The sequence below is a fragment of the Musa acuminata genome, chromosome BXJ2-3 (genome assembly GCF_036884655.1).
Source record: "Musa acuminata AAA Group cultivar baxijiao chromosome BXJ2-3, Cavendish_Baxijiao_AAA, whole genome shotgun sequence".
Taxonomy (NCBI): Eukaryota; Viridiplantae; Streptophyta; class Magnoliopsida; order Zingiberales; family Musaceae; genus Musa; species Musa acuminata.
Window position 1 is genome coordinate 43,218,254 of NC_088340.1, and position 136,551 is coordinate 43,354,804.

The 136,551-nt window shown below is 41.1% G+C and overlaps 20 protein-coding genes, 2 long non-coding RNA genes and 1 other non-coding gene across 35 annotated transcripts in view; 13 read left to right on the forward strand and 10 right to left on the reverse strand.

The window, feature by feature from the left end:
- Nucleotides 1-4,722: 4,722 nt before the first annotated feature.
- On the forward strand, nt 4,723-6,312 carry LOC103979866 (scarecrow-like protein 15). Its single transcript, XM_009396092.3, has one exon. It carries the CDS (start codon nt 4,723-4,725, stop codon nt 6,310-6,312), a length of 1,590 nt encoding a protein of 529 aa, XP_009394367.2.
- Nucleotides 6,313-7,566: 1,254 nt separating this feature from the next.
- LOC103979865 (protein BZR1 homolog 1) lies at nt 7,567-9,518 on the reverse strand. Its single transcript, XM_009396091.3, has 2 exons — nt 8,950-9,518; nt 7,567-8,475 (listed from the first exon to the last, which is right to left on the reverse strand). Exons 1-2 carry the CDS (start codon nt 9,166-9,168, stop codon nt 7,780-7,782), a joined length of 915 nt encoding a protein of 304 aa, XP_009394366.2. The 5' UTR covers nt 9,169-9,518; the 3' UTR covers nt 7,567-7,779.
- A 2,616-nt stretch (nt 9,519-12,134) lies between these two features.
- LOC108951139 (UPF0496 protein 1) lies at nt 12,135-15,028 on the reverse strand. Its single transcript, XM_009396089.3, has 3 exons — nt 14,640-15,028; nt 13,254-14,475; nt 12,135-12,428 (listed from the first exon to the last, which is right to left on the reverse strand). The coding sequence occupies exon 2, from the start codon at nt 14,468-14,470 to the stop codon at nt 13,274-13,276; it is 1,197 nt and encodes a 398-aa protein (XP_009394364.2). The 5' UTR covers nt 14,471-14,475; nt 14,640-15,028; the 3' UTR covers nt 12,135-12,428; nt 13,254-13,273.
- Nucleotides 15,029-21,705: 6,677 nt separating this feature from the next.
- LOC103979864 (long chain base biosynthesis protein 2d-like) lies at nt 21,706-25,277 on the reverse strand. 2 transcript variants are annotated; one of them, XM_018822721.2, is made up of 12 exons: nt 24,879-25,270; nt 24,741-24,806; nt 24,053-24,141; nt 23,832-23,977; nt 23,639-23,763; nt 23,455-23,548; nt 23,207-23,373; nt 22,975-23,136; nt 22,779-22,905; nt 22,544-22,710; nt 22,347-22,454; nt 21,706-22,265 (listed from the first exon to the last, which is right to left on the reverse strand). In XM_018822721.2, exons 1-12 carry the CDS (start codon nt 25,074-25,076, stop codon nt 22,188-22,190), a joined length of 1,527 nt encoding a protein of 508 aa, XP_018678266.1. In that variant the 5' UTR covers nt 25,077-25,270; the 3' UTR covers nt 21,706-22,187. The 2 variants fall into 2 exon arrangements, with proteins under 2 accessions (XP_018678266.1, XP_064957461.1); XM_065101389.1 differs by having other exon boundaries at nt 24,741-25,277.
- A 1,829-nt stretch (nt 25,278-27,106) lies between these two features.
- On the reverse strand, nt 27,107-29,421 carry LOC135606610 (protein SOB FIVE-LIKE 5-like). Of its 2 annotated transcripts, none has more exons than XM_065097657.1 (3): nt 28,690-29,421; nt 28,548-28,622; nt 27,107-28,462 (listed from the first exon to the last, which is right to left on the reverse strand). In XM_065097657.1, exons 1-3 carry the CDS (start codon nt 29,209-29,211, stop codon nt 28,427-28,429), a joined length of 633 nt encoding a protein of 210 aa, XP_064953729.1. In that variant the 5' UTR covers nt 29,212-29,421; the 3' UTR covers nt 27,107-28,426. The 2 variants fall into 2 exon arrangements, with proteins under 2 accessions (XP_064953729.1, XP_064953730.1); XM_065097658.1 differs by having other exon boundaries at nt 28,786-29,420.
- Nucleotides 29,422-31,403: 1,982 nt separating this feature from the next.
- On the reverse strand, nt 31,404-33,501 carry LOC103979863 (probable glycosyltransferase 7). Its single transcript, XM_009396086.3, has one exon. It carries the CDS (start codon nt 32,865-32,867, stop codon nt 31,512-31,514), a length of 1,356 nt encoding a protein of 451 aa, XP_009394361.2. The 5' UTR covers nt 32,868-33,501; the 3' UTR covers nt 31,404-31,511.
- A 457-nt stretch (nt 33,502-33,958) lies between these two features.
- On the reverse strand, nt 33,959-35,287 carry LOC103980068 (probable glycosyltransferase 7). The gene has a single exon (XM_009396351.2). It carries the CDS (start codon nt 35,246-35,248, stop codon nt 33,959-33,961), a length of 1,290 nt encoding a protein of 429 aa, XP_009394626.2. The 5' UTR covers nt 35,249-35,287.
- A 2,080-nt stretch (nt 35,288-37,367) lies between these two features.
- On the forward strand, nt 37,368-38,514 carry LOC103979862 (cysteine-rich and transmembrane domain-containing protein WIH2). Its single transcript, XM_009396085.3, has 3 exons — nt 37,368-37,523; nt 37,646-37,805; nt 38,222-38,514. The coding sequence occupies exons 1-3, from the start codon at nt 37,472-37,474 to the stop codon at nt 38,265-38,267; spliced, it is 258 nt and encodes an 85-aa protein (XP_009394360.1). The 5' UTR covers nt 37,368-37,471; the 3' UTR covers nt 38,268-38,514.
- A 1,209-nt stretch (nt 38,515-39,723) lies between these two features.
- On the forward strand, nt 39,724-60,375 carry LOC103979861 (uncharacterized). Of its 9 annotated transcripts, none has more exons than XM_065101392.1 (19): nt 39,724-39,849; nt 42,847-42,975; nt 43,681-43,743; nt 45,813-45,906; nt 46,000-46,108; nt 46,193-46,231; nt 47,937-48,020; nt 48,118-48,179; nt 49,503-49,605; nt 50,858-51,007; nt 51,921-51,989; nt 52,078-52,134; nt 52,229-52,489; nt 54,001-54,081; nt 54,264-54,374; nt 56,202-56,272; nt 57,302-57,520; nt 59,212-59,305; nt 59,895-60,375. In XM_065101392.1, the coding sequence occupies exons 2-19, from the start codon at nt 42,897-42,899 to the stop codon at nt 60,213-60,215; spliced, it is 2,067 nt and encodes a 688-aa protein (XP_064957464.1). In that variant the 5' UTR covers nt 39,724-39,849; nt 42,847-42,896; the 3' UTR covers nt 60,216-60,375. The 9 variants fall into 9 exon arrangements, with proteins under 9 accessions (XP_064957464.1, XP_009394357.2, XP_064957463.1 ...); XM_065101391.1 differs by having other exon boundaries at nt 39,745-40,012; XM_065101394.1 differs by lacking the exon at nt 42,847-42,975 and adding an exon at nt 43,183-43,244 and having other exon boundaries at nt 39,746-40,012.
- Nucleotides 60,376-60,929: 554 nt separating this feature from the next.
- Nucleotides 60,930-63,049, forward strand: LOC135608469 (F-box protein At3g12350-like). Its single transcript, XM_065101397.1, has 2 exons — nt 60,930-62,062; nt 62,212-63,049. The coding sequence occupies exons 1-2, from the start codon at nt 61,154-61,156 to the stop codon at nt 62,677-62,679; spliced, it is 1,377 nt and encodes a 458-aa protein (XP_064957469.1). The 5' UTR covers nt 60,930-61,153; the 3' UTR covers nt 62,680-63,049.
- A 2,993-nt stretch (nt 63,050-66,042) lies between these two features.
- On the forward strand, nt 66,043-69,775 carry LOC103979859 (small ribosomal subunit protein eS1). The gene is made up of 7 exons (XM_009396080.3): nt 66,043-66,154; nt 66,242-66,289; nt 66,394-66,499; nt 68,589-68,726; nt 68,806-68,991; nt 69,081-69,281; nt 69,446-69,775. The coding sequence occupies exons 1-7, from the start codon at nt 66,144-66,146 to the stop codon at nt 69,539-69,541; spliced, it is 786 nt and encodes a 261-aa protein (XP_009394355.2). The 5' UTR covers nt 66,043-66,143; the 3' UTR covers nt 69,542-69,775.
- A 999-nt stretch (nt 69,776-70,774) lies between these two features.
- Nucleotides 70,775-76,280, forward strand: LOC135608471 (calcium-transporting ATPase 10, plasma membrane-type-like). The gene is made up of 7 exons (XM_065101398.1): nt 70,775-71,517; nt 71,836-71,890; nt 72,014-73,965; nt 74,054-74,212; nt 74,627-74,798; nt 74,890-75,188; nt 75,706-76,280. Exons 1-7 carry the CDS (start codon nt 71,341-71,343, stop codon nt 75,952-75,954), a joined length of 3,063 nt encoding a protein of 1,020 aa, XP_064957470.1. The 5' UTR covers nt 70,775-71,340; the 3' UTR covers nt 75,955-76,280.
- Nucleotides 76,281-77,975: 1,695 nt separating this feature from the next.
- On the forward strand, nt 77,976-82,243 carry LOC135608472 (formin-like protein 8). The gene is made up of 4 exons (XM_065101399.1): nt 77,976-79,614; nt 79,707-79,906; nt 80,284-80,525; nt 81,047-82,243. The coding sequence occupies exons 1-4, from the start codon at nt 78,386-78,388 to the stop codon at nt 81,818-81,820; spliced, it is 2,445 nt and encodes an 814-aa protein (XP_064957471.1). The 5' UTR covers nt 77,976-78,385; the 3' UTR covers nt 81,821-82,243.
- A 1,686-nt stretch (nt 82,244-83,929) lies between these two features.
- On the reverse strand, nt 83,930-90,984 carry LOC135608473 (uncharacterized). The gene is made up of 9 exons (XM_065101401.1): nt 90,525-90,984; nt 90,231-90,390; nt 89,959-90,020; nt 89,784-89,878; nt 88,842-88,955; nt 86,811-86,876; nt 86,619-86,716; nt 86,100-86,527; nt 83,930-85,285 (listed from the first exon to the last, which is right to left on the reverse strand). The coding sequence occupies exons 1-9, from the start codon at nt 90,910-90,912 to the stop codon at nt 84,198-84,200; spliced, it is 2,499 nt and encodes an 832-aa protein (XP_064957473.1). The 5' UTR covers nt 90,913-90,984; the 3' UTR covers nt 83,930-84,197.
- Nucleotides 88,200-88,768, forward strand: LOC135608474 (uncharacterized). Its single transcript, XR_010485527.1, has 2 exons — nt 88,200-88,337; nt 88,430-88,768. It is a non-coding gene; the product is annotated as an uncharacterized LOC135608474 (long non-coding RNA).
- A 2,364-nt stretch (nt 90,985-93,348) lies between the features above and the next one.
- On the forward strand, nt 93,349-96,395 carry LOC135608475 (pentatricopeptide repeat-containing protein At1g25360-like). Its single transcript, XM_065101402.1, has 2 exons — nt 93,349-95,932; nt 96,043-96,395. The coding sequence occupies exon 1, from the start codon at nt 93,413-93,415 to the stop codon at nt 95,810-95,812; it is 2,400 nt and encodes a 799-aa protein (XP_064957474.1). The 5' UTR covers nt 93,349-93,412; the 3' UTR covers nt 95,813-95,932; nt 96,043-96,395.
- A 1,052-nt stretch (nt 96,396-97,447) lies between these two features.
- Nucleotides 97,448-107,748, forward strand: LOC103979854 (uncharacterized). 2 transcript variants are annotated; one of them, XM_009396070.3, is made up of 9 exons: nt 97,448-97,649; nt 98,143-98,223; nt 101,697-101,814; nt 101,913-102,007; nt 104,123-104,194; nt 104,430-104,756; nt 104,907-105,012; nt 106,655-106,835; nt 107,435-107,748. In XM_009396070.3, exons 1-9 carry the CDS (start codon nt 97,626-97,628, stop codon nt 107,520-107,522), a joined length of 1,092 nt encoding a protein of 363 aa, XP_009394345.2. In that variant the 5' UTR covers nt 97,448-97,625; the 3' UTR covers nt 107,523-107,748. The 2 variants fall into 2 exon arrangements, with proteins under 2 accessions (XP_009394345.2, XP_064957475.1); XM_065101403.1 differs by lacking the exon at nt 97,448-97,649 and having other exon boundaries at nt 98,148-98,226; nt 101,699-101,814.
- Nucleotides 107,749-116,173: 8,425 nt separating this feature from the next.
- On the forward strand, nt 116,174-117,283 carry LOC103979853 (LOB domain-containing protein 37). Its single transcript, XM_009396069.3, has 2 exons — nt 116,174-116,568; nt 116,662-117,283. Exons 1-2 carry the CDS (start codon nt 116,385-116,387, stop codon nt 117,102-117,104), a joined length of 627 nt encoding a protein of 208 aa, XP_009394344.2. The 5' UTR covers nt 116,174-116,384; the 3' UTR covers nt 117,105-117,283.
- A 3,709-nt stretch (nt 117,284-120,992) lies between these two features.
- On the forward strand, nt 120,993-123,531 carry LOC103980066 (uncharacterized). The gene is made up of 4 exons (XM_009396350.3): nt 120,993-121,116; nt 121,196-121,326; nt 122,916-123,041; nt 123,127-123,531. The coding sequence occupies exons 1-4, from the start codon at nt 121,084-121,086 to the stop codon at nt 123,296-123,298; spliced, it is 462 nt and encodes a 153-aa protein (XP_009394625.2). The 5' UTR covers nt 120,993-121,083; the 3' UTR covers nt 123,299-123,531.
- A 649-nt stretch (nt 123,532-124,180) lies between these two features.
- Nucleotides 124,181-124,736, reverse strand: LOC135606611 (uncharacterized). The gene is made up of 2 exons (XR_010484863.1): nt 124,605-124,736; nt 124,181-124,511 (listed from the first exon to the last, which is right to left on the reverse strand). It is a non-coding gene; the product is annotated as an uncharacterized LOC135606611 (long non-coding RNA).
- A 5,593-nt stretch (nt 124,737-130,329) lies between these two features.
- On the reverse strand, nt 130,330-133,436 carry LOC135608477 (ubiquitin-NEDD8-like protein RUB1). The gene is made up of 3 exons (XM_065101404.1): nt 133,185-133,436; nt 132,754-133,013; nt 130,330-130,708 (listed from the first exon to the last, which is right to left on the reverse strand). Exons 1-3 carry the CDS (start codon nt 133,275-133,277, stop codon nt 130,588-130,590), a joined length of 474 nt encoding a protein of 157 aa, XP_064957476.1. The 5' UTR covers nt 133,278-133,436; the 3' UTR covers nt 130,330-130,587.
- Nucleotides 133,437-134,374: 938 nt separating this feature from the next.
- On the forward strand, nt 134,375-134,495 carry LOC135608660 (U5 spliceosomal RNA). Its single transcript, XR_010485626.1, has one exon. It is a non-coding gene; the product is annotated as a U5 spliceosomal RNA (small nuclear RNA).
- A 1,670-nt stretch (nt 134,496-136,165) lies between these two features.
- LOC135608479 (uncharacterized) overlaps nt 136,166-136,551 on the reverse strand; it is a 6,553-nt gene continuing 6,167 nt past the window's right edge. For both annotated transcript variants that reach the window (XM_065101405.1, XM_065101406.1), the window contains one exon: nt 136,166-136,551. This exon is cut by the window's right edge. In XM_065101405.1, the coding sequence (XP_064957477.1) occupies nt 136,442-136,551 (110 nt within the window). In that variant the 3' untranslated portion in view covers nt 136,166-136,441.

Consider the following 136,551-nt stretch of genomic DNA (forward strand, 5'->3'; position numbering starts at 1 on the left):
CTTATAGATCGTTCTAATATGAAGGATTAGTTTTTACTTATCAATCCTATAAAAAAATATTTTATCGATACGATAAAAATTGACACTAATTGAGAAAAACAAATATCGACCGAAAACCCTAATGATGAGAGGCTTTTCTCATTAAAAAAAACAAAACAAAACTTGATTTCTATTTATCATAATCAATATTGCATTAATTATCATAAAACAAAGCTTAATGTCGAGGTGTTTCGAAGCCACCAAAAACATCATAGTTTATTCTCTGTCCTCATATCATCTTCGATCTCCACTGTCACCCTAATAATTAACTCACACAAAAGTGATTCTCTCACCATTCAAACATCCGTAGACATATAAAGAACTCACTTGGCTTACTTTCTTCGTGGTAAAGCAATGCCAGTGAGCCACAACCGCTTGTCGCGGACGAACTGAAAGGCTTTAAAGCGATCGAAAGAGAACTTTTATGAAAAGAGAAAGTTACGAAGTCGACGAAGCATTAGTGTGGCGTCGAGCTTATGTTTATTTTTTTGTAGGTCGATGCAATGTGTTCGGCGTGCCCGATCGGGTTGGATTATGGCGAATGAAAGGTCAAGATTGGGCGTGTTCTTATTATTCGTCCGGTAGCAAAACTTTAGCTTCGTTTAGAAGCTCTCAAAAGATCGGTAGGTCTTTGTTCTTTAGAAGTTAATACTTGCTTTTGCTTTGTGATTAGGTTTGCATTGAGTTGAGAGGAAGGCAAAGTTAGGAAAAGTTCTAATATAATATATGTTGGTGAACAGATGTGTCAGCATGGCTTGGTCCATGGGTCGATGTCGGGAGTTTTCTGCCGGCTGAGTTGGATGCCGAGGTAAGTTGGAGCCTCACGACAGGGTGTTGATCAGCGTTTCTCGGTCCGGGAGTCGTCAGCATTGAGCAGCGTCTCTCTGTCTCTAGGCTGGTTGGTAGCTCGCCTTCGTTCATCGGATGACATTTCCCAGGTTGATACGCTCGCGGCTCGAGGGTGGTCGCTTTCTTGTAAAAATGACCTTCGTCGGGTGATTCCTGACTTTGGCCCCTCTGACGAGCAAGTCAGTAGTTATTTTTCTCTTCTTTTATGTCCTCTCCCTCTTGGCCGGATGTCGGCTAGGGGCTTTTATATTATTATACGAGGGTCGGTTGCATGTGGGTTCGGCATGACGACTGATCCTCAGGAGATGAGACAGTACTTCTGTGCGGCCGTCGTCCCAGGACGCACGGGACGATGCCATCTCGAGCTTCCAGGACGGGACATGCCAAACAGTGCCTCGATACACATTCTGACTTAGCGTGTGGGGGTGCTCCCATTGTTGACTCGATTGTAGCACGATGTGGCGTCGGTTGTGACGTGTCTTGGATCCAAAATTTACCTTATCAATATATTTTGAATTTGATTTGATCTGATATTATATATATATATATATATATATATATATATATATATATATATATATATATATATATATATATATATATATATATATATATATATATAACCATAAAAATAGGATAAAATTTAATATTTTTACTTAGATTAGAACATAATTATCGAAAAAATATTATATGCTATATGTAATAGAAAAAACTTTTATGTTAGAATTAAAATCAATCTACGAGGAGAATTAGACTCTCATTTTTTTTTTCTTCGTAGGATCATTGTTTAGGGAGATTGAGAGAAACTATAATATTTTAACTGTGTCATTTATGAAAATTAACTTATGCATCTATTTATAGACGAAAACAGAAGATTAAAATAAGTTGTTAGGAGAGTTCCTTATATTAAGAACATCCCCTAAGATAGGGTTAATAATTATATTTTGATTATATGGATAAAATTTAATATTTTTTACTTAGATTAGATCATGATTATTGAAAAATTATATCATAATTATCGAAAGGACAAAACGTTAGAAAATGATCATTCACTATAGAAAAAAAAATATATACTTATATTAGAAATTACGCACGTCGGAAGCGCTTAGAAAGTTTAAGTTCGATTTAGGCAAAGGTCACAGCGCCGGGCAGCGGAGCGAGACAGGAGGGGCAGGAGAGCCACCCCCGGCGAGGCCCACCGGTGGCGCCCCGCCCCGCCCCCCACCCCGTCCCGCTGCCCTGTCGGCCATGCGTCGCCGCTGATGCCATGCATCGTGACGATAGCGGTGGATGGTGGCGGTGCCGTGGAGTCTGCCAATGCGGGCCCCACCGACCAGGAGAAAGAAATGCCAAGGCTGCCGGAATAAGTTCCGCCGTGGGGCCCGACATCTGCCGTCGATGCGAGGCGACGGCCACGCATGCATGCAGCTCGTGCACGTAACCCGTCGCATGCAGACCTCCTCTCGCATGTGGCGTTGGATTCCGGCTGCCGTTCGGCCTGATGTAACTCCTCGTTTTGTCTCCATCCAATATTATACGTGGAAATGAAGTCCTCGTTCCGGCCATCGGATTTCCTATCCCAAGCAAGCACAAGACTGCACGCTAATGTCGACTTCGGAGCCACCACCGAAACCGAGATCAGTGGGTGTACCAGATGACATCACGTACAAATCATTCGAGGTTTCAAGTACTTCTCCTTCATTGTTTAAAGCTAATGCTTGTACATTATTCTCCGCGGTAGGGTTCAGTACTCGACCTTTTCCTCTTCGTGTGTAGTACGACGCATCTGATTGGCCTGTTAATGTCTTAGAAATCTCTGGTTTGGATCGATCTGCCTCGGGAAGTGTCGGTGTATAGACAGATAGTGTTTGTTAATGGAGGAAAAATACATGGGAGTGGATCGAACAGGCCAAGAACAAAGCTTATCTTTGGGAAAGGCATGGGAATCATGGAGGATGAGGGCCACCTGAGTGCTCCCTCTCCCTCACAAAAGCTTCAGCTTAACAAAAATAAAGCCACTTTCCATGACGCTGATCTCCACTACCCCTAAATTCGATGGCTTAAAGCGCAGCAACCTTACGAAACATCAGCATATGTCTGTGATGCATCAATATTCTCATGCATCATGGCTGCTTTACCTCTCCATCAGTGATCGTATTCAAAGTATATCTTGGTAGGGTTTCCATCTCCTTTCGGGGCTCGGCTCAGAACACGTTTCCTACACGGCGTGGGGAAGGAGGCTTGTGATGCACAAAAGGAAGGTCGTTAGATTCTTTGCTCTCCATAGTCCCATGGAAAGGTGGCCATCATCGCCCACTCAAGAGAGAAAAAGGAGGCAGCAGCAGGGAGAGGCCGAATGGCCTGAATTCCCTGGGGAGGGTAGAAGAGCATGCGGCCTTGTGATTAGATTAGATTCCATGGAGATAGGTTGGATTTGATTTGAACTCTCTTAATTGATTCACCTCATCTACTTCTTAAAGCTCATATATTCGCTTCATTATGCCAATTTGCTACTGCTCAAGTGGGACTGCCGGATGCACTTTAATTAGGTCCAATAATACACACCAACTCTTTCTGATGGTCCTCCGCTTTTGGAAGGGAAGACCTTCGAAGGTCTTTGATCCCCAAGAACATCCTCTTCTGCTAAGAAAGCAAATGAGCCATTACCATTACTCTCTTTCCCCGAAGCCATGGAGATGCTTCCCTTCTCCCGCCACACACACACTGATTCACCGATAACATTTTTGGGTGCCTCCTCGTAGATCCTAATATCGTACGATATTGATGATCACCTTCGTGTTTGAATAATCAGTCCGATGTGATCTTGACCCGATCTACATTTAGAGAGCTATTGTTGAGAGCTAACATCCCATTAGTCCCATATTAAAAATGGACAATATGTATGATTAGCTTATAAGAGCTTGATGAGTGTACTACACTTGAGTTACTTCCTTTTTACACGAAGATTAATGTCGAAAAGTGTTTTCGAGATATATATATATATATATATATATATATATATATATATATATATATATATATATATATATATATATATATATATATATATGATTCATTCGACACTCAAATTAATCTTTTCGAAATGCATCATAAAGAAGTGAAGAGAGAAAATTTGACATCGACGTATATCGAACTTTTATTATTATTCATGATCAAGTAAATAATTTTATGATAAAAAATATTTAGATTAACTGATATGATATTTATTGACTTATTATTAATTGATATGATATATTAGACCCAAAATATTTTTATTGTAAAGGGTGATATAGTAAAGCTTGTGTATGTTTCAATGTAATTATATATTATTATTTTAAACACGATTCATCACAAATATATATATATATATATATATATATATATATATATATATATATATATATATATATATATATATATATATATATATATATATATTATGAACGTTAATTTTAAGGAAGGGACATGAGATGCAGATGAAGTAACGAGAGCCACACGGTCCCATCACAAAGGCAGCCTCCACAAAGCAATGGCTTCTCCCCGAAGCCAAACTCCTGGCGAAGGAAGGCGAGGAGATGAGTCTTCTTTGGGACTCGACTGCTCTCGGCATGGCCATCCATCCCGTTCCTGCATCCCCATGCCATCATCCCACTCCCTCTCTCTTCTCACTATAACTCCCTATCGTTTACAGCCGAAGGCCCCTCACTAGCCCCCTTCTTTCACGGACTCCAAGAAGAGCGAGCGAGCGATCGAGGCAGGGAGGGACAGCAGAGAGAACCTTTCTTTCTCCTCCTCCTGCCCTTTCTCTTTTTCTCCTCCCTACTAATAGTTGTGATGAAGCATCCCAAGGCGCTCACTGACTCGCCTCAGCAGCAGGCCCCCACGCACCACCACTTCTCTCTGACTTCCAAACCCCTGCTCGACTCCTCCCCCACCGTCGATTCCAACAACGTCTCCGTCGCCACCCTCTACGACGAGCCCACCTCCGTCCTCGACCACCACCTCACCTCCAGCCCCGCCACCGCTCCCACGGCCGCCCCCACCGCCGCTGCCTCCGCCGCCGCCGCCGACCTCCCTTTCCTCTCCTGGGCCGGCGGAGGTGACGCTCACCACCATCACCCCCTCCTCTCCTCTGACGACTGGGACACCGCCTCCTTGCTCTTCGCCGAAAGGTGCGATCTTCCCCCCTTCACCGATGACTCCGATCCCCAGTTCCTCGACGCGCCCTTCGACCTCCCCTTCGACCCCTTCGCTGCGGCCGCCGACCACGCCATCCCCTCGCCGGCCTCCAGCTTCGACCGCGCCCAGCTCGACTTGCTCATCAGCGCCGCCCGTTGCCTGGAGGCCGACGACTTCGCCACGGCGCACGTGATATTGTCGCGGCTCAATCACCATCTTCCCTCCGCCGGTGCGTCCCCTCTCCTACGTGCCGTCTTTCTCTTCAAGGAGGCCCTTTTAGCGCTGCTTCGCCCGTCCACCGCTGAACCCCTGCCCTCCGCTGCCGAGCTCGTCCGCCACATCGCCGCCCACAAGGCCTTCGCCGACCTCTCCCCCGTCCCCCACTTCGCCACCTTCACCGCCACCCAGACCGTGATCGAGGCGCTCGATTGCGGCGCCCGGTCCATCCACCTCATCGATTTCGACCTCGGCCTCGGCGGCCAGTGGTCGTCCTTCGCGCAGGAGCTCGCCGGGCGAAGCCGCGTCTCGCGCTCCTCGCCGCCGGCCGTGCGTATCACCGCCGTGGTCGCGGAGGAGTCTGGAGAGACGGTCCTGGCGGCGGACAACCTCCGCGACTTTGCCCGCGGCCTCAACATCAGCCTCGCCGTCAACTTCGTCCGCGTCGGAGGACTCGGAACGCTCACCCTCAGCAGGTTCCGCCTCGCCGGCTCCGGAGAGCCCACGGCCGTCGTCCTGACACCCGCCATCTTCCGCCTCCTCGGCTGCGGCGCCGCCTCTCCGGATACCGCCGCCGCTCTGCTCCAGTTCGTCCGCTGCGTGTGTCCGCGGGTGGTGGTGTTCGTCGACACGGAGGGGGGATCGGGCGGCCATCCCCCGCCGTCGCTGCGGCGTACGGTGGCTGCAGGGGTGGAGCACTACGCGACCGTGCTGGAGTCGGTCGAGGCGGCAGCGGCGGAGACGGGGGCGAGGGAGGACGCGGTGCGGTGGGTGGAGCGGGCGGTGATGCGGCCGCGCGTGGCGGCCGCGGTGGGTGAGTGGGCGGCTGGGCTGGGCCCGTGGCGGGAGCTATTCGCGGGCGCCGGTTGGTCGCCCCTCCCCTTCAGCGAGTTCGCGGAGTCGCAGGCCGAGTGGCTCGTCCGGCGCACTCCCGTTGGCGGCTACCACGTGGCGAGGCGGGAAGGCGGCGCCCTCGTGCTAAGCTGGAGGGGGAGGGAGATGGCGTCGACGTCTGCGTGGCGGTGCTGACTCCTTCCCGTCTCTTCTTTCATCGATGTCGATACTATCGATTAGGCTGTGTGGGGTGTTTGGCTTTTGTTGTCACCGTATGTTTACTTCCATTTCATTTCTTTTTCCTTTGGCCTTAATTTAACAGCTGATTTGGCTCAGCAAAATAGACCGTAGGGAGACCAAATAGGCGTTCCCTGTACTTTCTACTATGATCTCTCTCCTCCTTTCTTCGCCAAAAGATTTAGCTTTCATGTTGTGGTAACGCTGCAGCAGCATCCAACGCAAGTGATCGATGTCTTCTTTATCGTTCCTATGCGCCTCACAAAACGGACGGTTTGGAAGACGATTCGGCCGCCTCTCTGCTTCCGCTCGCCTCCTCCGTCTGTTCTCCCGATGCTGTTGAATTCTTCCCGTTCTCGGCTTCTCCCGTGGATTGCAATCATCGCGATGGGTTTACCGACGAAAAGTCGACATCTTTAACGAAAATTCGATGGAAAGACGATATCTTTACCCGAAATGGCGGATGTTTATTATCCCCAGCGGATGAAATTGTTAATGATTTTTCCCAAATTTGACGTCAAGATTGACAAGGAGAGTCGATTTCGTGGGCTGTCCGAAGCAGAACAATCGTTTCAAGTAGACCGAGTTCTAGATTTGATCTCTTTCCCTCCCCAACCCCAAATTCTTCGAGATCTCTCCCGTCTTCCCCACGATTGGTGTCGCCGACGCCGCTCAAAACGGCACCTTTCAGTGTCGGCTGTCTATTCTTCTCTGTTTCTTCCTCCTTTTTTTGCGGCCTTTTCTTGAGATTTCTTCTTTTGCGAATTAATCGCTTTTCGTAAAATGACTGCACATAATAATCCTCGAACGAACAACTGTAGAATGAATGCAAAAAGAAATCATCGAAATGATAATGATACAAACAGATCCAACTCGAGCTATTTCTGAAACATAAAAGGATGCCTCTGTTGTTTCTTGATTCTTCATGAAGCTGTTCATGCTTTTACAGAAGCATGAAGCTGTTCATGCTTTAACTAGAGAGATTACTTGCAGGAACAAATCATTTCACAGATCAGATGTGCCCAGCAAGAAGAATAAGAATCATTCTTAGAGATGATTTCACATGAACTTTTTCCACTTCTGCCATCAATTCCATGCATACAACTTGCAGCATTTAGATGCACCGATGAACTGTAAGTAGCCGCTTTCTTGCAAGTTGTTGAATCTACATAGCAAGCAACAATAGATTCGATTGCGGCACCTCAAATATCCTGATGAGAATTTGCCACCGAGATAGCAGTCATAGAACAATTTAGCTTACCCCAAAGGTAATTAAAGAATCTGTATACATGCACAGACAGGTTACTGAAATCCAAACCAAAAATACAAGGGCGACAGAACCACAGAACGAAGAGAATCGGATACCGAATAACCAGGCGGCATTGGATCAAATCGAAAGCATAATGCACGAAGCAGAGCAAGGTTTCACTTAGATGCCGTGTTCCGAACCCCCAAAGTGAGCTCAAGATCATCCACTGCGACGTCGTGAATCCTCTCTCCCTCCCATGGCTTCACCCTCCCACTCTCGAAGTCAAATTCCGTGCCTCCTCGCCCCTTCTCTCCTCCTGCAGTGCCTGCTGCAGCATCTGGCATCGTGACAGCAGGGTTGACAAGGTTGAAAGTCGGGGAACCCGGGGCGGTCATCTGCATGCTGACCCACCGGCAGGACTCAACAGTGGAAGCATCAGACTCGTCGCATTCAGGTATGGTTGCAGGGTGCCCATGGCGGCGGCCTCTGGTGGGGCTAGCAGGAGCAGATGCAGCGAATAAAGGGCGGCCGAAGGCATTCTGTTCCCAGTCTGGAGCCCTGATCTTAGGTGGGTGGGAGGCGGTAGGGGATGAGAGGGGTGGGGTCACAGGGGCACTGTTCGAGATGCGAAGTGGGGGGAGGGCGGTGAGATTTCGGAGAAAGGGGAGGAGGCAAGATGGGTTTACGCTGGCATTATCGAGCCGGCTGGGGCTCGGGAAGGATGATGACAATGGGCTGGCATGGTGGGAAGGGACAGGACTAGGGAACGATGAGGAGAGCGGGCTCAGTAGGTGGGACGAGGTGCAAGGGCTGATGCCTGTAGATGGACCGCCGATGGCAGATTCCGGCGGTGGTGGGGGAGGCTTGCAACCCTGTCAGTCGTTGAATAAACGAAAGCAGCATTAATGCATCATAACCTCAAAGAAGAGAGATGCACAAAGAAAGAGATGATGATTTATATCTGATGCAGATTTATGCAAGTATGGGGAAATCTAAGTTGGGGGTGAACCACTTATTTCATCATCCCATCAAGCAGAAAGTAGAGAAGGGAAATCTAAGGAAACATGAGTAACTAAAACATGCAAATCTAACACCTTAATCATCGACAGCGGAGCCAAAAGATTAAAGCAAGATTCTCTTTTTTTTGTTCTTGAAAGCGCTAACGATGATCTAATGTTCAGAAAGGGCAAAGATCTATTAAAGTTAGCAAGAGATCTATCATCAAAATCACACCTTGGTGGAATCGCCCCCAATCTCTCCAAAACAAGACATGGTATGAGCAAGGTAGTAAAGAACTCTGGCGAAGGGGGAGAGAGAGAGAGAGAGAGAGAGGAAAAAGGGGAGACCTTTCGGTAGGTGGTGCCGTCCTCCTCGACGATCCACCCGGCCTCGTGGCAAAGGGCCTTGAGGACCTCATTGTTGTCGCAGTGCTTCGGGAGCTTGTAGTTCCCCATCGCTCGCAGCCCGGAGAAGATCTGCGAGGCGATCGCCCGCCGCCGCCGCTCCCTTCGCTTGTTGTTCTCCCTCTCCTTCCACGTCGGCTGCCGCCCTCCTCCCGCCGTCATCCTTTCCGCCGATCCCCCCCTCAAAACTCTATCTTTTATCCCTCAAGATCCCTCCTTTTGCCTCACAGAACAAAGAGATTGGGATCGATCGGACGATCTCGCGGAACGAAGGGAGAAAAAGAGGCAAATTTTGTTCTTCCTTCTCGATTTTGTTCTCTCTCACTCTCCCTCTCCTCCCACACCCCCTGTCCTTGTTGTTTTTGGCCAGAGGAGTCCGAGATTGCTCACGAGGATGGTAGGGTTTTCTTATTGTATGTAGATGGCTTAGATTCCCGTTGTGCCAGAGAGCGCTCTCTCCCCGTGCTCGTCACCCATCGCTCTTCTTTTGAGGTGAGGACCGGTGAGTATGCTGCAGAAGGAGCAGAAATTGACGACTCTGTCCTCCCTGTTTCCCTCATGCCAATACGAACTCCCCAAACCGCAGTCGTTTTCATGTCATTAACAAAAGGCTTCCTTTCATTATCTTCTGGTCTTCGGTCCTTGGTTTGACCCAGCGAAGAAGCGAACAAAAGAGAACAGAGGGACGAGGTACAGACAAGTAGCAGGAGAGAGATCACATCATCTGCGTGCTTCTTCGGTGCGTTCTAAGCGTTGCTCATTGCTTCCTACTGAGCCACTGCAAGCTACAGATGAACGATTCCTGTTACTGAAAGGGTGGAAGAAGAAGAAGCTCAAGAACTAAACAATCTGTCGAGCAACTGTAGTGCCGCTGATGATTGCAGAGGAGCAATACATGATGATGTTGATGAATTGGGTCCGCATGTTATCAATCATTGAAATCAGCAGCGAGCAACAATAATCATTAATTGGCTACAGTGGCGGCTTCAACTGGGAAGCTATTCTGGTGCGGGCGGGTTCGCACGTTGGAAGTAGACCTCCACCGCCACCGCCACCGCCACCGCCAACTCCGTTGGCGCACACAGACAGGCCTGTGGTGGTGCCCACACGGCCGCAGCGAGTTCGCACGTGCCGCGGGACGCGCTTATCGCTCGGTCCCCTCTTTGAGGTTCTTTGATCCTCCCACCGTCGAAGGCCGACGTCCATTAAAAATGAGCTCCGCACTAATCTCAATGTGCCTTTCTCTTGGAATCCTCGGCCATGATCAAGATCCCACGGCTGAGATGCCACGACGTACACCCATGGACACAGGAACGAGGGAGCGGTTCGCACGTGGGAGACCAACGCGGACGGAGGGCGACGTGACGAGGAGGAAGACCGCGTTTGCTTCGGGTCCCACTCTGCACGGTAGGAAGGAAGCGCGGGAAACCGATTGGGAGCGGGCGTGTCTTTTGACATACCCGCTTACCGAGTCCGACCCATTTCGGATCGATGATCGAAATCGATCCGATATATTTAAATAATATTTTAAATTGATAATCAAAATTAAATATATCAATAAATTAGATTCAAATAATATTACAAATTAATAATTAAAATTAATTATATCAATAAATTAGATTGATGATCAAAATTAAAACACCATCGAGAGATAATGATTTAATGTAATAATACATGACAAAAATTCTACGATCGATTGAATTCAGGATGGATACATCAGCAGCAGACAGTCAAATATATATTAGAGTTGAGCTGCTATCAACATTTGAAGTCAGATGCATCTCTACCACTATGCTCAGCTGCTGCTCAGAGGGGATGAAACTGCAGGCAGCTGTTGCAGAGAAGGAAATCATGTCTGAAAAGAGAAAACAATGTATGAGATGAAGCTTACTGCTCAAAATGATCAAAGTGGCACCAGTATCTTCACAATGCTGTTGTGACTAGGAATATTACAGATCTGAAATAGATCAGGAATGCTGGTCTCTACAAAGGAATATATACATACCTCAAGCATAAATGACAACATGGTAAAAGATACAAACACATTTAAGTGACTCATTAGAACATCAACTTCCAACACCTACACATTAGTCACAGGTGCAAAGAATGAACCAAGTGTGCCTTAGGAACCCAAAACCGAATCATGTAAAAAGTTTTGCCCTTGCTGCAGAGATTCTGGGAATCGGAACGGCAAAACCGGCTCAAGGACTTTATAGATCCTTTGTGGTGTGGCTTTTGTGATTGTGCCTCATTAAATGGTGAAACAAGTGCTTACAGCAGTAGTGTCGATAGATGAACTAAGGAATGCATGCTATGTGAATGTCTTGCGAATCAAAACAAGCATGCAGCAACAAGTTGTAGAAAATTAAGTCCTCCAAGTCGACAATCTACAATGAATGCATATTCTTCACTAAGAATATATTACGTGTTTCTTACTAAATTCAACAAAGGGCTCATGCTTCAGATATAGTGCAAATAAAATAAAAGTCAACCCTCTTGATAGTACAGATAAGCGAGAAAGACAGAGTACATACAGTTGACAAATAATATTACTCAATACTCGAAGCGAGAGAGTTCAAGAGCTCATAATTGTTATTTACACAATTAGGTCATAAGAAAATATGAACCAGCGCAGGATCCTCCTATCAGTACAATAATTTTCTTTTTTCATTTAACAATCAATGAGAGGATCTCAGAAGAAGAAAGAAAAAAGAGATCAAATTAGGCCAATACTAAGATACTACCAATGACATGGTCTTTCGATGCTGGACCAGCTCCTTTAACACAAACTTCTAAACCAAGTTTGAGAACAATCATGCAAACATAAGTTCATGCAGAACACAGGAAAACCGACAGCCAAAAAGGACAAAAAGAGCATGTTTATACTTAACATGGCTCAACGATTTCACTCTCCTACTATTCAACAATGGCAACTGCTGGCTCAACGATTTCACTCCAATCACAGTGATATGCATCGAATGCATGGCAAAACAAAAAATTCCTTGTTTCTTCTGTGTCTTATACTTTTTAGGTTTTGAGGACAGTTAAAAGCAGGGTTTATATGAACTAGATATCATCTCTTGGTTTTAGCTGAATACTTCATTGTTAGTCATGATAAGATACTATGATAGCACAATGTTGTCATTGAATTAAAATTACATAATGATAACACCCAGGAAAAAAAGGCACGAGAACAGTAATATCCAAAACAAGACACCCAGATCAAAAACAATAAATAACACATCCTAGAACAAGTAACAGGGTTCCAGATCATCGAAGAGCAGTAATGCACACAATGCCTTGTGGTGTCAGGTCTCGGAGTTTCATGCTCCTGTGGTTTTTTCTTCTTCAAGGAGCCACAATATTGTTCCCACACATGGGGCGCAGGATGTTTCAACAGGATCATCAAGGCCAATCAGGCACTGCATGTTAAACAAAAGAAATGAGATCAAATTTACTACTTCTATGGAACAAGAAAGAATCTGATTTTATGTAACATTGGTCTGATGGAGCTTTTTTTTTTTCAGTGTCACAGAATAGCTGATTTTTTTAATTCATTTGTAGACGTACTCCATATGCAATTGAAGAGTGTTAAACTAAAGGTGGCACTATGCCTTCTGTCAAAAAGTGATTTTTGAAGTTGAAGGAATGGTGATCAATTCTATGACAAACTGGCAGAGAAAAGCATTATGGCAAATGCAGGTTCATTTACTTTCTGAGAATAGGAAATTTTGAAATTCAAGTATTAGTTTCCACAACTTGAACTGTAGTCAAAACAAATTAGCCAGGTAACTTCTGCACTTGCGATGTGATAGATTATGCATATGATCGATATTAAAATAAAAAATAAAAAAAAATAGTAGAACAAATTCTGTTAGAAAAAAAAAATTAAACAGCTAAACTATTATAAGTAGTTTGTAATAGCCATAAAAGTCAGTGAAGATGGATAAGCAATGCAGGAGTTGCAAAAGGATAACCAATTCCAGAGTTCCCCAATGATGAAACTGCATAGGACAAGTCCATCCTCTCAGTATATGGTATCTCTCTGTACCTAATTGTTGAGAGACATCTTTGTATCCTTTCCATCGTTAACCAAACCTACTTAATTTTTCAATCAGGTCGAGAGCAGACAACATCCAGCAGGTAACAATCAATTACACAGAGTATGCAGGTTCTAAAATTTCTAATAATCAATCAAATTAATCAGCATATTAGTATAAAATATTCACATCAATGATTGGACATACCATGCTGCGGCTGCATCTGCTCAATTTGGGTGCCTAATAATTTTCTGATGCACAACTGTCCTTGCCCTTGCCCTTCTAATATCCCTGTTGCATCGATCCGCTTGCTCGTCCAAAGAGTCAACACTCTTCATGAACTCCGCCAACTTCTTCCTAATCTCTTCGATCCCAAATCTCACAGCATCCTCATCTCTGAGGGAAAAATCAGAAGCATCCAACAGTGAGTGAATCTGAATTTCCAACTTATCCACCAGAATCTGGATGATATCCAAGTCCTTCAACTTAAGGTAGGTTCCCACATGCAACGAATTGAGAATCCCCTTTTGCCTTTCCAGAGCATCCTGGTAGCCCTTCAGCAGGGAGTCGATCCATTTCCCTGCCGGGATAGGGATGGATGCCGCAGCGGCCAAAGCTGCTGCGACCGGCGGCGCAGCTACCACAGCAGCCACCACCGAGCAGATAATTACAGCCGTGAAAGCTGCCGCGAACATGATGCTCGATACCTTCCGCCAAGTTTTAAGGCGCTTGAGCTTCTTGTCAAGCTTCCCCTTTCTCAGTTGAAGGTTCTCCAACATCGACAGCTGCTGTCTGTAAACTGTTTGGAATAGCTGAAAGAATTCTTGGGTAAATGGATCGCCGGCCACCTTAAAATGCCTCAATTCGTCTAGAGTCCTTACGTACTTCTTTCTGCCATCGACATCGACTTCCTGTTCATCATCTGCAAAACGCTGGAGGGCAGTGTGGATGATCAATTGGCTGTCGCGGGCTTTCTTGAGGCAGTTCTCGAGTGCGGTGCAGAAGTCGATGGTCTGCAGGCTGTTATCGAAGTAGTCCTCGACGAGTTCGAAGAGCTCGGGGTTCTTCAACACGTCCTTCTTGGAATCCAGTATGACCTTCACCACCTCCTGGTTAATCTCGAGGAGGCATCCGATGACCTCTCTGAGGGAGTCGAAGGAAAGGGCGTGGACCTCGACGCCGAGGGCGAGGGTGGAAATAGCGCGGCTCGTGCGCTGCTGCAGGGTGGCGTCGAATGTCTGGAGTTCCGGGTCAAGGCGGCACGCGGCCTCGTAGGAGCTCAGCTCGGCCGTGTACTGGATGCTGCCCGAGCCGACACCGGCGGCGGAAGTGGCGGCCGCAAGACCGGTTGCGTTGCCGACGGCGCCGTCCACGGCGAGTTCCGGTGGCGTGCCGCTGGACATCCTGCTAAAGCCGCAGCCCATGAAATCTGATAGCAAATCCAAAGCGAAAGGAGAGATTTTTATCGATCACTACAATGGAAAGATCAGAACTTTGGGCGGAAGCAAGGATGGATTCAGTAAAAGTAGAAGAAAAATACGGGTCACCTAAGGGATTAACGAGAAAAAGACGGAAACTTGGACAAAGACATACCTGAAAGGAACAGCAGGGAATTCTGAAACTTCAATTGCTTTTTATAGCACCACACAGAAAAAGAAGAAAGAGCCTTGCCAACTGCGATGGAGAAGAAAACAAGGTTGCGTTTCTTGCTATCAGAATACACCAAACTCGCTGTAGACAAAAAGCAAAGAGAGAGCAATGGGGGTAAACAAAAGGGGAATTAGAAGGAATGCTTCACGCTCTGTAGTTCTTGGAGTTGGAAGCCATCTTCCTCACTCTCCGTAGAACGCGCTGCAGTCTCTAAAGCAGAAAGAGAGAGAGAGAGAGAAAGAGGGGCTGATGGTGAAGAGTGGGAAAGAAATGTGAGGCAAGACAGGCTTCGCTTTGCTTCGCACTGAGGGTTTGTTTCTTGTCTGGCGTCCATTACTGCTGTATGATGAAATGCCATTTGTAGCCTGGAAGAAGACTCCAAGAAACTGCAGTCTCTAATGGACTAACCATTCCAAATTTTAGAGGGTTTTTTTTTTTCTTGAGGGATTTGTTCTGAGTTCATTTCTACATTTTATACTCTTTGCTATTTATTTATTATAATAAAAAATTTGATATATTTGATAATTAAGATTAAAAATATATGTGATAAAAATTTAATAAATGAAGTGATGTCTCTCATGACACGACGACGAAGATATATCGTTCGACTAATTAATATATGAAAAAAATCATCGTATCAATATATATTATATTTTAAAAAGTTATATTATTAAGATAATAAGAAACATCATAATCAAATAATTTAATTGACAAGTCTGCATCCTTTGTGACACTATCATCTTCTTATCAAATAAATGATAACAAAGACCCACTATTATTTGTGGATACAAAATTTGTGGATCAACTTGAAAGACCCACTATTATTGACTTCATCAAGTGTGAAGCAATTTTGGAATTGACTTCATCAAGTTGTTTGAATGAATTGGTGCTGAAGCCATCATACATACAATCCAGATAAAAGCAAGCTTTCATCAATGTCATGTCTCATCAATACCAATTGGAGGAGAAACAGCAAGCTTTAGAATACACAACAGTATGTGGAAATAGTAAAACATGCAAAAGAAAGTTTTGATAGTTGTTGGTGAACTTAGCGTGTCGTGGCCGAGAAGTCAACACGGTTTGATCCACGGGTTGATATTTGGAGTCGTCGACATTCAGAAGTGTGTCTCTCGATTGATCGAAGACAGTACCGAGGTCGAGCTGGATAAGAGGTCGAGGTGGTCACGTATCCAACGCGGGATTGAGCTGGATTGAGAGTGGTCGCGTCCCTACATTAAGACCTGGGTTAGGGGATTCCCGACTTGGGCCCATCATAGATCAAGTCAGTAGTTTGTCCCATGTTTTTCTCATCCTAGTCATATGTCGGTCAAGAGCTTTTATACTAGTGCCCGAGTGTCACGAACAAACTTCGAAACAAGGTGTTTGATGTAATGCTTATGTATGTCCGTGTCTTTTGGCATGTTCATGCCTTGTACAGAATGTAAAGGGGCGGTCGAAGGCTTAATAGTCCCACTTTAGTTGGGTTGGTGGCCTCTTTAGGCTTGTAAATAAAGGTTGTGTCATGTGGACACGTGCGAGAGCTTTTCGATCTGTAATGGACCATTTTACCCTTTGTTGTGCCACTGTTCAAAGCTTGTAAAGTCTGTTTGTAATTTGCATTGTCTATGAAGTGTTTTTCGGAGATGTTTGCTTGTGGATCCCGATTGAGGCGTTCTCTCTAACCCGTTCTCTCTTTTGTTGTTCCTAAGGGACAATGGGAGGCTTCGGGGAGGCTGACATTTGCGGACGGACACGCAAGGGTGCCACACGACTTAGGCAAATCCAGCTAAGTCCGTGTCATATGGTATCAGAGCGGGACAAGCACTCATAAAAACATTTAGCATGCAAATGTGAGGGACCTAGCGGGGCTGCGTTTAGGGCAGTTAGCACACGCGCGACCGTTTGGGAGAAACGGGCATGGAGATGTAAGGAAAAGGAGACGCTCGGAGGAGCGGGCATCTGAGTTTGGCATTCAGAGGAATGGCCAACCCTTCGCGCAAGAGGCACCACGAGAACAGACAAGCTTGGAAGAATCTGAAGCGCACAAAGGTTGGGATGGCTGAGTTTGAGCTACGGCTCAACGTTGACAACTATACTTGATGGTGCTAAAGGCAAGCGAGGCGCTTGGTAAAGGACGAGACCATGCAAGGTGGAATGAGTTGCTCAACAACCAAAAGAGTTATGCAAAGCTCACAGAGGTGAGGGGAATTGCTAACTCAAAGAATTTGGTACTCATGCATGGGCTTGTATGCGGACGATGGAATGTTTGTGGCCATCCCAAGGCGACCGAAACTCGGCGCCATGGAGCATTGAAACATTCTCTTCGGCATGTGAAGGATACGTCCGTAGGAGGCTGAAGGGTGCAACTAGTTCAGCATGTTGCTAGGCCTTGGGGGGTGCAGTGGGGGCTGTATTGACGGGGAGTCACAATCTAGCAAGTGTGTTTGCAGGAGGCAGAACTATGTGCAGTTTGTTTAGTAGATCGGAGTAGTCCAAGGGGATGGTGGTCTCCGAAACGAAGAGAGATGTTGCTCCAACGGGACAGTTATCCAGGAGGGATAAGTCCCGGCTCTCCAGAGGGAGAATCATGTGAGACGGACCTCACATGTTGAGGAGGAGTACCTCAACAAACAACAACTCCACGAAGCTCGATAGACTGAGCAAGCGACGAGGAGTTGTCGCATGATCTCGCTCGAGAGAATGCATTGGTGGATGCATTGCGAGATCAAGTGGGGGAGCGACCTAAAGCAACTTAAATGAAGGCACATTTGGAGTCGATGTGGAGATCAAACTCAAGGGAGGGCTGACCCGTGGAATGGTGGGCGCGAGGGCCACCATCGACTCAATGCAAAAACGAAGAGCGGAGCAACTTGGGTATAACTTGACGAAGTACCCAAGCCACATGAAGGGAGCCAGCATAGAAGTTGGAACATGGAGCAGAGGCACAGTGCTTTCCTTAGACAGAGGTCAAGGACATGAACTCTTGCAGAGGCAAGAGTATGATCATGTTGTTCCATGGGTCCTTCTTTTTGACGGAGTGGACTCATCTTGCATGATGCCAAAGACGAAGGGAGCTTCGGGGCACATGCACCTTACCTCGGAGAAGCATTTGATGGAGGAACTAAGGCGACTCAATTTGCGGAGGTGAAGTTGGGTACAGAAGGCCTTAGCACGGGGCAAGAGGACGCAGAGGCGGGTACTCTTGAAGAATATGCCATAGTGTTGCCATTCGAGTTGCCATGAAGGAAGCAATGCGCAGCGGAGATTATGCTGGTAGGGGCAGAGGCCCAGGATCCAGAAAATGGTGCACAAATTATAGTGAAGTCGGTGGACTTCGGGAGCTACTAGGCGACGGACTGTCCTAGAGTAGTGCTCCATCTAGGTGTGACCCAAGAGTGGGTGGATGAAGGTCGATTGCCAAAGGAGCGAACAAAATCGAAGGTGAAGGAGACCCTACGATGTATTGGCGGAGGCCACACATGGAGGGTTCACAATTCGAGTTTATCCCACAAGGATCAGAATGCATTGGAGATGTCACCAGGAGGCGACATGGTGCAGCGGATCATGGTGGAACAGTTCGTGGCAATGCGATACACACGACTGAGCCCCGTGAGGGATGGGATCATACGGAGGTATGATCGAGAGCTACTGGACGCTCCACTTCGGTGAACAACACGACGACAAGAAGTGCTATGGATTCAAGGAGTGAAGGTCATGGTACCGCAGAGGCGGGTCTTCCGCGCGTGCATCAAATTTTGCATCGGATGAAAGCCTTGGTCATCAACATATGGGGGGCTGTGTTCCACCAAGGGAAAAGTTTGAATGCAAGTGCCAATGAGTCCCGGGAGGGACTAGATCATATGGAGGTATGATCGGGAGCTACTGGAAGCTCCACTTCGATGAACAACATGACGGCAAGAAGGGCTATGGATTCAAGGAGTGAAGGCCATGGTACCGCAGAGGCGGGTCTTCCGTGCGTGCATTGAATTTTGCATCGGATGAAAACCTTGGTCATCAGCATATGAGGGCTGGGTTCCACCAAGGGAAAAGTTCGAATGCAAGTACCAGTGAGTTCTATGGGAGGAACTTGATCATGCAGAGGTATGATCGAAGCAGCTGGAGAGTTGGACTGCTCCAGAACTCATATTCGCTTAAGGGAGCCCGGCAAGTTAGAGGACAAGGCCGAGTAAGTGAACGTTGCTACCAAGGAAGTTAAGGAGAACAGAATTGGTGCAAACCCTACAACGTGATGGCAGAGGCCATGCATGGGAGTTGCAGTTTGTCTCTCCATCGACCAAACAGACTGCTTGGAGAACACAGAGGTGTTGAAGCAGGGGGTCGAAAGGGGCGAAGAAGCGACGACGAGTCCAAAGGGACTTAGCTACCCAAAATTAAGCATCAGTTAGAATGGAGGTGGACTCGGAGGAGTGCCATAGAGGCATATCTACTGATTGTGAAGAAAAGGGATGCAGATGCGAGGCGACGGATAGTAGGGCCATGGTATCGCAGAGGCGGGACTTCCGTGAAAGTCATTGATCCCTTGCTCTCACGGAGGGAGAGCGCTTGGTCGTGAAAGGGGCCGAGGAGGTGGAGCATGCAGAGGCAATCTCCAAGTACCGAGACAAGGCTGAAGGGCAGAGGCCAAGAAACTTCGTAAGACCGGTGTCAACAAGTTTCTCATCAAGATAGCCGTAAGTGAAGGACTTCGGGTCATGCAAGAGTGCACGACCAAGGAACGAAGCAGGCAGTACGCGGTGCTGTACCTTTGCTACTCAGTGGAGTAGGCGACAGGGTTGATGGAGAAGACGGTACAATCCCAGAGGCGACCGCATCTATCAGAGAATTACTCCAAGTTGGGGTGAAAACTTCCCGCATTCCAGAAGTTCGATGGCATTGAGAAGGGGAATCATAGTAACTAACTCAACGCAAGGAGTGCAAACACTTCAAGTGCTTCAGAAGTGTGAGCAAAGAGCAGGCGAAGGCCAGTAACCAGCTCGATGCATGAAGTACAACCTCGAGAAGGCGGGCGAAGTCAAGTAACTTTTGCCTTCTCAACTCTTAAGAGAATGGGCGAAACCGAGTACCCCAATTCTCTTATCTATCCAGTAGAGGAGCTCTGCACAAGTTCAAAGACCCTTCGAAGATAATAAAAGACAACAGTTGTCAAATCCTCACCAACGGTGATCAGTGCTATTGAGAGTAGATTGTCCGCCTCATTTCCCAACGAAATGCCAATCGAAAGTGGAAGTGATGTGAACCTACTTGGATGTGACAACTAACAGAAAGAAGAGTCAATGAGCAGATTTTGTGGAGGAAGGACCCGAAACTTCAAAAGTTTGCGAGATGATGCTCGTTAAAGCTCCAACAAGCATCCACCCAGTTCAAGCAGCATGAGAAATTTCTGAGAGACTGGCGCAGTAAGGATGGTCTTTTCCTTCATCTGGCGGATCCGCAGGAATCAACAAGGATCAACACAACTCAGCCAACCCCACAACAGAGTCAAAGTCATTGGTGAGTTGTAGCAGCATGGCGGATCAAAGGTTCGACTACTCAAAAACAGCAGCGGAGAGCAACTGGGAGCCAGGAGGCACATTGCAGCTGGAGCAGAAGATTGAAGACTCAGCAAAGGTGAGGAGTTGCAGTGTCGACAAAGGCTTCAACGAGGACGTCGAAGGGATAAGTAGGGGAGAATGTCACGGACAAACTTCGAAACAAGGTGTTTGATGTAATGCTTATGTATGTCCGTGTCTTTTGGCATGTTCATGCCTTGTACAGAATGTAAAGGGGCGGCCGAAGGCTTAATAGTCCCACTTTAGTTGGGTTGGTGGCCTCTTTAGGCTTGTAAATAAAGGTTGTGTCATGTGGACACGTACGAGAGATTTTCGGTCTGTAATGGACCATTTTACCTTTTGTTGTGCCACTGTTCAAAGCTTGTAAAGTCTGTTTGTAATTTGCATTGTCTATGAAGTGTTTTTCGGAGATGTTTGCTTGTGGATCCCGATTGAGGCGTTCTCTCTAACCCGTTCTCTCTTTTGTTGTTCCTAAGGGACAATGGGAGGCTTCGGGGAGGTTGACCTTTGCGGATGGACACGCAAGGGTGCCGCACGACTTAGGCAAATCCAGCTAAGTCCATGTCACGAGGGTCGGTCGTACGTGGATTTGCTGCGGCGACCGACCTCCCGAGTTGCAAGTTTGTACCTTCATGTGGTTGTTGCCCGGTATGCGTGGGCACCATGCAGTGTCGTCTCGAGCTTTTCGGAATGGGACTTGCCGAGAGGACGCCTCTCTGTACAGGCTTCGGCTCGACGCGAGAGGAAGGCGACCCTTGTGTTGAATCTGCATGGGTGTATCCGACGTGGCGCATTGTCACGGCCTTAGCTGGAATTGCCTAAGGCGTGAGGCACCCTTGCGGCTAAGATGCGAACTTAGCTTGCGTTGCCTAAGTCGCGCTTCGCCCTTGCAATACTGCTTCGCAAAGATCAGCCCACTTGCAACCTCTCGTACGTCCCGAAAGACCTGTAAAAGAGAAAGTTGATTAGTTCGAAAGAATGAGCGACGGACAAGTCCCGACGTCTCGCGAAAAGAGGGGAAGCTTTACAAGCAATTCAACGAGCACCTTGCGTGCACAAGAGAAAAGAGGGAGAGGGAGAAAACAAGGACTTTAGAAGGTTGAACGAATAACTGCAAGCCCACAAACAGCTGCTCATCGAGTCCCGAGCGCAACAACAAGTTCCCGTCAAGGCAACGTGCGAACTTGTGAAGGAGTGTTCAACGCCCGGTTTGTGAAGGTGTATCCGACGTGATGCCTGGTCCATATCCCGAGGGCCCATGTTTGTGCTGACGCTAGAGGTGGATCGTGACGTGGTCGAGATCCGAAATATGCCTTATCAATAGCCTATTGAAAGCTTTTTCTAATCATCTCCATTGAGTCATTGCCATGATAAGTAATAATTTTTATGTATGAAGGAAATCATAGTAATAGTAAAAGCTCCCAAGCAAGCCAGCCCTCTAAAACATTTCAACCACATCATCACAAGGTATCATATTTCTTGAATTAAAACCTTGAGGAAGCAATCAGACACCATCTCACCAACTTTCAGGACATTCTTGGATCCAAATCGAAGGTATGTAGTTCCAATCATATGAATCTCAAATCTCACAATGTGTGACAAGAAAGACTAATGATTGGAAGTGAAGGAATGTTGAAATGGAGAAATCTTTTAGTGTTGTCTCAGCTATTTGCAGGTGAACATCATGTCTTTGGGGACATCACTGTATTCTCACAGCTCATCCCAACATTCTCACAGCTTCCCATTTGGTTTGTGCTTCAAGGAATCTGTAAGCTGATTCATTCACACAAATTGTACACTTAACATTGTAAAGAATTCTATAGAATCCAATTCAGTGAGGAACAGAATGCACTTCTGATGATGTATGAACATAAATCTTCTTCCTGCAAAATGGTACTGTCACCAAAAATGCAGGCTTTCCTCAGTCCATCTTCTTCGCCTTCTCTGGTTCTGCGGGGAGGCATTTCGCACCCACCAGACCACCAACTTCGCTGATGACCTGAGTAATTCATTCTCAGAGGAATAATGTCGATGATGATGGTGATCTATATAGCAATGATCGTAAGAATGAGACTCGAACCTTCAAGCCTTTGTTGAGGTCTTCCCTGGTGTGGGAAGCAGAGATGCAGATCCTTGCCCTGGCAAGGAGAACTGGCGTCGCCGGATACCCTACCGTCACCACCGCAACCTGCAAACAAGTCGATGAACTCACTGCAACGAGCATCGACATCTAAAACAAGAATCACAGCTTGCGGTTGCTGACCACCACCTACTCACATTCTGTCTCAAGCACGCTCGCGAGAAGGCGGGGAGCTTCGCCAGATTGTAGAGCATTATAGCCATCACCGGCGAGTCGTTGTCGCCGAGAACCACAAAGCCCATCTTCTTCAGCTCTGATCGGAAGTAGTTGCTGCCCTCCCGAATCTGCGCCAGCTTCTTGGCCCCTGGCGGTGATCAAGTCCTAGTTAGGCGGACGGCATTCTTGAGGAAGCCATGGAGAGTGCGGTCTCACCTCTGTTTGACCCGTCTTCTCCGAGAACAACCTTGATCGCGGATATAACCTGTTGAACGGCGGCCGGTGACATGGAGGTCGCGTAGAGATGCGCCGGACAAGCGTGCTTCAGATATCGAATGATCTCCTGAGAAAGGCATGCGAGCTTAGCATCGATGGAAGCATTCTGTTCATTCGAGTTCACGAAGGAATCAACCTCTGATGCTGCAATGTAGCCTCCGCAGGATCCAAATGACTTGGTGAAAGTTCCCATCATGATGTCGATGTCAGCTGGATCCACCCCGAGCAGCTCACAAACACCTCTCCCGGACTTACCCACCGCACCGATGCTATGAGCTTCATCCAGATATATGTATGCCTGATCCAGAGAGAGGAGTATTGTCATCGGTTCTCAGGATTCGAACCCTCGATGTTGATCGATGTCGAACCTTGTATTTCTTGCAGATGGCTACTATCTCAGGCAGCTTGCAGAACTCCCCTTCCATGCTATATATGCCCTCGACGATGACAAGTATCTTTCTCCATGGTCTGTGTGTGCCAGGTTGACGACCCTTGACGATCTGCTCCCGCAGCACCTCTTCCAAGTGCGAAGGGCCTGTCAACGCAGACAAGGTGAGGTGAAGCGAAGCATGGCGAGCAATCGAGCAGCATCTCATGCTCAAGGCGTCGGACGTACTGTTGTGCCGGAAAACATGCACCGTTGCGCCGGATGCGCGAGCGCCACTGACGATGGAGTTGTGATTGAATGAGTCGCTGATGATTAGCCCTCCCTGTTAAGGAACACGAGAAGAGAACGAACTCATATGATTGGCTGAATTCACCATCGTCAGGTACAATTGACGGTAGCAGAACTTGCAGACCTCTCCGACTAGAACTGGGATTATGGAGGAGTTGGTCACGTATCCCATGCCGAAGGTGATGGCCGCTGGCTTTCCGACGAATCGTGCTATCAACTCCTCGAGCTCGACGTGCAACCTGGTGGTTCCTGATAGCCATGGCAAGCTTAGGGGATTCAACATCTGTTCTGTGACGAAGAAAGCAGAGGTTTCCTACCTGCATCAGCCCGAGCACTGCAAGCGGTAGGAGCGTATTTCTTGAGAGACTCGATCACGCGAGGCGTGCAGTACTCATCTCCGGCAGCAAAGCCGAGGTAGTTGTATGATCCAAGGTTGAGGCATCTGGATGCGGTCGAAGACCGGCTGCATCGAGTGAGAGGAACAGAGTCAGAAACGTCTTCCACTGTCGAATCGGGGAGGGAATTACGTCGAACATACTGGAGGGTCTTGTTGTTGTCATTGGAATACCGCTCCACCACATCGATCCAGGCATCCGGTGCGCTCGCGATCGGTCGGGCAAAGCAGTCCTGCCATGCCCATCGTCAAACATACACGAATCACTTTAGGGTTCTTCATGTTAGACACAGAGACAGTAGAAGAGAAAGACGATGCACGCATTATGTCCTTGACGGCCACCTAAACAGTACTTTATCCTGCACATAAATCGTATTGCCCTCTTTAAGTTTACGCATCCTTCCTATGCTGTTGTTTCACAAATCTTCCATTAAATCGAGGAAAAGGTGGCTATCAGAGATGGATATACTTCGAGAACTCGATCTCTCGGTGTTGAACGATCCGATCCATCTGTGATCGGATCTTCTATCGAAATCTAAAAGGAATGAAGACAAACGAAGCCCCCTCTTCTCCTTTCTCCATTGCTTAGTGCAATGCTTAATCGCTGCAAGGTAAGAACGACTAACAACAACACTACTTTCTTCTTCCTCTGCTGCTGCTGCTATCTTGACAGGGTCGTGAGGATTTAGATACGGATCGTTTGAGGGGACTCCGATCTTTTATGCAGAAGAGAACAAACACTCGTCGTACCAAGAAAATGACCAGCAAGGCAGCGACTTCTTGAACAGGAAAGAATCCGACAGGAAGAAGCTGAAATGGAAGCAGAACAGACCTGGATGCGGTGATAGATTCGGCGGGTGTAGAAATCCTCAAATGGCGGGCATATCGGCGCGTAACCCTGTCGCCAGATGAAACCGGGATCCATCAGTCGTCGTACGGATGAAACGAGAGCATACAGGGAGGTAGATACCCTGAGGTCGTCGGACTTGGACCAGTCGAAGAGCTCGCGGAAGAGATCCCGGAGGAAGCCGAAGACGAAGAAGACGACGTAGCCGAGGAGCGTGGTGAGGGCGGTCAGGTACGTCAGCCTCACCATCCGCCGGACCTCCCCCGGCACCGCGATCGGCGGGATGGGGACCAGCGGCGGGATGGGGAGGAGCACCGTCATGGCTCGACCGGCGCCGGCCTCTAGTGGTGGAAACGGAGGAGTCGGTGGGGAGAGCGCGCGTCGGGTCGTGCCTTTAATGGCCGCTTCCTCATGGCAACGGCGGCTTAATGTGCGTCGTTGTTGTCTGGTTGGCGTTGAGAGGGCTGCACGCGCCACTGAATTGGAGAGAGGGACCAGCCGGCCTTTTGACCCTGTTCTCAATCTACTCCGAGGAGGCGCGGTTTACGTGCCTCCTCCTTCCCTCTTAATTAGCTTTGATGGTCACACCACTCTCTCGTACTTTGTCGCCGCTGCCGACTAATGAGCAACGTGAAACCAGCGGTGATGCTCGTCAATTACGTTGACCAGAGATGCATTGGAAACCAAGAAGTTACCTTCATCTTCAATAAATGAGCAGTGGCTACTGAAACTGATACTCGAATCCCGGATGACAGTATTGCAGTCGGCGGCAGATTGAATTAAAGTGCCACAGAACCATCCTCGATCTACCGGCATTTGCAAGCCATTCAAAGACCCTCATGATAAGCATGACTTGTTCGATCCTTTACTTCAATGCTTCTGAAAAGGAGTGAGCTGCTTTGATCCTTTTTCTGGAGTGGAGATATCATTATCTTACTGCGATCTCAGCCGCCTGCCTGCAACTCTCTGACGAGCATTGAGGGGTGTTCGTGGAGGCACTTACCAGCTTCTTCTTCTTCTTGCGGGATACAATGAATTGTGGATCTGATCTGGTCTCAGCTTTTCCGGAAACGCTAGCTCTGGTGCCATGAACATTATAAGGCATGCAGCCATTGTTGCTGGCTGCAGGATCAGTACGGTACGAAGACATTAAGATGATGGCCATCGTAGGCGTCTTTACCAAACCAAAGCTGTGATGTTTCGCTGCCATGACTCGACTTGGGCTACCAATTTCTAGCCAACAACTACATGAATGTTTAGCCTCGCCATGTCCTCTCAGATTCCTCGATTGCTTTCCTCCGATTGATAATGCAGAAGACTCGGTGGTGAGGACTTCACGACGATGTCGTCTTCTCCGTGAGTTTGAGATTGCTAATGCATCGAGATGAATCGATGCTTAATTAAATGAAGAGGAAAGGGAATGTGTTTGCACTATACAAAGGGGCCTTGTGATGTTCTGATAGCTTCTTCTGCTCCATCTGCATTAAGGGTTATGTTTCAGGCAAGTATTGCTCCTTCAATGTTGTCAGAGTCCACACTCCTGACAGAAGTGTTATCAAGAAGCTGTGCCACTGCAAATTGTGCAAATGGCTCTGAGGTTGAGCATCATGGAAATTTAATTGGATAGCTGAGGGCTGAGGGCTCTAATCAATGAGGAAGAACCTCATAAAAGATACCAGATACAGCACGGTTAGGGATTGCTACTCGGATCATTTTTCTACCTAAAATGCATTAATTCTTGCATGTATCACAGACTTAATTAATTTTACCTATATCGTATGATATTCTTATATGTCCGTTCGTAAAAAGTCAGTCTTTTCATAATATCATAAGATCCCGAAGAATTTGTTAGAAAGAGAAGATAGGTTAGTTAAAACATTAAATCACATAAACAAATATTTTAATAAATATTTTATCATAAATATAAAATATAAATATTTCAATTAACTTAAATATACTATTCCAAAGGCTTATCCAATCATATATTTCTAAGAGGTTGAGATGATTAATATTTTTTGTCGCTCTTTGCTCAACACCTAAAATGATTGACTAGAGGTATTATTTTTAGATAATTTTAATTTTATATCATGATAATACATATATTATGTTTATAAAACTTAAACTATCTTAAAGTAGCACTTGTTATTGTGACAAGTAATGATCAGCAGCAACTACTTCAGGCAAATAATAGAAACACAATAAGATCAAGTCACAAACCTATGAGTTTACAGTTGATTTACCACACACTCCAAGGAAGAGCTATGGAAGATTATTGAGCTGCTCAGGTGCTATGCAGAAGGGTCGTAGGATGGTGGAGATGAAAGATGCAAGCCATTCAAACCACATGTTCCTTGAAGTGCATATTGAATGGGCAGGCATCAGAGCCTGTGCATGTCCAGAATTGCCATTTAAGGCTGATAAAGATGAGGATGAGGATAAAGATGAGGCCATGCTGCCTGCCTTAAAAGTCTGGCTTTGACTGCTACGGTTCATGTCCTTGTGTTCTGCAGGCTCAGGTAAAGCCTCTCAAAAGCAGCTTCTCAGTAGAAACTAGTTAACGTGGAGCTTGCTCGAGGAAGAAGACAGGTTGGTTAACATGGCTGCTGTGAAACCTGGGTGTTCGATTTCGGTTACCCTCTGTTTCTTCTTTCTTATGGAAGGATGAGGACTTCGAGGTTTGCTTTGTGGCGTTTCTTCTGTGAATCTTCATCAAACATCTGATACAAAAGACTCGGAAGAATCAACATCGACTTCTTACCATCCGTAATCCATCGACTGGTGCGCATGAGGCCCGAGGGCTGTGTTCGAGACGAGTACAGCATCGTCGGAACGCGCATCTAGCTGCGTGCAGGTCGTCTTCCTCCCTTTCCGTGCCCTCAGGTCGAACACACTCAGAGGACATGGCCGTACCTGTCGGGATGCTTCTCTCTCTTACTTATTATGCTTATCTGTTTCACGGTCACATACACACTAGGTTGACTGGAGAAGTATTTTGATCATACGGTAGCACGAAGGAGACATGACACTATAAAGCATGCAGCTTGGTGTTTGTTTACAGGAGAGCGACCTTGAGTCGCTCGCTGCCATGAATGGGGTGATGCAGGGCAAGCCGGTGGTGAGAGTGACCGTGCCTCCAGCTTCTCAGTGCAAGCGTCCTCCATTTCCTGTGGTGGTGATGCAAATGTTGGACCAGTCGGACAAGATGGTAACTGGGTAAGGGTCCTTGATCACGACATGGCGCGTCGAGTGAGCATTACACTTGGCTTGGAACTGAATCTATCGAGTGAGTTTTCATTATTGTGATCTCATGACGATCGACAGGCCGGTGATCGATGCGGATCCTCCTCCTCCATGGGACCTCATCCATTTGAATGCATGTCCTTGTGAGAAGGTGGGAGATGAGGGTGGGAACAGAGAGTCTATGGTGGCTCATTTTGTTACCTCCATTCATGACAAAAGAATGAAAAGAAGAAGAATGCTGAAGAGTAAGTAATTATTTCTTCTCTTCTCTGTTGCAGAGGTTGATCGCTTCCTTCCCACTGCATTGACTTGCCACAAGGAGAATAACAGAGGAGAGAGAGAGAGAGAGAGAGGTACAGTAGAAGATTAAAGTTGATCTCTTTTGAGAACTTCAAAGATCCATCCACATGTTTCTGCTTCAGATGAGTCGATCACCAAATCTTCTTCCCACCTACTTTTCTTGATATCTACTGACACCAAACGGACAAAAAGGAAGAATGAGTCGAGGAACAGAATCGCATCAAGGAATGTAGGTTATGGAGATCACTCAACTGGTCTCCAAGGGGTTGGCTTCACAGGAACAGAGGATTGAAGGTGGCCCATTTGCTTCTCCAGTTGGAGATTTCTCTGTTCGAGATCATACTTGTTAGTCAACGTAAGAGAAAAACCAGCGGAAGGAGAACCAGCAATGCACCTTAAAGCCACAAGAGACCTCCAAAATGGCTTTGTTGAAGCTGAGCAGCGGATTGAAATCAGATAATGGAGAGTAAGGATCGGGAATATAGCATGCCTTGGAGAAGCTGAACAGAGGCGAACTGGCGGTGTCATCCAACAGAGAAGAACGTTGTCTCTGCTGCTCCGGTTCGACTCTCCTCTTCTTGGCACCGCCCGCGGCCAATCCAGCAGCTGGAGTCAAGGCAGAGCAGAGGCAGCCGCCGGCCTGAAAGCAAGTGCTGGAGCGAAGATAGCCGCAGGAATGCTCGTCCTCCTCGGGAAAATGTGGAGGCCCGGAGGACGCATCGGAGACCATGGACAGGTCCTCCTCCTCTTCCTCAAAGGAACCACCTTTGCCGCAGACGAGAGGCTGACGGCACTCACCGCAGGACTTGTCCAAGTAGTCGGTCCAACCAGATTGGCATCCACTGCTGCAATCCGAGCTAACATCGTCCTCCTCTCTCTGCATCAGTGGGTCGACACAGGAGAAGGCTCTTCTCATTCTCCTTTATGGCTATGGACTCGAGAGGCACAAAGAGATGAATCGCCTTGGTTTAAAGAGAGAGAGATGAGGCGGGTCGCCTCCCTCGCACGCACTATCTCACACTCCGTCGGAGGAATGGAGCCAAAACGGGGTCACATGCAATACAGCGAGGCAAAGCGTACCACTCGACACCGGTTTCCATGATTTGCTACAACATCCCGTGAACAGGGGAAATCATGGGGAAGAGCATCATGTATAAATATATATATAATTCATGGTTAATCCAGGGATAATTCAACGCCTAATTCCTTAGAATATACAAGTATCGCTCATCGAAAAGCTCGGCATAAAGAAGCATAAGACAGAGATGATCTTAGTTTATATTCCCACTTCACCAACATCAGCAATATATATACATATATAGTGTCTATTGCAAGAGATTGGGGACTGAATGTTTTCCTTTGCAGAATCTTGCACGTAAAGCAATTATAAATGTAAATTATTGTCAGTCAACAGAGTGGCAGAGGAAGCTTTTGGGTCTTCCTGAGGTTCCAAAACAACAATGGCCTCTTCCTCTGCATCGGTACTGCAGGCGTGAGAGGAGATGAAGCGTCTGTTCTTGCTTGGTTTGTTCCCTCCGGGAAACAGGGGAAGCTAATAAGATGATGAGGAGAAGCTATGAACATCACATCATGGGAGAGCTGCAGGCGTCAAGTCATTGTCCCAACCAAGAAAGAGAGAGAGAGAGAGAGAGAGAGAGAGAGAAAGAGAGAGATACGTTTCGTCATGATCAAAGTGATGCACCGAAGGCCCATCATGAGACCACGAGAAAGAGGAGGAAGCCATTTGGCCTAAACAAAGACCGTCGACATCGTCATCACCGTCCTTTCGGATGCGCACTTGAATGATCAAAGCTAACGAAACCAATCCATCAACCACCAACGATCGAAACATGTCAATCGAGGGCTAAATACAGCAACCCAAGCTGAGGTTTCATCAACTCACGTACATAATTCCAATAACACAATAGTCTGACATGCCTTGACTACTTGCGAAGATTATCCGACTCTTTCTGTCTTAATCCGTAATGATCATCATGAAAGCATTAAGCATCTCCTCATCTATGATAGCTTTGACATTTGATACTTTTTGACAATACTCCAAGCTGTTACGATAATAGTTTTAGATTGTTTGATTTATCGATAGGGATTCGATTAAACCAAAATTACAATTAAGGTTAAATCAAAACTTAGTAGTAAGATGATTATCGTTTTGTAACCATCATGATATATTGTTATTATTATTAATCTTTAGTCAAATAATTGAGTATGTATATTGACATGGTGGGGGACTATAGTTAAATGAAGCTACAGAGAAGTAGTTGCGACTGTAGCATCGTCGTCAATGATGCCATTAGGGTTTGTCTCCCCCCTTGAGCTTGACAATTCAGAGGTGTTACACCTCTGAAAGAGGTGATGGGTGACCTAATCCAATTAATGCTCACCTTTAAATTGATCCTTGCATCTGTGTCCTGTTATTTATAGTTTGTTTATGATGTGTTAGGATAGAGAAATGGACATTTGAGGTGTCCATTTATGATGAAATAATTCTTGAAGGAACACAAATAGATTTAGAAATTGGACTCATATATGTGTACATGATGAAATAATTTGGGCCATTGTGACATAAGATTTGATTCGATTCGACTTTTAATAAAAATAATTATCGTAATAAAAAGGATTTAAACTTATTTAAAATATTTATTATATCCAACCCAATTGATCGAATTCTATATCTCATGTTGACCTAATTTCAACATTTCAATCAAAAGGTTCGACCCAAATCAACAAATCTCGACATAATTCAAATCAGCCCAACAGACTGTGGATTAGAGTTTGGGCCTCCAACCCAATCGGATGCCGATACACGTCAGACTTTAAGATTCGATTACGTCGATTAAGGTGCGTGATGGATTTTGCTCCGTCGACATTGACGTAACCGTTTCCGTAACCGTCGCCTCGCGTTTCGCTCGTCAAGGAGATCCGACCGGTAACCCGCCGCGTTTCTCGTGATGGCTCGCCATCGGAAACCGTCTCCCTCCCAACGAGGAAAAGAAGGAACATAAAGAGGAACATATTCGAATTTATTCGTTCCTAAAGAGAAAAAGAAAAAGAAAAAGAAAGCGGAAAGAAAAGCACTTTTTACTCTAAAATATCTGTTTATTTATATTTATATTTCTACTATTCTTCTTTTTCTGAAAATAATATATTTGTTGTACTGTGGAAGCGTTCGCCAGACATCACTGTCGCGACGAACCTTCACGCCGCGGACGGGTAATCGAAAGGCAGCGGCTCGACGTCGCCGCTGAGGGGATCGGCGTGGCGGAATCCGTAGTCGCGCAGCACCTGGTCGTCGGCGAAGTGCAGCGCCCGCTGCATCCCCTCCCAGCAGCTCTCCCCGCTGTACATCTTGTTGTGGTCGCCGCTGCAGGGCTGACACCCCGTGAAGTGCGTCATGAAGGGCCGGCGCCAGCCGTTCGGCCCGCTCACCGCTCCATCCTCCCCTGACAGGTGCCGGTCCCGCAGCCTGCCGTACGCCCCGTTCGCCACCTCCGCGTGCCGCCGGCGCAGCTCCTGCACCTGCCGCTCCACCGCCGCGTACTTGGCCGTCATGTTCTCCAGCCGCCCCACGATCTCCACCCAGTAACCCTCGAAGTAGTAGTCGCTCTCCAGGAAGATCTTGTCGCCCCACCGGTCCTTGTGCTTGAGGAGGAGGTAGACGAGCGCGGACTGGTCGTCCGACTCGTTGAACAGCTTGTCCTTGAACTCCGCCTTCTGGAGTTGGCCCCACCGGTCGTAGTCCGGGGACATGGGGCCCGTAGCCGCCCACACCGCCATGAAGTCGAGCGACCACTGGCAGTTGCGGATGAGGAAGACGCCGGCGTTGAGGCTGACCCAGCTGCGGGCTTCGTACACCAGGCGGGGCCAACCGTGAACCACCAGGTTGTGATCCCGGTAGCGATCCAGGGGAAGCTCGAAGTCCATGTCGGTGAAGGCGGCGTCGGAGTCTACCCACCACACCCAGTCCGCCTCCGGGTGGGCGAGCATGGCGGCGCGGACCATGGGGAGCTTCGCCCAGAACGTGTTCATGGCCGGGTGGAGGAGGGCGGTGTTGTAGAAAAGTTCCATGCCGTGGCGGCGGCAGTAATCGACCTTGTTCTTAAAAAAGCGCAGGAGGAGGTGGTCGCCCACCGGGTTGCGGCAGGGGCCCGGCTGGGACCCGGTCACCATGAGCACCCGCTCGCGACCGTACCCGCCAAAGGCCGGGTGCAGGCGGAGCCAGTCTCGGCGCTTCGCGTCCCAGCCGGTGAGCGGGCGGTCGATGGTGTACGAGACGGAAGGGTCGTCGTAGAAGGTGGCGCCGGGAGGGTCGCGATCGTGGAGGTCAGGGAAGGCCGCAGAAGAGGAGACGGAGAAGGGGAAAGCGGAAGGGTCTACAACGGTGACAGCGGAGAAGAAGGTCGAGACGACCCAGAAGACGAGGAGGGCGACGCCGGCTCCACCCGCGAAGACGAGGCCGTCGGAGAAGAGCGAGGGCTTGGAGGAGCGGCGAGTCATAAGGCCCTTGGAAGTCCTAGCAGAAGAGGGAGATGAAGGCTCCGTACCGCTCATCATCACCACCACCACCGCCAACACTACCTCACAGAAAGGCGAGAGAGAGCGAGAGAGAGAGCGGGAAGGTGGGAGGAAAAGTAAGGGAGGAGGAGTTTTGGATGCTATCGAAGGGATTATGCCACCTGGTGCTGCTTTCGTTGCCAGTTTTGGACTTTAGCGAGGAAGACGAGGAACCGAGGCGTGGTTGCTGACGGAGGAGAGTTAAGCTTTTCGACAACTACTCCTTAAACAGCGGACTCTGCATCGTCGGTGCAGTGCGAGAGACATCCGAACAAGCATTGGATTTGCTCAGGAACGAACGCAGACGGTCTTTATGAATCTTTTAGCTGTTCATGGCTTTGCTTTTCAAGCAAAAGAGGAAGGGTTGCGTTGGTGGCTTCACTGCGCCGGCCGCACATTTCAGGGGGACGGTGGCGTTCGCGTGATTACATGCGCAAATTGCGATGGATCGAGGTCGTGATCGGCGGCTGTGATCCTGCCACGTTGGACGGTCGTTCTCAATTAAGCCCGTCGTAACGGGACCAGGGTGGCGGGGATCGGCGGAGCCCGCTCATCGAGGCCGCGTCTTTTCGGGGCACTGTTTTTGAAGCGCATCAGGTCGCGGTCAGACCGACACGTGGCGATCGATGAGTTGCCCTCATGCATGCTTCCGTGTCTCGCAGGACGTAGCGATGTCGTCCGAGGACAAGTTTTCCACGTCACAGAAGTCCTCATGTCACAACTGACTTCGGCATGACATGCTTCGATTAGTGTAAAAGGTCATGCTGTGCATGCATGACGCCTGTTATCATGTGATCTGCTTCAACGGCATGCCATTTGCATGTCTTAGAAACAGTGAAGTCTTATCAGCTCTGTGTTCGAATCTCGGGTGGGGCATACGATCCATTTATCTCCATTTCTTTGGTTGGTGTATATAAGAATGACATATATGATACCAACAGTACATATATTGTATCGTTGTAAGTCAATTCATCTAAGATAGTATTATAACATCGATTAATTTTTTTTATTGAACAATGACTAATAATGAAAATGAGTTATATTTATTGTGCTGCGACAACGTCGCCGGCTATCACCCTCACGACGAACCATCAGGCCGTGGACGGTCGCGCGAACGGCAGCGGGTGGACGTCGCCGCTGAGGAGATCGGCATGGCGGAAGCCGTAGTCGCGGAGCACCTGGTCATCGGCGAAGTGCAGCGCACGCTGCATCCCCTCCCAACAGCTCTTCCAGGTGTACATCTTGTTGTGGGCGCCGTTGCAGGGCTGGCACCCGGTGAAGTGCGTCATGAAGGGACGGTGCCACCCGTTGGGCCCGCTCACCGCTCCCTCCTCCGTCGCCAGCTGCTCCTCCCTCAGCCGCCCGTACCCCCCGCTCACCACCTCAGCGTGGCGCCGGCGCAGACCGTCAACGCGCCGCTCCACCTCCGCGTATTTCGCCGTCATGTTCTCCAGCCGGTCCACGATCGCCACCCAGTAGGCCTCGAGATCGTAGTCGCTCTCCAGGAAGACCTTGTCGCCCCACTGGTCCCTGTGCTTGAGGAGGAGGTGGACGAGCGCCGACTGGTCGTCCGACACATTGAACAGCTTGTCCTTCAACTCCGCCGCCAGGACCTGGCCCCACCGGTCGTAGTCCGGTGATAAAGGGCTCATGACGGCCCACACCTTCATGAAGTCGAGCGACCACTGGCAGTTGCGGATGAGGAAGACGCCGGAGTTCAGGCTGACCCAGCTGCGGGTGTCGTACACCAGGTGGGGCCAGCCGTGGACCACCAGGTTGTGGTCCCGGTAGCGATGCAGGGGGAGCTCGAAGTCCATGTCCGTGAAGACGGCGTCAGAGTCGACCCACCACACCCACTCGGCCTCCGGGTGGGCGAGCATGGCGGCACGGATCGCGGGGAGCTTCGCCCACTGCGAGCGCATGGCCGGGTGGAGGAGGGCGGTGTTGTAGAAGAGGTCGATGCCGTGGCGGCGGCAGTAGTCGACCTTGTTCTTGAAGAAGCGGAGGAGGAGGTGGTCGCCCTCCCGGTTGCGGCAGGGACCGGGCTGGGACCCGGTTACCATGACCACCCTCTCGCGGCCATTCCCGTCGAAGTTGGGGTGCAGGCGGAGCCACTCCCGACGCTTGGCGTCCCAGTCGGTGAGCGGGCGGTCGAAGGCGTAGGAGACGGAAGCGTCATCGTAGAAGGTGGCGTCGGGAGCGTCGCGATCGTCGTGGTCATGGAAGGGCGAAGAGGAGGAGATAAAGACGGGGTGAGAAGATGGGACGTCGAGGACGGGGGGTGGGGAGAATATGGTGGAGACGGTACAGTAGAGGACGACGGCGGTTGAGGCGAAGCCCGCAAAGGAGAGGAGGCAGGGGTTGGTGGAGCGGCGAGGCATTAGTACCGAGTGCAAGCAGAAGAAGGAGAGGAAGGCTCTGAACCGATCGCTACTGTCACCATGACCACCATCACCTCCTCACACTTTAATCTAATGCAAGACCGACCGGAGAATGTGAATGGAAGAAGAGAGGGGGAGGAGAGGGAAGGAACCGAGACGTGGTCGATGAGGGAGGCCCCAATTCATTTTGAGGAAGAAGACCCAACTCCATGCCATTTTCTGCTCCGGCAACTTTGGAATACTTTTATTGACGACAGCCCTTCTATTCAGAACTCAGAGAGAGAGAGAGAGAGAAAGAGAGAAAGAGAGAGAGTCTAAGGAGGAGGAAGAGGCGGCAGGGTGACATGAATAGAAGGATAAAATTATAATTTTTTGAAAAAAATAAGGGTTATGGGTAAATTCTCAATAGAGGACATTTTTTAGAATATTAACATAAATTAAATTATTTTTATGAAAACTTTATTTATAGGATAAATTTTAATTATGGAAAGAATTATCTCAAAATTAGGATGATATTTTTTAATTCCATATTATCATCAAGCTTATGGATAAGGCATGGTGAGTTAATTTAAATGAAATAATAGTTTATTTGATAATAGAGAGATAACAACACACATAGGGCTACTGATACCTTATCAAATATGATAGACCTCTGATCAACTCTAAATCGATACATTGAGGTCACTTGATTAACACACCGATCTTACTTAACTCGAATACAGTGTTTCTATCTATTCGACAATCAATCAATATGTGTCTAGTATATCATAGTGTCGATTGAGATTAACTTAAGAAAATTATTATTCTTTGACCTTCATATTTGGTGCACAATCCCATCTATGACCAGATGAAAGTGAATAATTATTTACAACAATTAAACATAACCCTAAACCCATTTATGACACTAAAAAAGCTCACAAGTTCATTGAACTCATTTATTTTGAATTTATGATAATTTAGATGAAATTTATAGTGAATTGAATACTTCGATTACTTTACCGACTCAAGTATCGAAAATAAATTATTATGTATATTCTTATTGTAGTTTTTGTAAGGTCTTAGTATGAAGTTTGAAATTGAATCCCTCCGAACAAACCATAGTTATATTAGAATTTATATGTGCCTATTTAGAGTTCTAAACATATTAAATTGTATGTAGTATATCAATAAAGTTCTAAACATATCGTATTACATGATAATATCGAAAAATGCAATTATATTATATTCAAAATAAATTGTTTAGTGACGTAAAATAAATGATTTTATCTAGGTAAAAAGATAACAATAGTGAGAGAAAGATGATGAAAAGGAGAGAGAGGTGGTTAAACAGGAAGAGAATATGATCAAACGAAAGAAACAATTGCACGAGAAACAAAAAATTTCTTTTTCAAGTGAAACATAATTCCAAAAATAACATAAAAAATTACATTAAATATTTTCATCTATAGCTATAAATCAGGACAGTTTGATTTAACGTGATCTATTTGTGGGGGTTATCTAAAAATCAATCAGACCGATCGATTCATTCCCTTTTTTAATATATTTGATTGAATAAATAGAATGATTTGATTCTCGATTTTTTTTTTCCATTCAGTTCATCATTAGATTTGATATATTTGTCACGGATGATTTCATTTTCGATATTTCACAATCAATCCTTCTTAAAAAATATTTATTTTTTAAGATAATATTTTTAATTTTTAAAAACCTAAATTATCTCTAAAAAAATTTCTTATTTGTTAAAATGTTTTTGATATATTATAATGTCTATTTTTTTGTTAAATTAAAAAAAATATTAAAAAAATAAAAAAGAGGGATACTGTTAGGAAATATAGAAATCTCCCAAAACAATTTTGTTCTTGGATTTAAAAAGTGATTCCTCAATTTAAAAATTGATTCCTCATTTTTTGTCAGTACGATCAATTGGTTCGGTAAAGCATAGAAAGGTGCGCAACCAATCGGCCAGATTACTGTTTTCCACTGCGTCGAGATTGGTAAACGTTCTGATCAAGCGGCAGGGAAGCTTCCACGAAGGTCACGCTGCTACATTATTGTTACGTCTCACGACGCGGACGCGACGCGCTTATCCGATTGGTTTGGTTTCGTGTCAAAGCAATCGTCCCCTCGCTCTCCTGAACTATAAATTCCCACCCACACTCCGCCTCTTCCATTTCTTGTCCCGCACCCGCACGCCTCGCCGCGTTAGATCGAAGACTCGACAATATGAGCTACTACAACCAGCAGCAGCCTCCCGTCGGAGTTCCACCTCCCCAAGGTACCCGTTCATCCATCCATGGATTTCTTGCTAGGGTTTGGGGTTCCAACATGGCTGTGTTTCTTTTAGCGTTGGGGTTTCAGATCTCTGATCTTTGTACTCGATTTCGTTGTTATGGTTAGGTTATCCGCCCGAGGGGTACCCCAAGGACGCCTACCCACCGCCGGGGTATCCGGCGCAAGGATACCCACCTGCTGGCTACCCCCAGCAGGGGTATCCGCCGCCGTACGCTCAGCCGCCACCCCAGAAGCAGAGCAGCGGGCCTTCCTTCATGGAGGGATGGTAATGGATCCATTTATTTTGCCGCTTTTTCCCTTCTCTTCTCTGGAGCCGTCGCTGAAGGATCGAACAAGCTTTGATCTACGACCGCCCAGCCTTCTGACCGGCGCAAGACTAGCAGATCTGAGCTAGATGCCGGCAAAGGTAGCACCCGGCGCCAGATAGCTATCGTGCGCTGAGGTTGAGGCGGTTGTGTGCGTCTCCCTTTACTGACGTGTCGATCACTTTCTTCCGTTCGTTTTCTTTAACGCTTTTTTGTTCTTTAAACTGATTGTTTATTCCTCGTCCCGTTTCCCGAATTATTCGGCTCCTGTCCGGCACAACCGGATCCCGTTTCCTTTCACATCTTTCTTCTCTCTTCTCTCCGGATAATTTCTCCTGACACTGAAACGATTTCTAATTTATATTGGTTGGTGCAGCTTGGCCGCTCTTTGCTGTTGTTGTCTCTTGGATGCTTGCTTCTGAGTTCGAGTTGGGATCGATCGGGAGTGGCTTCGTGCGTCCTGCTTGAAAGATTGAGTTTGCCGGATTCTACTTTAATCCCCTTCTTTCTGGTTCTTTCTAGTGGTCAGATCGATGAAACTGGAAATGAATGTGGGGTTTTAGAATATTTCTTCTCTTAGTTGATGTGTTGTTTCTATCAGTATATTGTACATTGTCGCAAAAAAGGAAAATAAAGAACAATCCCAGTGCCGTGATTTAGAATTATAAACTCGTTGGTTGCTCGCATCAATGAAACGAACTACTTTATCAGACTCACGAATACTATATTCATCACCACTTGTTTGTTGGTTAGAGCAAACTGAGATAATGTTATATATCAGCCGCAGGGAGTATCTTTGGTTCTTTACAGGTGTGATCGATCAGATAAGAAATAAAAAATATCAGCATATGTCAGCCGTGGGAAATATTTTTATTGGAAGTATTTAATAAATAAAATAATAAAAATAAAAAATATTTTATTAAAAATATAAAATTTATATTTGGATATGTTGATGAACGGATGCGCCGTGGCTGATGAGTCAGCATGGCCTGATTCACGAGTCGATGTCGGGAGTCATTGGTCGGTTGAGCTGGTTACCGAGGTCGGTCACGCCCTTAGGAAGGGGTGTTGGCGTCAGAATGTTGATTGACGTATCTTGGTTGGGATATTGGTTGGCGGCTCTCCGTCGGGATGCTGGTCGACGACTCTCGGTTGGGATGTTGGTTGGTGATTCTCCATCGGGTTGCTGGTTGGTGGTTCTCCGTCGGGATGGTCATGGCTCGCGGGATGGCTGTTCTCCTGCACAGAAGGCTCTTGTCAGGTGATTTGGTTTTGTTTTGCCTCTCCTTGGGCCAGATGCCGGCCAGGGGTTTTTATACTACTGTATGAGGGTCGGTCGTACGTGGGTTTGGCGTGACGCCCGATCCTCGAGGGGCGATATGGTACATTTGTGTGGTCGTCATCTCGGGACACGTGAAACGACGCTATACGATGTTGTCTCAAGTTTTCCGGGACGGGATGTACCAAGGAACGCCTTGGTACGGATTCTTTGGCTTGACATGTGGGAGTGCTCCTCTTGCTCACCTGGTGGCGTGGCGTGACGTTAATTATGACGTGGCCCGGACCCAAAATACACCTTTATCATGATATATTGATTGTGTTTATATTTATTATTATTATATATAAATTTTATATTTTTTAAAAGAAAATAATTATATTTTCTTTAGGAAAGATTTTTTTTTTATAATTTTGATATTATTATTTAGTTTTAATAATTTTTTAAAAAAAAATGGAATTCTGGTGTGGGCTTCACGTGGCAACGAGGGTTGGTAACACTAAATGGACTCCTATCCAATACTGGTTTAGGCTTGTGTAAATTGTGTCGGACGATAAACCCTGGCGGACCCATTAAGCCTGGTGGGACCGAGGGCCACACGACCCGTTAAGCCTGTATCAGTAATCCCACCCTCTGACCCGTTAAGTTCGACGCTCTCGAGACCCCTCTTCGGTCTTCCGTGAGATCCTTCCCCGTTGCAGACCCCGGCTTCCTCCCCTTCGTCGCCGGTAAACACTCTCTCTCTCTCTCTCTCTCCATTTTTTGGGGTCTGCAGGTCGTCGCCTGGACGGCCGCGCAAACCACGGAGGTGGCTGTTGGGGCATCAATTCCCCCTTCCGCCCTTCGTTTCCGCCTCGCCTTCCTTCCCAGCGTCTCTCCTCGTCGAATTGGGTATGTGAGCAATTGTTTTCTTGAAAAGAAAAGAAATCTTGATACGTGTTCTTGGCAATTGTTTTCCGAGAATACACCCGGGGGAGGCCCGGATTTCTTGTTCATATGGGGCATTTGGGCGGCATATCGAGGTTATTGAGTTGTATTCTTGAGACGTGTTCTTGGCAATTGTCACCGGAGAACACGTCCGAATAAGATCCCGATTTCTTGTCATTATGGACCATTTGAGCGGCATATCGAGGATATTGAGATGTGTTATTGAGACATGTTCTTGTCAGAATAAGATCCCGATTTTTTGTTTTTATGGGCCATTTGGGCGGCATATTAAGGTCATGGAGACATATTCTTGAGATTTGTAACGGGCAATTGTTTCCCGAGGACACATCCGAGTAAGACCTCGATTTCTTGTTCTTATGGGCCATTTTGGCCGCCTGTCGAGGTTATTTTCTTTTTTATTTGAACTAATTTGTATTGGTGAATGCTAATGAACAATGTGTCTGAGCATTTTTGGCGAATAATTTCTTGATATTATCTTTGCCTGCAAAAATTCTGAATAGTTAATTTTGGGGAGAACAATTACCTGGATGGTAATATAATTCTCTCTACTTTTGGGCAGTCTCACTAGTTTCTTTGACTTTTTTTTCTTATGTTTCAAACTCTGGAAATACTTTGATCATTGGCATCTTAATGCACTGTACAACAGTATATAACAGCTTTTGTTCTAAACTTAAATTTTTATCTGAGATAAATAAATATTTTTTGACGTGTTTGATGGCACAATCATATTTGATAGAAAGAATTAAATAAAGTAAGAAGGAAGATGTATATTTTGAGATAATAGCAAAGGAGATAGCTCAAGGATCTAGACTCGAATTTTTCTAAGTCGAAGATGGTTTTATTATATTCCATAATTGACTTTGTGTTCCTGAAAGTCATTTAGTAAATATTCAATTGTTGGAGGAGGCCCATAGATCAAAATTTAATATCCATCCTAGTACTAACATTATGTATCGAGATTTCGCTAAAATTACTAGTGACATGGTATGAAGAGAGATATAACAGAGTTTGTCTCTGAATATCTGATCTGCCTACATGTGAAAGCATAAAGTACTTACGGGAAAATTACAAAGAATTTTAATTTTTGAATCGAAGTGGGAGCAGATCACTATGGATTTTGTGACAGGACTATCCAAGACTGCGAAAGGATATGATGGATTTTGGGTAGTAGTTGATAGACTTACTAAATATGCTTACTTTCTCGTTGTTAACAAAAAGTATTCATTGGATAAACGAGCAAGCTTATATATTAAGAGATTATTTGATATCATGGAATGCCAATTAGCATTATTTCAGATAGAGATCCAAGATTCACATCTAAATTTTGGAAAAGTCTACAAGAATCTTTAGGCACATAGTTAAAATTTAGTGTAGCTTTTCACCATAAACTGATGATCGGTTTGAGAGAACAATACAAGCTCTTGAAGACCTCTTAAGAGCTTGTGTTTTGGACTTTGGTGGAAGTTGAGATATACACTTGCACCTAACTAAGTTTGCTTACAATAATAGTTATCACTCTAGTATACAGATCGCCCCATTTGAAGCTCTTTATGGGAGAAAGTGCAGGTCACTTGTGTGGGATGAGGTAGGAGAACATAAGTTTTTGGGACCGCAATTAATTCAAAGAGATGCTGATAATATTCTAATTATACGTCAAAGATTATTAATGACTCAAAGTCACTAAAAAAGTTATGCAGATCAAAAGCGAAGAGATCTAGAGTTCAAACTTAGTGATCACGTCTTCTTGAAGATATTGCCAACCAGAGGAGTCATAAGGTTTGGTCAAAGGGGAAAGTTGGCCCATAGATTCATTGACCTATTTGAGATCTTACAGAAGGTCGGGCTTGTGGCATACATATTGACATTGTTCCCGGTTTTGGCTGACATCCATTACATATACCACGTCTCTATGCTCTGGAGATCCATCTCATATTATACCTTACCAACTTCTGCAACTAAGAGATGATGTCACTTTTATATAACAACTAACTCAGATCTTGGAAAGAAAAGAACATGTTCTAAGTAATAAAGTCATACATTTGATAAAGATCCATTGGCAACACCATTCAGAGTAAGAAACAACTTGGGAAAGAGAAGAAGATGTGCGAGAGCAGTATCCTTACTTATTTTTTTGAGGTAAGCTACATTTGGGAACCAAATTCACTTTAGGAGGGGAGAAATGTAATCAAATCTTCGAACTAGGAATTAGTTTTTGTTCTCTTGCTTGCCATTGTGATTTTTAAAATATTAATTTTTATTTTCTTGATTATCATTGTAAATTAGGAAATAACCATTAAGCATTCCAAATAAAACGATGTCATATTTGTTAGTATATATTAAATAAAAATTAATATTAAATAAATACGAAAATTAAAAAGAAAATTTTCTTAAATGGAGGGCTCACCTTCTCCTATTTAAGGGGAGGAATTTCTCTCCTTCGTTCCTCACCAAGTCGAGCCCAATAACGAGAGGAACGAGGAGTTATATGCTATTGAGGAGAGGTATGTTTAGTTTAACCTAAATTGAACATAATCTAGTTCAAATTATACTGGTTTAGGGTGGCTCCAGACCAGTTAAATGAGGATTAGAGATCGGTTCAGCTAGGTTCTAGGTAAATCAAGTTCAATTGGACCGATTGAACTAGGGTTCAAGTCAATTGAGGGCTAGTTGGTAGTATTTGACATGAATAATGTTTGAAAAAAATGTTTTAATATGTTATTTCATCCTAATATAGATATGACCGGTATGAGTTGATGTTATTTCTCTATCAAGGGCAGGTAGGGCGATTTCCTTTGGGGATTAGCGGGCTGTCAGATGTGGTGGATGGATGCTTCCTTCATCCGTTGTTGAGACCAACATGTTCCTACTTTGGCGAGTGAGGGACACCACTCTATCTGCTATTGGGGGTACGATATGAGTTTGCCTCCATATGCTGTTGGGAGAACACTAATCTCGTAGGATAAAGTCTCCCGATTCGTTGTTGAGGGAGTACTCCTTCGGGTATTTGATATACGCCAATGGGATGATTGATTTTTGATCATGTATTTATTTTCAATTGATTTATAGGGGTTCCTACTCAACGTTGTTGAAATTTTTTTGTTTTTGATTTTCAGAATAGTCTCCTACTAGCAATAGACCGGATTCCAATGGAGAGCATACTTTCCTCTACCAATAGGTAGAGCCACTTGGATGTTTTTTTGAGTTAATATCACTATATTCTTCAATAAATACTTTTGATTTGTGATTTGACGAATAAAAGAATTGTAATAAATGTTTACAAGTTATGAATAAAGTGATGTTTATTTATTTAGCTCTGAATGTACTTGTGGAAAAATGTGATCTTGTAAAAAAAAAAAACAAGAGGTGACACAAATATTCACTGTGAATCCTTTTGTTTCTTTTTCGTTTCACTTAAATTTCTTACAAGAAGAATAAAGTTTCTATTTCATTTCTTGACTTTATAACAACTATCACCTCTACCAGTTGCATTCTCATTTTATGCAATTGTTAAGATAGGTAGGGCCTTGGCATTTGGCATTTTATTTCTTATTTTAAAAATTATGCCTTACTGAATAGAAATAATTGTATTTATCTTCTTGTTCTGTTGGTAGTTATGGATGAAAGAGGAGGTGCTGAAGAAGACATTCACTACCAGATCGAGCAAATTAAACGTGGTATAATCTCATGTTCTATGCATTGATGTAATATACTCTTTTAGATACTAGACCTTATTATTCTTTTACAAAAAGTGTATGTTGTTGAGATGAAAATATTGAGGTGGACTAAGAAATATAGGAAAGTTTTATTCATGGATAACTAGGTTTAGCTTCAATAGAGGATAAAATGAGAGAGAATAATTTAAAATGGTTTGTATATATGATTTGTAGACTTACAAATGTTAGTTAGGAGTAAAACGATTATCATTGGTGGTACAACAAGAGTTAGGGGAGACTTAAGAATATTTTACTAGAAACTACAAATAAGGATTTAAATGCTTTTAACTTAACTAGGGAGATGTCTCTTTACATAGGTCAGTGGTTATAAAAAATCCATGTAGCTGATCTCAGATAGTTGGCATTTTGCGATTTTATTATATCTTATTGTGCTTATCTTTAACCCTGTTTTTTGTGTTACTAAATACTAATTCTATTCTGTTATTTGCAATGGTCATATGAAAATACTTAGGGAATACCCTTTTGAGTTGGCCATATGGATTGGAAGCTCATGATATGAAGCTCGCATGACCTGAACATAGAGAACTTAGAAGGTATCCTATGGAAATATATAGAACTTGTAAAATAATTTACCTAGTTCTTAGGTCATATAACTTGGAGTTAAAGAAATGGACTTTTTAATACAACTAAGCATAAGTCAAACATGTGATTCATGCAGTCTGGACTTTTGGGAGGCTTAACAAGATGATAAGATATCAGTATCAATGGATTGGGCTGGATCAGTTGATTTGTGCCAGAAAATACCAATTAATTATTTGAGCAGCACTTAATTGAGAGAATTTGTCTTAAGGAGAGAAGTAATGGCATCAAAAGTAAATTTCAGATGAAATAGAAGCAAAATAGTTGTTGGTACCTTGCTACACTGTGAATTCCTATGCCACTATCATGTTTGGGTTGTTTGGCATGGTAAAAATCCCTCCTGAAACTCCTGGAAACTTAAACTATATGAGTGCCTGTGGCTGCTGATAAGCCTATGCAAATCTGTGACCGCCAACATGTAATTAGTTAAGTCTCATGCCATGGAACTGAAAATGTATATTTCCTATAATAGAGGCACATGTTGGTCCATTATCGAGGGCCATGCTGCATAGTGCTTAAAGCCTTAAACTAATAGCTGTTATAACTTCTATAATGGTCATATATTGATTCCAGATGAGTCTTATTTTTTTATATGTAGTTAATGGAAAAAAGTGTCGTAACCCATTACTGTTTATTCATACTTTATTGTAACTATTTGGATGTTGGTAAATTTCATCACTACTTATCAAATAATTTCTTTGACAATGACATGTGGCATCACTCACAATTATTTCTTCTTCTTGTAACAGTAACTTTCTAGTAATGCTCAGTCTTTGTTATATCCCATAAGGTGGCATTTTGGCACCTTGGTGCCTTTTAGCGCTTAGCGCCTTTGACTACACCGATCCCATTATATCAGGCGCATTAGAGTGGCATAAATGAGTTCTAGTGCAATCAGCCTTTGGTCCTCAAGATCATGGTACTATAGCAATATCAAGATCAACTTACCTTCTGAAGAACAAGGCTTATGAAATGTTAACTAGCTATGCTACCATTAGTGATTCATCGGACTCTGATTATGACATTAGTAATTCAGTTTTTTGGACAGTGCTACACTAGTCTTTTCAAATTTCTCTAATGTCTTATTTAAATGTGTCATGGTAATTGGTCAACACAATGACACATAGTTTTGTATCCAAGTAGGCCAATGGAGCACTCAATTGCTCCATTAAGGTGCAATATAAATTTATGGTGTAGATATAAGCATAGTTTAGATTCTAGAGTTTCTTGTCATGTGAGGCATGTGTTCACATAGTTGGGCTTAGTGTAACATAAGCACAACCTTGAGTTAATAGAAGATAGTATAGACTATAGAGTATAGACTATGTACTTATAAATATTAGTTACATTGTTGCCGAGTACCATGTTGTTTTCTTCCCATAAGCCATAAATTTATTAACTGCATGTGCCCATGTCTTCTTGTTTTGGAGAACGCGATGAACTGAGGAAGGATATTGAGCAGTTGTGCATGCAACAAGCTGGCCCTAGTTATCTTGCAGTGGCAACCCGAATGCATTTTCAGAGGTGTGCTGAATGATTATATTTTTAGTCTGCAATTTGATTTGTGGCTGGAATTCTCATCATATATCAGTTACAGCTAACTGATAACCTCACCAGGACAGCTGGTTTGGAACAGGAAATTGAGACCCTGAAAAAAAGGTTAGCTGGATGCATCAGAGAGAAGCAGAATCTTCAAGAGGAGCTTTCTGAAGCTTATCACGTTAAGGTTTGGATGTTTTGTGTCAGTTTTTTGTGTTTGAATTCTGTATTTGATAATTTCTTCTTTTTAGTCTGTATATTTTGCTTTCAGAGCCAGCTCGCAGATTTACATGCTGCAGAGGTTTTGAAGGTACCATGCCAAAATATATATGCTCTGTTAAACCATTGAATTACTTTGCAATATGGTTCTTTTTTTATTCTTAAACTTAAACTGTACAATTACAATGAGTTCTTGAATGTTCTTTTGTTGACTTTACACACTTTCTTGTATTATAAATAGCACAAATACTGATGAGCCAGGCAGAAAAGTTCAGTTGTAAAGATGTTCAAATGCGTATCGTAGAGAATATTTTGATTGTTTTCTTCCTTTCGTTCGATTTTTTTTGCAACTTAATTCTTCACACCAGTGATTCAAAACTTTCTGGCTGGTTGTTGGAAATCACTTGGAATGATACAACATATCGAGTTTCACTGAGTTTCTGCACTACCTTGTTCCTGCAGTACTGTTTAAAAATGAAGTACCTATGGGAAAGAATGAAATAAACAGGAAATTAGAATGTAAAGGGAAAAAAAGCCCTTATTGTTGATTTCCAGAAATTTGGTTTATAGAATAGCAAAAAATATGCAAAAAAAAGGTTTATTTGAGGTGATGACCACAATAAACACTGATGACTGCTTGTGTGGGACCCTTTTCTTGACATAATGGTGAGGATGGCTGCAACTTCTGTGGTCACCTTCATGGGTACAAATTGGAGTTTAAGATAAGTTGTTGTTTCTGTCTTGACCAGGACGGGCCTTTAGCACTCGACCTGTGATTCATATCAAGCACATAAGATTTTGATAGATCAATAATTAAAATTGTGTTTTGGTTTATTATGTGCTGGTTTAGTGGGATATCAATACATAAATGAAAATGAACATTGTTTTGTTCGCATAATACAGAGCAATGACATGTATCGTGCAATAGAGGGTGGCATGAATTGAAGCTTAAATCACTGGCACTAATTTCACTCGACTAATAGGAATTTTTTTGCCCAGTACTGTACTTCCTAGAATGCTGATTAACAATGTTTTTCTTCACAAGCAGGGATGTCCACATCAAGAAAATGATGGCTTGAAGCTTAAACAATTATATTTCCTAGATTTCATGCATACTATGCTAGAGTTACCTGTCGGTTGAAACTTGCAAAAGTACAGCTTGTTACATGTTGTAGGTTTCTAGAGTTACTTTTCTAGTTGTGCAAGCTGCTGCAACTCTTATGCTAGGCTAACAATTTGTGTACATGATGGCTATGTTTACGTGGGTTCATGGTAACATATCATGGGTCTAGCGGAACATTCATTGCTAGTCTTATGTTAAGAAAATTGTTAAGAAAATCCCATTTGACCCTAAAAATTTACATAAACAAGGCTGTATGATAACTGAAGGAAGTTATAGCATAGCAGTCTTATGTTCTCACAGCTTCTTGGTTATCTTGTTTATTTATAGATGATAGTTCTAAGGAAATGCATGCCTCTTGTGAAGATATGTTGAATTTAAAATATTCTGAAAAACCAGTGCTACTGCTGGTTTTTTGAGGTTATATAGCTTCAAAGAGTTATTGGGATTATAGTTCTAAATGATTGCTAAATAATATTATCTCATTTTGTTGCCATTTTTATTAATTCTACTTCCGAAAAAATCTATTCATTGTTGTTTTCTCATGCTTTAGAGGTCTGGTATGCCAGAATAATTTTCCTTTGGAGTTACGATATGATATAATAAATTTATGGATTGGTTATCATATTGTCTCAAGCTCTTTTGTAACTGGTTTATGAGTTCTTTATGGATGCAGAATAAGGAAGCAGAGAAACAGGTGAAGTTCTTTCAGGGTTGTGTCGCAGCTGCATTTGCTGAACGAGATAATTCCCTAATGGAGGTTTTAGTTTTACTGTCCTGATCGCTTGATTTGCAGTCTTATGAATGTTAATAGAACAGTTTTGCTGACAGTGTCTTTTCGTATTTTTTTGCAACAGTCTGAGAAGGCTAAAGAACACGAAGAAGCTATGTCACAGAAATTAATCCCTTTAGAGAAGAAGTACACTTCTGTCACTTATTAACTTAACATTCCTAAATGCTTTTTTTTAATAACTTGGGAAAAAAATTACATAGGATTTCACCTTTAAATGCGTTCTTTCAATAATTTGGAAGAAAAGTTGCATTGAAATTGATGCATGTCTTGCAAGGATAATATCCAGAAAATTTGCTTGTCTTCTGATTAGGTTTGTCGATATTAGGGGGATGCAATATTATTGAATTTTTAACTGCAACATAATGTAGATTTTGTAAAGGGCTTAAACTATGATTTGCACATGTGAACCATTTATGTATACAATGAATTATTTATTCGGAGCTAAAATAGTAAAAGTTAGATCTCCAAGTATGGATAATGCACTACTCAAGACTACGTGGAAAATGAATAGGATCTTTGTCTTTGTGGATATAAGCTGGGTCCTATTGGCAGGAAAAGTCATCTTTCCTACCCATTTTTCGTACATCTATATGGCACTGATATTTTGAGCAGAAGAATTTTTTTCTATAATTAGAATAGATCAGTCCTGTAAGTCGAACAGTTCCATGAATGGGTTGAGCAGGAGATGCATGAAAGTTATTGGTTCTAGTGACTCTTAGGTTTTGGTAATTGAGAAGGTTCCTTGCCTGAATTTATGGCTTATTGTTCATGTTGTATAGGAGTAATGAGCAAATTGATGAATTTCAGTGTAGCCTGGGTTATTCTTTGTTCTTGTTATAAGCTGAAAAAATATCTTCTTGCTATACCTTTTCAGAAGTGGTCATTAATATAATCCTAAATGTCCATGTGCTATGCCTGCAGTCACAACCTGGCATGGTAAGTATGATGCAGTAACATGTCAAGTTGGCATACCAATATGTCCATGCTAGTAATTTATTGGCATGGTGTGCACTAGTTACTTCGGTCCTGGATTAAGACACTTCTGTCATGAGACTAAAAGATGAACCATCCATTCCAAGTAACAACATATACTGCTAGTTACTACTTGCAGTACAAACAGAATCTTTTAGGGCAAAAGTTGAACTAGATTTTTTTGGTCAATAAGTCCTTGTGGTACTTCATCAAGACTGAATTCTGTTGTTCCTGGTTTACCATATGAAATAATTCTTACACATGATCCTTTTTTTTTTTTGCTATGCTCTCTTGTTTGTAACTATTAACATATACATATTGTCTGGCTATCGGTAACCTGTCACTGTTTGTACTTTGACTATAGGAGTTAAAGGTTAGGATAAAGCTACATGTGCTTTGATATACTGGTTTTCCTGTTGGTGCCTGATTATGTGGTACAATTAATTATATATACTTGGCTATTTGTATCTCTTGCAGGGTAGAGGAACTTGAATCTGCATATTTTAATGAAAAGAAAGTTAGTACATCCTTACAAATGGAATTGGATGAACTGAAAAAGCAAAGTGAATATTGTGAGAAGGTAGATATGTGATCACATCTAGTTCCATTTCATTCATTTGTCTTCTTTTTTGCATTACTTTTGCAATCACTAATTGCAATGTACTTTGATTCTTTCTTCTCTTTAGTCTTTGCTCTAGATATTATTATTTTGAATATAATAAAAAAAAGCATCAGATCCATTAATATCACTGTTGCTTATATCCTGATTCTTCCATTTCTGTCTAGAGGCTATATGTTTCTGATGGTCATGAACTAATAACAATTTGATTGTCTATAAAAGGTTGAACAGATGAGTGAGCATCTTTATATCCCAAATTTTTTTGTAGATGATCGACATTAGAAGAAATTTAACAAACCAGCTTCTGGAGGTTAGCCTCCAGTTGTTCTAATGGATATGAAGAGATTTACATGATATCTTGAAAAAATTAATCATTTACCAATTTTGGGGATTTCCTTTTCATATTTTCTTAGTTTCCATTAGCACATCTGAAACATTCAATATTTATCCAAGTCTTTTCAAATATTTGTCATAACCCTTGAACCGGCTTCCCCTTCTTTTTTTTTTTTCCCTCTTTCTGCTACATGCTTCCACTTGCTTCTGTTAGATTAATATGTTTTGTCTTTGTACTTGTTGAGCTGCTTGATGGTTATTATGTGATTTGGAAACTGAGAATTAACGTATATAGGTCAGCAGAAGCTATAGGTTATTTCTTTATAATTTGACTGCAAACTGGAGTGAGATGATTTGAACTTAAAGATGCAGTAGGGAGCAAAAGAGGGCCAAAATATGCACCAACATATATAAGTATAAAGGATATGATGATGCTGAAATCAGTTGAATAGGTGGGCTGTGGCTGAACCTCAATTAGTTCAGATTATTGGCTCTGTTATTGTTGCTGTCTGTAATTCTGTCTCATAGTCCTGTCACTTGGTGGATTCACCATGTCATGAAAATTTCTTTTTGACCAACACAGATAGAGACAAGTCTCATCTTAGATGTTTTATCATAATGATTGACTATGGTTGGCATAAATATAAATATTTGATCCTTAACTGGGAGCTTTAGAATTTTTTTGATACTGGTAATTGACAATATGGTTTAAGCCTTTCTTCTGTTGTGTATTTACACAGAATTATAATCACTAAATTTTTAAGCCTTTCTTACTTACCTCTATCATGTCATCATTGCACTGAGCTTCTTTGATATGCCCAGGAAATACCTTTAATCTCTGAGGCTTATAAATTGCTTGATCCTTTTATTTTCTTTGCAGGTTGTAAATAAATTTTATGAGATCCATGAGAGAGAGAATGGGCTTTTTGCAGATATGACATTGCAAGACAAGTGTTCTTGCCTGCTAGATGATCCTCCAGACAACTGGATTTTCAGCAGTGACAAGGAAACATCCACTTCAAAATACATTGTAAAGTTAACTTACCATTTGTTGTATGGTGTATATGCCTTCAGAAATTTATAAGCCCCAATGAAATCATTAGGTTGTATTTTGCTGTCGCTTAAGGAGGGTGTGAATTAAATTGTGCTATATTTTGAATGTGAATTTCTGCTGTAGGAGTTCTACTTTTCACACTTCTGCTTCTATATACACAGAAGTCTGAATGCCATATATATTGTCTGAACTCTGTTGGATGCTATATCATGTATTTTAACATCTGAAGCTATATTTGACTGTAAGCACATAATAGGATATTGCTGATGGATTGTCGATTGGTTTGAAAGCTTTTACGTACTGAATCACAGAACCAATATAGGACTAAAGAACCAATAAAATGGAGAGAAATTTATTTTACGAATGGTGTGAGGAACTACATATATGCTCATGCTGGCGAAGAAAATTAATGACTATAATTAATCTAATATCTGATGGTTAAAATTTTACATTATGCAAATAAGCAATTTGAGGGTCAGCTTTCTGAGCATGTAGCTAAAAGTTGAACCACAAGTTGTCCTATTCCCAATGGATCAGATGCAAGTATTAGCTTCCATAGCCATCAACTTTACCCTTCTACTGTCCTTTTTTGCCTGTGTGGTTGTGTATGTTCTTTTTGTGTGTGTGGGCTTTTTTCTTTTTATTTTTGAGGTGGGGAAGAGGGGAGGGGGGGAGGTGGATGGTTGGTCACTATGAAAATGAAAAATAAGACATTCTGCAATGGCATATATGATTATATGGAATGCAAATGGTTCAGTTATATAATGTCTTATGAAGCCTGAAAAAGAAGATTGGTTTCTTCTTTTATATTGAATAATTCTCTCCTTGCCTCTCTCTTACTTGGTTATATGGATTTTTCGTCACCACTGACAGAGCATGTGTTACACAGGCTTCTCTAGAAGAGGAGAAAGAGGCATTGAGACAGTCAATTAGCAAGCTTCAAAACAATTTGCAAATGGTAATGTCTATTATGCCAAGGAACAGACTATATCTTGTCAAGTGGTTTATCTCCCTTACCTCAATCTGAAAACTTCATGGAATTCCAGGGACTCAAAATTGAACAGCATCTGAGAAAAAAAATGCAGTGCTCGGAGAAAAGACAAGTAAGCAAATTAAGCGATCAATGTTGAAGATTCACATACTTTTACAGTTTACTTTTCTTTTCAGTGTCAGGCATAACTCACTGACAAAATGCAGACTGTATTGGATTCTTTGGTGAGGAAAGGGCTATCTGCTTTGCGCAGTTATCACAATCAACAGAGATTGGAAATCATAAAAGAGTTGGATCAAGAAGCATCTTGGATGGACTCAATGCTTGTTGAGGTTCAGAAGCAGTTGACTGAAATTCAAAATAATGAGTCAAGTGTTGCAACTCCTCAGAGAGAAAAGCAATGTGATGATACTGAATGCAGAGATGTGCATGTCATGAATGATGCGAACTCTAGTTTCATGGACAAGGTTTGTGTTCTTTGTATCCAACCATTTTTTCTCATGTTCCAATAACTCAATTTTTATAATCCAGTTTTTCTTTTCTTTTTTCACATGTATTCTTGAATAATCTGCACTAATCCCATTTGCTTGTGGCAGCAGACTTTATGAGCCATTGAAATGGGTACTCTCACATGTGCTTATATTTTCCTTAGTGAAAAAAAAAAGAATAATCTATCCATAAGGGCAGTAAGGTAGTGTTCGGATGTATAGCTGCAAAAGAATAATCTAACCATATGTTATCCTTATGGCTCCCTCAGTATCCTAAATTTTATGATATAAGTTGACTCTACTAAGGTATCTGTCTTATACAATAGAATAAAGAAAAAATATCCTGCTTGACTTGCTCTGGGAAAGCTTCCCGGATTCAGTTTTCTATTTCTTTTCATTGTCTTACGATTTGGTGATTGCTCTTAGCTACCATTAAGTTATGCAAGTTTGGAATCTTTTTGTTCAAGGCAAAATTTTCTCTTCTAAAATTTTCCAACTTATCTTGAGACTTGAGAAAATTACTGCCGATTCCCAATTAGATAGATCATTTTGGTATTTTATTTTTCTTTTTCATTTGGCATATAATACAGGATGATTATAGTGTTATGGTGCTCTAAAATAAAACTGGCTTGTAAGAGTATCTCTGTAAACTAGAAAATTTGTTCAGAAAATATGTTTTATGGTGTTAAATTGAAAGAATGTTGTATTATTGTAGCTCTACTAGGGACCAAGATTTTCATTTGTCCTTTCTGTATGTGGAAAATTATATTTATTCACGCGACTTAAATCCTGCAGCAAAAAAGTCAAAAATGGGTATTTTGATAGTTTGATTATGATTGGCAAGCATTTTGAGAAAAAAGAAAATTGATATGATTTGGAAAGCTCCTATGAAACTCTAGAGCTAAAAGCATGTTGAATTAGAGAATAATATTTCAGTTGTTAGTTTGGAAATTATGCAGAAACATCAAAATGAAGTTGATGTCAAACCTCATTCAGTATTGGATGCTATAATATGTCAATTTAACAATACATTTGTTCCTCCAATCATTTCAGCAAATTGCTTTTCTTTCTTCATGATTAATTCGGATGGATAGAAGCAGTGAAATTTTAAACCTTGAAAATGTATTTAATGGAAACAAAATGGATTTGTTCTTTAGTTGGTGACAATAGTGTGGATCCATTGTGATGGTGTCAAAATTCTACCATGATTCGATGAGAGGGTTATGGCAATGAGCTGAATGGGGAAATATGAGGTAATGATGAAAGGATTTGAAAAGGATTTCCATTGTTTTAACTCACTAAAAGGATCAAATGATAATAAAGGTATGTGATTTTTTGTTATATTTGATAAAGGGACTTGAAATGCTTGAATGTGGTACTATTTCCACTTATTCTGTATAACAAGCATTACTTGTAGTTGGGTGAACTCTATCATTTCAAATCCTATTAAATTTAATGTTTGACTTATTATCTTCAATTCTTGATGGCAGATGAGTGATATTCCTTCAAGTAATGTTGTTCACGGCACAAGTGACGCACCAGATGCCCTTGCACAAGCATTGCAAGAGAAGGTATTTTTACCTTTGTCTTTAAATTAATAATTAGTTCTATTGTTTGCATTGTCTATTGAGTGCTAAAGTTTGCTCTCTACTGATCATTTCCCGACTTCATTTGCACTTGGGTGTATATTATGGGATATTCTAGATATTTGTAATTTTAATTTATAAATGCTTATTTTGTTTTCCACTTCCAGGTTGCAGCACTGCTGCTTTTATCACAGCAAGAAGAGAGACATCTGTTGGAGGGGGATCTTAATAAAGCTTTGGAGAAGAAGCTAGAAGAGCTTCAAAGGAACTTATCTCAAGTAGGTTTCTTTGATGCAAGTGCTGTTCTTCTAACTACTACATAGCAAGACTTCTACTTTCCTTGCTTTAATGAAAATGGCATATATTTTTTGAAATTGAAGTTTGATTCAAGAACGAAGATTTGAGAGTGAAATTGAGTCAAAGAGTGAGAGAGGGTAAAGGGGGTTGTGATGAGTTCAAATGAGTGCGAGAAAGGGCTTGGATATGGTACTAGAAGCCATGGTTCACAATATTGTCTGTGCAAATTGACATGGGCTGGTTTTGCCCATCTAACAGCCAACCAACACTATTGATGAGCAAAATGGTCAAGTATGGACTCATCACCTGGTAAGCTCACTGTATGGGGTTTACTAGGCAGTGAAGAGACTGGTGCCAAATGGTACCGCCATACCAAGTGATAAGGAATACAGTTTCACTGAGATCTATTTGTAACAATCAGTACTTGTGGGTCTGGGCGTATACCGAGATGCAAACCATATCTGTTCAGGTGGCCTGGTTCAGTTTATTACTTTTTAGAATCCTTGGACCCATGTATTCACATGTTCTGCAGTCGCTTGAGAGTTACAATAGCTCTTGGGGTCTCTCATGCTGCATGCTGCATGCTGCCACTTGCAGCTATTGGACTGGTACTTCTCGTCTTCTTCTCCTTCCTTTCTTCCTTCCATACTGGTCCAGCCATGGACCAATAAGGGTCCAGTACCTGAAATCAGTATCATCTTTTATTTTTATGATAGTTGTCACGACCATCAAGTCTTCCTCTCTCTCTCTCTCTCTCTCTCTCTCTCTCTCTCTGTGTTTCTCTCCACCTCCTCCCCATCAGGTTGTTATCGCCTCCTCTCCGCTATGTCATCGCCATTGCTGCCTTCTCCTCCTACCGACTTGTGTCACCAACTCCTCCAGTGCAAGGTTAAGATCGGTAGTGATACCGAATGGACCAAGATTTGATACCTATGTGTTTTGATAAAAAAAAAAAAAACTGACCTGTATGCTTGTCATAATAACCATACCGCTATACATCTGGTATGAATTTCAAACTGGGTGAAATTGCTTGCTTGATCTGTTTATCTCCCACTTCACGTGTTTGTTCATGATTGGAACGATAAATCGCCTCTCAGTATGGAATGATAAACCCAAGTCAATCTTTGGATTATTGGCTACATATAATCATGGTTTTTAGTTTATCCTACATTTTTTCCTGCATTATGGAGGATTCTGGAGAGTTATTACTTGGTTGCTTGAGCTTAATTGTTAACTAAATATATAAAGAAAAAATCTTCTTCAAAACTAAGCCTCAGGTTGTTATGCAGCACTCATAATTGCTTAAATTCGCCTTATATATTCTGGCAAACATCCAGGTTTTGAGTGTCAGTGCCAGGTTGGTGGCTATTTAAGAGATCTTGAACGAAACAGGCAAACATTTCATGGAGCTTCCTTGATCATGAGTTGCATTCTATTATTCAACTCATATTTTTGTGGCTTTGATTATGATAATGATGATGATGGTTGTGTGCAATTAAGAATCACATTCTAATATATAATGTAATCGCAGTCTGAGATGCAAGCCTCTTTAGGGGATGCATGACTTTGTACAAAAGATAAAAATAAAGCCTTAAATTTAAAGATCTCATGTAAGATATTTGGCCTAATAAGTGACGGAAGAATGTACATGGATCGACTTATTTAGGCACCATGCAAACCCTCAATATTCTATAGATGAACCTGCAATTTCATCGGAAGGTGCATATGCATTGACTTACACACAACCTTCCAAAATTACATGCTTGGATTATCTATGATTAACTCTTGCTCTTTCTTGTACACTTTAGGTTACGAATGAAAAGGTCAAAGCTCTTATGGAATTGGCTGAACTAAAGAGAGATTATCAACTATTGAACGAGTATGTTTCCTATTGAACTATTAAATTTCTTAAGTTCTACTTATTTGAAACTTTGTTGCTTTATAGAATTCTTTCCACGTTAATAAACAAATTATTGATACCCCTATGTGGATTTAGTTAGAACTGTTTTCTTTTTTTCAATATTTTGTTTGTATCTCTCACTTGTAAATACACCAAACCAAACACTGAATTCTGAATTGGACCAGAATGGTTCAGTGATATAGGTGAGAATTTATATTGTTTTTGGTTTAACCTAAGAGGTGAGAATTTATCTTCCATGGAGGTCGTCCAAATTTGCTTGTGATATCTGAGAAAAAGTTCCTTTTCTCTTTCTTTCTACCGTTATTTTGTTGATGATTCTGACCTCTCTTTGATGATTTGAACACATCAAATTTTTTGTCCATGTCTGTCAAAACACACATGGCGAGGCCATGTTTTGCTGTACTTGGCTAATGTGCCTTCCCAGAGAGGTGATCCCTGAACAATGTATCCATCTATCGGCTACAAAGGGTGTTATCTTTCCAATAATACAATGGAAGATGGATTGGCCTATATTCCATCCTTTCCACAAATCTTTATGGCCCTTAGCTTGAATGATCTATATTCCATATCATGTACCATGTCATTTTAATGCACAACACTTTTGGGCATAACAGGGACACAGAACCATCTTGTTGGCATAATGAAGAAGGGATTACTGAGGGTTATTGATCTCATGTTCGCCTATCGATATTCTGTTTTCCCTCCTATCACTGTTTAAGTTTTCTTTTATGTATATGGTGGAAGGATATATTTATATGACTGATTTTTCCAGTGATTTTTTACATCTGGCTAATATTTTCAGTTTTATTGTAGTGACATCATCGGGTTGTCAATGATTCTGATGTATTTGATGAATAAATGTTGCTTTTATGATGTCTTAAGTAGTTATATGTTGAGATGCATTTGGAGTTATTTGTTATGAATAAATTTAAACGTTTGACATTTTAAGTCGTTATTAGTTTTGACTTGTGGTCCTATTTTCTACAGGAACAGACTTCATAGTATAAAACATGGCAGTCATATGGTCGATCCTGGCAAAAGTACTACCATCCGAGAACAAGAAGGGAAACTGAAGAATATATTGAAAAGAACATACTTGAGACATTGGATGGTACGTGATCAGAGCCAACAGGAAACTAACTTTCTTAAAATCACTGAAGAAAACAGTCCAATCATTAAGACAGACTCTTCCATCGATATTGCAAGGTTAGTGGTTATACATGTTATGTTAATCAGGATCTTAGGATTAACTCATTAGTGTAACAGTAAGGTCGCTTATTATGAAATGAACATCATAAGTTCAAAGCCCACAAATTTCCTCTGCATGTCGAGAGAGATAAAGACTGCTATGTACAACTGACCTTCCCAGATTTCAGGTGGTGCTCGTAAGCTGGGCCTTTTTAATATTTGATTTGATAAATGAATGCTTTTGAACATCTGACTTCCCTTGTTCATTATCCTTTCTTTGAATGCCAAGTCACAGCTTTTTGGTTATGTATGTGGATCCTTTCCTTCCATAGGCCTCAGTTTTTTTTCACTAAAAGATACAAGATCATGCTTGTTTAGACATAGCTGTCAGCTGCTCAGCTTCATATAAAAACTCACCTTTCTCTAGTCCAGGAATGGGCTGTGGAAAGGATAAATAAATGACCCATATTTTAGGTTGCAAGTATATATTACTTTGTATTTCCTGCAGGGGTTTATTAAATTGCTTTCAGAATTGTCTACATGTTAATTGAATGCTAACCATGCACATGTTGTTAAGGATATATGGAAGCTGTAAACTTCTTTTGGTTCTTAATGGAAAATGATTTCCTTGTCGGAATCACTGAATTTATAAGTAATGATGGAAACTGACAAGTTAAAACTAATGCATAACAGAAGTGATTATCCTTCTATGCAGAATATTGGAAACATGTTAATCAAATAAACATGAAATCATGTGAGTTTTGCACTGAGCCTTGATGTACTTGTTCCTGTCAAATGGACAACAGTGTCAATGAGATGTGGGACATTTTGATTAGTGCAGTTGTTCCAACTGTGCTCGTTGATGGATATTAATTGAATCTAACAGTACCTCCTTGATGATGTACATGTTAGAGATCTGATTGATGTATATTGCTTATGCATAGAATGTAAGAGAGGTGTGCTATTTATCATATTGGTTATGTATCAGTCTATCGAGGAGCTTAAGACAGGGTGTCGACAGTTTCTAGGAAACAAAATTAAGCATTTTCAGTTCAACTAAAGATCTAAGTGTTTCAGAATAAGCAGAACTGTTCCATTTCTAGAACATTGGGCATTGACACAAAGTATAGTTGAATAGATGGTTAAGAACGACCAAAAAGCAAGAGTGTCATCAATAAGTTGTTTAACAAGGAGAAACATCTGTGTGCTTTACGAACACCTCAATTAAAAGGAAAATCTTCTTGTGATGTTAATATGACTAATTATTGAATATCAGGATTTTAGGCAGGTTGGAAACTGTGAGTTGAGAATGTTGAGAATTGAGAAGAATGTGCGATGTTGGTAGAAAAGTCGGAGAAACGTTGAGCAGAGTACTAAATGTGAATAAGATGAGGTGCTAATGTTTTAAACTAATTCACGTTCCGTCAAAATAGAAGATGAATACAGTGAACTAGTAATTACATATAATAATAATAAAGTTGTCAGAATTGTGGAGGAAGCCGATGGCTCCAAACAATAAGGGTGGACACGATGGCTTTTTTGGACAAAGGTAGGACATTGCACTTGGCAGAGAAATATCATAGGAGAGATCTACATACCTACACAGTAGGAGCTTGTTTGTCAATCCTTGTTATTGCTATCCAAACTCATCTCATTATGTATCAATTTGCAATTTTCGGTGGCACTATATGATCATTGAATTATTACAGGCTAAAAGTCGAGAATGCAGCACTTCGGGAAAGCATAGCAAATTTGGAACATCTTACTTCCTCAATTCATAGGCTTCATATTCTGCTTTTAAAGGTTGGTCGTTCGCTATCTGTGTGAAGAATTTGCTATATTAGTCATATTTATGCAGCAATCCTATATGTAATTCTTAATAAGACCACCTGGTGTATCCACAAAAAGGTTGCAGTGCTTAGGATCATATATTTTTTCTGTAATTTTTTGCATGGTCATTTTTATCTCACTATTTTTTGACACTAGTGGGGACCAATCACTGCAAAGTTCACTCTTTCTCATGTATGTACCTCTTACTAGAATTTTGATCAAGGTTGTATTTCAACAATCTTTAACAAGAATTGCCCTGTGCTGTAATTTATTAATATGTTAATTATCACTTTGGATGAAAGCTCTCACAATCTGTCTGTTGATTGCCAAAATTGGTGTCTGGCTGCAATAGCTACGGCACCGAGCACTAATATAAATTTCTTTAGCTTTCTTATATCTAATGATAATAATCTGTAACTATGATAAAACATATCCTTGGCCATAGCTGCTTACCAACTTCAATTATTTTTCTACATAGACTCCATCTGTGCTACATGGTGCATTGGTATCGAATAGTTGCACATTTTATCTTGGTATAGTTTACTAAGTATGACTTTGACAGGTTCAAGATGAAGCTTCATCTGTTGGCACCGAAGAAGGTACAACCCGAGCGGTGAGCAACATTGTGATGGAGGCAAACCAAGTGAAGACTGCCCTTGGCGGCTCGCTCCCCGTCAGCTGGTCTGGCGATGAAGCTGACGCCATCATCTACACGAGTCTTCACGAGCCTTCTGACCCCTCGGAGGCATCCAAACCCGCGAAACTCGATGCTGTTTCTGCTGCAGGACTAGAGATGGTGGATCTCCTGATACTAGCTGCCCAGCTTCAGCAGGAGAGCTTGGGAGAGAGGTGCGTGGATCCACACAACACAACTAGTGGTTGAAAGTGTTTCTTTCACCTTCTCTTGGGGTATGAAATGTGAATGCACTATTAGTATGGAGATCTTATACGTTGTATGTGTGTGTACATATCATTTAGGAATCATTAGTTGACATGAAGGTGCTTTATTCTTATACCAAATGAAAATTAAATCGGTTTCTTAAGGCAGGTTTGATCCTCTCAAGTTCTTTTGGTCTCCCTCTCCAATCATACAAGTATAACCCTCTCTTTTCGAGGACAATTCTTTGAATATTTAGTGAGACTTATCGAGAAAAAAAATAATCTTTTATGCTCTCATCATCGTTTGATTCGAATCAAAATGTCTTGTAAACTTGACACCTAAGTTTATTTTCTCTTCAGACGATTATAAACTCTCAAGAGAATTGGATCTTATTATTACGGACTTAGTTGATTTTGCCTAAGTCGTGCGATACCTTTGTGTGTCCGTCCGTAAAGATCAGTCTCCTCGAAGTATCTCATGATTGACCTACAAAAGAGAAAACGAGTTAGAGAAAATATTTTATTCGATATTCACAAGTAAATATTTTTAAAAAATTTTTATAGATAATGTAAATTACAAATAACACGACGCTTCACCTCGCGAGGAGCCCAACTCGATCCGTCCGAGGCAGCTGTTCCTGGCATTTGCTTCGGTTCCGAGGCAGCTGTTCCTGGTCCCGTCTGACCCGAGCCACGTCTCAGGCCATGAAGCCTTCCCAATTACTCGAAGTTCCTCGAATATTCCTTCGCTCGGAGATCTCTGGGAAGCCAACAAACGTCGCCGTTCCCCTCTCTCTCTCGACTCTCTCTCGTGCTTACGACTCCGAAAACTCCACAATTCCTCCCTCCAAGTCGATCGAATTCGTTCATTTCTTGGATCCCGAATCCCAATCACCGCCGTGCCACGACCGGATACCCAACCCTAACGCCTGCCCCGAAGACATGGCTTCGCCGCATCCGGCGCCGGCGATGTCGTTCTCCGACTTCCCGGAGGACGTGCAGCTCAACATTCTCTCCTTCCTCTCCCCCGCTGAGGTCGCCGCCTTCGCGTGCACCTCCCGCAGGTTCGCTGCCCTCTGTGGCGCTGCCGCCCCCGACAGCCCGCTCTGGCTCGCCATGTGCGAGCGCCGCTGGGTCTCCAGAACCCGCCCCCGATCGTGGTCATCCCCCTCCGCCTTCGGTCGCCGTGCCCCCTTCGCGCGCCTCTACAAGGCCCTCGACCGCTGGGAGCACCTCATCGGGTTCTGGCGCCGCATCGGCCACGGCGGCCCCGGCACGCCGCCCCTCGTCTTCTTCGAGTGGGGCCCCTCCTACATCGCCGGGTTCCGTGTCTCCCCGTCGCCTGAGGCCACCGGCGATGGATACGGCGTCCTCAAGGTGCCCTTTCTCTGGCTGGGCCTCTCGCCCAACGGCGAGCCTGTCAACTTCCTCCACCCTGGCTGTCGCTTCGAGTCGACTTCAGACATGCTGGGCTCGGTGTCGGACTCCTCGATCTCATCCTCGGGCCTCTCAGATCCCGACTTGCTGCCCGTGACCGTTAGCTTCATGGGCTGCAACCACTTTGTGGTGGAGGAGAATCGAAGCTACTACGCGGATGCTTGGGCAGAAGATTCCAATGGGTTTCCGGTGGAGGTGCTTGGAACCGAGGGCACGTCCCCTCCAGACCGATTGATGTCAGAGATCTATCGGTACTTTGCTAACCGAACGAGCCCTGGTAGTGATAAGGCTTTGAGAAGGCAGAGGAAGAAGGAAAGGGAGCGCTTTGGAAGGCGGCGATGGGACACACAGCATTTCGTGAAGATCAACAACTACCATCCCACCGTGGAACGGCCTTTACAGGGCTTGTGGAAGGTGCTTGCTTCTCTTTCCTCCTTGTTTTATGTTTGGAATATCTTTGCTTTTGCAGCCCCCTAGAGATACTGAGAGTTTTCTACATGAATTTATTGTTTGCTTTTACTTTCGATCAGTGCAAGTCTTTGAAACAACATTTCCTCCAATAGGGCATTTCCGAGGACATGGTCCTTGAGTTCTACCTCGTCACCTATGATGATGTTGGTGGAATCACTTGCCGGAGGGTCAGCGAAGCAGGGGAACAATTCTCGGGTTATTCTCCTGTTTTCTGGACTTCAAGCACTGCATTTCTTGAATCACCGTTTCCCATAGAGGAACAGGATTTGTATGGAAGCCGCGAGCATATCCGTCCTGTGGCTTCAAATTGGAAAAGCATAAGGAGCGAAGTTGTCTCACGCATACTCCGAATCAACTCTAGCTATGACTTGGTAATTCCAAGCCTATCTGGTTCTTCCGGTGATCCAAGAAATGTGGAGGGTAGGATATGGGAGTATGATGATGGAACCTTTGGGTTTGGATTCCTTCGTAATAATTATACCATCGACCTGAAGCAAATCGCCTTAAATGGGTCTCTCCTTGATCCTGTAGAGCATTTCTGCAATCTTTCTGGTTTATAAACCGTTCCTTAGTTTCCTTCTGTATAAATTATAGCTACATATACTAATAATTCACAATCCTGTCCCTCTTGACATTGCACTATGTTGGTGTTTAAATAAGTCAAACATTTCAGGGAGGCTCAGGCAAGTGCAGAATTCATAATGGTATGTTGTAAGGTATGTTGTAAGCACAAACAAAATGAGGTATACCTTCCTATTTTGTACTATGGTTGTGCTTGTCTAGTCTAGCGACATTGGCAAGTATGCAGAAATGCAGACTGTGAATATAAGTAGTAAATACGTAATATGAAGATTGTTCTTTTCCTCAATTTTTTTTTCATGAACATGTAATGTTACAAACCCTATTATTGATTGATGGTAAGTTTCTGCTTGTTCTTCCTTTTGTGAGCATGGGATGGTCCTTTTTAGTACTCTCGTAAAAAAGTTGAAGTGACCAATGTTTATGTGACTAATGTAACACAGTTCACATTTTTCGAATAACTTCAGTGATTATAATTTTGTCCCTTGCCTGTTTTTCCAGTTTTTCTTACTAGAGCCATAAGCACAAAGCTGTTATCTCCAGATGTTTTTTAAATCCTTTATTATACAAATCTAGATGTTTATTTCAGATTTAATTAGCTCTCTATAGTTATTGGTGTGATTGTTTTATTTAGTGAGACTAAGCTCATTGGAGTAATGTGATAATGTGCTTTATTTAGGGCAAAATTCTTTAATTAGCTTCTTGTTATTTTGTAAAGCTTGTTGAGAAAATTTAGATATGTTGTCGATAGATTTGTTGAAAATATAACTAATTGAATGAAACCGCTGTTCAACTTTGAGGGTCATGCCCATGCAATCCATCTTTTTTCCTGCTTCTATTAAGCTCTTCTTTGGTATTCGTTTCTTTAGCAACTCTACATACTTAATCCTGCTTGTGCAATTCTTGAGCTTGAAAATAAATGTACTTCGTGGTGTTCTCCATTGTTCTTATAGTGAACAAATGCTATCCGCAAGTCCCTTCTCCTACGCAAATGCTACTGGCAATTACCATGAATTCAATCACTTGACATTTCTTCAATAGAAGTATATATTATCTCATTCTTTAGCATGTAGCAAGCTGCATACTAGGCCACCTGTATATAACTATCACATGGACATAAGGCTCTTATTGCACTATGTTTCTTACTTCTTTTAGTTGAGTTATCAACTTTGAGGCTAGAACATTGGAACTGTCTTAAGGCTTAACTTGCAAGAAACATTCATAATTTTGTAAATTTGTAGAGTATGCTTCATCTATAATCACTAATCAGTTAAGTTAATGTTTTCTTCAAGGAAATGTGGCCTTCTATTCTTGATGGTCAGCTTCTATTCTTGCATTAATTTCATTTTCATGTAAGCAGACCAAGAGAATGGTAGGTTTCTGCATGTTTATGACCTATTAATACTTAGATTATTGAGATTGGCCAGATGCTTTGTGTTCCTCCTCTTCGAATGATGAAATACATTGTGTGGAATGGATTCATTCAATCGTGGGAGACCTACATATTCTTCTACATTTGTAATTTGCTTCATCTATAATCACCAACATTACTTGAGATACTTATGACATGTCTATTTAAAATGATTTGTCTGTCATTTCCAGTCCACAGTTTTATCACTATGTTGATCATCTTCTAATAGATTTCCCCATGCTTATCACCATTGTTGATACTTAATGCATGTGTGTATGCGTGCAAGATCATTTCGAGCTTTACAAAGCAAGATGCTAGTTGTTGTAACATCAGCTGTCGCTTTCTTTGTTGTTCTCAACTGCGATAATGATGGATGTCACCTTCTTGTAGGGTTATGTTAAATGTTATCCTTAAGAGTGTTCCGAAATTGTTGGCCCACGAATGGCTCTATTCATCAACCCATTTGATTTACATTCAATTTTTCTTTTGATATTTTAAGGGTTAATTATAGGTTATACTATGTAGTTAATCACTGTATTTTGATCCTAGAGTTATATTGATATTTTTATAATTATAAAAGTGAAATATTTAGATTCATTTATTAATATTTTCGATTTTATCAATAGTAACACAAAAAATAAATGATAAAAAAATAATCTTAACATGTTAGTTGGTGATGATGGATGACCTTGGTGCTACTAAGGATCGTCGGTGGTTGATGTGGATGAGGAGAGCTATGATGAGGGTTACTTAGCATTGACGTCGATGTAAATAATATCACTCGATAATTGTGCCAGTAATAATGAAGTAGTTGTTGAGCAGTGAAAGGATCATCGATGCAGATGTCGAGCGACGTTGCTTGAGTCTCTCGTTGTCGCTCTCCTCATCCATAACAATCACTTGCGACCCTCAACGGTGTCGTCAATCACCACCACTGTCGTCTTGTCACGGATTTAGTTAGTTTTGTCTAAGTCGTGCGGCACCATTGCATGTCTATCCGCAAAAGTCAACCTTCTCGAAGCCTCCCATGATCCCTTAGGACTTGCAAAAGAGAAAACAGGTTAGAAAAAGCGCCTCACTCGGAATCCACAAGCAAATATTTTCGAAAACACTTCATAGACAATGTAAATTAAAATGCACAACAAAGGGTTAAAATTGTTCATTACAAATCGAATATTTTTTACAAGTATCCACGTGACACAATCTTTATTTACAAACTTAAGAAGACCATCAAACCCAACTAAAATGAGGCTTTTAAGTATTCGACCATCCCTCTACATGATGTATAAAGCATGAACAAACCAAAAGACACGGACATATATAAGTATTACATAAAAAACATCATGTCTAGAACTTTGTTCGTCATTACCAATTGAAATATTAAATTTTTTTTTATTTTTATATTTTTATTAATAAAATCGATGATTATAAATGAATCTAAATATTTTACTTTTATAATTATAATGATGCTAACAATTTTTTTTTGCTTAGTATTGGGATTATAACGTTAAAGGTCGTTAACTTCTTAAGATTGTTGTCTCGCATATGGATCCATCAAGTTCTTCGTCAAATCGGCATATATTATTGGTATTATATATACCAATTTAGGTGATGGATGACTGCACGAAGGTGAAGCGGGCTCTCACCAACATTAGCCCTATTATATGTTTTCAGTTGTCTTTGACGATCCGTTGTATCATTTCATGTTCGAAACTGGACCTATGTCGAACGAAACATCAAATAATGAACTAAACCTGATTAATTAGCTGTAATTGTTGTCAGCCAAATGGTTAAGGAGATTATGATTTAATTATATTATTAATTCAGGTATTATTGGGCCTCAAGGCGGCCCAGAAGGCCGTCATCGATCGTGGCTTATCGACCGTCAGATTGACCTGCCATCCTTCATCACGATTCGATGGATTTTAAGCGGTCATGTCTATAAAGTGCTTCGGTGTTCCTCTCTTTTAGGGCAAACCCTCGCATCTTTCGCCGCCCCCTCGCGCTAAAACCCTAGGAGGAAGAGGAGCAAAGATGGCGGTCGGGTGAGGATTTCGTACTGATCCTTCTTTCTACAGCTTTTAGTTTCATCCATTTCTCACCGTTTTCTCTGTCTCCGATCGGTGTCTCAGGAAGAACAAGAGGATATCCAAGGGAAAGAAGGGAGGGAAGAAGAAGGCGTAATTTTCACTCCCTAGCGCTCCTCTTTGCCCGTTCTCAATCGGGTTCGTATCCATCTCGTGCAAATAGTGATCTGGCTTTTTATCTGGTTGATATGTTGCAGGGTTGATCCCTTCGCTAAGAAGGACTGGTACGACATCAAAGCGCCGTCGGTCTTCAACGTGAGGAACATCGGCAAGACACTTGTCTCGAGGACGCAGGGCACTAAGGTCTGTCACTCTGATCATTGTTTTTGAATTCCTCCAGTTGGATCGGTTCCCTCAATTCTGTTGGACTTCTGTTAGCTTATGGTAGTGTTAATATTCTTTGATTCACATGGTGATGGATTTGTAAGCACAGCTGTTTGTAAGACGGAGATTTTATTGCTTCATTCTTGAAGCAAACAAACCCCTTTCTTAACTCACAGTTAAAATGCTTCTTGTATGTTTTAGCGCAAGAAGCCAAGCAGCTTTCGATTCCTATGTCTGCTTTTAGCTATACATGTCTTAAAATGAGAAGTTGTAGATAGCACAAAATAGATGCTGTTTAATTTACTAAATAGCTTTCATTATGAGATCGTGAGAATTACAAAATTTATAGTTTCATTGCAGATGCTTTATTAGGATAGCCATAGAGAAGTAGAGGTTTGCAGAGAAAATAAGAAAAATTATTGGGTCTGAACTTGGGATGAAAAGTTCAAGTTTGATTATCCAGTACTTCAAACTGTTGTTGTAGTAGTTTACATTCTAGATGATCATTTGGGAGATCTATGTATGATAAGACCATCACGTGACTTAGCATATTCAAAAATCATCTGTTTGAATTGCTCATAAGAGCTAATTCCTTAGCATATTCAAAATGATTATGATCAATCCGGGTGCTCCTGGGACATAATTGACCAGTGGTTTTTGTTCCTGTGGTCGTAGGAGAAGCTGATGTTGCTCTCCAATAAATATTTCAAAATATTGTGTCATGCATGTAATCTTAAGATGATAACACAGAGGGATGGGGTAAGTAGCTGGATGTAAAATCTCAATCGCAAATAGGAGGACAAGAAAAACATTGTAGGCAATTCTTGTATGTAATTTGGAATATGATCTATACTCTATTTGTATGTCATTGACTTAGTTGGTTTTGCCTAAGTTGTGTGATACCCTTGCTTGTTTGTTTACAAATGGTCAGTATCCCAAAAATCTCTTATGGTTCCTTAAGAGAAGATGGGTTAGAGTAAACATTTAACTCGGGTTCCCACAAGTAGACATTTTAATAAATTGATAAATAATACAAATTGTAAGCATAAGCTTCACAAGCTTTAAACAGTTGCGCAACAAAGGGTTCAAGGTGGTCCGTCGTGGCCAGTAGTCTCTACATAACACTGTTACGAAATAAGACAGAGAACCCACCCTAGATAATATCCTAGAGCGTTGTACTAGCTAACACTCCGCACCATCCTACGAAACTAGTAAATGTTAAGGGCATTGTAAACTAGTTTACTAGTTTACGAAACTAGTAAAACTAGTTATGATATAAATGGCCTGTGCAGACGGCCAGGCCATTTGCTGGTCACCAAAGTCTCTGCAATTAACTTAGTTAATGTTTGATCTATCATTTGAATGTGTAGTTATTACCTGTTGAGAGAGGGTGTTAAGTGGATGCTTGTGTTTTTCAGCTTGTGGACAGAAGCCGGCACCAGTGAACATAGTCTATTAGGATTTTGGTTTCCTGGAACTCAAGTGTCCATCTTTTTAATCATATTGTGCCAGGCCATTTTCTATTCACCAAAGCTTCATTAATTAACTCGGTTGATATTAGAGCTGTCATTTCAATGGATAGTTACTACGTGTTGAGATACGGGTTACATGGATGCTTGTGTTTACATCTTGTGGGCAGACCGACAGAAGCTGACACCCATAAATGATTTTGCTTCAGGTGAGGTTGGTTCATGGCCTCTGAGGATATTGGTTTCCCTGGAACATAAGTGTCCTTCTGTTTGATCATATTGGGCTACTTCTCATTGATACTTTGTTTCAGTGGTTATGTCATGCCTAGACTGGGAGAATATACGCACACCAAGGGCACCTTTCTGATACATACTCCTAGATTATCATTGCAGACATTTGCATTAGTGTTTGTACTTCTTTCGTTGCTTTAATTTGATTGTCTATTGTTCTGCATCTATACTGATTCATTGCTTTGTTGTAGATTCACGTGATTTGAGTTATTGTGATTTCATGTTTCGTAGTTCTGTGATTGCAATGTATTCCCAATTTTTTTCTTGATAGACAGCTGCTCACCAGATTAGGTTTCTTTTTGTTTCAGATTGCTTCTGAGGGTCTTAAACACAGAGTCTTTGAAATTTCTTTAGCTGACCTTCAGAATGATGAGGATCAAGCCCACAGGAAGATCCGGCTTCGTGCAGAGGATGTGCAAGGAAAGAATGTCCTAACTAACTTCTGGGTATGTCTGTGACACTGTTGTATTATTTAACTTCATAGATGCTACTTTGTTGGTGTTAATATCTTTGGCTTTCTTCTAGGGCATGGACCTCACAACTGACAAGGTCAGATACTTAGTTCGGAAGTGGCAGACACTGATTGAAGCACATGTTGATGTGAAGACTACTGACAATTACACTTTGCGCTTGTTCTGTATCGGCTTCACCAAGAGACGTCCAAATCAGGTCAAGCGCACCTGTTATGCCCAGTCTAGTCAGATCAGACAGGTAAGTTCATTTCACTATGCAAACTAAATCTTTTTAATGGACAATTGTGGAATGAATAATAAATAGTATCATTTCAAAATTGTTTTCAGATACGCCGCAAGATGAGAGAAATTATGGTTAATCAAGCTTCCTCATGCGATCTGAAGGATTTGGTACTGAAATTCATACCCGAGGTCATTGGAAAGGAGATTGAGAAAGCAACGGCCAGCATTTTCCCATTGCAGAATGTGTTTATTCGCAAAGTCAAAATCCTGAAGGCTCCCAAGTTTGATTTAGGGAAACTCATGGAGGTACTTTCTATATGCCTTTCTCAATATAATTGTAATATACAGCTTCTCACTTTCTTTGAACTTTGGATGTCATTTTAAGATCTAAATGGATGAATCTGATGTACCGTATGATTTCGGTCTGTAAAGTCGAGTAGTCTCAAAGTAGTTGGATTTTGATTTGATAGGTTCATGGTGACTACAAGGAGGATGTGGGTGTCAAAATGGAGAGACCTGCAGAAGATGTCCAGATGGAAGGTGAAGCAGAAGTTGTTGGAGCCTAAACTTACGTTTGCTTTGATATTTTCTTTTGTCGAGGTAGCAATCATTTCTTTAGCAGATTTTGTGCGGGATGCAGTCTTGACTATTGTTTTCCTCATTTTATTTCGAGTAATTGTCTTCAACTTTTAAGGTGATGCTTTTCAGATGTTTTTTAAGTTTACTTGTTCTGTGTTGTTTTCTTAATCTTCATAACAAATGGGGAGTGCTAATATAATTATGATATTTTAGTTGGTGGAGGGATGATGTCGTTGAGGGTGGGAGATGATTGTTGTGGATAAGAATGCATATGGAATTGTTGAATGGTTATTTTATCATTTTATATTTATGTTAGTATTATGCAGTTGTTGAGAGGTGAAAGAATCGTGGACGCAAATGAGCGGTGTCGCTCAGCATCTGCGTTGACGTTGTTGAAGTTGTCAAGCGATGTTGCTTGACATATGTATCGATAATCTTTCGTCGCTTGGCATATGCATTAGTGCAGATATAGAGCGGTATCGCTCAGCAACTACGTTGGGTAGATATAAAGCGATGTCGCTCAACAATTACACTGACGTATCGAGTGACGAGAGGGTCATTTGGTAATTGTATCGACGATATCTGATCGACGTTGGGTTGATGCATATGTAGAGTGACCCGCATATTTGATCGACGTTGATGCATAACACACTCACCTATGACCCCTAACAACATTATCGTCGATCACTATCAATTGAAATGTTCACATTTGTAAATATAAAAATATCAATATAATTTTTTGACCTCTAACTAAAGGGGATTATCATATGTAATTAGCTCATAAGATTTTGATATTTTGATCGTTAAATTTCAGTCCAAATTGGACTTATTCATGATAATTAATTGGATTATTAGTGTCAATTAATTTAGTTCATAAAAAATTAATAAATTTAATTAGATGATAAAGATAGCAGAATTTTAGTTAATAAAGATTTAATTTAGTTAACAGGTTTTAATTAAAAAATTTACGATAAATTATTAAAATATATTTTGTATTATTTACCTTAAAAAAGGATACTTAATTTTATGTTTAAATTTATATTTAATATTATGTTATCGGACTTGTCATGTCGAGGATCGAATCAGTTAGTGAATCAAACTGGGTTGGGTCGAATCGGCTCAGTCGACTCTGGTCGAGCTAAATTAGCACGCGTTGATAAAAATAAAAATAAAAATAAAAATAAAAATAAAAATAAAAATAAAAATAAAAATTACATTTGGAATATTAATAGATGAGTTTAATGGGTCAGATGCGTCGATACGATGTTGGGTTGGGCTCAACAGGTCGACCTAATTAGATTATTAAGTCGATCGATTTGGATCGAATGTGCTAACCATTCCGGTTGACCCAAACGCGACTCATTTCATCAAACAGTTGAGCCAACACATCACGTGATGGGTCGGTCACGCCCACGAGCTTTCTGGTAAAGGAAGGCGAACCCGTCGCCACAAGCGAACCGGGAACTCTTCTTCCGCTCCTCCCCGCAGTTTCCGGCGACTTCCTCCTCCAAATGCGATCGTAACGTGGCCCTCTCTTCAGCCCATTGCGGATCCAAATCTCCTTCCTTCTTCTCCTCCTCCTCTCCTTCTCCCTCGCAATGAGCTAACTCCCTTCTCGTTTCCTCTACGCACCGAGTGCTTCGTAGGAACTACGCAATAGCTGCTCCGACTGCGGCTCCTCCCTCCTCTTCCTCCTCGTTCCGTTCTCACTTCGCTATTTCTCGTGTAGTCATTGAGGGCGCTGGGGGGGAGGAGGGGGAGGAGGAGGAGGGAGCGAGGGGGGAGGATGGAGAGCTACCTGAACCAGAACTTCGGTGGGGTGAAGTCGAAGAACTCGCCGGAGGAGTCGCTCCAGCGATGGAGGAAGCTCGTCGGCGTCGTCAAGAACCCCAAGCGCCGCTTCCGCTTCACTGCCAACCTCTCCAAGCGCTCCGAGGCCGCCGCCATGATGCGGTCGAATCAGGTCCAGCCCTAGCTTCCTTCCTCGTTGTGACAACCAACATCACTGATCCTTAATAGATTGGTCCTCTTGAGTCGATCACCTGTTTGTTCTCTGGGTTTCATATCTGATGCCAAACTTCTCGTTTACTTGGAAAGCATCTCCCTTTCATTGTGCTCCTGTTATGCTACTAGACATCCATTACAGGCATTCATACCAGTAAGAAATATGCTGAAGTTGTTGTTGTGCTTTCCCATTTACATAAAAGTCTGGCATTGACTCTATGCATTACACTCTTCTATCTCTACGGGAGAGATTGATTTTTCATGTTATGTGTTCCAGGAGAAGTTACGAGTTGCCGTTCTGGTTTCAAAAGCTGCATTGCAATTTATCCATGGTAATCTGTCAGTTGTCAAAATGTAGTTCCTTTTTTGTCATGGAAGCATGATTGCACTTTTGGCTTCAAGGATTTTTCTTCTTCAGTCTTTTGTTTCAATTGTGCATCAACAAATGTGTTCAGGTATCGCATTGCAGAGTGAATACACTGTACCTAATGAAGTGAAGGAAGCAGGCTTCCAAATTTGCGCTGATGAACTGAGCTCCATAGTTGAAGGCCATGATGTGAAGAAGTTGAAGATACATGGTGGTATAGATGGTGTTGCAGACAAACTCTCCACATCCATTACCAACGGTCTAACTACTGCTGACGAGAGTTTGAGACGCAGGCAAAATGTTTATGGAGTGAATAAATTCACGGAGAGCGAGGTTCGGAGTTTTTGGGTATTCGTCTGGGAAGCGCTTCAAGACATGACTCTCATGATCCTTGCCGTGTGTGCTGTTGTTTCTCTAGTTGTTGGCATTGCCACAGAAGGATGGCCAAAAGGTGCACATGATGGCCTTGGAATTGTCAGTAGCATACTTTTAGTCGTCTTTGTGACTGCAACTAGTGATTATCGACAGTCTTTACAGTTCAGAGATTTGGATAAAGAGAAGAAGAAGATATCCATACAGGTTACACGGGAAGGATTTAGGCAGAAACTTTCAATATATGATCTACTTCCTGGTGATATAGTTCACCTTGCCATTGGAGATCAAGTTCCTGCTGATGGGTTGTTTGTGTCTGGATTTTCCTTGTTGATTAATGAATCTAGTCTTACAGGAGAGAGTGAACCTGTTGCTGTGAATGCTGACAACCCATTTCTTCTCTCTGGAACTAAGGTACAAGATGGATCCTGTAAAATGCTAGTAACTACTGTTGGCATGAGAACACAATGGGGTAAGCTGATGGCCACCCTCAGTGAGGGAGGAGATGATGAAACTCCATTACAGGTCAAACTGAATGGAGTTGCAACTATTATAGGGAAAATTGGATTGGCATTTGCAGTTGTGACATTTGCTGTGCTAGCTGAAGGACAACTTAGACGCAAGTTTCAAGAGGGTTCACACTGGACCTGGTCAGCAGATGATGCGTTGGAGTTGCTGGAGTATTTTGCCATTGGAGTCACTATTGTAGTGGTTGCAGTTCCCGAAGGATTGCCCTTAGCTGTAACCTTGAGCCTTGCTTTTGCCATGAAGAAGATGATGAATGATAGAGCACTAGTCCGCCATCTTGCTGCTTGTGAGACTATGGGCTCATCTACATCAATTTGCAGTGACAAGACAGGTACATTAACAACCAATCACATGACTGTAGTGAAAGCTTGTATATGTGGAAGTATCAAGGAGGTTGGTAATCATGAAGAGGTCAAAATTATGTGTTCCCAGGTTCCAGATGTTGTTGTAAAAGTGCTCATGCAATCTATCTTTAATAACACTGGTGGAGAAGTTGTCATCACCCAATATGGAAAACTTGAAATTCTTGGAACACCAACTGAGACTGCACTGTTGGAATTTGGCTTGTCGCTTGGTGGGGATTTCCAGGCTGTGCGCCAAGAAACTAAGCTTGTAAAAGTGGAACCATTTAATTCCATGAAAAAGAGAATGGGAGTGGTTATCGAGCTTCCAGGAGGAGGATGCCGGGCCCATTGTAAAGGTGCTTCAGAAATTATATTGGCAGCTTGTAGTAAAGTTTTAGATCCTGCAGGTAATGCTGTCCCACTTGATGAAGCAACAGTTGGTCATCTCAACGGTGTAATTGAAAGTTTTGCTAACGAAGCACTTCGCACTCTGTGCCTTGCCTATATGGAAGTTGAGAATGGTTTTGCAGCTGATGAGCATATCCCTGTTGATGGATACACTTGTATTGGAATTGTTGGCATCAAAGATCCTGTCCGACCAGGTGTAAAAGAGTCTGTTGCAATTTGTAGGTCTGCTGGAATTACAGTTAGAATGGTTACAGGGGATAATATAAACACAGCAAAGGCTATTGCTCGAGAATGTGGTATTCTTACTAATGATGGACAGGCTATTGAAGGTCCTGAGTTCAGGAATAAGAGTATAGAGGAAATGAGGGATTTGATTCCAAAACTTCAGGTTCTAATTTTTAGACCTCAACACATCAAACAGACATTTACATGTTAGAATTATCATCATTGACTTGCTAATGTGTTGAACTTACCAGGTAATGGCTAGATCTTCACCTCTCGATAAACACACTTTGGTGAAGCATCTGCGCACTGTGTTCTGTGAAGTTGTTGCTGTGACTGGCGACGGCACAAATGATGCACCAGCACTTCGCGAGGCTGATATTGGCCTTGCAATGGGTATTGCAGGGACTGAGGTAGTAATTATGGCATGTTTATTTTTTAATTATTCTGTTTCTGATATTGTAGAAACTGACATAGTATTCTTTGCTTACATAATTTCTAAGCATTTTGCTTCTAAAGGAGCATGTAAGAAAGTGCCTTCAACCATAGTATCTACCCATTTCTCATGGCTGGAGGCATTGCTCTCGCAACTGACTAATACTAATGACCTCAGCAAATAATTAGCTTTGAAGTGCTATTGATTCTAGAATCCACAAATATAAGAGTTAAGGCTGTAATGTAGGTTGCCAATTTATAACTCATAATTATCAATAGATACACAATTATCGATAGTTTGTTGATGGCCAAGTTATTTACAATTAAGAAGTCCAGTTATTGTTTCTTCCAAAGATTACATATCTTGATGACATTATTATTGTCATACGCAGGTAGCTAAAGAAAGTGCTGACGTTATTATTCTTGATGACAACTTCTCAACTATTGTAACTGTGGCAAAATGGGGCCGGTCTGTATACATAAACATTCAAAAGTTTGTACAGTTTCAGCTGACTGTTAATATTGTTGCTCTAATAGTGAACTTCTCTTCAGCCTGCTTAACTGGTAAATCTAACCCCTTCAATGGTACTAATTTCTGGTGTACCTTAAGATCATATCCCTCATTGTTCATTTCATTGTGCTTGCTCTATGTTAGGACATGCTCCCCTCACTGCTGTTCAACTGCTTTGGGTGAACATGATTATGGATACACTTGGGGCACTTGCATTAGCCACTGAGCCACCTAATGATGAATTGATGAAAAGGACTCCTGTTGGAAGAAAAGGCAATTTTATTAGCAATGCAATGTGGAGGAACATCGTAGGACAATCCTTTTACCAGTTTATAGTAATATGGTATCTCCAGAGAGAGGGGAAAGTGCTGTTTCGACTTGAGGGCCCTGAATCTGATCTTGGACTAAATACCCTCATTTTCAATTGCTTTGTCCTTTGTCAGGTAAATTCGTGAAACTCATGTACTTATGATTGTTTTTGTTCTATCATGTTTTTGAAAGAATATGATGAATACAATAGAAGGATATGGAATATGATCCATATGTTATGAATCAAAATTCTTGGGCACATGACACCAACTTACGTGTACAAAGCTAATAGTTTTCATTTCAAAATCACCATTCATTAAGCCATTGCCTACAAACTGCTGTTTTGACAAGCAATCCTTTTAATTGAAATGAGAATTTCATTTTGTACTAGAGCTTTAGATCCCATGACATCTACATGCTCTAAAGGCATTAGCATGGATGTTGGGTGACAGGTGACTATAAATTCACTGCTATTTTAATTAAATCCGTTGGAAACATTTTCAGATGGTATGGATCATATGCTATGTAGTCATTTAAGTTGGATAGTAGGTTGTCTCTTTTTAATTTTATGCTGTAAATTGTTTTAGCACATATTTTTATATAACTGGAGCGCACTCATGTGGCTCTAATACCTTGATTTTTCTTGTGCAGGTGTTCAATGAGATCAGCTGCAGAGAGATGGAAAAGATAAATGTTTTTCATGACATATCAGAGAATTATGTATTCGTGGCTGTCATTTCTTGCACCATCATCTTCCAATTCATAATTGTTCAGTTTCTTGGAGATTTTGCAAGCACAACGCCATTGACTTTATCACAGTGGCTTGTCTGTGTGTTCATTGGGTTTCTTGGTATGCCCATTGCTGCTGTCATCAAAATGGTGCCTGTGGAATCCAAGTAAGGAATCGGTGCCTTTGGAGATAACCCTATTTTTTTTGAAGTTTTTTTTTTTTTTTTTCGTGAAACTACCTACCTCCATGGGTTTTTGATGAGGAGACCATGGGGCCAGTTGCATGAAAGTGATAGAAAAACATCAGAATAATTGTATCTTTCTTTTATTGTTTTTTCCTCTTAATCTTTAAGGCCTAGTTAACTTTGTGCTGTTGCTTGAAGGGCCTCTTGTTCAAAGGCAAACATGTCCTTATGAAGGGGTCTATATAAGGTCGATGATTTATTTTCTTTCATTCTGAATTATGATTCTGTCTGTATCTTTATATTAACCTAGTTATGGATGCCTTTCTCTGATCTGCTCATCTTGCTTTCGTTCTTTGATCAACTAATCATTAAGACTTTACAAGGTATCAAAGATGTAAATGATGAAATCTTATCAACTATCTGTGGTTCCTTGTGGTTCTGACAAGAAGAGCCTTTTGATGTATGGCTTTAAGTTGGGATACAAGTAATCAAATTCTGCATCTACTGGTTTAATCAGTTTTCGTTGAGGTGACAACAGATATCAAGTTGATGATGATTAATCTTGTAGTTCTTTTTCAATAGGATTTGTTATTGCTGTCATGATCCGAATCTGTTGGACTAACTAGAAGTTGACAATAGTACATCATCATATTCTTATAAATCAATCCTAGTCTTATTGGTTTTGGAGTGTTACAGTTGCTTACTTCCCAATCTATGACTTCTCATTCCAACAAAATAATTGTTGTGTTGTTTGGAATGCCATGAATCCTTTTGCTGTTAGTATCAGTGATGCTCAGACAATTAGGTAGCCATCATGTGTTGAATGAATGAAGCAAAAGTCCTTTGATGCTTGCATCTGCTCTTTGTGTGATTCTTGAATCATCAGATTGTGCTTGCAGGGAAATATGCTCTTTGCACTCTGTGTCAACTTCCCTTGCTATTTAGTTGGTTCAGCATCATCAACTATAGGTGTATCATCACTAGTATTGTTACGGTCAGTAACTTTTTGAGCCGTGGTCTCGGGGCCGTCCCGGCTTGGTTCGGGTCCGGAAGGCGGTGATCTCCGTGGGGGCGCTCCTCGAGCCTGCTGAATCTTTCCGACTCGACCTGACCTTTGTGCAGGTGCGAAGCCTTCGGAGATCACCGCCTTCGGAGATTCAGCAGGCTCGAGGAGCGCCCTCACGGAGATCACCGCCTTCCGGACCCGAACCAAGCCGGGACGGCCCCAAGGCCACGGCTCAAAATGTTACTGATCGTAACAAGAATTCTCATCACAATCTTCTTATTCATCTCCCTCATGAACATCATGAACTATAGATGAAGGAACTGGACCCATATTATCAGAGGTTTCTGGCTTCTCAATATTATCACTATCATTAAACAATTGATCTTTAAGAAACATATATCTCTGTACCCAAACTCTTCACGAAGATGGACTTTTATCTTTGGGAATATCTTCATTGCCTACGATGAATCCTCCTCATCTGCAACCAGGTCGCGTTGGCAACGATCCGGAAGCCTCCGCTCCACTTGACTTGCGGTTGCAGACGTGGCGTTTTCTTCAGCGCATCCGCTTCACCATCGTGAAAGCAAACTCTTTTCCATGACAATGGCGGAACGAGCTCGTGTATGAGATGGGCACAAGCAGGACCACAACTCCATCGCATTCGAGCAGTGACTGATGACGATCGGAAGGAGCGGTTTTGTTGGCACGGTCAGACCGTGAGCGTCAGCGAAGGGGCCATCTCCTTTGACGTCGTGTCACTGTTGCCTCGCCGACACCTTTGGTTCGCTCACCTTTCTTCCTCACTCTCTCTCACATGACGCGACCACCCCCTCCCCGTCGCCAATCTGCATGCTTTGCATACATACATTGCCTCGACATGCTTTATATAGTGTCTAAGCATCTTGTGATGTTACCGAAGGGAAGACCCAAATCGCAAGCAATCTCTTCTGCTCGTCGAGACCGTCCGATCGGATCGAGTGGTTCCTTGACGATGCCGGTTCTTGATGGGGCGGAATTCGTAGCGCCGTATTCTCCGCTATCTCCGGCCCTGCACGTGGCGCAGAGAAAGCAGATGCTTTACGTGCGCCGTATGGTAAAGCTCGACGGGAGATGGTGGCAATGGAGTAGCTCACCGTGTTCGTGATCGTGCAGCGGATCCGGTGGTGGTGTCGAGGAGGGAGGGAGATGTGCGAGTGCAAGATGGGGGGAGGAGGCGGCGCGGGATCGGGACCACGAGCCGAAGGACGAGCGGGGGATTCGCTGATGTCACTCTGTCGGCGTCCGATGGAGTAGACGGAGGCCGAGGAAGAATACACGGATCTCATCTCTGGCTGCCACTTTCAATCCCCTCGCCACCGAAGCGAAACGAGAACGGAAACGGAAACGGAAGTCGTTGGATAAGCGTCACGCGATGATGCTACTGGTGGAGCTCTCGCTCCTCTGCGCCGCCGTCGCCTCCGCTTCGGACGGCGGTGGCGGCAGCCGGAGGGTCCTCCACCAGCCGCTGTACCCCGTCCAGTGGACACCCCCGCCGCCGCCACTGGAATTCTTGGACCCGCCTCCGGACACCTCTGAAGCGGCCGCCACCTCCTCCGGGCCATCCGCATCGTCGGCGTCCAAGAAGGTCGTCGCTGTCGCGGCGTCCGCCTCCGGGGTCGCCCTCGTGGTTCTGGTTTTGTTGGGGTTGTTCTTGTACCGACTCCGGAGGGCTGATAGGTCACCGGACGCCGGGAAGGTCATGGGCCGAGATGATAGCGGCGGCCGGTGGGAAGGCCGGCCAGCCTCTTCCGAGGCGGCGCAGGACTTGCTCTACCCCGGTACCATGGACACGGTGCCTACGGCGGCTTCGGGGTGGCGGCAGGGCAGCGAATCCAACGGATCGCCCTATCGGAAACTCGGGTTGGAGCGGATGCTGGAAATGCATCATCCGAGCCCCGAGCTCCAGCCGCTGCCTTCGTTGACCGCGACGGCTTCGCGGGAGGTGATCGTTCCTCTGTCGATGGCGTCCTCCGATGAGGACACCTTCTATACTGCGCAGCGGTCGTTGGCGTCCGCCACTAGCGAGAGCCCAGGTAGCCCAGTCTCGCGGCGGAGCCTCCCGAGTATGAGCAGCGGCGGGAAGGAGTTCTTGGTTTTGGCGGCGGCGGAGGCGGACTCTGCTCCTCGCTCCATGCAGCTCACTACTTACTCGAAAGCTGAAGTCAGACAGATAATCCCACCAATGAAACAACAACCTCCACCACCGGCGCCGCCCCCTCCACCACCTCCGCCACCTCCTCCCACGATAGACAAATTCACCAGAAATCCACGACCCCCTCCGCCACCGCCGCCGCCGCCACCACCTGTCGAAGCCGTGGAGCAAGACGAACAGCCAATTAAAGCTCCTGTGGCACCAATTGCGCCATTTTCCAGGCGTCGATTGCTGAATCCTCTTCCTCCTGAAGCAGCACGGTTCAACATACCACTTCCTCCTGCGAAGGTCGGCAACGAAGTCGCTAGTTCTTCACGGCAAATTGAAGAGGCGAGGGAGGATTTGGAGGGTGATGCAAAGCCCAAGTTGAAGCCTCTACACTGGGACAAAGTTAGAGCGAGCTCCGATCGAGCAATGGTCTGGGACCAATTGAAATCAAGCTCATTTCAGTGAGAAGTTCCTGAAGATTTCTCTACCAATTTGATCTCCAAAGCTACCGAAACCATGAATTAGCATTAAGTTTTTCCCTTCATTTTGGCAGAGTGAATGAGGATGTGATTCAGACTCTGTTTGTCAACAACACCATAGCTTCTGTTCCTAAAGATGCAAGCAGAAGACAGGGAATTCTGCCATTCAAGCAGGAGAACAGAGTGTTAGATCCGAAGAAGTCGCAGAATATTGCAATACTCTTGAGGGCATTGAAAGTGACAACAGATGAGGTCTCCGAAGCACTGTTGGATGGTAAGAATGCATCCTTTCTCTAAAGTTAATTTGTTTCTTCTCATGCCTCCTTAAATTATTCATGTGGCACAAAATGATTTGATATGACTTCATCCCAGTTCTATATGTCAAGTTGGATATTATTTATCTCTTGCGGGGTCATCCAATGATAAATTGTTTATTGCAGCTTACTCCCTATTTTTGATCCTGTCTTACTAGTTTGAAATCTATCTCCAATTACCAACAAAAAATTTTCTTTTAGTTTTGACATTAGTAGTACAACAGCTGATCGGATAATTTTCTGAGTATAGAGCCTCTTAACTTAGAATTGCTGCAGCTGAATTGTGATGAATACTGCATGTTTTAATGTTACCGAGTGATAAAATTGTCTGCTACAGGTAATCCCGAGTGTTTAGGAGCTGAGCTTTTGGAAACTTTGGTTAAGATGGCACCGACTAAGGAGGAAGAACTAAGATTACGTGGCTACACAGGTGATGTTTCTAAGCTAGGTTCGGCCGAGCGCTTTCTAAAAGTAGTGTTGGACATACCATTTGCCTTCAAAAGAGTTGATGCACTGCTCTACAGAGCTACTTTTGAGACAGAAGTCAACTATCTAACGAAATCTTTTGAGACCTTAGAGGTAAAACTATTGCTTTGAAAGGAGAAACAAATATATTTCCGATCAGTACTTACAAACTTGTTCTTGGAAGTCTGAGCCATAAAATTTTAGCTTGAATTATTCTTACTTTTAACTGTAGTATGATTTCTCCTATTTCTTAATATACTAGCATGCATTATTAATTTAAGAGTTCTTCTTTGACCTATAAATTTATTATGCATACTGTGCCAATTGAATGCTCATTATATGGGATAAATCATGGCTAATAGTTGTTGTGCTTGTTCTTTCTAAATTCTATTTTCAATATTTTGGTGCTTTTTAAAACTGCCTGACGTACCCCTATCATAGCATCCACTTGATATTTTTTGAAATGGAACTGGATCGCACACAGTTTTTTTTTTCTGAAAAAAAAAAATACTGTTGAAATGTACTGAAGATTTATATAAGTTTACAAACTAATGATAAACCATAAGAAATAAACAAAACCTTTATAATCATCGTCCATATATTGCATGGCTCATAGTCCCTCAAATGTTCTGCAGGCAGCATGTGAAGATCTAAGAAGCAGTGGACTATTCCGTAAGCTCTTGGAAGCTGTTCTGAGGACTGGAAACAGGATGAATATGGGAACCAACCGCGGTCAGGCGAAAGCCTTCAAGCTAGATACTCTTCTAAAACTCGCAGACGTGGAAGGGACTGATGGAAAAACCACACTTCTGCATTTTGTCATGCAAGAGATCATGCGGTCGGAAGGATCAGGTGCTGAACCAACAGCAGAGAGTCTCTCTGACAAGGTCAGAGAAGAACAATTCAAGAAACAAGGCTTGAAAGTGGTGGCTGGGTTGAGCAGTGAACTCGGAAATGTCAGGAAGGCAGCTGGAATGGACTCAGATGTGCTCAGTGGTTATGTCTCCAAGCTAGAAATTGGGCTTGAGAAGATAAGGTCAGTTTTACAGCTTGCAAAATCATGCACACAAGGTATGAATTTTTATGAGTTGATGAAGAAATTTCTCGAAGAGGCCGAAAGGGAGATTGATCGTGTTAAGGTCGAGGAAAAGAGGGTGATGAGCCTAGTAAAGGAGACTACGGAATACTTTCATGGGAATGCAGCAAAGGAGGAAGCCCACCCTCTCAGAATATTTACGGTGGTAAGGGACTTCCTCTCAGTGCTAGATAATGTCTGCAAGGAAGTGGGCATGTTGCACGAGAGGACGGTAGTCGGATCAGCTAGGTCCTTCCATACATCTGCAAGTGCTTTGCGTCCAATCCTCGGACGGTGGGGACAAGATGCCAATTCAGATGAGGACAGTTCATAAAACCATGAGAGATGATCAACTTATGTTTCTCGATCGGGTGATAAGGAATGCAGTAATCTGGCAATCGAAAAGGTGACCAAAGCAGGTGAAAAATAAGTTAAAATTGGCAGGCACAATATATACAGAAGAATAAGCAATGCCTTTTGAGGAAGGCATCATCGTAACGTTTATTACATAGATCGAAGTTTACAGGAGCAGAGAGTATCATCAGAGGATAGATTAGTGTTTGATCTACTTGCCATGTGATAGAAATATAGAACTTTGTGTTTTGTTTCTTGTACAGGTCTCCTCTTTTCGATAGTTGTATCACATACTTCTCTTCTTGCCTATACGTTTTGAGTTGGAGAGCGAGAGGATCATCTCTCTCTCTATGTAAATCTTATAGTGAAGAGAAAAGGAAGCCTCAGATTCTGCTTTTGACCACTATGTTGATCATATAGTGAGAAAACTGGGGGCTAATTATATATTACCATTTGTAGTTAGGTACCTTTAGCGTATTTACGTTTTAAAAAGTTGTATTGGTACTCTATAGTTACAAAAGCAAAATATCTAGGTCTATTTATCTTAATGATGTTAGTTTTATAGATGGAAACATAAAACAAATGGTCAAAAGATAATTTTAACATTCGATGACGGATGGTGTTGGCATAAATGTCGACACAATTGCTTGATCGCCTCCATTAATGATAAGGTTTGCTCTCATCGTGATGCCACCCGTCTCCATGAGGAGCATGTCGCTAATCTCATCGTCGTCCACCTCGCATTGCTCTGTATTGTTGTTGACACAAATGATGATGGTCATCATGTCGCTAACGCATTGCTCAGTAAGAGGTGGTATCGAAATTGACATGAGTAGTGGGGAGTGGTAAGAGCTTCGATGATCCCAACTTTGAGTCGAGGCACCATTTGCGTCGACGTTGATGTAGATGCAAAGCGAGGGGGGCGATGATGAGATCGATGGTGCACTCCTCGTGGAGATGGGTGGCGTCACGATGAGAGTGAACCTTATCATTATCGGATGCGACCAAGCAACTGCATCGGCATTAACGCCAACAGCGATGTCTACCACCACCAACGTCATCCGTCACCAAAATTTAAAATTATCTTTTTACCCTTTATTTTTTTTATATTTTTATCGATAAAACTAATGTAAATGAATCTAGATATTTCACTTTCGTAACTATATGGATACCAATACAATTTTTTAAAATATAAGGACCGGGACATTAAAGATAATTAATCGTAATGAATAATATATAATTAGCCCAAAAATAAGTGTCAAGATCAAACAGGTTAGATCGTTTGATATAGACGGAATAGTCACCGAGCGGGGAATTTGAGTCTATTATATCCAGTTCTACAAAGAGAAAAGACATGTTCTTCTTTTTACATTACAGGAGGCCATCTCCTTCGTTGTAGTATCATATTAGGTTCTTCCAACCAATATAAGGCCTTTTTTTCGCATAGTGGTTTCCTGATATAGCTTTCGATAGTGCAGGATGAACATCCACTGTTTGGGAAATTGACGTGTCTTATGTTATATATGGTGTACTGATAATGTACATACTTAGCATGTCGCTAACCCACACGTGCTTATCTGCTGCTGTTAGGTAACTAAATCATAAGTCTTCGATTCTCTCCTTTTTTTTATCTTCTTATCACACCCCATTCATCTGTTTCGAACGATAATATTCAACTGACTTCCTAATTGTCGTTCTTCGCATTGGACGCACTTACTTGAGAAAGAGTGATGTACAGAAGGATTGGATAGGATAAGACGACTCTGCACATCACAAGGAGAGCAAATGAATGTAAGCATCAAAACAACAGCAGTTATAAAAGGAGGGAGAGAATTCATCTACCGCTTTCCTCCTCGCTTGAGCTCCAAAATGAGTAACAGCATGACATCCTTCGTGTTCACCTCCCATCATCTTCATCGTCTTACCTGCATGTTTGTTCCCAGGAGAGGATGGGCGGGCCTTGGACAAGCATCCTCTTACTATCTATTCTTACTGCTCTTGTTTATAAGATCTTGGATTATTTGGGTTTATATGTCTATTTTTTGTTTTATAAGAAGCCTGCAGCAGCATGGCTGAATGAGGTTCAAAATAATGAAATCATTTTTCGGCTTCTTTACTAAATTCCAGCACAAAAGCAAGTAATGATATCCAAATTCAGATTATTATACACTATATGCATAAAAAAAAAAAGTTACATATTTCTTCGGTAGCGGGAATACGAGTAAATGGTAAATCCAAAAACAAGTTACCTGATAAAAAGGTCTGAGGCTGATATGTTCTGTTCTGCATTTTCCAAGTCGAGGAAGGCTTTCTCCTATATATATATAAGCTGTGCATCTACTCAAGAGTGCAAGCATCTAATAGCCACCCACTCCTGACAAGTGCTTCTTCATTGCTCTATCCTTCCGGTGGTGGTGGTGCCTGCCGCCTCTCCTTCCTCCCCTTCCCTGAGGATTGGTGTTCCCTCTACCTGCATTTTCTGCGGTGTCAGGCATCTGATGGTCTTGGTCCTGGTCCTCGGCGTCCATCAGCCTCTTAACAGCCCCAACTGGTAAATTTCCACCACGTCCCAGACCATGAATCATCTCTTTCTGTGCTTGGTTGACAAGAGCTGCTTCTTGAGCATCGTACACAGCAACTGAACCAGAAACTTTATAGCTATAGTTCTTCCCATCCTTGACATAAAATTGTAGCTTCTTTTGTGAACTCCATTTTGAGCTAGAATTTGATGAACCTCCAGTATCTGAACCTGAGGCTATTCCTGATAAGGATTTAATTCTATCAGATAAGTTCTCTGTCTCCTCGGTAACTGATTCAACGATACTCAGGCCTAGATCATCAAATGAGTCATCATATTCATCTTCATATTCAAGCTCTGCTGCAAGGACGGCTGCCCTTACAGCATCTTTAGCTGTTCTTGAGTCAAGAATGGTGGAATTAGAAACTTCATCATTAGGCTTTCTTGTGTATCGCCCGTACGAGGATGAAAGAGAGGAAGTTGGAGGGCCAGCGTCATCTTTCCACTGCCTACTAGGACCCGTGGCGGTAGATGGCAAGGTAGCTTGAGGTGCAGATTCTAGTAATAAACCTTTCCCTTTATCACTGCGGCTGGATGTTTGTTTTCGTGATGGAACCTGCTCTAGTGAAGTATCTAAAGACAAAAGATCTTCATGAAGTGTTCCCTCTAGTATCCTCTGAATCACTTCCTCGGGATTCTGGTTATAGACTTCAAGACAAGCTGATAGAAAACCTCTCCCATAATCTGGGAAGAGATCCTTAATTTGACTAATCTTAGACTCAGCTATTACAGTCTCCTCATCCATCTGTACTTTTTCATTCAGTGAAGAGATGGGGATCACAGATCCCGACTCCAAGGACTTTATATGAGTTGGTGCCGCAATACGAGATATATATCGATATTGTTCCTCATCCATAAAGAGCCATCCTGCAAACAAATGCAAAAAGAAAAAGAATGAGATGTGAGACTACATAGCATAATAATATCAAACCTCCAAATACGTCTCAACAACTTGAAGAAAAGGCAACATCCATATTATCAAAACTGAATCAGACTGGCTGGTTGGACCAGCAAAACTGGAACAGACCTTGGCCAATTCAGTTTCATAATTAGATTAGTTGTGCAAGGAAACTGGATTAAACCGACTAACCAGGACAGAATTTCCATGACCTCTAAGAACCACACATATTGAAACAAGCCAGACCAGTTTTGCCATTATCGCAAATGATTACAGTACACTCATTATCAAATCCATTCCATGTTTATTATGTTTAAATGAGTAGGTAAATTATGTCCTTTACATGACTCTGGAAATGCATATATTATACTAGTAAGGAGGCAATAAATTCTTATTAGCAAAGCATGCAGTAGGCAAGGGTATTCGACCGAAAGTTCTTATTTAGGTGTTATATATATAAATATATATATATATATATAATTTGTCTTCCAAAATTTCATCATTGCATTTATGAGTTCAATATTCAATTGTAAATATTGCCAGGTGATATTTTAAAAAACAAATATACTTAATTCTTTCCCTGAAGATAAGTTGAACTGATCGTCTAGAGAATGGAACAAATCCAAAACTGAAAAATAAAGCTCTGTGCTCTTTTTCTCAGTAACACTAAGGAAAAGCAGCATAAATAGGATCAAAACTCAGATAATATGTTAGAAAATCATCCCAATGTAGCATTAAGTGACAAATATCACAACACCAACAAATGAGTGAGAAAGCATTTACCATTGCTGCGAAGGTCATCAACACATCTCAAAATCTTGAACTCTGTCTCAAGTTTCTGAAGAAATGTTCCATTTCCATGATTTTCTGAAAATTTATAAGAAATTTCCTGATTAATCTCTTTGAACGTCTGAACTAGAATATCTCCCCTTATCACAGGATCCTCAACTCTGGCTGGAAACATCTTTGAAGCAGTTTGAAACCCATCCTCTATTAACTTATCATTCAAATAGCAAAAGTCAAGCAATTTCCAACCAAACTTGACTATTCTCGCTGACAACATTCTTAGACTGATAAGTGTTTCAGTGAGCAGGCTGTTCGATGACCCATCAGCAATGGTACTAGAAACAATTGCAAGACCTTTCTGCAAAGATGGCAGCAAAGAATCATGCAGTCTTGCCAAAGTTCTGAGCATATCTTCATTCCCATAACTGCGCAGAAGATGGATTCAATAAAAGTGACTAGATTCAGAAACAACAAAGATCTCAATCAGAAGTAATAAAACAGATATGAGTAGCTCACTTCATCTCAAATGAAAGAGACAAGTAAAAACTTGCAGGTCTATATGCATCAGCAAATGCATCTAGTGTCACAACCGCATCATTTATAAAGTCCATCACCTGAAGATGAACCAAATGTTTAAAAAAACCAGCATATGCTATATGAAAGAAAAAGTGAACATAGACTTATTAGAACTAAATAGGAATGACTTGCCTCCAAAAAATCTTTATGCAAATGACCAGATCCATGAGTTTCATGCCCTCGAGATGAAATCAGTACCTACAAACCATGTTAGTCACACAATGTTTGTTTGCTTTGCCATTGTAACTGAACCAACCAAACAAAATGCTTAGAACTAGTTGAATAAAATCATCAGCTCCAAGTTTTAGCTCTGGATTCAGAAGCCATAGAAAATGCATTTCTAAGTCCCAAAATTTCAGTTGAATTTCCCTCGACCAGCAAGCATATTTCCTTAGCTGGTTGCAACAGACTACTAGAATTACAGTGGTCTAATCTCTTCGCAAAAATTCTCCTGGTGATTTTCTTAAAAAATATACAGTCTGGCGGGACTTAAAAGCAAGGTTCGCCATACTGATGCGTACCGCCCGGTACGGGCGGTACGTACCGGTCCGAGAGGCGACCGGTACGCGGACCGCCCTATACCGGGCGGTACACCGAATTCAGTATATATCGGGCGGTAACGGTCGAAATCGACCGGTACCACTTGGTAACGGTCGAAATCGACCGTTACCACACTGTAGCAGTGCTACAGTGCTCCAACGGTCAAATTGACCGTTGGAGCCCTTTCTCCTCCTATTTAAACTAATCTTCTCTCCCCTATTTCATTATACTCTCTTAAACTCTCTCTCAAACATTTCTTTTCTCTCATAAACTCTATAAAACAACGATTTGTGAATTCAATCGAGGTAAATTTGGGAAGATTAAGAGGAAGAACTTTCTAATCAAGAGGTATGAGTCAAACTGCTAGAGGAACTACCGATACCCAACGGTCACACTCGTCCGCCCAACGTGCAAAGGCAAAGGGGAAGGCAATAGCATCAGTTGCATCGTTGGAAAGAATCGAGTCGGGCGACGAGACACCTTCACAATCACATTCTCTTTCTCGTTCGGTCCAGAGACATGACAGCAACACGGACAGCAGTGCCTCAACAGATGATGGCGGTGATACCGGGCAGTCGTTGGTCTCGTCTACACAACTTGAGGGTGGTGAATGGACTGAGGAGCAATATTTTACACATGCCACTCAAGATTCAGATCATGGAACTCGACAAGGTACTGGTTAAGTTTATGCGCGGAAGGGAAAGGAGAAGGGGAAGGGGAAGGCAGTGGATGAATATGAACAAATGCGACAGAGCATACATGATATAGACACAGAAAGAGACTCATCGTATTCACAGCCATCGTATTATGAAGAATCATATGGGCAACGACAGTATGGTGATAGTTGGTCATCCTTCTCTGAGCAACAGCATGATACAAAACAACACCAATATATGCCTCAAGAGCTGCCTCGGACAAATATGATTTATGACGATCAATCTACGATCAGTATCACATTGATGCATCAATGGCATACGGTGTATCAATACACTATGTCATGGGATCAATTTCATGATTGGGTCCAACAAAAGTATCATATTGATATGTATCGGATCGAGGACCCCGATCCACCACCCGTGGAGGCCCGTCGTTCGTTTTGGTGGTAGAATTAACAATCAGGTATATCTAGATATATGATTATTTAATTCATTTGAATTTTAGAGTTTATATTGTAACAAAATAGTCTAACAATTCAACTGATTTTTCTATAGATATTTCAATCTATAACGAGCTGAAATACGAACCTCGAACAAGACTACCTCAAAGCCCGAAAAAGATATGTGATGCTATTTTTACCAAATTTACATTGATTTTGCTAAACTTATACTATTACTATATTTATTTGTAACTTGAAAACTCTATCCTAACTTTTTTTTTAATTTTCAGGTATTTTCGGAGGGATAAATCGGTGAAATCAGGTGTACCGAGCGGTACACCTCGGTATACCGCTCGGTACGCCGTACCGTACCATACCGAGCCAGCGTCGAAACGCCGGTACGGTACGGTTCGGCGAACCTTGCTTAAAAGTACATGGGTAAATCTTTCCAAAATATATATTAACAACATTAGAAGCAGGCACATCTCATGTCTTTGAAAAAAAGTTTATTAGACTGAGAAGAAAACCTCTAAAGAGGAGCTGCAGCGTTCATGCATAGTGTGCACTATATTTAGGAAATGGGAGACCACTGCTTCAACTTTATCAAGGAGATTTGGCTGGGCTCTTATACCATTTATGACCTGGAAAGAGAATACCAATAAGGAAAAAAAAAAACTCCACTTCTACTATACAAAGCAGAGCAAATATTCATGATGAGTACATCTACTTGCATAAGAATATAAGTTTCAACCGGAAACAATGAAATAATAAATGTAAATACTAAGGCAAAATCCACATCATGGCAGTAGACACTATTGTACAACATAGACAAAACCTGGTCTGGTCTATCAGAAATTATATAAAAATTACAATGATAAAATGTGAGCCAGATCCATAGTATATTATAGGAGGAAAACAAGCATCGCACAGAACAATACTTCAAGAATGTAAATATCACAATAATTAACATTAAGAAAATATAATTAAACAGTTATAAACAATTGGCCATGGTCGCTTGAATGGATTGAAATTTCTTTCCAGAGAACTGTTGTGAAAATACCAATAATTTCATTAATTGACTTTAATTTGACTGATGAATATCTAATGAAAAACATTTACAAACTATGTAGAAGATTAGCAATACAGAAGTGAAAATCTAGCAAATGTTTCACTTTCCTCATTCACTTGCATATTGTGTTTGTCAATGTTCCAACATTCATTTATCCATCAACAAAATTTTTCCATAGAGAATATTTCCAGATAAATTAACAAAGAAAAGCAAAATAAAAGCATCTCAACAACTTAAAAGACTAATAGTATGCATCAAAAATTGACACAAAACATGACATACTTCTTAATAATACATTTATAGAAACCAGGATCTTATTCTAATACAAAGGTTTGTCCATGAGACCATACCAAAAGGAGATAAAATAAACAGAATTAAAATATAAGCCAAAGGAAAATACCAATGACTTGGTTAACTCTTCATTATCATGTCCATAGATAGCACAAATATCCAATAATTTTGGCAAATCCAGCAGATTCTTTTCCTGCAAGAGGGCTATACGAGAACAAACTGAATAAAAGCAACTGTTTAAATTATTTCCAAGATCATACTATCATAGGAAAGGGCAATGACACCTGTATGATCCTTCATACTGAGGCAATCATTTGGACACGCCCCAGGATCCTTGTTGGAAGACCTGTAATAAGATCATCATCAAGTACTAATCTGAAAAATATGACACTAGATCATCAACAACTACAAGCCTAAATGAGATGACACCTTATTGGTAATGGTCTAAGTATCAAAAATCAGTAATATATATAAGATTTCTCAGTGAAAAGTTATTGGCGGATTCGGAATTAAAACCAACTACAAAAGGCCAACAAATCATCAACGACGGGCTTACATTCGATAGAGGATCATAAAAACACGTCGACATAGCTCAAGCTCCCCGACGATGACCCCAGCAACAACCCCCCTCGATCCCCGATGTGGGAAATCAGACCATCTATTTCTGAACTGCAGGTAACTATCCAAGAACTCAATCAAAGCATCATTCTTCGCCACTGAAAAAGCAATTGCCAAATGAGAATCGAATTGTTGGATCAACAGTCAAGAAGGGGTTTAATTGCAATATCATGAATCGACTATCTTGTCCGAGAAAAAGGGCGTAGGTTTCCAGGGATTAAGATCTCTCGACCTTCTCTCCAGAAATCCCTAGGGCTCATCTTAAGGATCTTGGATAGCTCATCGTTGAGGAGGTCGACGACGGCCTGCGACTCGACAGCATCCAGGCCGCCGGCGTCGGCGCCGAGGCCGGAGGCCACGGCCTCGTCGTGGGGCAAGTAGGTGACGAAGCTCCCTCCATCGCGGCGCTTCTCGCTCGATCCAGAGCGGGCCGCAGCGACGGCCGAGTGGTTCCTCAGAGCGGTGGTGAGGGGCCGGAGAGGATTGCTGCGATTGGAGCTCGAGGGATTTGCCGAGGAAGAGGTGGATGAGGATGAGTTATCGTTTTTGGGGACGAACTTTTTCTGGTAGCGATAGGGTCCTTTCGATCCGTGGAACCGCTGCGTCGGGGCGGAAGACATGGCTTCGTTTGCTTCGCGAGCTCTTCAGAGAGGGAGGGAGGGAGGGAGAGAGAAGGGCGGTCGTTTGTCGAGCACGGCAACGGCAAAGGAAGCCAGTCGTCGAGTATGTGTGGTGAGTATTAATTGATTAGGGTTGCACGTGTGCTTCGATCGGAGTTTACCGGGTCAGGTCGCACCCGATTGAGAGACACTGGTTCTTGAACGACGACTCATGTGATTAACGGGTCGGATCGAGTCGATTGGATCAAGAACGAAACAGGATTTATTGATCTGAACCCGAGTCATACGATTAATGGGTTGAATCGAGTCTATTGGATCAAGAATGAAGCAGAGTTACTTCTTTTGATCTAATAGAAGTGGGTTGGGCTAAGTTTGATATGAATCAAATCAGATGGATGTCAGAAACTTGGGTTAATAATTTGTCTTGTGTTTTGTTTGGATGAGTCAAAATGTAAAGATTAAGGAGTGATTTGAATATGCTTTTCACATAAAAGTTAAGCAAAAAAGAAAAAAAAAAGCCTCAAATCGAATATGAAAAGTATAACTTATTTGGATTTTTTTTTTTAAGTATTGGGAGGTATGATATTCAAATTTTTCACCAAATAATTATTAAGTATTTCTTAAAAATTAGGCAAGTGAAATTTATGAATAAATCACAAGGCTTAAAATATGACATATGATTGATATTTATTATAGAATCGAGATTCTAACTCATTAAATAACAAAACAAATTAGAATAACTTACTATATCATTGTAAATTATAATAGAGAATGTTTTAAATCATGAATCATTCAAATAATCTCTATAACATGAGAGACTTGGGTGTCATATATATAAATTTCTTCATATATATATATATATATATATATATATATATATATATATATATATATATATATATATATATATATATATATATATATATATATATATATATATATATATATATATATATATATATATATATATATATATATATATATATATATATATATATATATATATATATATATCAGATATCTCTTAGCATCAACCATCCTCTTTAGGATATACATGAGCTACATAAATACATGAGTAGATGCAAAGGATTTTTAGTCAACTCAAGCCGAGTGAAGCCTTCAATATAGGTTGGTTATCAATTTCAACCTTATTAGAAAACAACCTATAATAGTTAGATATATTTATTAAATATAATAACATACACTATTAAAAAAAGATCATGTTATCTATAGTTTAAAAATCTTAAGCTAGTTCATAAGATATGGCATGGTGATTTATGCTACTATGTTATCAAAGTTAAAGTAACATGTTCTTCCAAAGAATTATTGTTAGTCGATTTAAATTTGAGCCCCTACATAAAGATAATAATTAAAAATATATATTAATAATATATAATTTTGTTCATATTTTTTATACAGAGTGATATAAGTTTTAGGATAATGTTTTTTAAAAACCATAATTTTTCATTATTTTTTATTTTATTCTTGCATAATCTTCCTTCTTAGTCATCTTTACCATTTTATGCATGGTATTCATCTCACTATCATCCTCTTCCATCTTATTGTTTATTACTTTTTATCTTGTCACCTTCGTCTCCCATGATTGCCCCCTTTATTGTATTCTCATGGAAGCCTCTAAACCCCTTAAATACACCCTTACCCTCATCTATCATCTTCATCCTAGTGCGAGATCTCAACATCATCACCTATTGCCTCTATCTCAATTATGAGATCTTAACATCCTCGTACCCTTCTCATCATTGCTCGTTGATATATCTCTCTCAGGGCAACTGTGGGCTTACCCTTCTTTTCTCTTTTCTCTTCCTCCATCGGCAACTGTGGGCTTACCCTTCTTTTCTCTTTTCTCTTCCTCCATCGACATAATTTCCTCATCTCCTATTTATTCAAAAACTGATTTTGGAAGGTCTTATTATCCATGATCTCTTTCTTTTCCATTCTAATAGAATCATCAATGAGCATCACAAACATTGATGACTTCTTATTGCTCTTACCTATAATTCAAGATAGCTTTAACAATAAAATTTGAATAAGATAATCTAAGGGTGCTCACGACAGATGATATTGGGTGAATGTGACGGCCAACATTAGGAAAAATAATACCTGTGAATAAAGCAAAGAAGAAATATTACGAAGGAGAGAGTGAAAACTTGAATTTTTTTTAGAATTTATCCTCAATTTTAAGATGATAGCATAGTGAAAGATTCTTCCGTTCAAATTTTCACCAATCCAATCAATTATAAAAAATATATATTAAGTTATATTTCATCTACATTTTAATGACAAAAAAAAAAGACAAACTCCATCATCACTTGTTTTACGAATCGCCCAAATCTAATCGTTTGATGGGGCGTCAAATTTATTGGACGGCTTGGATTGCATTTGCGTGCTCTCGTTCCCCGTTCAAATCCTCTCCTAAACCTCAACAAAATCGCGTCGAAGGACGCGAGTGTGGCACTGTGGTAGCTCCCGAAGCAAGTGAATGAGAGGACATGTCTCCTCTCTCTCCCTCGATCTCGCCCCTGTCGCGAACCATTACGCCGCCGTTCTCCACCGCGTCGCCACCGCCCCGGCCCCTTTCCTCCGCCGCCTCCGTGCCGTCCACGCCCACATCCTCGCCTCCGGCTTCAAGCCCCGCGCCCACATCCTCAACCGCCTCATCGACCTCTACTCCAAGTCCGGCGACCTCCCCTCCGCCCGCCGCCTCTTCGATGCTACCACCGCCCGGCGTCACGATTCCATCGCTGCTACTTCTCTCATCACCGCCTACTCCGCTGGCGGCCACCTCGATGCCGCCCGCCAGATCTTCGATCACACTCCTCTCGCATCCCGCGACACCGTCTTCTACAATGCCATGATCTCCAGCTACTCCCGCGCCTCCGATGGCCCTGCTGCCGTGGCAGTGTTCCGCGACATGATGGACGATCGAGTCCCTCGTGATAGCTATACATTCACGGGCGTTCTCAGTGCCGCCGCTGCTATACTTCCTCTGGTGCTCACGCAGTGCCAGCAGCTTCATTGTTCGGTGGTTAAGTCCGGAACTGAAAATTCTGTCTCCGTATCGAATGCTCTCATTGCGCTGTACGCGAAGTGTGAGGCTCAAGATGCAGCGGAGCATGCCCGGGAGGTGTTTGATCTGATGCCGGAAAGAGATGAGCTGACTTGGACCACAGTGGTGGTTGGATACGTTAGGAGAGGTGACATTGGTGAGGCTCGTCGAGTCTTTGATGAGATGGAAGGAAGATTTGATGTGGTTTGGAATGCGATGATTTCAGGTTATGTTCATCATGGACTTATCTCAGAAGCTCTCGAGATGTTTAGACAGATGCATTGTCTTGGTATTCCTCTTGATGAGTTTACCTACACTAGCGTGCTCAGTGCATGTGCAAATGGAGAACTGTTTAACCATGGTAAGGCTGTTCATGCCCACATCATTCGGGTGGCACCAGATTTTGATCCAGAGACAGCATTGCCTGTTGAGAATGTGTTAGTCACTTTGTACTCCAAAGATGGAAATGTTGATGTTGCAAGAAGAATCTTCAATGACATCCGGAGGAAGGATGTTGTCTCCTGGAATGCCATGTTGACGGGGTATCTAAATAGTGGGAAAATTCATGATGCCATTGATATTTTCAGGGACATGCCACAGAAGAATCAGTTGACATGGATGGTTATGATCTCAGGCTTCTTGCATAATGGGCTTGCAGAGGAAGGTCTGAAGCTTTTCAATCAAATGAAGGAGGAAGGTGTCAAACCATGTGATTATGCATACGCAGGAACAATTGCTGCTTGTGGTGAGCTAGGGGCATTGGAGCATGGAAGGCAGCTCCATGCTCAGCTTATCCAATTAGGTTACGAGTCAAGCAACTCAGCAGGCAATGCGCTTTTGACAATGTACGCAAAATGTGGTTCTGTGGAGGCAGCACATCTAACATTCCTTATGATGCCCAATGTGGACTCTGTATCTTGGAATGCAATGATAGCAGCCCTCGGGCAGCATGGGCATGGAATAGAAGCAATTGATCTCTTTGACAAGATGATCAAGGATGGGATCAGTCCAGACAGGATCTCTTTCCTTACAGTCCTGTCAGCCTGCAGTCATTCTGGTTTAGTTGATGAAGGCTTCCAATACTTTGAGTCAATGGAGCGTGATCATGGTATTAGCCCAGGGGAAGATCATTATGCCAGGTTGATTGATTTGCTTGGTCGAGCTGGTCGAATTGATGAAGCTTGGAATGTCATCAGATCAATGCCGTTTGCACCTGGTCCATCCATTTGGGAAGCTGTTCTCTCTGGTTGTCGAATTCATGGGGATATGACTCTAGGAATATATGCAGCAGAGCAGCTTTTCAAGATGATTCCACAACATGATGGAACATATATCCTCTTGTCCCATCTTTATGCAGCTGTTGGCCAGTGGGCAGGTGTGGCAAAGGTAAGGAAACTGATGAAGGATCGAGGTGTGAAGAAGGAACCTGGGTGCAGCTGGATCGAAGTAGCCAATAAGGTTCATGTGTTCCTGGTCAATGATACAATGCATCCTGATGTTCAAGAAATATACAAGTTCCTCGAGATACTTGGTGTTAAGATGCGAAAGCTGGGTTATGTCCCTAATACCAAGTTTGTGTTGCATGACGTCGAGTCTGGGCAAAAGGAATACGTCTTGTCTACTCATAGTGAGAAATTAGCTGTTGCATTTGGCCTTCTAAAGTTGCCAGCTGGTGCACCAGTTAGAGTTCTGAAGAACTTAAGGATCTGTGGAGATTGCCATTCAGCAATCATGTTCATGTCAATGGCAGTTGATAGAGAGATTATTGTCAGAGATGGTAAGCGCTTTCACCATTTTAAGGATGGGCAGTGCTCTTGCGGGAACTATTGGTGAATTGTAATTGTCTCTTAATGATGAGCTTTCTCTCTATTATGCTTCCCCTCCAAGCAGTGGAACGTGTTCATGTTTGATCTCAACCACATACATATATCATGCAGTTGATGATTTCTAAACGTAAGTTCTTTGATCTCAACCACACACACATATCATACAGAAAAATATTTATACACCTGAAACATTTGACTTATTTCTATTAATTTTTAGAATGTAAATTGTTAATACAGGCTCTTGTTGATCATGGAGGAATTTTATGATCTCAGTACAGATACTTTTCTCAAAACTCAAGAGTCTGTAGTTGACTGTTCTTCTTGAGGGCGATTCCATCTAGAAAGTGCTACCAGCTTAATCATGTTCCACATTCGCATTAGGTATGGCATCATTGTATACTGTAAAGTTCTTTGTTGCTGATAAAATTGCCTTTCGGATTAGGAATTGATTTTGTTAGTGCTTATTTCTATTAATTTTTATAGTGTAAATTTCCATCTAGGAGGTAGCAGCTTAATCATGTTCCACATTGACATGGGTGCCATATGTATCATTCATTGTATACTTTAAAAGTTCTTTATTGCTGATAAAATTGGATTTTCAGATTAGTGACTTGTTTAGGATCTCAAATGATTATTTATTTATAACAAATTTTTTCCCTCAATTGTAGCATCTATCCTTCTATATATCTAGAGAATTTTGTGATGTCCTAATTGGTGTAAGGTATTAAGTTGTCCATTCGCGCCCAAGTGTCAGGCATGATTTGCAGGATCTTGCTATCAACAATTAAAATTTATGGTTGATATTTTTCGAGAAAAATAGTTTTTAATCCAAATTCATCGCACTCATCTGAATGAAGCAATTCAAGGTATCTCGCAAGAGTTGGTTCCACAAGGTAAATCGATGTGTGTTTTAATTGGTAGATTTTTATCGTATTGTCTTTTGTCGAGACATCTGAATTGGTTAATGTATTATTATACAAGTGATAAATTACATATTCAAATTCACGTGTGAACATCATGTACGTCATTTGATATAATATTTTTTTATTTTTATTTTAAATATTATATCCTAATTAATATATATTTCGTGTATAGTAAAAATAAATATTTATAGTTTCTCATACTTCATATATATCAAATATTTTAAAAATAATTAGTAAATATCTTATACGTAGTGGATATTTTGTACATGATTAGTCAAACTTTTTATAATATTTTAAGTATTAATCTGATGATGATATATCAAAATTTCTTATTAAAAAGTAAAGATTCAAAATTTTAATTATTGATAGAGACTTTGATAATATATCGTAAGATCCTAAGCCCGAATCTCATCTTCACTACTTATTTTTTATAAAAAATATTATATAAACTTTGTAGAAGATTTAGTGAATAATTAAGAAATTTTCTACACATAATTAACAAAAAGGAGTAATCAGGCCATGCGATCTGAATTGGACGGCTGCGATCTCCGAATTTTTTCTTTTTATTTCCACGATATATAAATTCTGACTCGGCTATTTATCATGGTCTCACGATCATAATCGAACGGTCCTGATTTCTCCTTTTTTCCCCAGATCCCGAAACGGACGCACTCGTCTCACTCCGCAGTCCGGGTTTCAATTTACTTATATCGACTATTAATTAATTCCATTCTCCTGGCCCTCGGCGTCTTACAGCTCGTCGTTCCTTCGCTCCCCAGATCTCTTCCCCTCCGGGCTTCATCTTGTCGTTGTCGAATCAGTCTAATCTCAAGCTTTGCTCCCATCCTTTTTTAGCTCCGTCTCTCGCCGCTCCTCCCGGGATCGTCGATTGATGCGATGGTCGTCTGCAAATGCCGCAAGGTAGCCCCGATCCGATTCCATTAGTCATCTCGTTGCCCTCGCTCGACACCAGGATGTGGTAGTTTTCGTTTCACGCCCTTCCTCTTCGATCCTTCAATCGGGTTACAATCGGATTTGGACCTTTGGAGAGCTACGCGATTCGGGATTTGAAGTACCCTTTGCGAATTATTGGAGATAGATAGCGCAGTTTTCTGACTGAAATTGTTAAGTTGTAGGGATGGATCTATCAAGCATTCGTTCGATAACTTCTTTTAACTGGATTTGTTTCAACTATATCTTCTTAATATCTGAAAGATTTTCTAATGGTAGGACATCTTTTTTTGGGTTAGGTTTTGGTAGTTTTATCATGATTCAGAGAAGATATTGGTTTCCGTTGATTGTTCGGTTCCTTTCAGTAGAGAGTGTTCCGTTTGTTTGCTAATGCTAGAGTATCACGCATTTGATTTTTTGGGTTGTGTTGTTTTCTTGAAACTAATGGAGGATTCGGTTGCAGGCAACCAGGCTTTATTGCTTTGTCCACAAGGTTCCCGTTTGTGGAGACTGCATATGTTTCCCGGAACATCAGATCTGCGTGGTAATCATCTCAACCTATTATTCTGTGCCTGGACATTTTTAAGTATGTCACTACCTTACGTATAGTAACTAGGGTTGTAAACCTGCCAAATACAACTCTTTTGATTTATTCTGAAGTCCTATTTATTGTAGTGTTAATAGTTAATTGTGGACGACTGTTTTCTTGCTCTTGTGACCAGAATTGTGGGTTAGTCAGCTCATTTACAACGACTAGGATGTCAATTAACATCCTAAAAGCTCCATCAAGGTTTGCAAGTCAGTGACATGGAATATCCTTTTATTTTCTCCAACAATTGGAGTTTATACATGTGATCTTTCTCATGGACAAATTTCGTGAACTACTGCTCATTGCATTAAGGATTAACAATCGATTAGCACCACAGGTTGGAATCTGTTTTTTTTTTTGTGCTAGCCCATCTCATGGGCAAATTTCCTTGGTGGCTGTTCTACATCGAGATCTATGTATGGTGAAAAATGAAGTAAAAAGCAATAAACATAACAAATGGCATCTAGAACATAATAAATGAGGTGGGAAAACTAATATGTTGTATCCAAAGCTTTAGGTAAGTTGAAGGAGAAAAAAAAGTCTGGAAACAGCACATGAACATTTAATCTTGTTGCATGGTAGGTATTTGCTGTATATTGGTATAATAGTACTATGATACTACTGTATTAAACTATAATTCTTCCAGAGCACTGAGGCATATTGCACCAGCTTGTACATTCTATCGGATAAAATTCCTATATATCAATTTCTTCACCAAGTTTATGCTTATCAATTTCTTGATCCGGAGTCTTTAAATAATTATTACCATTAAGAGTACTCATGATGCAGCTTCTTCTAAATGTTTCTCTACATTTAAGAAGCTCAGAATATACTTTTCCTGAACCAATATCAGGGATCTATGCCTGATCTAGACTCGAAGACCTCTAACTTAGGACAATTGTAAATACCTACATTTAGATGAGTGAACCTTTGCTGTATATGATATGAAAATGCAGATATTGTTCATTAGTTATCAGCTATTGGTTGAAAGTCATGTTACATGGATATATTATTCACAGGCTTTAGATTTTGTTAGGATTTCAGGATTTTATCTAATTTCCTTACTATGATTTTAGAACATATATATCTTAACTTTTTCTTAGAATGTTATTCAATCCATTTAAAATTGAACCTGATGCTTACAACTTGATTGAATAAAACTATCTTTTTACTGTTCTCATGGTTTTTCCAAAGGAAATTGAAAATTTTCTCGGACCATTTTGTCAATGAACTTCCTCGGATTTATAATACCATCTCAATCAATGAGTATTCTTTCACCAATCCATTTCACTGTTTCTGTGGATCTTTTTAAAGGATATTAAAAAGATTGTTTTACCATTTTACCGAAGAACTTTTTCAGATTATTGTTTGTTTGTCAATGATTGATTACTCAAGTACAAAATTTTAATTCATTAACCCTTATACTATACTTACTCCTGATGCATTCTGTTTAGTCTACTTTAGAAATATGTTGCTTGCTTAACACCTTGCATCTCTCCGCTTACATTTGTCCAACCTACTGCTACATATTACTTTGTTGGTCTGTGATGCCATTACTCTGTACAGTCTGCAAATATATAAGTTGTTCATTGTGTTGTATATTTTCAGTGGCCCGACTTCTATTTCATCTTGATACAATATTCATTCCATGTGCTCCAACTTGTTGTTGGTAAGCTTAATAAGTCAGTGATGAAAATGACCACTACTACTACAAACAAAAGTTAAATTTGAGTGTTTTTAGTTTGCAATTTTTTTTGTCTTGCAAGTATCATATTGCATTTTTTCAGCTTCATCCTACTATGTGTACCTAAAGTGATTTAAGTGGGGTGTCCATCTGAAGCATCGACATGGTGATTTGGGTGACGTACCTATGTCCGACACGGATTCATCTCTGGCATGACCTGACACATGTCTTTTTTATTTGTTTAATTTGTTGGATATGTCGTTCACGTGTCGGACTCGGTGGTCGCCTACGGAGGCATTAGGGAACCTTCGAGTCCAACTCGGTGGTCACATGCGAAGATGTCGAGAACCTCCGTAATCCTTCTTCCTCACGGATTCGGGGAGGATTTCAACATTAAATACCACCTGTCCCGAGTAAACCCTGGCACATCATGGGTTTTCCTTCTTCCTCATCGGCTTAGCTTCCCTTCGTTGTCATCGTGCACTATCAGATCATTCGTCCCGAGTGCCTCTTTGTAGAGTTGTGTGTTGCCTTCTCATGTCGTGGGACCATCTACCCCAAGTGCCCCTTTGCAATGGCAAAGTTGCGCATTGTCGTCGGACCATTCGCCCCGAGCACCCCTTTGCAAAGGCAAAGTCGTGTGCTGTCGTTGTGCATTGTCAGACCATATGCCCCTCGAGCCCCTCAATAGAGGCGGAATTATGCACTGAAGTTACCCCTCTGTAGAGCTTCTTCCTTAACCATGTGGTGTCGCAAGCTGAAGGTATCTCGAATAGGCATATACCGTTTACTAATGTTTAGCTTTTTTTTACTGCTATAAACATTATTAACATATTATTATTTTTTATTCTTTCTGTTTTTTTTAATCTGGGTTTTTTTATTGCTTCTGAAACATATTATTAACCTATTTTTTTAACCTTAGTTTTTTTTACTGCTTCTGATTAAACTGTTAACATATTATTAACCTATTTATTTATTTTTTAATCTGTTTTTTACAGTTTCTGAATCCCTGATTAAATTGCTATAATAATTTGAATAAACTATAAATTGAATAAACTGTAATTATTATAATAATTTGAATAAATTGTAAAATATAATAATTTGAGTAATATATAAAACTCATGTAAATCAAATAATATATGTGTGTGTGGGTATTAAAAAATACGTGTCCTTGCCGTGTCCGTATCCCAATTTTTTTTTAAATGATGTGTTGCCGTGTCCTTGTGGTGTTGTGTTCATGTCTTGTGTCCATGTTTGTGCTTCTTAGGTGTCCATCTATCAATGTACCTAGAGTGAGTAAAACTCGAAGGGATTTTTTCTGAAAATCCTACCTGCCTGCTTATACTTAGTATTCATGGATTATTCTGTTTTTTTTTAGTTCAAATTGAATGTATTTCATTTGCAGTCTTTCCCCAAGAAAATCAATTCTGATAGGTATTGATGATTTAGTTAGCTTATGTGGACTCCAATTCCTAGGCATGATACTTTGCCAATTTTTGAGGAAGACAATTTATACTGCAAAAATCTAAGTAGGAAAATTCTTGTATGTCTCCACATGATATCGTGCCTTTCCTTAATAACATAAATCAACATGTTCGTATGCTATAAATATGTTATTGAAATGTTCACAACAAGTATTAGATAACAGATATATAGTTGATACAATGACTTTTGTTCCGATTGCTTAATTTATATGAGAAATTCTATTCTGAGGAAAGATCACTCTTGTTTTCTTAACCTTTAGGTAAAAAAATACTCTGATTGGGTAGTTGATGGGGAGTATGACTGGCCACCAATGTGCTGTTTGTGCAATGCTGCATTGGAAGCCGGGAGTGATCAAACTAATCGATTGGGTTGCTTGCGTATGTTAACTTTTCACTTTACATCTTTACTTGTATTTCTTAAAGATCTGAGTTGCTTATTTCACAATATGTTAATTGCTGTGTTTTTCTGATTTCAGATCTTATGCACACACATTGCTTGGTCTCACATATCAAAAGTTTCCCACCTCAAACTGCCCCTGCAGGATATGTTTGTCCTGCATGTTCTTCCCCTGTAAGTTATACCACCAAATCCTTTCATTTTGTTGGTTGCAGAACAGAATTCAGATGGCAAGTGATGGGTTAAGACAATGTTTTTTACCCCTCAAAAGACGAGACTTGAATGAATGCATATGATTTAATCTGTTCATCTGTAGTGTGTGCAATTGTCTTAGTAATGTTTGAAGTATTAGTTTGAACTACAGTTTCAGCCAAATATTTGTTGTTCTATTTTCAACATTGTAGTGGTTTTAGTTTTTTAGTAGTTCCAAATTGAATTTTGGTAGTTTTGATTTTTAAATTTTGTTAAACAAGTGCGGAAAAATATAAAAATCATAAAGAGATCAAAATAATTAAAAGTAACTGGAGAAGAAAGGACGTAGAATAGTATGAAGAAGCATTGTTTTAATACAGTATTTTACTGTTTGCTGATTTAGATTGAAAGTACTGGAAATTTTTAAAGTTGCATGATGGTCTTGTTTGAGTTCAAACATCCTTAATAATCTTTTTAGGAAATTGTAGTAGTACAATATCTGAAAGTTTGAGCAAACTCAAGGAATTAGTCTAATGATTCTTTTAACTTTTTTAGACATCAGAACCTTGTAACTTATTTAGTTTTATATGCATTTAAAAACTAAAACTGCTGAAAGTTGTTCATAGTTACCTTTTCTCAATTACAAACAATATTGACCGGAAAAACTTTCAAGCTGTATTTTGGTTTGTGGTTAGATAACCAAGATAAAGAAGAATAGGTTAACTAATTTAGTTCCATTCTTTTTGGTTTGGTTGCTAAGTCTGCTAATCAACTAGATTCTCTACGTTAGCAAAGGAGATGAGAGCGGCTGCTTAAATTTAATCCTCGTCGAAGAACCACAGTTATGTGCTTAACTCCTTTGACTGAGCTGGTTATTTGACACTCTGAAACAATAGTTTTTGTTCGGGGACGGCAGTTCAATGTATGAAGCTCCTATCATTGCAAAGTCTAGGCACACTTAATGTGCGTAACCTTACCCTTGCAAGCAAAGTTAATTTGTGACTCAAACTCTTGATACCTAGGTTGCCGTGGAGCAACCTCAATGTATGCCTGTTGTATTAGGCCTCTGTTCACCTGGTGACTCTCCTTAATCTTAAATAAACAATGCCAAGAGTAAAAACTAAAAAAAAAAATCTAATTGACTACTTTCAACTGAAATTAATTTCGCTTTAAACCACCTGAGTTAAACCAGGAATCAGGTGGCCTAAATGGTTGAAACTCTGGAAATTTTGGCCAAATCTTGTTCGGTTTCCTGGTGTAGATTCAGCCATATGAAGAAGACATTGAGCTTTGTTGTGTTTGTGATTGTTCAAGGCAACAAAGTCCGCATATCATTGACTATCCACGAACTTAAACAATATAGGTGGTGACATTGACTGGGAAAGGGAAGGACTGGTGAACAAATAATAAAGTGGATCAGGTGAAGTTGATCAGCCAGTTTGGTACTGGTAACCTGGTTTAGATTATGGTTTGTGAATTTGGACTTGCTAGTGGTTTGGATTAGGTCTAGGTAGTTTTATTATCAGAGCTCAAGTGACCCGAGCAAGCCGATGGAAATCAACCATCTGTCTTTTTATGCTATTCCACTTATTCCATTTATTTTACACTTATTTTGGACAACTTTTTCCATTAGTGCTACTACTATAATCTGTCTGATGTGTCCATAACTTGTTCCCTTGTAGTTTTCTTTGAAAAAAAGCTGTGGTCTCTTGTAAATGTAATCCAACACGTTCAAGCCTTGTTGAAAAGGTTTATTCATTGGTTTGGCTCATCCTTCTGCAAAATTTCCATACTGCTCATTGAGAAGATTCCATTTATTCAAAGATACCCTAGCTGAAGACAATTTTAGTCTGTGTTTTAATGTTTTTCTTATTTATTACTTGTAAAAGACTGAGAGCCTAATGATGCATTCCGTGACCCATACAATTATTGAGCTTCTGAAGTTTTTGCTGAAACCTTTGTTTGACAAGTTACAAAGTTGATTCCTTTCAGCCTTAAGTTATCAAGATCTTTGTTTTTACACTATGATCCTTATATAATGTCTGTGCTGAAAATCAATTATGAACTTGTTTCCTCTTAATTAATAACTTGTTACAGATATGGCCCCCTGTAAGCATAAAAGATACGGGATCTCATCTCCACTTAAAGCTTAAGGAAGCAATAATCCAGGTAAGCTTGTTTTTTCGTAAATTATGTCTCACTTACAAATTTCTAACTTTATGTGGTAACATTTTTCCTGTCTAGATACCCAGCTTATCATCCTTTAGTTCCTTGTTATGTCTTTTATTCTATATTAGACTGTTGTCTCAGAGTGATCTTTCAAGCAGGTGGCAGATTTGTCATTTGTCATTCACAATGCACTTCTTGTTGAACTCTATTCTGTGCTCTGTCTCATGTGTTGCAGAGTGGCCTGGAGAAAAATGTATTTGGAAATCATCTAGTTTCACTTTCCGCAGAGAACCGTGTTCCTCCTCCTGCTTTTGCTTCTGAACCAATTATGCGTATGTCTTCTGTTGAAGACACTGAAAGAGGTGGAGCAAGTTCAGTTAATTCTGTTAAAGATTCAAAACCCATGCTATCTTTAACAGTCACAGATGATAAGTACTCAGAATTATACTCTACTATTGGAGTGGGCTCTTCTAAGCTTGAACCAGAGATTGTTGAAGTTGACGGTCCTAATGCGTTAGAAAACCAATTTATGCAAGATCAAGAGCCCCATCTTATGAAAAGTGTGAGTCTGTTGAGCCATGACATTTGAGACAATAACTAGCTTTATATATGATATTTGATGTGGTTTTGGATATTGCTTTCCTGTGGCTTTTTCCACAAGGTCATCTATAATGTTTATTGTATCTGATTTTTTGTCCTCTGTTTCAAACAGCCTGGTGCTGCTACAAGAAAGCCAACTTACCATGGCAGACAAAATTCTGAAACATCATATTATGCTGATGATGAAGATGGGACAAGCAAAAAGTATACACGACGCGGTAAGATAAATACAGCAGACCCTTTCATTTAATGTCTATTCATTTCATTGAAGGTTCTTGGTTATCTCTGTATTTCAATGCTTATTTTTATTATCCGAATATTACTATATGATATTTTTCAATAAATAAATGACCTGCAGTGGCAAGTGCATTCTATTTAATTACATTCATACAACTTCAATTGCATTCTCCTTTCTGCCGATAGATAGCATGGTTTTTGTGCTCTGTTAGCCTCCTTTTTGTGCATGTCAATTTTTCTTTAAGATTTTCCTTAAGTAACCCAAACCAGCAGGAAGTTTCAAAATTGTGAATACTTATTAGTGTGTATATATATTTTCAATTACTTATCACTTTTCCTCTAATTCTCATTTATGTCTTCCTTCATCTATGAATGTGGATATAAAATAGCTACTTTAGCCATCTACTTCACACTCTTATCTTTCCTAGATCTTAAAAATAATATCACATTTATACTAAATTTAATAAGGGTTATATTTGTCAAGACCCGTGCTTGTTTGGCTAACTAGCCTATTAATTTCATTTGACCTAAACCACTAGTAAAAAATGCTTAAGTTGAAGTTGATACTAGTACACTTATCAGGCTCTTATAAGTCAATCTTAGTCTCGTCCACTTCCGATGTGGGATAATCAAGGTATTATAATTTCCTCCGCTCAAGGGTTTGATGTCCTCGTCAAAGCCTAGCATAGCCCAAATTAAACCCTAGCATGGTGCATATAAGTTATAGCCCAGTGATGGCTCCACATTATGACGAGTCCTTTGACTCCATCCACGGGTAGTCTTTTCCTACTCGAGTCTCCTCATCATGCCTAAATACTAAGTTGGTTTTGATATCAAATGTCACGGCCTCGGCCTAATAGGCTAACTAGACCATAATCTTTGTTTGATATAAATCATTGGTCAAAATACCTAAGTTGAAGTTGATAGTAGTATATTTATCAAACCCTTATAAGCCAATCTTAGTCTTGCCCACTTCTGATGTTGGATAATCGGAGTGTTATAATTTCAATCGACTATGTAACTTACATTATGGTTGGACCTATCTGTCAAGTTAAATGCGAATTCAAGAATAAGACAAATTCTAATTGCAGCATCTGAAGTTTTTGTTACTAATTTTAGTCTTTTTATAGCGTGTTACATCCTAATTTCTTAACACATCCAGCTTAATTCTAGTTGGCATTGTTGTCCACATTCAGGTTGAAAGTAGATGCCTTAGACCACCAATCCAATACTAACATTACATAATGGGGCACATGATTTACTTGAACTTCACTAAATAATGTTGGAAATTGAACCATTGTTATGATGCAAGCCCAAAACTCACTAAATATGAGTTTTCCAATCTCTACATTTGTTACACCTGGATGCATAACAGTAATGGATCTTCATAATGTCCCAACGTTTTTGGATGCTACATGATGTTTTTCCCTGTTTAGCTACAATACGAAGGAACAAGTGTTGGTTTGTAGATGCACAAATTTTATTTAAGTGTCCTTCTAGTACAAAGGAGGTATCACGTTAGCAGATTGTTTTAAGTCAGGCATCCCAATACTAGTTGGTTTTTTATGGTAAAGTGGATTTGGTTTGGATCAATGTACCAAATGATTTTGATTTCAAATGCAGGTCCTGTGCGTCACAAGCTTCTAAGGATGTTGCTGCCTTTCTGGTCAAGTTCATTGCCTACTCTACCAGTGACTGCACCACCACGCAAAGAAGCTAACACAAATGGTCCAGAAGGAAGAATACGTCATCAAAGATCCTCAAGGATGGACCCCAGGAAAATATTACTCATCATGGCAATCATGTAATTTCTCCTACTTCTGTTATCATATATTAAGTTCATTTTGACAATTTGTGGGAACAAAGATCAGAAGGGTTCTGAAATGAAAATTTGCTGTCTCATCAGGTGGTGATGTTCTTTATGATTGAGCAGTTGAATTTGTCCCGAATAATTTGTTGTCTGATTTACCTGTAGTTGCATGCTTGTTAGTTGAACATAAATCTCTATTACTATGTTTATACATATCCATTCAAAATTCAAGAATTACATGAAAGTTGAAGACAAATTTATCTCTCTTGCTGGAATTCTGGTTTGATCAGTTTTGCATTTGAATGACTAAGATAGCATGTGAGCTGTAGATGTTGAAAAGAGCAAGCCTTCAACTTGTTGGCTTTTCGAAATTTTAGACTTATGAAGGATGTTCTAAGTGCTTAGCATGTTTGTCATAGGCATTTTGTCATTTGTAAAACAAAGTGAAAATGTTGTTTAATGTTTATAATTTTAACATCATGTTTTGAAATAATAGGTTCTTGTATAGTCATGTTTCTCATCACTGATAATGGTAACTGCAAAATAATATTCCAAGCAAACAAGCTTATCGTAAGAACTGTTTTTATGAGCAGGGCATGCATGGCAACAATGGGGATATTGTACTACAGATTGGCACAACGCAGTCTCAGTGTAAGCATAACAGAAGATGAGCCCCAGTAGGTACTGTCTAATCTCTTTGGGTCATGGGTTATGTGATGGTGTTTTTGTAGAATACCAATTTCTTGTCTTTAATGCTGCCCATTCCAGTCCTATGAACTTCTGGAGGCTTAGCAAATATTACAATGCTACAGTGTGTGGTTTAAGTGTTGACTACAGGATATGTTCAAAGAATTAGTTGCTTCTTAAATCATTTTTAACAAAGATTTCTCTGCAGTTCCCTCTTTCATGGATCATGGACATTTATTTAACCGTTGAAGTGTAAATTTTGTTGTATGTTAATGGCCCATTTTCTTGATGGCCTCTGATTGGGCATTTTGATGTAGTCTCATGTCTTGATTGCCACGAAAGCCTGCTTGCTGAATGAATGCTATAAATGCCTTCCATGCCATTTGAATCGTCAAGGACATGAACTGAAACTATGTGCAAGTGATCTGATTTTCTCATGTTGTCAAGTAGCGAAGTGCACGAGGTGTTAGATATGATCTCATCGAATTGTCTACTCTATGGCTTAGAACATATCTGATATTTCTGTATTGGTACATTCGTCTACACATTCTTATCGATCCTTGCATCAAGATCCTCTGGCAATCATCATCACACACCAGTATCTCTGTCTGCTCCATCCCTCTCACACTGTTTTTTTCATGTATTTATTTCAATGTAAATTTCCTCTGCAGTCCACTCCACCTGAATCCAAGTTGAACCTAATCCAACTACAAATGAGTCTGATTTAAGCAACCACATATCTCTGTCTGCATGCTTGTGATGTTAACAATGCATGTATATGTGCATCCCTTATGTTGCTTCGCAGGTGTTGGTATCGTGTGCATTTTGAGTATGATATGTTTGCCCCTTTTTGACAATTGATTTAGAGTTAATAAGAACTTCTTGCTGTACTTTATTTTATCGATGTTAAGGGAGAATTGCCTTCGGAAATGCCAAAAGCATTAGATGAAATAGGCATGCACAAGTTCATAAGAACTTCTTGCTGTATTCTCAAGACAACATTCTAGTTCAAATCTCGTGTCTAAGCAGGCATGCACAAGTGTGCACATGCATAAAGGGTATTTTTCCTGTATAAACAGTCAGATTCAATGGATAAATTCAGTCCTTTTTTTCCCACTTTGTTCTCTTTCTTTGTCCATTTATTCTGAGTTTGTCTGTTTGCTTAAATCAATGTCTGACTAACATCATTGATGATTGTGGATGGTCATGGTTTTGACTCATAATATGGATGCCAGCTCAGGTTTCTTTAAGCTGTAGATCCCTATCAACCCAGTTTTTAACACCCAGTACCAGAAAGGGAAAATAAAGTTAAATGGTTGCTTAGAAACATGCATTTTAAGTAGGGCTTATTGACATTAATGGAACAGTTCTCTCTCCACGATGATCACTGTTTGAATTTTTGCTTACAGTCTTCCTTAATTAACGCACTTGACTTTCTAGTTGTAACTTATTTTTTGTTTGACTGACACTTGTTTTTCCATCCAATGTATGTGAGAAGTATTGGTTCTCTCTCTCTTCCTGTTTGAGTTGAATTTAGTATCCTAAGGTGTTATTTGCTATTTAGTTTATGGGCAGGAAGTATTATGGTTTTGTTTGACTTTAGTTCCTTGTTATTATAACAAGTGTTAGTTCAATTCCAAACTCATTTGTCTATAGGACTCTGAGGGAGAAACCATTGGAACTGGCCAGAAACAATAAAGAATTCTCAAAGTCAGATATTAATCTTACAACTTCTTTATTTGGTTTTCTTGAAATCATGAATTCTCCTACTTGTTTCAAGGACGCAAACTTGAAAATATTAGTTCTATCTCTCTTCCTTGTTTTAAGAGTAATATTTACACTCGTTCTTATTTGAAAACATAGAACACAGGCCCTATGTTTTGTTTAAAGAGGTATCAAAGATTCTGATGCCTAGTAGAAGCTGTTTTATATCTTTCAGATGAAGCTATCAACTTGGAGTGCAGTATTATATTAATATGTGGGCAGGAATCTACTATGAATATAATGAGGTTTGGGACATTACAGGACTAGTTGCTTTACATGGTTTAAACAGTTGTGGTTATTGCATTTGTTTAGGGTCTTTGTGATCTTTGCTTTTCTTTAAGAGAAAAAAGCCTCGAAGTGTTGGGTTCAGATCTTACACTCAGTATTGCATTCTTCTTTCTCATCAAGAATGTTATTTTCATGAAGTTTTCTTTTAAAGAGTTACTGATCCTTCTGTAGATTATACTGCAATTCATACGCACCACACTTATAGTTATCTTGATTCAATATGATACATACCAATAGATTCTACACATTGGTCCAAATGTAAAATTTTTCAACCTTTTGTCTATAGTTTAATATAGTACTTCTTGGTATATGTAATGTTGCTGTGAATGATATGAACATTATACACCATAATAATTATTATTTTAATGTATTTTGGTTGATGAACATATTATAATAAAGGTAATAGTTGAGCTTGCATGATATTTTTTCTCCATTGTCGGGCTCTCCAAAAATATTAGTCTGAGTGTTCAGAACTATATATACATTGAAAAATGATACATGTTGAGACACATAGGAATATGAATACACAGATTCTTCCTGTTGAGATCCAGATGTAGATGTGAATTATTTACCTCAGTTGCTGAAACTGACAGTCTTCGTAGATCATTAATGCCTGGATAGATAACCTATTCCTAGTTCTGCCTGTCATGATTAAATGTTGCTGTGTCTCAATTTAAGTTGTTGGCCTTTTAAGTATAAGTAGCTTCTTCATGTTAGATATTGTAATTGATGCTTAGATTTTGTTGATTTTTTTTTATTTATATCACCTAGCCAGTATGTCTTGCATTAATTCCTTTTTTCTAATTTATGTAGACATCAGTTATCATTGTATTTGGATTTTAGAAATTTAGACCAAATAGTATTGATGGATCATATTATCAGTGCACAGAAGGATGCGGTGTTAACATAACAACAATAACAATAAAGTCGTAAGTCATAACATCATTGAGATTTATAAAGAATCATATGTTTAGTTAAATTTAGTATCACATAATCATTATGACCTTTGACTACAATGAATAGCTTCAGGCTAACATATGGTCGACTTTTAAGACTGCAATTTTCTACAATTTTCTCATTCTTGCATGATCTTTGTAACATTAATTGTCACAAACAATTTGGTTGGATCTTTTGGTCTCCAAAGTACATCCGAATATTTCCAGTTCTATGACATATTCAGTCAATTCCCATATCATCATCCTTGCTTGCATTTGTTATCTCATTGTTGTTTTATATGATGTTCCCCAGACATGTTCCATTAGTGGGCTTATTTCAGTGGTTTCTTTGTCATGACTATGAATTTTGGCTTTCATTTTCGTGTTTTAGTGTTTCGGTATTTTAGTATGTGTGATCTAAAACTTGATTACCCCTCATTTTGGTTAGCATCGGCTCATAGTTTAAAATTGTTTGATGTAATTAAAAGAACACGTCGTCCATTAGAATTTAGTCATTAAAAACATACATCAAATCCAAACCTTTTATACATTCTGGATCTGTTTTCTCTCTCTTTCTTTGATGTGTCTTATCGTGCCCATAAAAAAAGGATCACGCAGAAAAAGCACATGTTTTAGACAACAGGAGCTGTGATTTAGTTTAATATTTGAGTTGATTTATAGAGATAGACGAGTCTACTGATCTTAATTTGGATTTATTCAATCAAATAAGAAACTTAAAAAATAGCTTTAGATGTACTTACAATAATTCTACATTGGATTACTCAGAAATAACTAAACAAGGCCAACCAATTTAAATTTTTTATCATGCTTTTAATTCTGTGTAAATATTGCGTGAATGCCAAGTTCATGTTACTTTCCATGCATATGCTGATCTCTTTAGTTCCTTTTCCTTAACAAGTGTCGATATTGGTGATGCCAAGATTAACTTAAACTCAGTTCAGGTTTGTATGCGTAAGAAATGTGGTTGAAAGTTCAAGTAGTCTCTTGATGACTGAGGTAGATTCGGACGTGTGCTCCGTTGTGACTTACATGTGGTCTTATAGTCAACTTATTTTATGATATGAATAAAATATTTTTTAATCACACTTGATTTTACCTGTTGATGGGATCTTACATTACACAGTAGTGATTAGGGGTGAGTATTTCCGTGTCAGTCCTCCCTTATATTCTTGTTTATATAATATCCCATATTGAAACAAAGTAAATCCCCCCGTATTTGTTTACTATATACCTAAAATCTCCCACATCTCCTTCCTACCGACTACTGTAACCTCAGTTAATCATCCGCTCATCACCTTTCGATCACTTGTTTTGTGCTCATGTAATTATTATTCATGACTTATTATTTTGACTTCCATCTAATGTGTCTTTTCCTCCTCCGTCATTGCCACCGTCTTATTTGTGCCGCCTACGGTGGACTCTACGATTACTTTCTTTGCCGATGCTGATATCGAAGTTTGAAGTCAACTACTTTACGGGTATAAGTACTCCACAAACCATGCCATTGTCTCATCATGCAAACCGAGCACTCCTCTCACACACTCTTCATCCCTTCCCACCCTCGCCCCGAATGGAAACCGATGGATTGTCTCGGGGGCATTTTGGATCTCTCTTGCACCTGAGGTGTTCGACGTAATGCCGCAACGATCTGGTGCTCCTCCGCATGGTGACGAATCCATATTATGGCCTGCTCGTTGCGCCGATCCGTTCTATTGTTCGGATGATGCTGACCGCCACTCGTTCTACTCTGCTGGTTTCGTCGACATCATTACTAGCGACGGAGCCTACAGCATGAACGATCCATATACGCTTCATGCAGTCACTAGAGCACTCAGCAAGAACGTGGAGACGAGCAATGACGAAGCTGGAGACTTGATTCAGCAATCACCAACACCTCGTCCTCCACCCACAAGCGACATCCAGAAGCCCAGCAGCAGGGGAGGTGGAGGTCCTAGAAATAAGGCCCAGGTTTTGTCATCGGTGAGTGTTCACAGTTTGCTCGAATGGCTTCTTCACCCACAACTTCTATCACATTACATGCTTCAGACCAAAGTCTGGAGATGGCAACGAGGAAGACACAATCGACGAGTGGCCTAATTACATATTACCTCTTATAGTTAGTTATTTTTAATATTTCGATCCCTATACTTTAAAAAGTTACATTGGCATCCCTATAGTTACGAAAATAAATTATCTAAGTTTTTTTTTTTTTTTTACGTCATCGGTTTATCAATGAAAACATTTCACTTCGTGATAACTACCATATTGGTGGTGGCGGATAACGGGGCCACCGGGGGTCGCGGGTGGCTGTTGTTGATAAAAAGAGTGGTGACGTGATGTAGTTGTCAAGCGACTCTTTCACCACTCTGCATTTGCATTGGCGTAGTTGTCGAGCGACCCTTTCGTCGCTTCTGCATCTACGTTGACGTTGACGTAGTTGTCGAGCGACGTCACTCTACATTTATGTCAACGCTGATGTATTTGTCGAGTGACGTCACTCTACATCTAGCAGTGTCGATCGGCAACTATATCGACATCGATGTAGATGCAGAGCGGCGTCGCTCAACATCTGCATCGACAGTCTTTTCGTCGCTCGACAACTACATCGACACAGATATAAAGCGATCCTCACCTCTCACCGCCACTCTCCTCATCCACAATAGTCATCTATGGCTCTCAGCGATGTCGTCGTCCGCCACCACCAACTAAACGTTAAATTTTTTTTATCTTTTGTTTTTGTATTTCCATCGGTAAAATCGACAACATTAAGATAAATGGATCTAGATATTTTACTTTCATAACTATAAGGATATTACAATTATTTAAAGTGTAGGGACCAAGATATTAAAGGGAGGGGGATAATATGTAATTAGCTTTTGATGAGTCGATCGAGTAGAGCTGCAGCTTCGGCAGCTCAGAGAACGACCTAAGCTCTACATCGTTTGGATCTGCAACTCCAAATCTAATTGCGACAATAAGAATGGGTCTTGGATCAACAACAGGAGCTCAAAGCCTCTATGCAAGGGTAAATACTTAGTCCAAACTTGTTCTATAGAGCAATAATTCTAGTGTTCTTTCTGATGCTATTGCTGGTTTTATATGGCTTGCAGAAGAGGAGAGAGAACCAACGAGACTGAGAGTTTAGCGTTACCTCTGGCATCGTCCTCGATGGACGAGGAAAGATGAGCCTGTCAGGTCACCTGTCCTGCACTTATTGCTGTTGCAGACTCGGAATATTAGACCTTCCATCTCTTCCAGAGAGTCCAGGCGTCGTAATCTAAGCAGAAGTCAAGAAGAGAAGGTGCAGTCTATGAAGCTTGGATCAAAGCCTGATTCATACTGCTGTTGTTTGCTATGGTGCTGAGACATTGTTTGCTGTATGTAGATTCTGACACTGTTCTTACCATACTCTTTTGCGTCCTTCACAATCATCTGTTGATCCAAAACCAATTAATTCATCCACTGCTGTCCAAAACACAATAAAAATAAGTAGGTGTATCTGCTTTCCTCGTCTCTTAATGTGTCAGCTGTAGGATCTGAAATCAATATGCATTAGTAAATATGCTTTCTGCACTGTTTCCCTCTTCTATTAATTGATACCAAGTATATATTATATCTTTACTGACAACTTTGGGCATTATCTAAGTTGTCATAGGCTATTCGATCTGACATATTCCCATCTTTACTTAGCAACCCCAATGATGCTTCCTCTTTCACTAAGAAAACTTGATCATGCTTGTGCTCTTAATTTTCCAAGTCAATATCATTTGTTACAAGGAAACACAAACCTATCTATGCAGCTTTGTGGCCATTCATGTAGGCAATGCCAAATTCCATTTCCACAGGGTAATAACTCATGCACCTAAGTTGTAATAGTCTAATTAAGTTGTAATAGGGTTGAAAGTAATGACTAATCACGACTACATGAGTGAATAATTGTGAACAACCCTAATATATTTTTGATGAGATGATGCTGGGATGGTCTTTTGGAATAGGCAAATTAGAGCAGGAGAGGAAATGTGCATTGTAGTACTAGTAGTAGTAGTAAGAATAGAATAGACGCCTCTCCAAGAATAGATGGCTCTTGTCGCATTGCCGGGGATTCCAATTATTGATGTCAACTCCTCCACCTGCAACTTGCTAAGGAGAATATATGGTTGTCGCCTTAGTGCTACAACTAGTATTGGTGCCACTTCTCTTCTTGAGGTAGAAAGAAGAAGATGCTTGTTTCTACATACTACGTATGAGAACATATTCTCATGTAACACGTAACCTTACCTTTCATGAGGGAAAAATATCCATCGTCCATTCGTAGTCAACTTGAAGTAAGCTCAGCTGTTCTTTATTGGTATCAAGACCAACCTCAATAATGATAAGATCGAACTCCCTACAGCTACTCATGATCAAGACAACATGAATAGTACCTCAACCAAGGGACAGTCGGTTGTCATCCTAAACTATTAGGATTCCAACATCCTGTCTCCTTGTAAAAAAAGAATATGGGTCTTAAAAGAGAGACTCAATTTAATCCACTAAAACTCTTTTTATTATTGCCTCGATATCATCGACCAGAAGTCGACATGGCTCGGTCTTAAAAGCGCAAAGTCGTCCAAACGATCCTCATGACAAATTGAAGGGGTGATTGATGTAACATCAAGGTATCCGAGGTGGCTCGGAGGTAGTTTTAGAAGAATTCTCAGCTTCCTGAGGTGGGCTCTAGTCTCCTCAAGGTGTGCTGCATTGAGGTCAACGTCGAGGAGATGGGGGGATTTCTCGACCCGACCCCTCTATCACTATAGTTAGTATTGTGGAGTTATGGGGGTGAAAAGACTTACAATGAGATAGGTCTGACCCTTAGGCAAACGTGAGCTTTTATACTTAGAAGGTCAAGAGAAACATTCATAATCATCTTAATACCTTCCTCTTGTCGCTTATCCATGTAGGCGACTAACTCGAACGGTCCCCTGTAGCTTATCACCTGTAGAGGTTGACCAAGAGGGGAGCAGATCTGATTGACCACCCAACTAATGATCATAATTTTATTGAGAATTTTATCTATTTTTATTCCTCAAAATCATACAACTCTTGTTCTCTCACCATCAAACATCCTCTCTAATCCAAAAATCATCATGTCTCATTTCAATTTTATATATCCCTATGATAAAAGAATAATAATAATAATAAAGCTTCTTACAAGGGTTAGACTCATCCCCTATCGACCAAGTCTAAACTGTGCGATTGAATTCGGTCATTCCATCCATCCCCATAAAAACAAATGATATATATTGGATGAGATAACTAATTAAATTAGGGATATATATATTCACTAGAGGTACGATTAAAATAAGGAAAAATAATAACAAACGCCAAACGACCACTAAGCAATTGCGACTTGACGTGGGGTGCGAGGGACGCCAAAAGAAGGCCGTATCATCAAACGCACCAACGCCCCCTCCGCAAAGGAATCAAACGGTGGGGAACGCGGGACCGACCAACCGCAGCAACACGGAGCTGCCCCGCCCCCCGAAATCCCAGGACCTTGGAACCCCTCCCGCCCCACCCCCAATACCTCAAGCACGTTAACTCTAAGGTCGAGTTACCTAACCCCGGTCTCCCTTATATATTCCCCCGTTCCCCTCACCGCCTCCGCGCCCGCTCCTCATTCCGCCTCGCTCTTCTCCGCCCTCTTCCATCTCCGCTCAAGTCTCCCGGAGTCGAAGAAAGAAGAAGAACAAGGAACTAATTGTAGCACGTTTAGAGGATTGGTAGAAGAACTATAGTGGAAGAGAGGAGGAGGAAGAGCTGACCTCCGTGTAGCGATCGAGCGGTGGATGAGACATCGTCGGAGATGAGTTGCAACGGGTGCAGAGTTCTCCGCAAGGGCTGCAGCGACTCCTGCTTGCTCCGGCCTTGTTTGCAGTGGATCGACTCCGCCGAGGCTCAGGCACACGCTACCGTCTTCGTCGCCAAGTTCTTCGGCCGCGCCGGCCTCATGTCCTTCATCTCCGCCGTCCCCCCTTCCCAGCGCCCCGGTTCGCGCCCCCGAATCCCTGGTTTGATGAGGTTTTGCTCTTTGGATTTCTAGATCTTGGGATTCTAACGCACCCCATCTAATTTGGTCGCAGCTCTGTTCCAGTCCCTGATGTTTGAGGCGTGCGGGCGAACCATCAACCCGGTGAACGGCGCCGTGGGGCTGCTGTGGGCCGGAAACTGGCACCTCTGCCAGGAGGCGGTGGAGACGGTCCTCCGCGGCGGCACTCTCCGCTCGCTGTTCGGTCACGGCGACGATGAGACGCTGGAGGCGGACGGCCCCTGCCCTCGTCCGAGGATCGGGTTCTCCTCCTTCTCAGCGGCCAAACGGCGGAAGGCACCGGCCTCATCCGACGCAGCGGCGGCATGCGATCTGGACCTGTGCTTGACGCGCCGGTCCCCCGCGGGCGGGTTTGAGGAGAAACGGCGCAGGCGCCCGGCCACGCCGTCGATGAACTCAGAGGGATCGGTGACGACGAGCGGCGGCGAGAGCGACAGCTCCACCGCCGAACCGAGGCTTCTCAACCTCTTCGCCTGAGGAACTGATCCCCTTATTTGTCTGTGACTCTTCTGGTTGTTTATCCCGGCGAAAGTTTTGGCATTCGCTTTTGGCAGGCGAGATTTCTAATTAATATGTTGGGTAACGATGTGAATTGAGGCGGTCTGTTAGTCCGTGATGTTAGTCTATTAAATAAATCTCCCTTGTAATTTGGTTTACGTTCTTCATTTCTTGGCACTGCCGGAATAGGATAAGGAAATCCATCGCGACCGCACGATGCATAGTCTTCTGACGCATCACCAACCAATAATTAATAGCCACATCAGCCTTGGTATCATCAATCTCGTTATCTCACGCCGTCGATACCAACCCTACGTCCATAGCATGAAGGGTGAAGGAAGAGAGGAGGCGACACCGGAAAGGACGGCTCTTAGGCGATGGCAGGAGGCGTGCGGAAGAGGGGAAGGCATCTTCCATCCCCGCCGTGTCGCGAGTCGCCGCCTGCACACGCGCCGGTCATTCGCGGGGCCGGCACGTCCCATCTCCGCACAACGCTATCACGGGCGTGTGCGGCGCTGTGTCAGCGCCGTATTCGGCGGTTCCTTTCGTGCCGTCCCTCCGTCGGGGCCTCGCTCGTGGGGTGTGACGGACGCGCTGATGCGACGGGGAAAGCGGCAAAGTAGAGAAGCGAGCATCGCACTCCCACCTCTCTTTTTCTCTTCGCCTTCTTTTCTCCTCGTCGTATTCGACTCGCCTCGCCGCGTTCGGTGGCGGGACCCGCCCGCCACCCGCCCATCGAACCTTGTCTCTTCCCACTCCGCCCGATTCCGGACGGGGCGAATCGACGGCTTGCTTTTTCGATCTTTGGGAATCGACGGCTTCCCTTTTCTCCCTATTTGATCTGGCAATTCTTCTACCCAACACATATTTGGATTGTGTGAAACAGCTTGCTCGTTGATTCCAAATCAGAATCCAAATAAGTAGCCGCAGTGCAGTTGTGGTGACGAATCAATCGTTTGATACTATTCCAACTCTTTACGAGCTCGGAAAGCTTTCGATCAATCAATTAACAACGATCATTAGTCGAAACCCCAAATGCTTAAACCCTCGTTATAAGGGCAAGTGGACGAATAGTATAGCACAGGGGGCGGTGAGACTGCTCTCAGCGCACACAGAGATACAGTGGGATTATGTGGTGGGGAAGGCGGGGAACATCACAAAAGCCACCGTCCTCCCTTCCTCTTTATATGTATATTACCTCATCTCCTCTCTCTCTCTCTCTCTTTCTCTCTCTATACGGCTATAGCTTTCTCTGTAGGGGGCTGAGGCTGGTGCCTCGTCAGGTTCATGCACCGGGAATTAGGAAACTCCACACAGCAGGGATGGGATATAAGAATCGGAAGACGGAGGGTGATTGGCTTTACATGACGCGGATTCCACTTGTGGTGTCTTTGCGTGCGCATGGCTGGCACACAGAGAACGTACCTCATCTTGGTGGAGCTCGTGAACCGGCCATGCGCAGCGCAGCGCAGCGCTGTTGCACTGCACAGCGGTGTCTTCTGCGAAACGCGGTGTCTCCGAGTACGTGCCAATTATTGTACCCCCGGAAGGATTCCGAGGGCATGTCGGGGAACTCGTGGGGCCCGCGTGGTACGCGACGGGTATTCGTTTCGTAGGTGATGTGTCAGTGTTCGGTCAGCTTTATTTTTCCGGTGCATCAGATAAAAATGATGCAAACGATCGATGATATATGTACATAAGTGTCAATGTCAATTTGGAGTTCCAGTGTTGTTATTCTAGCAATAACTACTTGTTAAAGTCAAAATCATATATGTTCATCTATAAATATATATGTATATATATATATATATATATATATATATATATATATATATATCTTTATCAGAAATAATTGGTTCTGCATCGATGCTGACTCATCGCAGGTCAAAAGAATATAAGATGAAGGCAACACGAACGCATCTTACGCATCCCTTTTTTGCCTTTGTTGGTGCGTTACTGACTCCATTGCCCTCTCAGGCAGCCAAAAGCCGTACGCAACTCCTTGTCCTAATGATTCTGCTCCGCTTTCGGACGTCGCTGAGTCGTTGGGTGAGCAGCAGTAAGTGTTGGAGAAAGCAGGTCTGAAACGTCGAGCATGGCTTTTTTCCCTCAGGAGTCATGCAAAGCTCGTCTTCTTCCTCCTTTCCATACGCGCTTTTCAACCCTGTTGGGTTTCAATGAGAGAACTATATGAAGATTTAACTCTCGGTAGATATCAGCTTGGGGTACTAATAACCTAAATTCTTCCACCATTAATAGCCACTAAATTAGCTCAGGTGTTCTTGAATGACGACCAATGCATGAGTGCATGTAATTTGGTGGCTGTCATGAACTGTTCATCAGCCTCCCTGGAACTGGAACCAAGGATTTCTTCCATGCTCATTCCACGTCGCCAAGATGTGATAAATTTGCGACGATGCTAGGTTTTCTGCTGGTGATGGTCACCACGACGATTCGCAAACACTCAAGACTAGCACTAGAGGAACCACGAGACATTCCATAGAAAGCAAACTAGTCGCAAGGATGAGACGTTTGCGCAAGGACCTAAATTCTCATTAGGAGGTCGAACCAAGGAACTATACAAGTCTATGGGCTCCTCTTCCTCATTCCTCATCGAGCTAGGAGGATTTATGAGAGGATTCCTTGAGGAAAAAATTCCTCCAAGAGAGGTAAGATCATTTGTTCTTTTTTTATTAGTTTTTAATTTATATATTAAATTTTTTGATATTATAATAATTATAATTTATGTGATGCATAATAATATTTGGATTTTAAAATTTTATGATTAATAAGTAATGATCATTGAATTATAATATTAGAATGATTAGTTAATTTAATAATAGTTCTAAATTTATTTAATTAGATATGTTTATGTTTCCGAGAATTATGTGTGAATTGTTATGATTTAATTAATTTTAAATTTAAAATTATGAATTTAAATTAATTAGATTATGAAAAAAAGAATATATTTGAAGTTAATTATTATTTTATAATACTTCTAAAAATATTAAAATTTTATTTAATGAGAGGGATCAAATTTGGGTATGACTTTATTTGCCATATTAGCCCATTAGCCCACGTGACTAGGTAAAGCTTAGCATATGTGCCATAATATGGTGAGCATATGTGATCAGACATAATCCAACTTATATGGTCAAATATAATCCAACTCATGTGATCAAACATGGATTAATCCATATGATTATGATCATATATAACTCAACCCATACGATTGGTTATTAGACATAACTAATGTGATTGGGCAAGTAAGGAGTATAACTTCATTATCTATTACTGTTGGAGTGTAATATGAATTTTCTCAATTTATTATTGAAAAAAATTTATCCTGTAAAATATGTATAGGAGTATATGTGTGATGATGTATATATTTGTTGTTTGACTGTTATGTATATCGTCAAAATATGTCGCATATAACTTATGCATGATTTTATTTACTGTATAAGAATTATTATCATTTTTATGATACATAAGATTTATAATGAATTGATATATTATCATTTTATATTAAAATTATTAATATACATATATATATTATAAATATTAAAAATATTATTTTTATAATTTTCGAGAGTTTTATCTTTATTTTATATTTATTTTTAGAATAATATATTATTTTATAATAGATATGAGGCCAAGAATTTTTATCACTTATGGTTTCAATAAGAAGATATATTTTTTAATTAAAAATATTTAGTATTATAAAGTAAGAAATTTAAATATAAAGTAAAAAATTATATAAATTATGAATAATAAAAATAATGATTTATTTATTATATATATATAAATAAATAAATATATATATATATATATCTTGGGGTAGAACGTTTTTATATTGACGCCCCTCCACAACGTTATATCACAAAAAGGTGCTTCATTTCTCGTACTTCCCAACTCGTCGGGTCACTTTCCACTATAATTCTTTCGAGATCGATCCCCGATGGCGGCGGAGGGCGGTTCGTCGTCGGGAACGGTAAGCGATCTCCTTCTTCTATTCTCTTCTTCTACGTGGTGCTATTTATTCTCCGTTTAAGATCTTTGACGCCTCTTAGCGCGAAGTGGACGAAGAGGACTTCTTCGGCGCCGAATCCGGGTGGGTGGAGGCTCGAACCGCTTGCGACCACCTTCCCTCGTTGTGTTCCGATCTCTCTCAGATCCCTCTCCCGGATTCCCCCTGCTCCAGGTTTGCCTTTCATAAAGTTAATGAACACCAGATTCGGTTTTTGCTTCGATCGCAAACTAGTTTTCGAATGTAATGTCCACGCGTACGTAGAGATTATGAGGAATCGAGGTGGAGGATGGAAAACCTAGGACTTTTTTGGGATTCGTAGAACCGACGCCCTTTTCATGATTGAAAGTGATCACTAAAAGCTTGGGGTCTGCGAGCTATCACCTGTTCGCTCTAATGTCCAAATGAATTTCCAGTCCCCTGCAGCTTCATGGACCTTCGTCATGTGATGTTTGAGGATTTATCTTATGTCGGTTTAGGTCTCATGCATTCTTCTATTCAGGCATTATGGTAAACTCAACATCAATTTTGGAGTATCCACATTTACTCTGTTAAAAGCACAGTATTATGTGAAAAGAAGTACCCATTTTTGCTACTTCACTTAGCAGCAAGCATCTGAATTGGCAGCTCAACATTGTCATCAGAGAACAGCATTTTTTGTTATGTCATATATCAACTTACTGCTTGATGCTTTGAAGTGATCATCTTGTTGTCTGATAATTCTAACTTCTTTGAATCTCTAATTATATAGGAGAATGCTTCAAGATAACCAAAGATAATCAAACAATTCATCGTGACTTTAGTGGGATTGGATGATTTATTGTCTCATCAAACTATGTTTTGCAACATACCTTTGCTTGTGCTCCAGTTTTTCATCAGGTTACCGCGTAAGAACAACTCTATCTTGTAATATGACATATCTTGAATTTCCATGAATAATCAATGCTTGGATTCTTTGTGTGGCGGCAGAAAGATTTGAGCAGAGTTGGCTGGATAAAGAAAAAGTATCATCGAAACCTGTTTTGGTGCCATATCTTATTGACTGTTCTTTCATCCCTCTCCGGTATAACAACACATGATATCTAGAAACTGACATATTAGGACACAGTCGAGTCTTCAAATGGATGACGGTTCATGTATTGATCATTCCATGAATCCAATGTTTTGGATTTTTTTATCAGAAGACAGGCCATAAATCTCAAGAAACATCCACCTTAGGATCTTGGAAACTAATTATTGTGTCTTAGTTCAACAAAACCGTGGACCCAACCTCGAATTAGGTCCATGGTCAGTACCATACATTTTAGGCTTCTGTCCCTAGAAGTTGGAGAACACGAGGGTTCCTGAGTTCAGGATTTATTGTCTTTACATATACTTACAAATAGAGGTAGAACATAATCTCCACTATTAACTATTCGACAGATGAATAGGGTTCAAATGGTCAAAGCAGGATGATTAATCAAATTGCCTGAACTTTTTTGTTTATAAAATAGAAGTAGAGTGCATCACAGGGACTCACATTCACATCAGAGTGAGGGAGGGTTTTTCTACTTCCCCTTGTACCTCTCATAGTTCTCATGGCCTGTGATTCTTTGTGTTTTGATGATGGCTATCAAAAAAATGTGGGTAAATCCGATTCTGTTAGTGACAATCGGATCATAAGTAGTTCAATGTTGCCTACCACAATTGAATAAATTTCAAGATAAGAAATTGTGTTAGCTACCAGATTGATCGTCTAATGAAATCTTTCACATATGTTTCAGATGCCACCACCCTGCCGAAAATTGGTTATGTTTGAGCTGTAAAGACGTCTTTTGCAGTCGTTTTATAAATAAACACATGCTTAAGCACTATGAAGAGAGTGGGCACTGCCTTGCTTTGAGCTTCAGGTATAATAATATATTCAGAAATCCTTTACTTGATAGATTAACCTCGCTTGGGTCCTGCTTCATATCGCTTAAGATTTTCCAACAGTGATCTATCAGTCTGGTGTTTCGAATGTGATGCGTATCTGGATGTTCAGATGATTTGGCAGTTGCGGCCTGTTTATGAAGTTGCCCATCTGTTAAAATTCGAGGAGCGACCATCATTTCGGGCTATCGAGAGCCTGCAGCTATCTAGTGATCAAGGTGAAGGTTCCCCATAAGCTCCTCAGATTATGTTACTACCTGTAGTTGTTCTCTTAAAGTGAAAGTTACACTTGGTTTCCTGCTATCTTGATGTTAAAGAAGAAACCTTGAATGTTGCTTCACACATGGGCATGTTTTTAGAGTTAATCTGAACCACCAGACAACGCGTATGCTTCTAGTCGTTTCCTGTAGCACATCAGTGCTTGAATGATTGATCGAAGTAGGCGTCGGCCTTGTCGTGTCCTTCATCCTTGTGTAGTGTGTCGAAGGATGCATCGATCGTTTCTTATTGCAAGCTCAATTAGATTTAACCTGTGACGATGACATGCTTCGACCGTCTTCTCCAACTGGCGTTATAAAACAAGCATGATTTTTGTCATATCGACTGATGTAATCAACTCGCACCGATCGCGTGTTGAGCTCTCGAAGCAACAGACACTTGTTCACGATCGTAACCAACATGGAAACATAGAGATATCTCTTACCGGACTTTCACTGTTTTATATGTAATGTTGGTGGATTCGGTACAATATATAACTCTGCATCATAATAAATTACCCCAATGAAAGTACAAACAACAGCCAGCCTCTCTTTAAAACATTAATTATGGCATCCATAAGACGTGTTACTTCAAGTCAAAACCTCCCTCGGGACATTTAATTATGGAGTCCGTGAATCATACGACTGTACTGATTCTTAAATAAATGGTATTTGGACTTCGGAATTGTCTTCTTTAACCTTTTTCTTTTTGGCGATAGATATACTGCAAATCCTATTTAACTTTTCCTCACAGTTGCATATGTCAATCATATACTTACTCTAAGCCTTATGGAACAAAAATGTTGATGACTGCCTATTAATACGAACAGTAGCAACACAATGATACCGACCAAGAAAGCTTAATAAAACACACTATGTATTGCTAAATTCTCAGGTCAAACACCCAAATACATACATATAATATATCTATTTATATATAAAAAAAAGAAAGGGAAATAATATTCTCGGCACGTGCGTGAGGTCGCTAGAACCTGCGGCAGAAGCCGAGGCGTGCCCACTCGAGCACGGACCACACGTGCGACTCGTCCCGCCGGGGCCTCCTCCTCCTTGCCGCCGTCGCCGCCCCCGCCCGGTGAGGTCCAGCCCGCCCCGACTCCGTAAGCAGCTCCCACATCACGTGCACGTCCTCGTACTCGCACGTGCTCACCTCCTCCCTCAGCTGCGTCAGCCCTGCGGGAGAGCACAGGGGGGAGGAAGAATGAGACCCCGTGTGTCAGGGCACCAGGGCCGCCGGGCATCGGAAAGAGGGGTTGTGCGACTCACCGGATTTGCGAATCCCGAGGCGGGTAGCGACGCCGGTCCAGACCCTCCTCATCGGCGACGTTACCCGATCCCACCACGCCATCCCCGGCCGGACTCGCCGAGAGAGAGAGAGAGACAGAGAGGGAGCAGTTCCGATCCGTGGAGGACCGCCCCATTTAAAAGACTCTACCCACCTGTCCACCGGCTAAACCCTCCCATGACCGCCACGCGCCGGTCGGCTCTTCTCCGTAATCCTACTGTTCTCTCAATCACCTAACTCGCGCCGTAATTGGACGAAGCGCGTGGGTCCCAAATCACAGCACGAAACGCGTCATCTACTCGTGCGGTGATTGGAAGGAACGCGTGGGCCCGACGGGGACCCATCGGCGAGGTAGGTTCCACGGTGGATAACGGTCGGGCATCAGGTTGATCCGAGTTGGTTAACTGCCAAGGTAGGGTTGGGTCCTTGTGAACCCTATCCATCGTCAATCGATGACGACTTTGAAATATCTAATCATTCGTCTCTGTTTCCTATATATATATATATATATATATATATATATATATATATATATATATATATATATATATATATATATATATATATATATATATATTTCCAAAAGGAAATTGATATCTTGTCATTATATTGCTCCGATATTATTTTAATTCTCTTCGCCTCTGTTAGTTATTTCATCAAAAAGCTTAAGTAGAGAGTGTCCACTTATTATTCTATCATACACTAACCATCATACTCTCCTACGTTATTACAACTCCCAGACATATTTCTCGGTCACTCTCAAACTAATTTAACACAACACCTATTTCGCTTTTCCAATCTTCTATTTTTGCGTAATTAATTTTTACATGACAATAGATAGAGATAGAGATAGATATTAGGGGAAGGAGTTCTGAGACAGGCATTTGGACGTGGACTGGCCATATAATAACTCCTCAAAAATTCCACATGTACGATCGATACGCGAAGACCAATCCTAGAAATATAGAATGCAATAGTAGTTCCGATGTTGATTAATATTTTGGCTTTAAAGTAACCCATCGGTTGTAATTGAGGTTTCAACAACGCATTTCTATATAATCGAGTGACGTTTCCCTCTCGGAGTAGATTATGTATGCAGTTACATTAATTTGGAGATAGATGAGAAGAATTCGAAATCGATAGACTCGTGTATGCAACAAACCTTCATAGATACTATGTGATGAAATAGTTGATGTACGTACAAGCATATGTGTGTATATCTTAAACTTTCACATTCCGTTAGGATAATGTCTTCTTTCAATTCATCCGAGCCTTAACTCTCAACTAGCTAATAGTTGAGAGGACCGAAGTTCTAATTGAGACTAATCTGAGGTTAAGAGAGATCTTTCTCCTTAGAAGGAATGATCCTGATTGACTTAAAATGATTAGCTAGATTCGAAACCCAACCCGACCCATGGGAGTAGCTTAAAAAGATTAGAAACTTGTCCACCATGTTAATAGGAAAATGCCTTGAGAAGTGATACATGCATTAATGATTGGCTAGTTGGGGTCGACCTAAGTTTTTTCTTAACCTAGTGAACAAGCTTCTAATCTTTTTAAGTTACTTTTTTGAAAGGATGAATTTTATTGAACTAATCACCCCTGCACCATCATCAATTGGGTAGGATTGTCTAGGACAACCTAAGGTTGGGTCCTCACTAGTCGTCTCGATCTCTCGAAAGTGGAGAGGTAACCCCCGAGCTCAATAAAACCTTCTCAGAAGATGTCTCGAAGGTTTTTGACCTCTGTTAGCATCACTCGATGTTGTTTATGGTGCTAAAGGTAGTAGACATTCCCAACTCGATGGAGGGACCCATTGGAGCTATGCTATGATGAGCCTGAAAATATATAAGAGGGTGGTTCGGGCACTCGTTTGCTCACTTGATGATCAACTTACAAGAAGACTAGATCCAAGTGGGGTGATCGGAATTGATCCCTTCGGTACTCAAGCTAGGATTGAAATGGAAAATGAGTTCATAAGTGATTAATAATTGACATTTATAACAATAAATGAATGAGCCTTTATAGTGGGTGAGACCCAAGAGAATATTCTACTGTGAGTGGGTCAAATATATGTTTTTTGGGCTCACTATTTATTGTTGCTAGGTTTGGGTAATTACCATTTGGGTCCCTCTTTTTGTGCTGGCAGTCAGCTACAATTTGAGGTATGTTTTCTCCCATTCACGGATGCTACAATTTGAGGCATAGCATCGCCCACTCTATTTATAGGTTGGGATTCATGCATCATAAGCCTTACCTTACTCATCTATTTTGTTTTCTTTTAACCTCCACTTTATACCTCTACAGTATTCGTCATCTTTCTCCTTAGCCGAGGAGAATACCTTTTTTACTATCCGGGCCTATATATATATATATATATATATATATATATATATGTTTGTTGAGCTCCATTTTTGACTTTAATATCGGAACTCGAGTTCTTTTATCATAAGCCTATCCCTCAAAGATAACGAGAAACACTTTAGTTATCTTTGAATTTAGCTTTGGCTTTGATTTCCACTTTGTTATAGGAAATTGATATTTGAATCTTTTTTCATTGTGTTATATCCTAAATCCAGAATCAATATCATTCATTTTTATTTTTATATATAACCATGTCAAATAAACTTCAAGTTGACTTTACGACAAGATTGATTATCCCTTTTCTGCATGAATCACAAAAGTTTTTTCAATTTGTGACCTACGTGGATTAGAGGTCATTTATAATACGACAAGATCAATGTGTATTCTTTATTAAGTCCCTTCTACGTGGATTAGAGGTCATTTATAATTTCAGGCTACGAAGAATAAGATCTATACAGCTTGTTTCTTCAAAAGTTTGACGTCCTTATCAAAGTCCAACATAGTTGACATCAAACCCTAGCATAGTGCATATGAGGCGTAGCCCAGTGGTGACTTTACACTGTAACGAGTCCTTTAACTCTATTCACGAGTAGTCATTTTCTACTCAAGCCCCTTTATCATACCCAAATACTAGAACAATTTTGATACTAAATGTCATGATTTAGAACTGATAAGATAACTATTATTTAAATACCCATAATTTATAAAAAAAATTATTTTTTAAAATTTAAATAATTATTTTTATAATAAATAAAATATTTTTTTAATTAAAAGGAGGATTACAATTTCTTAGTAGAGCGATAAGTGGTAAAAAAAGTCTTTTCACATAAGTCTCAGATCTACTACGAAGTTGTATATTAATTTAAAAAATATATAAGATAAAAAATATATCAAAAACCAGTGGTAAGAACCTTCAAAAAAATCATAAAAATAATTTTAATATTTATAAAATATATACAAATGTCAATAATTTAATATATATAATAATAATATATTAATTTATTATAAAACTCATGTATCATAAAAATAATGATAATTCTTATATAGTAAATAAAATTATGTATTAGTCATATACAATACATCTCGACGACATACACAGTAATTAAATAACAAAAGCATACATCATGCTCCGATGATGCACTCTCCAACATCGAATGGAGAAAACCCCCATATTATACTCCTAACAACGGATAGAAGGGTATTCCTTACTTATGAAAGTGAGAATACGTTTCTTCCTTACTCATGAAAGTGAGAATACGTTTCTGGAACATGTTATATAAACAACCACATTCATTCATTTATATTCATTCATACATGTATTAAAGAAATAATATAATAAAATATTATGATGGACCATGCTTATGTATGATGTGCCCGTAGCTCCTTTTATAAATTACACTTTAATATATTATATGCTACTAATCACATCAATATCATAAACTTAAAAAAATAATAAAAATTATTATTATTTTTAAAATAATATATTCATATAAAATTTTGAAGTTCATCAAATCACAAAAATACAAGGCTTTAGTCTCTCAACAATCCTCAATCAACTATAACTATAATTAGAATATATTAATTAACTTAAACCGAACTCGGATCTAACGGAATCAAACTCAAATCATTATAGAATCGATCTAGAATTATCGTAGACCGGTCTAAATTTGATTAATTTCAATTAGGTTAAGTAGGTTTGAACCAGTAAGTTGATATGAAATCATCCTAAATCTACTTGAACCAATTAAACCTATTTGATTCAATCAATTAATAAGCTCAAACCAATAAAAGAAGAGGAAATTAGATTATATCGCATGGTGCTAACTCAATTAGAATATACCCACTTATCATATGTGTCGCACATGTTTGTCCATGTACAATGTGTCTAGTCTAACACCAATTGTATAGTTAGGCGGGCCTCAGGTTGAGCTGAGTCTCACTCATAAGTTGGGCTTAGCCTTACTACTGAATTAGGTCATGCTTGACTCGCAAGTTTGATTGTGCATAGCCACATAGGTTGGGCTTGATCACATGGGCTGGTTTGTGTCTGACCACATGAGTTAGATTATGCCTAACCACTTAAGTTTGATTGTGTTTGGCTATATGAGCTAGGTCGTACCTAATCACATGAGTTAAATTATTTATAATTATATGGATTGGATCATACTTTGCCACATGAGTTGAGTTTTACTTGGCTAGAAGGCCTGGATCAACCCAATCTAACAGATACCTAACTCAAGTCAAACCCCAATTAGATTTAATATTTTAAATTATTAAAGAGTAACTTAAATCCATGAATTAAATAATTTAAATTCATGATCTTAAAATTTAAAACTAATTAAATCATAAAAATTCACACATAATTTTTGAAACATCGATATATCTAATCAAATAAATTAGAACTATTATTTTTATCTAAAAATAATAATTTTAATAATTAAAATAATAATTTGCTTGATTACCAAGATTCCTAACTTCTCAATTAAGGAAATAAATTTTAATCATTTTCTTAATCATATTACACAAATAAAAAAAAGTTAATAATTTAAATAAAACAACATATTATTATGATAAATTATTTATATTAAGAAGAAAAAATTATCGATGATTACACTCCTCAGCTAACCGATGGCCGAAAGAACTCAAGTCTTACTTCGAGGCCTATTCAAGGGTAGAAGAGGGGGGTGAGTTCTTAGAGCACTTACGTCTCATGCTCTCAATTTTGCTCGAGTAGCAGATGAAGGTACATTTAGCTGGACAACTCCCAATTTGATCTGATGTGCAGAATATTTGTCTCAGACCGCATAATATTCTTTTGTTTCGGATGACCACTAAGACCACAAAAGAAAAATGACCATCAAAACCCCAAAAGAAACAAGTCAAAGAGACGTGGAGTTTTCTTTCGTGTTTTAGTGATCGAAATTTTATATTTATTTATAAAATGCAGGAGAAAAAGGAAGACTGCAAGTTCATCTTTAAATGCATGCAACCAGAACAATTTTGCTGAGTGTTCTATCTTATCTCTTTCTTTTCGATAAGAATGAAATGTACGATCTGCAATGTACTGAGTAATAAGGAATTTTATTGCCTTAGACCATCTTCTACATTGCAGATGGTACATTTAGCCTGAAGAAGAGAAACAATAGCAGCAGATGCAGAGGATCTCAGTGAAATTATTGTTCTGGGTTGCATGCACACAAACTATTGCACAATTCAATCAGATTATGGCTTTAAACACAATATGGCAAATTGATTTACTCCATCAAACTGTTACACTAAAAAAATACCATAAACCAAGCGTTCGTACTCATCTAAGGGTGTAGAAAAGCAAACTAAGCCACATGAACCTCAAAAGCACATTTTTGGATATTCATAGGCAATGCCAATATGTGAATAAACACACACACACACCAGCAGTTCAAACTTTGCCGAATATTTCATGCTCCTGAGAACAATAATCTTATTTTCGAGGAAAACTAGTTAAAGGCCTAACCAGACCCAACTTACTTCGCTAATTACTTAACATCCAACTTTGAATTTTCCATTTTCTCTGAGGGTTGCATAGCACATATGGACCGGTAGTAGAACCACCAAAGATACCTACAAACCTCTGTGCCAGCCACCCCGCAGGGCAAGCACAAGATGGAGGACAGAACCACCCTCAATGTTGTACTCCTTCGCCGTCTTATCATCAGCTAGCTGCTTACCAGCATAGATGAGCCTGCATTTGAGTTGAATACCCCAGGATTTTTTAGTCAAGCGTGTAATATTGTAAAGACCTGTACATATGAATTAATCTTGGTAGAGAAACTTTAGAAAGAATCAATAAAATGCACAGCTATCTTGAGAGAATAGGAATAAAAGCATATTGGCTGATCCAGAACCGTTGAAATGGTACTTAATAATTATAAGCAAGGGACCTATGCTGCTAGTAGATGAATAACCTCCTACTTAAAACAAGACACTTAAGTCTGTCAAGAACAATAATCAATAGATCTCAAGAAAGTTCAGGGCAAGTGGGGGCCTAAATTGACTCACCTTTTACAACAGGGTTCAGAGTTCAGACCATAGAAATATTAACAAATTTTATAATTCAGGGAAAGAATCACTCATGTTGTAGAGAAAATTTGTTTTATAGGCCAAAAATATGCCAATCCAGGGGCACTGTCCATGGTGAATTCTTATACTTCACAATGTGTGACCGGTGGCTCTTAATGAGTGCAAGCACAAACGTAAACCAGCACTTCAGACCAAGGGGTGAAAAGACAACCACTCAAGGACCTTAGATATGCAGCTCAGACCTCAATAAGCAAACAGTAAGAAATTCATGACATATTGAGAAGTTCTCATAACAAGTGGTGGTACTCTGACATATGTTTGAAACAAATGTCCAGGTGACATCATTCTAATTAACAATTCAAAATCTAGTACTATCATGTCATGTTAATGCATAAGGTTGATCAAATTTGCAGATGGAAACAGAATATTTGTACTGTATTTTCTTTTGGCCAGTGGCATTTACCAATAAATTGACTATTTTGATCAAAATTACAGAGTGCAAAAATATCTCTTGCATAAAGATGTGGTGAGAAGGATAATGCTGTTCGGAGGTGGTAAACGTATTCTGTGCATGTAGAAGATAAGTGCAGAAATAGTGAAGCAGTTATGTGTTGCTATAGATCATTGTGTTGTTTCTAGCATGAGGTAGTTTGATACATTGAGATACTGTGATTTGTGAGTTTGAAGAGAATTTGATTATGTAATTGTGTTAAATGGGTGGTCTTGCATATTTTTTTATTAGAGAGTGGTTTAGCACACAAGGTGGATGCATATATAGTCATATACCCTAGTAAGCAGGGAAGCTATTTCTAACTAAACTCCTAGCCATTTAGATTGCATGGGAGCAACCATATCTGATGCCAAGACTTACACCCAACTACCAAAAAAGGAACTGATTAACATTATATAAATGTGTGGGGATTCTTTATAACCAAAATGTAAGCAAACAAGTTTTAAGTTGATAATTAGGTTCAAGAAAGATGAACACAAGGCTGCTTAACTAACGTGGACAAAAACACACATGAAAAACAAAGGAGACAACAAAAGCACTCTATGATCTACAATTGAGTATGCACCAAAGCGAAAAAATTCCTGTTGCCTTTTAGGTAAATGCTACAGAATCTCAACGGATGGTCATAGTCTATCTCAAAGATATAACATTTATTCTAGCATACTTAAGCAAGAAACACAATAGCAGATCATAGCATACATTTTCAATAAGCGCCATGTGACACCATCCATCTAAATTATAATAAAAAAATAAAGTAAATACAAATAAATTGTACATCAGCAGTAGTGCACAACAAAAAAAGAAGTATACATCAGCTGTGTACTAAACAACAGAAAGAGATGATAGTGTTTACATAGGTCTTAACGGACAAAGGTCATTTTTGCCAAAAGAAAAATAGATGAATAATACTGTAAAGCAAAGACACTTCCTGTTAACACTATCATATCCTTCTTCAGAACAAATAAAGAACTTTACATCTAGATTGGTTTATAACAAATCAATAGCGAAATATGAAGCATTATTAGATTAGCAACAGATAATTCATTCTAATGTAACCAAAGACAGCTCCGTAGATGACAGAAAAAAGGAAGATGTGATTAGTTAGCTATGAATGCATTAAAAGAGAAATATAAAAGGCTAACTAAGGTGGAAAATAAATCAACGAGAATACTAAATAATAAGAGAGGAGAGGGCACCTTTGCTGCACAGGTGGAATCCCCTCTTTCTCCTCTACCCTTTCCTTGATCCTGTCGATGGTGTCAGTGGGCTCAATGTCGATCTCGATTTCCTTCCCAGTAAGCGTCTTCACCTTGATCATCATTCCGCCCCTGAGCCTCAAGACAAGGTGAAGAGTCGACTCCTTCTGAATGTTGTAATCAGCCAAGGTGCGGCCATCTTCCAATTGCTTTCCCGCAAAAATCAACCTTTGCTGGTCTGGAGGTATCCCCTCCTTGTCCTGCAAAAAAGGCGACTTGCTCATTGCCGTACGTAATACCCTGCAACCCATTATCTTTGAACAAACATGACATTGTTGCTGGTGTCACAGCGTACAAACCCAAAAGCCCCCTCAAGATTCAAGCCAAAATCATCTATTGCGACCTTTAACAAGAAGAAGAGGAGGGGAGACCTGGATCTTGGCTTTGACGTTGTCGATGGTGTTGCTGCTCTCGACCTCGAGGGTGATCGTCTTCCCCGTTAGGGTTTTCACGAATATCTGCATCCTCCCGCGCTTGTAGTCGTCCTCCGCTTTGGTTATCCGCCCTCCTCTGGCGGAGAAGAAGATCGAAGGCGGTGGTGGTAATAAAGCGGAAGGAGACGACCAAATCGATCGCGTAGAACGGACGCTGACAGCGGGCTCGGCGTCCTCCTCGTCCTCGTCCTTGACAAGCCAAAAAAGGGCAAAATAACAATAATAATAATAAATAAATCTTATTATCAGAATCTCTTTTCAATTTTCCATGGATCACAATTATTATAAAACAAAAAATCATAAAAAATAACTATTATATATTATTTAATTTTAATTTTATTGTCCATCATAAATAATAATATTTTTTTATGATAGACATCACATAAGTCTAAATATAAACACTATAGGAATTTTGACAAACACATACGAGGCAAAGTGAGCATACACATTGATAGAAACAGATAGTCTAAATAGAAACACTATGGAAATTTTGACAAACACATACGAGACAAAGCGAGCATATACATTGGCACGCACAGTCGAAAAGCAGATAAGTCTAAATATAAACACTATGGGAATTTTGACAAACACATACAAGGCAAAGCGAGTTCATACAATGGCATGCGTAACCGAGAAGCAGATAATTCTAAATATAAACACTACGAAAATTTTGACAAACACATACGAGGCAAAGCGAGCATACACAATGGTACAAATGTCGAGAAGCAGATAAATCTAAATATAAACACTATGGAAATTTTGACAACGAGGTAAAGCGAGCATACACATTAGAACGCATCGAACACATTGACGAGCGTAGTCGAGAAGCAGGTTTCGCTACTACTTGGAGACGCATCGAACACATTGACGAGCATAGTCGAGAAGCAGGTTTCGCTACTACTTGGAGACGCATCGAACACATTGACGAGCATAGTCGAGAAGTAGGTTTCGCTACTACTTGGAGACGCATCGAACACATTGACAAGCACAGTTGAGAAGCAGGTTTCGCTACTACTTGGAAGAGGGCTAAGAGTCGGGGTTTTTTAGTCCCACATTGCTCAGTTCAGAGGACTGCTCGGCCAAACCCGCTATATAATGAGCGGAATGTTCATCAACAAAAATCACGCAGCTGCGTGGTGAGCACAGAGCGAACTATTCTTTCGCCTTTTACTAAAGAATACCGTGTGCGCGCCACATAAAGTAGCATACGCCAATTTTTGGAGGGATTCTTCTCTTTTAGAGAGGGGTCCCAACAAAGCTTAAACTAAACTAATGACCAGTGGACATGTAACGTTGTAATAGAGCTGATGGTTCGTTGGCTTTGTTTTCGTTTGCATTCTCATCTCATATATTGATGTGGAATATATATCTATTTGGCTTTCTTATGGCACAATTTGGTTTCCTTGTGACAGGATTTTGCGGAAGATTTGATTACTGACAACAGTTTCAAGTCATTCTGTCCAAAATAGAAATCCTGCCTATTGTTGCAGCAGCAGATGTGTCTTCCACAAGATTATGTTGTTCTTCAAAGTACGTCTTCTTCATTATAAAGAGAGAAATTTGATAGTAGCAGACATTTTTGCCATGCCAACAACAAAGCAATTTATCAATTTGTAAGCTTTTCCCTGATTCAGTCATTATTTTGGTGATCTATCTGCCTTAAAAATTGAGCTTAGTTGGACAGTTGTTGATGAATTCCAACTCGATTCAGATTGGAGATTTATCTGGGCTTCAAAGAAGACAGCCAGTGAGTGCTCAGAAACACAAGAGAGCATCCACTGCAACCAATCTGAGACAGCAGAACTTGTCTTCTCAAAATAGCCAGTGAGTAGTGGTCAGAAACACAAGGGAGCATCCACTGAAAACAATTTGATGCTTCATGTTCCAAAGATTCCTTTTGTCCATTGATTGAATGCTCTGCTACAGCTCATCACTTGAAAGCTGCAGAAGCTTAGGACCATAGCAACGAGACCAAATACAAGAAAACCCAGTCAAGGAGAACACAAGATAACATATCACCTGATCTTGGCCCCTCCAGATCAAGAATGTTCTCCACTTGAATGCCAGATTGATTTGGATGAGTTTGATTCATTGCTCATTACAATGTGTCCACATACACAGAATTTGACAGCATATACTGCATCCAAGCATTACCTTCCAAAGCTCAAGACACAGGCTGCTCCACATGAGACTCTTTCATGCCGCTTTGTATCCAAACTAAAGGACAAAGGACACACTGCAACTTTCCCTTACACCCATCCAATTTATTTTCTGTGTTGCAAAGCTTATTACCCTTCCTTTTGTTTTCACTTGATTGCTGACTCTTTTTACCCCTCTGAACTCCTTGTAAGAACTTGTGACAGGTCTTTTCTTAGTGTTTGCATGATATGCTGAAGAATCTTGGTGAAGAGCTGATACCATGCGAGCAGTGGGAAAGCATGTGCAGACAAACCTTCTTTGAGATTTCTTTTGGTACTAAATGCATTGCTGGACTAATTTCCTTTGAATTCCACAACCATGTCCAAGTAAACAGATATTTATGATTGAGTCATAGTATTGGCTCATTTAGGACATCAGTTAAGTTCTAAATGGTCATGATACAAGCATTCCTCCTGGTTGAAGAGCAAGAATGCAGTATAAATATGATGACCTCCACTGATGCTTGCTTGAATTAAATACGTGCTAACATGTCAGATTATGTCTTAGATACTGAAACGTGAGATCTAGTAACTCGGATTGCAGTTAGTGGACCTGATTTATCTGTCCTCTCCTATTCTCTTTAATTAGACACACCAGATCTCCACAAAGAGAGCTGAGAAATGACCAAGCTATATGAATGGAGATAAATACCTTCTATTGTTGCTATGTCACAAACAGATATTGAAGATCGAGTGAAAGAATTAAGGGACAAATATGGATTAGAAAACCATCAAACTTTTCCTTGAAGCTTTAATTTTTCTTGTTCTTGAAAGAAGGAAAACCACAAGCTTTTGTAAAGGCTTGTGTGGGTTATGTACCCAGGCAAAACACCCATAGTTCCCTTTCCATTCCATCCCCACCATCATCATCATCATCAAAGCCTCTCAAGAAAGAAAGGCTCATCTTAAGCATGATATGACAGAACCACAAGAAAGGAGGAGGAGGACCAGCTGATGGACAAGGCAAAGACCAGTCTTTTCTTCACCATCACCACCTCAACTCCATGTTCCCTTTGCAATGGAAAGATCCTCCAGCCATTCAAACACCCTACTCCTGCGCACGGTTTCACCCCTCTTTAAGCTCATCGTCTCCTCCTTTTTCTTCT

What these genes read in the sequence shown, in the direction of transcription:
- LOC135606610 (XM_065097657.1), bottom strand. Translation starts at nt 29,211, where the DNA reads ATGAGAAGAGCCTTCTCCTGTGTCGACCCACTGATGCAGAGAGAGGAG. An exon ending in AGGTCTCTTGTGGCTTTAAG is followed by an intron (nt 28,623 to 28,689) that starts GTGCATTGCTGG and finishes GATCTCGAACAG; the next exon opens with AGAAATCTCCAACTGGAGAA. An exon ending in AGCCAACCCCTTGGAGACCA is followed by an intron (nt 28,463 to 28,547) that starts GTTGAGTGATCT and finishes TGGTGTCAGTAG; the next exon opens with ATATCAAGAAAAGTAGGTGG.
- LOC103979866 (XM_009396092.3), top strand. Translation starts at nt 4,723, where the DNA reads ATGAAGCATCCCAAGGCGCTCACTGACTCGCCTCAGCAGCAGGCCCCC.
- LOC103979853 (XM_009396069.3), top strand. Translation starts at nt 116,385, where the DNA reads ATGAGTTGCAACGGGTGCAGAGTTCTCCGCAAGGGCTGCAGCGACTCC. An exon ending in CCCCCCTTCCCAGCGCCCCG is followed by an intron (nt 116,569 to 116,661) that starts GTTCGCGCCCCC and finishes ATTTGGTCGCAG; the next exon opens with CTCTGTTCCAGTCCCTGATG.
- LOC103979864 (XM_065101389.1), bottom strand. Translation starts at nt 25,076, where the DNA reads ATGACGGTGCTCCTCCCCATCCCGCCGCTGGTCCCCATCCCGCCGATC. An exon ending in TCCCAGTTCTAGTCGGAGAG is followed by an intron (nt 23,549 to 23,638) that starts GTCTGCAAGTTC and finishes GTTCCTTAACAG; the next exon opens with GGAGGGCTAATCATCAGCGA. An exon ending in AGAAGACGGGTCAAACAGAG is followed by an intron (nt 22,711 to 22,778) that starts GTGAGACCGCAC and finishes GATCACCGCCAG; the next exon opens with GGGCCAAGAAGCTGGCGCAG.
- LOC135608469 (XM_065101397.1), top strand. Translation starts at nt 61,154, where the DNA reads ATGGCTTCGCCGCATCCGGCGCCGGCGATGTCGTTCTCCGACTTCCCG. An exon ending in CTTTACAGGGCTTGTGGAAG is followed by an intron (nt 62,063 to 62,211) that starts GTGCTTGCTTCT and finishes TTCCTCCAATAG; the next exon opens with GGCATTTCCGAGGACATGGT.
- LOC103979861 (XM_065101392.1), top strand. Translation starts at nt 42,897, where the DNA reads ATGCTTCCTTCATCCGTTGTTGAGACCAACATGTTCCTACTTTGGCGA. An exon ending in GAGATAATTCCCTAATGGAG is followed by an intron (nt 48,021 to 48,117) that starts GTTTTAGTTTTA and finishes TTTTTGCAACAG; the next exon opens with TCTGAGAAGGCTAAAGAACA. An exon ending in TTCAAAACAATTTGCAAATG is followed by an intron (nt 51,990 to 52,077) that starts GTAATGTCTATT and finishes ATGGAATTCCAG; the next exon opens with GGACTCAAAATTGAACAGCA.
- LOC135608477 (XM_065101404.1), bottom strand. Translation starts at nt 133,277, where the DNA reads ATGCAGATATTCGTGAAAACCCTAACGGGGAAGACGATCACCCTCGAG. An exon ending in ACGTCAAAGCCAAGATCCAG is followed by an intron (nt 133,014 to 133,184) that starts GTCTCCCCTCCT and finishes CCTTTTTTGCAG; the next exon opens with GACAAGGAGGGGATACCTCC. An exon ending in ATTCCACCTGTGCAGCAAAG is followed by an intron (nt 130,709 to 132,753) that starts GTGCCCTCTCCT and finishes ACTCAAATGCAG; the next exon opens with GCTCATCTATGCTGGTAAGC.
- LOC103980068 (XM_009396351.2), bottom strand. Translation starts at nt 35,248, where the DNA reads ATGCCTCGCCGCTCCACCAACCCCTGCCTCCTCTCCTTTGCGGGCTTC.
- LOC103979863 (XM_009396086.3), bottom strand. Translation starts at nt 32,867, where the DNA reads ATGATGAGCGGTACGGAGCCTTCATCTCCCTCTTCTGCTAGGACTTCC.
- LOC135608475 (XM_065101402.1), top strand. Translation starts at nt 93,413, where the DNA reads ATGAGAGGACATGTCTCCTCTCTCTCCCTCGATCTCGCCCCTGTCGCG.
- LOC135608471 (XM_065101398.1), top strand. Translation starts at nt 71,341, where the DNA reads ATGGAGAGCTACCTGAACCAGAACTTCGGTGGGGTGAAGTCGAAGAAC. An exon ending in CCATGATGCGGTCGAATCAG is followed by an intron (nt 71,518 to 71,835) that starts GTCCAGCCCTAG and finishes TATGTGTTCCAG; the next exon opens with GAGAAGTTACGAGTTGCCGT. An exon ending in TGGGTATTGCAGGGACTGAG is followed by an intron (nt 74,213 to 74,626) that starts GTAGTAATTATG and finishes TGTCATACGCAG; the next exon opens with GTAGCTAAAGAAAGTGCTGA.
- LOC108951139 (XM_009396089.3), bottom strand. Translation starts at nt 14,470, where the DNA reads ATGGGCTGCGGCTTTAGCAGGATGTCCAGCGGCACGCCACCGGAACTC.
- LOC103980066 (XM_009396350.3), top strand. Translation starts at nt 121,084, where the DNA reads ATGGCGGCGGAGGGCGGTTCGTCGTCGGGAACG. An exon ending in GCGGTTCGTCGTCGGGAACG is followed by an intron (nt 121,117 to 121,195) that starts GTAAGCGATCTC and finishes GACGCCTCTTAG; the next exon opens with CGCGAAGTGGACGAAGAGGA. An exon ending in CCGGATTCCCCCTGCTCCAG is followed by an intron (nt 121,327 to 122,915) that starts GTTTGCCTTTCA and finishes CATATGTTTCAG; the next exon opens with ATGCCACCACCCTGCCGAAA.
- LOC103979854 (XM_009396070.3), top strand. Translation starts at nt 97,626, where the DNA reads ATGGTCGTCTGCAAATGCCGCAAG. An exon ending in CGGAACATCAGATCTGCGTG is followed by an intron (nt 98,224 to 101,696) that starts GTAATCATCTCA and finishes CTTAACCTTTAG; the next exon opens with GTAAAAAAATACTCTGATTG. An exon ending in TTACTCATCATGGCAATCAT is followed by an intron (nt 106,836 to 107,434) that starts GTAATTTCTCCT and finishes TTTTATGAGCAG; the next exon opens with GGCATGCATGGCAACAATGG.
- LOC135608473 (XM_065101401.1), bottom strand. Translation starts at nt 90,912, where the DNA reads ATGTCTTCCGCCCCGACGCAGCGGTTCCACGGATCGAAAGGACCCTAT. An exon ending in TTTATGATCCTCTATCGAAT is followed by an intron (nt 90,021 to 90,230) that starts GTAAGCCCGTCG and finishes ATCTTATTACAG; the next exon opens with GTCTTCCAACAAGGATCCTG. An exon ending in AAGAGTTAACCAAGTCATTG is followed by an intron (nt 88,956 to 89,783) that starts GTATTTTCCTTT and finishes TTCTCTTTCCAG; the next exon opens with GTCATAAATGGTATAAGAGC.
- LOC103979865 (XM_009396091.3), bottom strand. Translation starts at nt 9,168, where the DNA reads ATGACGGCGGGAGGAGGGCGGCAGCCGACGTGGAAGGAGAGGGAGAAC. An exon ending in ACGGCACCACCTACCGAAAG is followed by an intron (nt 8,476 to 8,949) that starts GTCTCCCCTTTT and finishes AACGACTGACAG; the next exon opens with GGTTGCAAGCCTCCCCCACC.
- LOC135608472 (XM_065101399.1), top strand. Translation starts at nt 78,386, where the DNA reads ATGATGCTACTGGTGGAGCTCTCGCTCCTCTGCGCCGCCGTCGCCTCC. An exon ending in CTCCGAAGCACTGTTGGATG is followed by an intron (nt 79,907 to 80,283) that starts GTAAGAATGCAT and finishes TGTCTGCTACAG; the next exon opens with GTAATCCCGAGTGTTTAGGA. An exon ending in AATCTTTTGAGACCTTAGAG is followed by an intron (nt 80,526 to 81,046) that starts GTAAAACTATTG and finishes AATGTTCTGCAG; the next exon opens with GCAGCATGTGAAGATCTAAG.
- LOC103979862 (XM_009396085.3), top strand. Translation starts at nt 37,472, where the DNA reads ATGAGCTACTACAACCAGCAGCAGCCTCCCGTCGGAGTTCCACCTCCC. An exon ending in CGGAGTTCCACCTCCCCAAG is followed by an intron (nt 37,524 to 37,645) that starts GTACCCGTTCAT and finishes TGTTATGGTTAG; the next exon opens with GTTATCCGCCCGAGGGGTAC. An exon ending in CCTTCCTTCATGGAGGGATG is followed by an intron (nt 37,806 to 38,221) that starts GTAATGGATCCA and finishes TGGTTGGTGCAG; the next exon opens with CTTGGCCGCTCTTTGCTGTT.
- LOC103979859 (XM_009396080.3), top strand. An exon ending in AAGGGAGGGAAGAAGAAGGC is followed by an intron (nt 66,290 to 66,393) that starts GTAATTTTCACT and finishes GATATGTTGCAG; the next exon opens with GGTTGATCCCTTCGCTAAGA. An exon ending in CGAGGACGCAGGGCACTAAG is followed by an intron (nt 66,500 to 68,588) that starts GTCTGTCACTCT and finishes TTTTTGTTTCAG; the next exon opens with ATTGCTTCTGAGGGTCTTAA.